At 42.8% G+C, this 144,179-nt stretch overlaps 1 protein-coding gene across 2 annotated transcripts; it reads left to right on the forward strand.

Moving 5' to 3' along the window:
* Positions 1-2,404: 2,404 nt before the first annotated feature.
* On the forward strand, positions 2,405-85,765 carry ccdc102a (coiled-coil domain containing 102A). 2 transcript variants are annotated; one of them, XM_061670607.1, is made up of 10 exons: positions 2,405-2,520; positions 17,083-17,538; positions 21,651-22,046; positions 37,282-37,535; positions 41,255-41,363; positions 60,172-60,288; positions 62,137-62,346; positions 72,496-72,666; positions 73,501-73,604; positions 81,996-85,765. In XM_061670607.1, exons 2-10 carry the CDS (start codon positions 17,182-17,184, stop codon positions 82,129-82,131), a joined length of 1,854 nt encoding a protein of 617 aa, XP_061526591.1. In that variant the 5' UTR covers positions 2,405-2,520; positions 17,083-17,181; the 3' UTR covers positions 82,132-85,765. The 2 variants fall into 2 exon arrangements, with proteins under 2 accessions (XP_061526591.1, XP_061526592.1); XM_061670608.1 differs by having other exon boundaries at positions 37,285-37,535.
* Positions 85,766-144,179: the final 58,414 nt, after the last annotated feature.

Consider the following 144,179-nt stretch of genomic DNA (forward strand, 5'->3'; position numbering starts at 1 on the left):
AAAGCCATCTATCTAAAGAAATTGACTAACCTTTCATAAATTTTATTTTCAAATTGAGCTTATTCAAAATGTTGCTTCATTGTTTGGCAGTGTAAATTAAGTGAATTGTCAATTTCACAACCAAACTAAACCATAAAAAATGGTTAACCTAAAATAATATATACTGGATAAAATAAGTTAGAGATATTGGAATTTTTGGGGGAATATTTTATCAGTATGTTAATGAATAAATAGATCATTATATATATCATTTCAAAATTTACATACAGTATATCCCCAACTAATTTTGTCCAGTATATTAAAAGGACAATGCTGAAATGTAGCAACACATAACATGTTAGTGTCTTACAATTTATTTAGTTAACAAAAGAATTGATTACAACCCCAATTTCAATGAAGTTGGGACGTTGTGTTAAACATAAATAAAAACAGAATGCAATGATTTGCAAATCATGTTCAACCTATATTTAATTGAATACACTACAAAGACAAGATCTTTAATGTTCAAACTGATAAACCTTATTGTTTTTAGCAAATAATCATGAACTTAGAATTTTATGGCTGCAACACTTTCCAAAAAAGCTGGTACAGGTGGCAAAAATGACTGAGAAAGTTGAGGAATGCTCATCAAACACCTGTTTGGAACTTCCCACTGGTGAACAGGCTAATTGGGAACAAGTGGGTGCCATGATTGGGTATAAAAGGAGCTTCCCTAAATTGCTCAGTCATTCACAAGCAAAGATGGGGCGAGGTTCACCTCTTTGTGAACAAGTGCGTGAGAAAATAGTCGAACAGTTGAAGGACAATGTTCCTCAACGTACAGTTGCAAGGAATTTAGGGATTTCATCATCTACGGTCCATAATATCATCAAAATGTTAAGGGAATCTGGAGAAATCACTGCATGTAAGCGGCAAGGCCGAAAACCAACATTGAATGCCCGTGACCTTCGATCCCTCAGGGATCAGGGAGGTCATCCCTCACACTGCATCTAAAACCGACATCAATGTGTAAAGGATATCACCATATGGGCTCAGGAACACTTCAGAAAACCAATGTCATTAAGTACAGTTCGGCACTACATCCGTAAGTGCAACTTGAAACTCTACTATGCAAAGCAAAAGCCATTTATCAACAGCACCCAGAAACGCTGCCGGCTTCTCTGGGCCCGAGCTCATCTAAGATGGACTGATGCAAAGTGGAAAACTGTTCTGTGGTCCGACGAGTACACATTTCTAATTGTTTTTGGAAATTGTGGATGTCGTGTCCTCCGGGCCAAAGAGTAAAAGGACCATCCGGAATGTTATGGATGCAAACTTCAAAAGGCAGCATCTGTGATGGTAGGGGGCTGTGTTAGTGCCAATGGCATGGGTAACTCACACATCTGTGAAAGGTACATACAGGTTTTGGAGAAACATATGCTGCCATCCAAGAAACGTCTTTTTCATGGATGCCCCTGCTTATTTCAGAAAGACAATGCCAAACCACATTCTGCACGTGTTACAACAGCGTGGCTTCGTAGTAAAAGAGTAGTAAATATATATAATATATATATATATATATAAAACAAAACAGCCAAATAAAACAAAACATTTCCTCACATTCCCGAAGTATTGTCTCATCTTATTTAATTAAAACTGAATACAATGAAAAGCTGCTTCTCCTCACGAGGGTCGCGGGCGTGCTGGAGCCTATCCCAGCTGTCATCGGGCAGGAGGCAGGGTACACCCTGAACTGGTTGCCAGCCAATCGCAGGGCACATATAAACAAACAACCATTCACATTCACACCTACGGGCAATTTAGAGTCTCCAATTAATGCATGTTTTTCGGGATGTGGGAGGAAACCGGAGTGCCCGGAGAAAACTTTTACATTTATACATATATATATAGCTTACCACAACCAGGGTGTGACTGTGGAGTTAATGAATAATGCATGAAATTGTAAAGTGTCTTTGATGACTGGAAAAGCGCTATGTAAGTGTAATGCATTGTTCTTATTATTAATTATTATTATTATTATTATACCAATAGTAAAGTACTTCCTCATGACATCCCCTTCCAACATGCAGGATTTTGAACCGCGAAATAGGAACTACAGCTCATGCTATAATTTAGAATTAGTTGTGTTCGGCTGTCTCTGTGCTTTCTTGTGAAACTGCAGGGTAACCGCATTTAAGTACATAGTTATTCTCCCGGTGTAAAAGCGTTTCAACTTCGACGTCGCTGCTGAACCAACCAATCGGTTTCTTGCAATATTTTTAGAGACGATTCCAATTGGCTTAGTGCAAACAGTTTTGCCATCTGATTGGTTGAAAGGTTGACCAAACCATTATAGACCCGCCCCTTTCTCTTCGACTGGTGACGACTTTTTTTTTTTTTTTTTTTAACCAAATGTGAGTCTGAGACGAAAAAAATAGTTGTAGGAAAACGAACACCGGACGAAATCTTTGGCAACTGTAAGAGGAAATCCCTGCTATTTGACCGGAATCGAAGACACATCCCAAGAAGAAAGACTGTTTGGTACGTTCCACAGTGTATTATTTGTTATTATCGTTCTTCATAGTTTGCATGAATCCGCTGCTTCCAGACGCACTGGTGTCAAATGACAAAAAGTATCATACGACCCTACCCTTTTTCTGTGGTTGTACACTTGCCCTTTCGGTTGTAAAAATAATAGGTCGAGCATTTTGCATAACCAAGCGAAAAGGATTGTCTTTCTTTTAATGTTGATCATTTGTTGATATGGAGGGCGCACTTTGCTATTGTGACGAGGCTAGTCTCCCGGTGTTAGGCATTTTGATATACGACTGTATTTCAAGCACACGCGTGTGGGAAAGAAATGTGTTGATCAACATAAAAAGTAAAAAAAAAAAAATTATAAAACAAACAAAAAAAAAAAAAGATCAATGAGCTCCCATAAGCAGACGTGACCTCAAATGGGGCAAACCCCCACGTTACCCAGAGGACACCTAGTCTATTACAATTTATTCGATTGAATAAACTTTCAACGTCGATATGAAACAAATATTTCAAATAATCTTATTATTGCTATTTATAAATGTTGCATTACACATGCATCGTATATGTAGCCCTAGTTGAAAAAGTAAGGTGTTGCAGATGTGTGGATGAGCAATATGTATTTATTGTCAGTATGTTGCTTGTCAGTATATTAAAAAATAAGTTCATACAATGTCAACAGGGGGACATTTTAGTCATACTATAACTGGTTGAAGGATCTTATTTTGTACAAAATAAAGTAAGGTCTAAATTTATAAATGTACACTGAATAACAATAAAGTCACATGGGATAGTCTGGTGAACAGAACCAGGTTTTAAAAATAGCCAAGCTCTAAAATATGTGAAATGATTTCAAATGTTGTCTGACATTATTAATGTATTGTCTTCCTTCCATTTTATATGTCTTGTCCTTCTGAGGCTTGCGGTTCTACTGTATTGTACTTCAGACACAAATTGTGTTCAAAATGCAATGCCACGTGCTACTTGACAAGTGAGAATAGCACAGGATTTAATGGTCCGCTCTAGATATTTTTGGAAGGTGATGCCAATGTGTCACATCTCATTCGTTGGGCAAAGTGGCCGGTTTAAAAAGGATTTGACTTTAGTTTGGCCCCTTTCTTCTACGATTTTTTTTTAACTGCTAATCACTAGTTTTACTTTCTTGTCACTTTTCATTCACGTCACCACTGTTAGGCTTATTGCATCTTCAACTCAGTTGGCTTTATTAGTCTTGAATATTGACCTCAACAACACCCCCACCCCCCCCCCCCCCCGACACACACTTGTATGTGGATTGTACACATGCAGAAGCTCTGTAAACTGAAGTGTAAATTGTTCTGTGGTTGCCATGGTAACAATGACTTTCTGACAGTGGAGGAAGATGACCAACGTGTCCCTTGTGTTCAGTCCTTATTAGTTTTTGGTTGAAAAACAGTATTGCGTAAATAGCCGCTTAACCCCAGTGTGTTGCATACATTGTCTGTTTTTTTTCTGTTTTTAACATTTATTATTATTTTGTTAGCATTTTCAAAGCTGTTTAGGATATCTGCTGTGGTATGTTGAACAAGACTGAAAGATCAGTAACGGAACTGCTTGTGGTCTTACTTTGAGGTACCACTAGATAATTTACTGATTAGTTTGCAGAGGGGCCTCCAACATCAGCGTGGCCAAGGTGGAGAGCCAAAAAACACCATACACAGTCACAAAGAGCCACAAAACAAATTGATGCCCAAACTACCGCAGTAAAAGCTGCACTTATAATAGCAACGTGACAAGTGGCCGCCATCTTAGTGGAATTTTCTAAAAAAAAGAAAACATGGACTGAGCACTTCAAGTGCCTCTAAAAGCCTGCATAACAAATATATTCACGAAAAAAGAATTAAAGATTAAAGTATGACTGATTCGACGACTCACACTTCTCTTTTCACAGATAGTGTTCAATTTGCGCTATTTAAGTAAAGTTTTTTGGGGTAAGTGACACAGTTAAAAATGTCGCAGTAATTTTTAGGGGTCAGGTTAGAGAACACTTTGGAATTTTGGCCCTTATGAGGTTAATTGTGGATATTTTTTAGGGAACTCCCGCAACAACTTTTTCACTGACAATATGATACCTTGAGTATTGGCCGATGAGAACCCGAGGGGTGTTCTGTTATTGGACTTCTGTACTCATCACGGATTGTCCATAACGAACACCATGTTCAAGCATAACGGTGTCCACACGTGCACTTGGAACCAGGACACCCAAGGTCGCAGTTCGATGATCAACTTTGTGGTTGTGTCATCGGACTTGCGGCCGCATGTCTTGGACACTTGGGTGAAGAGAGGGGCGGAGCTGTCAAGTGACCACCACCTGGTGGTGAGTTGGCTCCGATGGTGGGGGAAGATGCCGGTCCGACGTGGCAGGCCCAAATGTATTGTGACGGTCTGCTGGGAACGTCTGGCAGAATCCCCTGTCAGAAGGAGTTTCAACTCCCACCTCCGACAGAACTTTGCACACGTTCCGGTGGAGGCGGGGGACATAGAGTCCGAGTGGCTCCGCGCCTCCATTGCTGAGGTGGCCGACCGGAGTTGTGGCCGTAAGTTGGTCGGTGCCTGTCGTGGCGGCAATCCCCGAACCAGTTGGTGGACACCAACGGTGAGGGATGCCGTCAAGATGAAGAAGGATTCCTTCGGGCCTTTTTGGCCTGTGGGACTCCTGAGGCAGCTGAAGGGTACCGGCTGGCCAAGCGGAATGCAGCTTTGGTGGTCGCTGAAGCAAAAGAACAAGATGCCGGATACAAGCGGCCTAAATGAGAAGCTCGGTCATCCTGGAGGATCTCAGAGTAGAGCCGCTGCTCCTCCACATCAAGAGGAGCCAGATGAGGTGGCTGGGGCATCTGATTCGGATGCCTCCCGGACGCCTCCCTGGTGAGGTGTTATGCGCACGTCCCACCGGGAAGAGACCCCGGGGACGACCCACGACACGCTGGAGAGACTACGTCTTTCAGCGGGAACGCCTCGGGATCCCCCCGGAAGAGCTGGATGAAGCGGCTGGGGAGTCTGGGCGTCCCTACTAAAGCTACTGCCCCTGCGACCCGACCTCGGATAAGCGGTAGAAAATGGATGGCTCGATGGATGGATTACTTATTTTCAGACTTCAGAAATTAAGACTCGCCAGGCGCCATATGCAAGTAAATGTATGGCGTGTACATCTCAGAGGGCTAGCCGCCACATGGCGAGTAAATGTTTGTACCATATTATTCATGTTATTTCGTCTTTTTTTGGGTGGATTTTTCTTTTGTTCCTCTGCTGTCTGCACATATATGAACAATGCGCACGTACATAAACATACACACATAACATAAACAGACGCATACGTGCCAGACAGGCTAAATATGTTGCAGGAACTTTTTAGCAGGAGCTGAGCGGCCACGATGACGCCCACCGGACGCATTCCACTGTAAAGGACTGCGGTGGCGGAAAATGACGCAAATGTGCGTTGAGCACTCCCGCGATCAAACTCTTGCGGGAACTCTGAACTACGCATCGAAGGACATGACATCTAGCAGGCGCCGTGATATGGACCAATCAGAGCCATCCATCCATCCATCCATCCATTTTCTGAGCCGCTTCTCCTCACTAGGGTCGCGGGCGTGCTGGAGCCTATCCCAGCTATCATCGGGCAGGAGGCTGAGTACACCCTGAACTGGTTGCCAGCCAATCGCAGGGCACATACAAACAAACAACCATTCACACTCTCATTCACACCTACGGACAATTTAGAGTTGTCAATTAACCTACCATGCATGTTTTTGGGATGTGGGAGGAAACCGGAGTGCCCGGAGAAAACCCACGCAGGCACGGGGAGAACATGCAAACTCCACACAGTCAGGTCCGGGGATTGAACCCCGGTCCTCAGAACTGTGAGGCTGACGCTCTAACCAGTCATCCACCGTGCCGCCCAATCAGAGCCAATGTTTCCATATTTACATTAAGAAAGATGAGAGATCCAATCAGGGAGGAGTATGATCTCACTGAGGCTGTAATACAAGAGCCAGACTTCATGGACCGTGTGAAAACCAGTGGCGTCGTTAGGCCTATTTTAGGGGGGGCTTCCTTTAAATAAAATAAGCGCTAAATAACTACTATGTTTAACTTAAAAATAAGCATATTCTACATTTGAATACAATAAATTAAAAAAATGACCTTAATAAAGCCTATATATACAAATTATACTGTAGACTTATACAGACTTTATTGTCAATCAGGTATGCACAAATGTATACAGAACGAGATTTTGTTGCATTTGTCTCAACGCAACGTTTGAAATACAGATTTAAAAATGTAATCAATAAAATAAATGCATGTATGTAGTCTATAAAGGTATGCATCAGTAATTTGAAAATACAAAACAAGATAATGTGTTGATGTAGTTTGCTTTGCTTAAAGACGTTAGTAAAACGTCAATGATTGTGTTGTCTTGACCAAAGAATGAGTCGGCTCTACTGAGCCAACATTGATAGCTATACATGAGACGGTTGGTCCATTAAAGTTTTGATGTGGAGGAATATGCTTTAATGATAAGACTCAACTCAGTCGGCGTGCCTTGAGTGAATTGTAAATAATAGTCATTTGGCGTAGAGATAACGGACTGGAAGAAGCGGATCAGTCCTTCAAACCGGAAGTGCGTGGCATAACCCCAGTTGTATAGGGCTCATCTTCAGCGGACGAACCAGAGTTTTGCAGCTGGAGGGCAGTCCTTATATTTCATGATTTCAGAGGAATAAAAAAACAACAACGATATTATTGTTTATCGTGATAGTTTTTGGGAAAATATATCGTCTTAAAAAAATTATCGTGACAGGTAAAAAACTAACTGAATTGAACTTTTAGAATTATTTTGCAGTATTTATTGAAATTATTTCTATTTGATTTGTAGACTACGCTTATGTTTAAGTTGAGCAGTGGTTATGTTGCTATTTAAATATATATATTTATGTTATTGATTTTAAGTTATTTTTCAGGATTTTCTGATATAATTTCATTTATTTTATTCAACTGTAGTACATTACTTTTTTTTAAAGTGACTTTATGTAACCTTTTCATCCATCCATTTTCTACACCACTTATCCTCCTCGTATGCTGGAGCCTATCACAGCTAACAGCGGGCGAGAGGCGGCATAAACCCTGAACTGGTCGCCAGCCTACCTGCTGGTGCTGGTTATTTTTCTCTGAGTAATATCACTTGTTCAAGCTTTTTATAACATTCCATACTACAAAATAAATAAAGTATGTATGATTATTGTTGATATCAGATCAGACCGGTATCGGACAAAACTCAAGGCTGCAATATCAGTATTAGACCAGAAGTGAAAAAGTTGTATCGGGACATCCCTAGTGTACAGTAGTGGTGTATATCCCCACTCGTAATTTGTGCGTAATTGATTAACGAATCAGATTTGATTATTGACTCCTTGTACTATTAAAAAATACAGAGATGTATAAGGTTATAGTCCAGTGAATGAAAAATCCAATGCTCTTATTTGAAAACTATCCATAAACTAAACTAACGTATTTTCACGACCATAAGGTGCACTTAAAAGTCTTAAATTTTCTCCAAAATGGATGGGCGCCTTATAATGGTGAGTATTTTCCATTTTCCACTATACCTATGTATAATGTGCACTATTGATTATTGAAAATTTTTTGGGGGGGAGAATGCGCATTATACATGAGAAATTACGGTAAATGCTCTTCCATTGGATGGCAAAAAGTACAATAAAGCTGTGCATCCACCAATTGCCATTCATACATTTGAGTAGTTCATGGCTTTCTGCAAATATATCAGCTTTGTGTTCAATTCAATCCTTCATACTTATGATATTTTTGTTTGGTGGTTTACCGTGAGGTTTTTCTAATGTAAAATAGGTGCCTTGGCTCAATAGAAGTTTGGAAAACACTGGTCTAAATCTGTTAAATAAAGCTCCTAAATAAATGTTATTAAGTAAGTCTTATATGACGTAGATGGACCTGTTTCATAATTCATATCAAATAGGGTTGGAGGAGTGATTATATTATCTATCTAATGAAAATTATATTGTTGCCCTCTAGAGGGTGCCATTCCTCATTGCAATTATCCAGAGGCTTGACCATCACGCATAAACTGCACAAGACACGCCTCCACCCATCCCCGTTAAAAAAACGCCATTGACATCTGCAGACGACATTGGCAGGGAATAGAGGGTTTCTGAATGATGTCTTTGGACGGCATTGGCACGGAATGAGTTAAGTGTCCTGAGAATTAAATGACCTGGATGAATGAAAATATTGCAGTCATGCCATCTTGGCTCGCATTAGCGCTGTTAAGTGCTACTGTTCACTACTTCACCACATTAGTAAATGAGGGGGAAAAAAAAAAAAAAAAGTGTTTTTACCGAACAGGACACACGCAGACCGAACTGGATACACGCGAACCGAAATGAAACAGTCAAACTGAACCGTTTTCATGGCTTTCAAAAACCGTTCCATCAGTGACACAACACCTCAACTGAATTGTAGTCATCTGGAAACACTACTAGATATAACTGTGTGTCATCTGCAAAGCAATGATAGTCAAAATTAAAGTTCTGAAGAATTTGACCCAAGGGTAGCATATACCGGCTGAACAGGAGCGGTCCAAGAACTGCCCCTTGAGGGACCCCATAGGTCATTGCCATTCGATGAGATTTGCTGCCAATCAGCTAGCACAGACTTCGCAATAGCTTTGAAAAAGTCAGATGGTATTGAGTCAAGACAGCTCGTTGAGGGTTTCAGCTGCTGAACCGTTTTCTCTACAGTCTTTTGGTCAACTGTGTCAAATTCTGAGATGGGAATAGAGTTTTTCCTGGGTGGCTTCAGATGTAGTATCATTTTATCATTTTGCTCATTGGTGCTGATATTTAACCTGATGGATTGTATTTTTTAACTAAAATAACAATATAACAATAACAATAATAGCAAATTTATTGTACAACCCCAATTCCAATGAAGTTGGGACGTTGAGTTAAACAAATAAAAACAGAATACAAGGAATTGCAAATCATGTTCAACCTATATTTAATTGAATACACTACAAAGACAAGAGATTTAATGTTCAAAGTGATAAACTTGATAGTTTTTCGCAAATAATCATCAACTTAGAATTTTATGGCTGAAACACGTTCCAATAAAGCTGGGACAGGGTCATGTTTACCACTGTTACATCACCTTTTCCTTTAACAACATTTAATAAACGTTTGGGAACTGAGGACACTAATTGTTGAAGCTTTGTAGGTGGAATTCTTTCCCATTCTTGCTTGATGTACAGTTTCAGCTTTTCAACAGTCCGGGGTCTCCGTTGTCGTATTTTACGCTTCATAATGTGCCACACATTTTCAATGGGAGGCAGGTCTGGACTGCAGGCAGGCCAGTCAAGTACCCGTACTCTTTTACTACGAAGCCACGCTGTTGTAACACGTGCAAAATGTGGTTTGACATTGTCTTAATAAGCAGGGGCGTCCATGAAAAAGACGTTGTTTGGATGGCAGCATATGTTTCTCCAAAACCTGTATGTACCTTTCAGCATTAATGGTGCCTTCACAGATTTGTAAGTTACCCATGCCATTGGCACTAAAATAGCCCCATAGCATCACAGATGCTGGCTTTTGAACTTTGCGTCCATAACAGTCCAGATGGTTCTTTTCCTCTTTGGCCCGGAGGACACGACGTCCACAATCTCCAAAAACAATTTGAAATGTGGACTCGTCCGAGCACAGAACACTTTTCCACTTTGCATCAGTCCATCTCAGATGAGCTCGGGCCCAGAGAAGTCGGCGGCGTTTCTGGATGTTGTTGATAAATGGCTTTTGCTTTGCATAGTAGAGTTTCAAGTTGCACTTACGGATGTAGTGCAGAACTGTATTTGCTGACATTGGTTTTTTGAAGTGTTCCTGAGCCCATGTGGTGATATCCTTTATACATTGATGTCGGTTTTTGATGCAGTGCCGCCTGAGGGATCGAAGGTCACGGGCATTCAATGTTGGTTTTCAGCCTTGCCGCTTACGTGCAGTGATTTCTCCAGATTCTCTGAACCTTTTGATGATATTATGGACCGTAGATGATGAAATCCCTAAATTCCTTGCAATTGTACGTTGAGGAACATTGTCCCTAAACTGTTTGGCTATTTTCTCACGCGCTTTTTCACAAAGAGGTGAACCTCGCCCCATCTTTGCTTGTGAATGCCTGAGAAATTCAGGGAAGCACCTTTTATACCCAATCATGGCACAGTTGGGTGCCATGATTGGCTATCCCTCCTAACATTAGGCCACCAAAAGCGCTGTTCGACCACTGATTGAGTCTTGGCAATGCCTGGGTGACATCCAGTTCGGTTCGTGTGGGCCCAGTGGATGACTCTTCCCCTTAAGGTCGGAACCACATAAAGCCTGTTTTCAGGGCAATCTTCAGGGCTAAGTGTGTTCTTAAGAGCCCCTTTAACCGCAGTTTCAATGATACCAAACAAAAGCGGAAATAAAACATGACTTGGGCAAAATAGTCTTAGGGTCGGACAAAGAATTCTCTTCGCAGAAAATACGTGACAAAGCATCTGGCTTACCATTTTTAGAACCAGGTCGGTAGGATAACATGAAATTAAATCTAGTGAAGAACAGAACCCATCTAGCCTGCCTCGCATTTAATCTTTTAGCAGATTTAATATACTCAAGGTTCTTGTGATCTGTCCATAATAAAATCGGAGTCTGTGCCCCCTCTAACCAGTGCCTCCACTCCATCAAAGCCACCTTGACTGCCAGCAGTTCACGGTCACCAATGTCATAATTTTTTTCAGCTGGGGTCAGTTTTTTGGAGAGAAAAGCACAAGGATGTAATTTATCATCCTTGAGAGATTTCTGGGAGAGCACTGCTCCTATTCCGGCATCAGACGCATCGACTTCTACCACAAACTGCTGTTTGAGATCTGGCAAAGTAAGGATGGGAGCGGAGGTAAAACTCGATTTAAGTTTTTGAAAAGCTGCCTGACAAAGTGGGTTCCATACAAAAGGTTTGTGTGGCGAGGTAAGATCATGCAAAGGCGAGGCTATAGAGCTGAAATTTCTGATGAATTTTCTGTAGAAGTTTGCGAACCCTAATAACCTTTGTACATCTTTGCGTGACGTGGGAGTATGCCAATTAATAACGGCATCGACTTTGCAAGGGTCCATTTTGACTTCACCTTGAGCCAGGACGAAACCCAGAAAAGAAACGGACGCCTTGTGGAACTCACATTTCTCAGCCTTGACATATAGTTGATTCTGCAGTAACCGCTGCAATACAGAGCGGACATGAATAATGTGAGTCTCCTCATCCGGGGAGACAAAAACATAAACATTCAACATGTCACGCAGGACATCATTGACAAGGTTTTGTAAAACAGCTGGAGCGTTAGTAAGTCCAAAAGCCATTACCAAATACTCATAATGTCCCGTTGGTGTGTTGAATGCTGTTTTCCATTTATCCCCCTCCCTTATCCTGACTAGATGATACGCATTTCTTAAGTCCAGTTTGGTGAAAATCTTGGCTCCCTCCAGGAACTCAAAGGCGGTGGAGATGAGAGGAAGAGGGTACCTGTTTTTTACAGTTATCTCGTTGAGACCCCGGTAATCGATACAGGGTCGCAGGGTCTTGTCCTTATTGTCCACAAAGAAAAATCCTGCTCCCGCAGGGGATGAAGATGGGCGAATGATCCCGGCTGCCAGTGATTCTTCCACGTACTCCTTCATGGCCTTGTGGTCCTTGAAAAAAGGCATCGAGTAGCGCCCGATTATTCCAATGACTCTCAGCTGCTAGAATGCGAAACTCAATCGCGTAATCTGACACCCTGCGCTTGCCTTGTTGTAAGGTGACAAGGGCGCGAGCTGCCTCACGACCTGGTGTGGAAAACTGAAAAATGTGCTCCATAGTCTTTACGAAAAAAGCACATGAATGACACGCGGCGGAATTACAGCTCCATTCAGCAGTAGCCCACGCCTCCGCACGACCAGTCAGGTGGGAAATGACGAAAGAGATTTTTGCCCGCTCGGTGGGGAAGGCAGCTGCCTGCAGCTCAAAGTGGAGTTCGCACTGCGTGATGAACGGCTTAATGTTCCCAGAATCTCCAGAGAACCTCTCCGGTCGAGAGAGCTGTGGGCAGACAGCAGCGGGAGAGAGCTGTGGGCAGACAGCAGCGGAGGTGGCAGATGGCTGCATGGTGACTGCTTCACATGGAAATGTTGGTACCGTGGCGGTATCGGGTGTGGTGCCAACTGGTTCCTTCTCTTGAATCATTTTCATAAGAAGTTCAAACTGCGAGGCCACCTGTCTCATCATATTGTCCTGATGCCTTGACAGTCCCTCTAGATGAAGGTGGAGGGCAGCAAGCTGCTCATCCTGCTTCGAGAGGCGTTGACTCTGCGCTTGAAGGGCTTTGCGCACCGGGTCTGAGTCTGCTGGGTCCATGTTATGGCCAGTTCGTTATGTCATGAACGGAACAGAGGAAAGGACCCAAAAATGCACGATTCCAAAACAAATGGACAGTTTCCAAAAAGAGAGGTTTAATATACGGGCATAGGTCGGTACACAGGCAGGCAATCCAAGAAAGGCAACAGTATCCAAAAACATGAGGCAAAGAGGCGAGGTCGATAATCGGAACAGTGTCAAGTCTTACTGTGAGTCTGTGACGTGGAAACAAGCAATGCTGGAACGCGACGAGAGGGAATGAGACACGAGGTTAAAATTCAAGGGGTAATTAGGGTGAACGAGGCACAGGTGGGCGGCACGGTGGACGACTGGTTAGAGCGTCAGCCTCACAGTTCTGAGGACCCGGGTTCAATCCCCGGCCCCGCCTGTGTGGAGTTTGCATGTTCTCCCCGTGCCTGCGTGGGTTTTCTCCGGGCACTCCGGTTTCCTCCCACATCCCAAAAACATGCATTCATTGGAGACTCTAAATTGCCCGTAGGCATGATTGTGAGTGCGAATGGTTGTTTGTTTCTATGTGCCCTGCGATTGGCTGGCAACCAGTTCAGGGTGTACCCCGCCTCCTGCCCGATGACAGCTGGGATAGGCTCCAGCACGCCCGCGACCCTTGTGAGGAGAAGCGGCTCAGAAAATTGATGGATGCATGGAGGCACAGGTGGTGAAGATGCTCACAGGAGCAGGTGTGTGTGAAACAGGGGGAAGACAAAAACCGGAACACACACCCATGACATCAGATAGCATTCAAACTAATCTTCAATTGGTGTCCACACACCTTCCACCATTTCAATTTTTAATTGGAAAAACAACAACACATGCATCGGGCCTTACAGAAACATGATTTGGTTCATCCACTAAAATGACTGAATGAAGAAGCTATCTGCTGACCCCTTATTGACAATGTGTGTGTGAGTGTGTGTGTTTGTGTGTGTGTGAGAGAGAAAGAGATAGAGAGAAAGATGCTGAGAGAGAGAGAGAGAGAGAGCGAAAACAAGGTGTTTTGCAGTGACTTGTGACCCTAAAATAGTGATAATGTTGCCATATCAGATTCAAAACAACAGCAAAAACATCTAAAACTTAGTGCAAGGTTAGAAGTGGGCTGAAATTTTGGCCAGTGACAAAACTACTCTGAATATTAAAGCCACTGTTTTTCGTCGTCTGTAATGTAAATACGAGTCGCGTGCAGATGTCGCATGCGGCTGTCACGACTAGGGTTGGGCATAATTTTAATTTTAGTGATTCCGGTCCCATTTCCGGTTCCTTATTTCGATTCCAAATGATTATTGATTCAGATTCTTTTAGGGGGCTGTGTCAAAAAACGTTTTCATGGTTTAAATAAAGGGTGTCCAAATTCTGAACATCCATTTTCTTAGCAGCCCGCAGCATAGACTAAAATGAACATTTGACTCGGGGTTCTTTATAACCAGTATCAATATCAAACCTATGAACTAAAAGTAAATGTGTGTGGAACTAACCCAATTGACTTAATACAGTATTTATTAATGAATGTTTCAGCGAAAAGTATATATAGCATTGTTAAAATCGTTATTTGGGACTGTTTTATCATGGTTTATAATGGGCAAGTTTTAACTTGACCTCCTGTTTTAAGCTTGTAGTCTTTTATTTTGAAGGGTACGCACCGGAACTCAGCATTTTGGCATGAAAAGTATCTTCACACGGCACCGGTGATTTTATTTATTTATTTTTTGTTTTGTTTTTGCATTTGATGTTACCAAATGCTATAAAACGTTGATTCCTGTCCTTACCCACTGATGAGGCACAAGATTAGTGTTTGTGATACTGTGAGACAACATGTATGTGAATTTTGTCCCAATTCATTGTGATGTAATGTTGCTAAGGTGAAGTTTGTTATGTTAAACTTAAGCAGCTTCGCCAAGCTAAGGAGGGCGCACATCAGAGCGGGGACAGGGCCCTGTATAATCGCGCTAGAAACCAGCTGACTAAAGAAATTAACATTGCAAAGAGGAACTATGCAGCAAAGTTGGAAAAAAAGTTTAGCGCTAACGATTCGAAATCAGTCTGGCATGCATTCCAATCGCTGACTAATTACAAGCGACGATCCCCCCCCAAGCTGAGAACAATAGCACACTAGCCAACGACTTGAATACCTTCTACTGCAGATTTGAAAAGGACATTTTCAAATGTTCTCTGTTTGAGTAATATCACTTCATCAAGCCTTTTCTTACATTCCATACTACAAAATAAGTATGTATGATTATTGCTGATAACGGATCTCACGGATATCGGTATTAGCGAAAATTCAAGGCTGCAATATTGGCTTTGGATCGGAAGTGAAAAGATTGGCTCGGGACATTCCAAGTGATTTATGCTGCGTTGGAAACGAAGGGTTCCTCATTAGCTGTAGCTCATAAGTAGCTGGGACGGCACAAATACATAGCATGGAACAAGCATTCCACCTTAGTAGCTGAACAGTGGAAAGCAGCAAGGTTGGGCGACAATAGGGACGTTGCAGTTTGGGCTAGCCGCTAGCATCACGACAGTAAAGCCATGCGGCTCCCACAATTCTTTCCCCCCCCCCTTTAACCTGTCCTATTCAGCTGCATGGCCATTCGGAATGGTGGATCTGTGTGCCTTTTGTGCTGGAACAGTTCTGCTGTGCAACAAGGGAAATACTCGCTCTGCTTATTTTTTAATTTCTTAATTATTCTGATGTTTATTGAAAATGCAGACAGACAGAAAATAGTTTTAGGGGACAGACAGAGGGACAGAACGGACAAGGAGAATAGGGGTGCGAATCACATCAGAACAGTTAAACAGTCTCGATATTTGACCACAAGTAACGTTACAAAAGTCAAATCGTGTTCTTATTTGTGGATGGGGACACCCGGTGAGGACATGGAACAAGTAACCAATAGAACAAGATGAGAGAGGACAGAAATGAAAGGACAGGATGTGGGAAATTAGCAAGGCAGTGCTACTGATGAGTGGTGCGGTGGGATTCTATTTAGTGTCTAAACACTTGTAAGAACCTGTGAGTCTTAATATAACCTGTGTTGTTATTTGTGGTCCCAGCACAAGCAATTGAAGCCTATAGTGTGTCTATGGAACTTATTAGTGAATGAACACCATACGTATCACATGTATGTTACTCAACTTGTGTACGGAGTTGCTGAGCCGGCTCACTGAGAAAGGGTGGGCCCAGCCCCCTCCACCCACAGGGGGGTTGACAAGTCAATGAATTCGTCCCGCAGGGGCCCCAGCCAGGGGGACGCCACTCACTCCCCAGGGCAGTCCCCCAGCGCTGCCGAAGCGCCCTGACCAGTCCCAAAGGGAGGGGCATGGGTACTGGACCACGACCCCCACGGCCAATCCCGCCCCAACGCTGCCAGCACCCCTACCAGCCCCGGAGAGCATAGGGGTCCCAACCACCAACAGGGCCCAATGCAGGAGCCAACTGGCACCTGAAAAAGGTCACCGCCCGCAAAAAACGAGCCCATGTTAAGCGCCTGCCGCGAGTACTGATGGGCGAGGGCGCCAGGAGAGGGGAGAGGAAGGCGGGGACCCAAGGGGTGGGGTAACCCATCTCCCCACGGCCTGACAACCGAAGGGGGTTGGATATGTACAGTGTGGGTAATACAAATGTGCCGAGTGTGTTAAGTGAGAGGCTAGACTCCTACAGCCCCGCTCGGCTGGAAGACCACAGATTTCGGTGCATCACTAGAATTTTATAATGCCACTAGTAGTACTATTAGCACGCAATTTTCAACTAGTACACAGTTTTGCCTCACTAGTAACATGTAGTTGTCCAAAGTTATCTTACTACTGAGGGCCGAACGTACATGGACCATCAGCTAGATACAGTAATAAGTGTATCTGAAAAATGCTTTAACAGCGTTAAGTGTGGTGAATCAGGAAGCGGTCAAATAGTTTTTCAATTCACTGTATATCATGTGTGTATATTTTGCATATCTATACTTATATAATATGTTGTACGAGAAACCAGGGAGCTAAAATTGGGAAAGCTGAACGTTTTTGCTCATATTTCATTCTGTTCCTCCTAAGTTGCTGTATTTTTGTTTTTAGGTTCATAAGTAACGGAAGAAGATGATGATCTTTTGATCTTGGACTTCATCATCAAATTCAACCCCTCGATACCCCTTCCTTTCCTCTTCAACACTGAGCATGAACCACTCTCCACATCTGTCTGAAGGAAGCAAGTCGACAGGAGGTGGTCTACTGTGCAGCCTGGGTATGGAGTCGGACAGGGGGATACGTTCTGCCCAAAGTGTTGCCCATACCCCAAGCCCTAATGGAGAAACCCCCAGCTCCAGCCCTCCACTGCTGCTTTCACCTGGGCTAGGAGGCCTGGGCCTGGGAGCCTTGGGCATCATGGGTGAGACTGCTGGGGCAGATTGGGAAAGCAGAGAAGAGCTGAGGCTCAGAGAGCTAGAGGAAGCCCGGGCCAGAGCAGCTCAGATGGAGAAAACCATGAGGTGGTGGTCAGATTGCACTGCAAACTGGAGAGAGAAATGGAGCAAGGTACATTGTTGACTCAATGCAATTTTATTAACATGCAGAACATAGCCTTGATTTCAAATATACCTCAAAATCTCTAACTTTGAGAGAGATATTGCTGTCTTGGTGGTAAAAATTTGTATATTTATCTTGACTATTATGATAAATTTTATCTGAAGGCGATGAGTAAAGGTTCTATGGTTCAATTTCAGTGTCAGGTTATTAGGAAGATGCTATGAGGACTGTTTCTGCAGAGAACCATATTGAACCCATTTAAAAAATGTTCACTTTAATGGAGATGAAATCAAGTTTGCTATAACCAGAACTACAGCAATTTTGGGCAACTTGTCAAATGAAACGTCTTCAATTTCAACAAAAGCAAACAAAACAAAACTGCGGTTGTAAAATCTTGACGTAAGACAGTAGTGCCAAGAAGACATACAAGATATTGCGACATATTAATAGATATCCTAATATCCTAACCATTACTTGAATAAGAGTAGTTATCACTTTAAATGCATTAAAGGCTAAAGAAACTACGGGAGAAGCCAACTACAAAATCTAGAAACAGACAGTCGTCATGAACTGTGCCTTCAGAGAGAAATTAAGTTGAGATGAGTTAAAGTTGCATATAAGTTAAACAGGGCAAACAATCATGGGACAAAGAAACTTGTCCTTAGGAACTAATGTTTGGTGAGAAAGTGACAGAAAAATTTTGCACTTAATAGTTTCCTGGAGGATGCATATGGGATTAGCCTTTGAAGTTGGTAATCGTGAAAAATTAAGTGAAACAGACGATGATTTTAGTCAATTCTTTTCCAGAATGAGAGTGCTTAAAGAGGAGGATGCTATTCATGTGGCACAGCTTAAAGCAGGCATCAGGTGCAGGTGGAGATAGGCCTGGCTCAAATTGGAGGCCCAAACGAAAAAGCAAACGTGTACTTGAGCCCTGTAAATAAATATTTTTCTGCGTGAAGAATTTGTTTTTTATTTTGCCTTATTGTAGTCTTCAGAGTCTTCCAGATTGCTTAATGTATGTTAAAATCAAAAAGATTATCTGCGGTGGCTCGGGGATCCCCCTAGACCCCCCCTAAGTTGTTTTTTTGGTCACTTTTTTCATGCCTTTGGTGTTTGCATGTCTGGGTTTATAGCGATTGTTTTTGTTTTTTGTTTTTTTTACAGTGTACTTACTGTAATGACCTCACATGTGGGAAGGGGGAGCTACAGTCACTGATGTACTTTTCAGTCGTTTATATAATGCTGGGTAAATAATAAAACACATAAAAACATAGGGCCTATTTCATTAATTTGTGCGTATGCACAAATGTGTGCTTCAATTACGCATATGCACATTTGACGCACAAATCTGTGATTCATCAATATGTTTACAAGACATAGTTGAGGAGCAATTTTGCTAACCAATGACTTCATTTGAGTAGCAATTTTTTGCAGGTTAATCCCACAGGGATCTGCAGCAAGGATTTTTTTAAACAATAAAAATATGACAATATACAGTGGAACCTTGATTTAATGGAATAATGGGTGGGAGGTCATCTGTTCAAGCTGATTGTCCGTTATGTTGAAGCACTTTAAAAAAACATTTGTGGCCATATGCACCCATATTATTGGAAATTACAAAGTTGTTTTGTACTTTTTTTGTGGCCAAAAACACCCAGTAAAGTAGAAAGTCATAGTAATTTAATATAAAAAAGCTTGAAAATGTTTGAAAAGTTTTTAAGTTTACCGAAATTTACCTCGCTGGTGCTTGGGGGGATGATAATGGCGTGCTTGTAGTAAATTGTTGTCTTGGGTCGCTTTCATGAACCGTGAGGTTCAGAGCTTTGTTCCGCCTCTTTCACACTTGGTGACAGGTTGTGCAGGTTGTGTCACATTAACGGCGTGCGTCCATCCAGCCCAGCAAAGCTTTTGGAAACCATCTCCACAGTTCAATTATCGGAAAAACATAAAAACCTATGATTCGCAGTTTTACTTTTCAATGTTTTATGAGGTGCAAAATGCTAATTTTGACTCACAAATTGCGATGCAAATCTGCTGATTTCTAGCCTTGGTTTGTACTTGAATTTATTTGTACTATCCAAGCAAATTTAAGACCTCCTCAGACCATGTTTACACGCAAATAAAAGATCTGCTTTCAAACTCTGAAATGTGAGGTGGATAAGCGAATCAGTCGCCCACCATGCTACCATTTTAGAATTAAAGTAATTTCTAATGTATAATGCGCATGTTTCCCCCCAAAAAATTGTCAAAAGTGCGCATTATACATAGGTATAGGAGAAAATGAAAAAGACCTTCACATTTTATAAATGTATGCTATGAAAAAGCTGTACACTTTCATTCCAATATGCCACCACACCCTAGAGGTTATGAAAACCTCTAGTATGCCACCTAGCGGTTATGAAAAAGGTGTAGGCTACACTTTCATTCCAGTATTTGTGAAATATATATATATATATATATATATATATATATATATATATATATTAAATATGACTGATGACTGAACAACAACCATCATTAATTTCTTTATGGTTGTGTTTTGTTAAATGATAATGCTTTACTGTCCCACTTATACTCACGAGGGTCGCGGGCGTGCCTGTCCCAGCTAACTGCGGGCAGGAGGCGGGCTACACCCTAAACTGGTTGCAAGCCACTTGCAGGGCACATATAAACAAACAACATTCGCACTCACATTCACACCTACACGCAATTTAGAATTTTCAATCAACCTACCACGCATGTTTTTGGGATGTGAGAGGAAACCACAGTACCCGGAGAAAACCCACGCAGGCACGGGGAGAACATGCAAACTCCACACAGGCGAGGCCGGGATTTGAACCCCGGTCCTCAGAACTGTGAGTCAGATGTGCTAACCAGTCGTCCACCGTGCCGCTGGAGTAACCGTTCACATATTAAAAAAACCCCCAAAAAACAATTAGGCCTTTTTTTTTTTTTTTTTTTTTTAACATGTATTGATAGCATACGCTTTGCCGTTGACAGAAACATAAACCTCATGAAAATCGGTAGAGAAATGAGCAAGTTTCATGCATAGCCTTCCATGGGAATGTCGACTTTTCCAACATGGCCACCAGTTGGGCACGTCGGTTAGCTGGGCTTCTACAGCGCACTAGCGTATCTAGTCTTCATATCTATGCCCTCACTTATGGTAACAAGCTTTGGGTTGTGACCGAAAGAACAAGATGGCAGATGCAAGCGGCCGAAAAGAGTTTCTCCGCAGGGTGTCAGAATAGAGCTGCTACTCCTCCACATCAAGAGGAGCCAGGTGAGGTTAGCTCGGGCATCTGGTTAGGATGTCTCCTGGAAGCCTCCCTGGTGAGGTATTGCGGACATGTACCACCGGGAGGTGGTACATGTCTGGAGACGACCCAGGACATCCTGGAGAGACTATGTCTCCTGGTTAGCCTGTGAACTGCTTGGGATCCCCAGGAAGAATTGGAGGAAGTCTGGGTTTCCCTGCTAAAGCTGCTGCCCCTGCGACCCGATCCCAGATAAGCGGAAGAAGATTGACTGATGTCCTGGAACATCATGGCCGCAAGATGAACGTACTGTATTATTTAAAAAAACACCATGTACAGTATTTTCTCAGTGTGCCAATGGATAGTCTCCGAGTAGGTCAGGACTTTCAGGATAAAATTTTCCTTATCCACCTAACAGTTCACTTCTACTTCACTTTTCAACAATGTAGCAGGCAAATGGCCTTTTCGCCTTGTTAGATTCTATCTATGCAGTCACTCTGACAGTCACTTTCAATTGCATGTTTTCAAGTGAAAGAATACCGTAACTGTGATGTAGCATACATCACTTCACACCAGAGGACTCAACACTAGCCATTTTTACTGGACTTAGGTGTCAAGGCTCAACTGTGGTTCGAATGGCATAGTCCTGGTATGCCCCTAGTTTTCCATTGAATTTGTAACCTCTCAATCTCTAGCTTTCATGGCAACTTTCTTCAACTGGTCTTTTGTTGCATCCACACTTCCCACATACATTCAATATTACCTTTTACCTTGGGTCTGCTCTTGTAGATGGAGTCAATTGATTATGTCATGTCCTTGATGAAGAGATTTTAAGTTGATTTGAGAACTGTTTTCTCCCAGGTTCGTTCAGAGCGTAACCGTGCACGTGATGAGGTCCGCCAGTTGAGGCAGAGGCTGGATGCTCTGACCAAGGAGCTGACCAGTGTTCGACGGGAGCGTCAAGAACTTGCATCAGAGAATGAGATGCTACGACAGGATGATGTACATCTTCGTAGTGATTTACCAGCTCCTCTTCCAGTCATAAGTTCTGCTTTGTCCCCTGCACACCACCTCTGTGCTTTTTCTGCCTCTTCCTCTCCATCCATTGCACCCTCTTCCCCCACCTCCTCGTCCTCCTCAACGCAAGTCCATACTGATTGCAACCTAGACAAATTAGGTGAGGCGATAACTGCGTCGCCAGAGCCAGAACCGGTGCGGGACATGGACATGAACGCACAAAAAACAGGTCAACAAAAGGTGAGATTGCACTTTATATTTTAAGATTATTTTTTCCCCATATTTTAGACCACTGGTTTTATTACATGTATTATCACTTTTGTCAAATAAGACGTCCGTATATCTCATCAGACTTGATCTTAATGGGCATCAACTCCTATATTCCGCATACTCAAAATCTTGTGTTTTCTTTGGCATTTTTACGATGCCACATAGCTGAGGTGGGACCGAGTTATTGCTTTGCAAGTTTTGCAACATTAAACAGACCTGTCACAAATAAGAATTTGCCTCCAGTAGTGCGGCAATTAGTAATCGAGTATTCTACTGGAATAATCAAGTATAAGAATAAAATTAATTTTTGCTTCGTTAAAGAGCAATTATGAATATCCACCCATCCATCCATTTTCTGAGCCGCTTCTCCTCACTAGGGTCGCGGGCATGCTGGAACCTATCCCAGCTATCATCGGGCAGGAGGCGGGGTACACCCTGAACTGGTTGCCAGCCAATCGCAGGGCACACATAAACAACCATTCGCACTCAAATTCACACCTACGGGCAATTTGGAGTTGTCAATTAACCTACCATGCATGTTTTTGGGATGTGGGAGGAAACCGGAGTGCCCGGAGAAAACCCACGCAGGCAAGGGGAGAACATGCAAACTCCACACAGGCGGGTCGGGGATTGAACCCTGGGCCTCAGAACCGTGAGGCAGACGCTCTAACCAGTCTTCCACCGTGCCGCCAGTTGGGACGTTGTGTTCAACATAAATAAAAACATAAATAAAAATAGAATACAATGATTTGCAAATCATGTTCAACCTATATTTAATTGAATACACTACAAAGACAAGATATTTAATGTTCAAACTGATAAACTTGATTGTTTTTAGCAAATAATCATTAACTTAGAATTGCGCCACACATTTTCAATGGGAGACAGGTCTGGACTGCAGGCAGGCCAGTCTAGTACCCGTACTCTTTCACTACAAAGCCACGCTGTTGTAACACGTGCAGAATGTGGTTTGGCATTGTCTTGCTGAAATAAGCAGGGGCGTCCATGAAAAAGACGTTTCTTGGATGGCAGCATATGTTTCTCCAAAACCTGTATGTACCTTTCAGCATTAATGGTGCCTTCAGAGATGTATAAGTTATCCATGCCATTAGCACTAACTCAGCCCATACAATCACAGATGCTGGCTTTTGAACTTTGCGTCCATAACAGTCCGGATGGTTCTTTTTCTCTTTAGCCCGGAGGACACGACGTCCACAATTTCCAAAAACAATTTCAAATGTGGACTTGTCGGACCACAGAACACTTTTCCACTTTGCATCCATCTTAGAGGAGCTCAGGCCCAGAGAAGCCGGCAGCGTTTCTGGGTGTTGTTGATAAATGGCTTTTGCTTTGCATAGTCGAGTTTCAAGTTGCACTTACAGATGTAGCGCCGAATTGTACTTACTGACATTGGTTTTTGTAAGTGTTTCTGATCCCATGTGGTGACATCCTTTACACATTGATGTCAGTTTTTGATGCAGTGCCACCTGAGGGATCGAAGGTCCATCCATCCATTTTCATCACCGCTTTTCCTGGTTAGGGTCATGGGGCGCTGGAGCCTATCCCAGCTGACTTCGGGCGAAAGGCGGACGACACCCTGAAAAAATTCTAAGTTAATGATTATTTGTTAAAAACAATCAAGTTTATCAGTTTGAACATTAAATATCATGTCTTTGTAGTGTATTCAATTAAATATAGGTTGAACATGATTTGGAAATCATTGTGTTTTGTTTATGTTTAACACAACATCCAAACTTAATTGGAATTAGGGTTGTCACAGAGACATGAGTTTGGACTTGCGTATAAAATCTAGTTATATCGTAAACCGAGGACCACGTTATCTTTAACTATACAGGAAGTCCTCGAGTTACGACGTACTCGACCTACGACGTTTCGACTTTACGACGCCCGTGCCTCGGCCGCCATTTTGTCCCCAGCACCATAGTGTTTCTGCTTAGCTAGTGCTTGTCTGTGTACCGGGAGTATCTTTGCCTTTTTCGCCCTCCTTTTTTCACACTCTCAGCAGTAATGGTAAGTACAGCATCCTATTTTTTTTATTTTAATGTATTTTAGTTTATTTTTACGAAGTGTTAACCTTTCCTGCTACGGTCACCTGTAGTGTCACCTGCTCGGGAGACGCAGGGGTTAACTCCCTTCTCTCGTTGCACAGCTGAGCTGGGTGGCGGCAACAATAAAGGCACGAAGTACCGATTTGCTGCTTTAATGGCTTCATTAGCTCCTCTGCACATTCAACGTCAATGGGTCCTCCACTAATCGTTCCCCTCCCCGGTCGCTGTCACTACACTTGCTATTGTACACACGCACTGGCGCACACTCCTTCCTCCTTCGCAGTCCCGCCGGACGACGCCTGCACAGTCCCGTCTCACTCACACATTGACGCACACGCCCACACATACTGAGCTTGCTGTCACAATCACGTGGGACAATACCCGTAACAGAAGTATTTCGCTGTAAATTTCAACTTTAATGGTGAAATCAGACTTTCGCGGAAATTCGTGTTACGTCCCCAGCGTAGGAACGGAACTCGTTCGTAAATCGAGGACTTCCTGTATGTTGTTTTTACTGTTTGTAAGCAATAAATTAATCTCAAAACAAACGTTCACCAAAACAATCAGTATTATACAAATATGCTTGAATTTCTTCCTGATCTTGTGTGTTGTTGTAGTCATAGAACATAAGTTGTGTGCAAATCAAGGTTTCAGGGGTAAAATAACCTTGACTATAGATGGCATTACAATTATCTACAGTTTTGTCAATCAGCTAGTTTGTATTCTAACTGCAGAAGTGCATATAAACCTGTTTGTGTCTGTCAGTGGCAGCAGAGGAAGTACTGTTCTCATAAGCCCAATTTCATCCAGACAAATTTCCTGTAACTTTCCATTGTTATGGTTTTCATACTTCCTCCTCAGTGAGTACTGTGCTCCCACATGTGCACAGGCAATGTGTTACCTTTTAGCCCTCTCTTTTAGGGCACAGATGCAATCTTATGCGCTTTAAACAAGCTGGTTTTCTTTTAAGTTTGATAAGCGTGGACCTGGACCTGCTTCATAATGAAAATGATTTAGGATAACTTTTGTCGTCAATTGCTATTATATAAATACAACTGACTCGAATTGAGGTGAGTATCATAGTAGCTGTCAGACTGCATCAAATACTGTATACAGTGAGTATAACATTTCAACACACACCTGTTCAAATGTCAAGTTTTAGCAATATCAAGAAAATAAAACCAAGATAATAATTTTAGAACTTTTTCCACCTTCGTGACATAACCTACCCATGACCTGAAAATCAAACATTTATAATCCATCCATCCATTTTCTTTACCGCTTATCCCTACTAGGGTCGCGAGTGTGCTGGAGCTTCTTTTTTTTTTTACAATACCCTGGTTGCATAAACATGCACCCCCTTAAACTAATACTGTGTTCCAGCACTATTTGTCTTTTATTAAAGCCCAAGTCTTTTTGGGCAAAAGTCTATCAGTGTTGCATGTTCTTGTGGCAATATTTTCCCTCTCTTCCTTCATTGCAAAAATGCTTCGAATTGTAAGTGCATCTCCTCCGCACAGCCATCTTCAGATCACCGCATAGATGTTCGATCGGATTCAGGTCTGGACTCTACTAGGCCATCCGAAAACCCTAATCTTCTGGTGAAGCCATCCTTTTGTTGATTTGAATGTGTAGACTGGGTCATTATTATGTAAAAGATTGAGTTCCTCTTCATCTTCAGTTTTCTAGCAGAAGCCTGAAGGTTTTGTGCTAAAACTGAATAGTATTTGGAACTGTTCATAATTTCCTCCATCATGACTAAGGCCGGCGGACAACTGGTTAGCACATGTGCCTCACAGTTCTGAGGACCTGGGTTGAAATCCGACCTCGCCTGTGTGAAGTTTATAAGTTCTCCCCGTGCCTGCATGGGTTTTCTCCGGGTATAAGTGGGACAGAAAAGACATTTAAGAAAACACAACCATAAAAAAATTAATGATGGTTGTTGTTCAGTCATATTTAAAAAAATATATATATATAGTTCACAAATACTAGAATGAAAGTGTACAACTTTTTCATAACCTTTAGGGGGCGGTGGCATATTGGAATGAAAGTGTACAGCTTTTTCATAACCTCTAGATGGTGGCATAGATTTATAAAATGTGAAGGGTTAGGCTCCAGCATGCCCGTGACCCTGGCGAGGATAAGCGGTACAGAAGATGAATGACTACGGCTCCAATTCCAGCAGAAGAAAAACTGACTCAATACATGATAGTGGCGCCACCATGCGTCACTGTAGGTGCGGTGTTCGTTTGGTGATGAGTGTGCGCCAAACATACCTTTTTGTAATTATGACCATGAACTTCAACCTTGGTTTTAACAGACCAAAACACATTTTCCCACATGCATTTGTGAGATTTAAAGAGTGTTTTTACAAAATGTAACGGGGTCTGGATGGTTTTCTTTGTAAAGGTCCAATATTCAGGATTTTTGCTACCTATTTTTCCACTAATAATTTCTTTTATCTTAGCAATCACAAGTTGATTAACAACTACCCCCCAATGGGCCTCTTTGGTCTTCAGGGTTCAAAAACATATTTTGGGGGAAAAGCCTCTAGGGAAATGATGTAATTGTAAATATTAAGGTACTGAAACTCTGTAAATGTTACATAAACCTCATAATTTGTCACAATGCTAGTTTGGACCCAAAGGCACGACTCTTCCCCACAAGAGAACTTTAAAGTTTTTAATTGACAAGTAAGTGGGAGAATACTTTAATGGCAACCGGGCTCAAGTGGTGGATGGAGTTCCTAAAAGGTCAGCACATGTGAGTACAATGTAAATGCTGGAATGAAGTGTGTTCAAATTATGTTTACTCACAGGTGTTAGTTGGAGGAAGCTTCCTTGAAACCGATCAGGTGTGGCAGAGAGTGATGGCACACTTTAGCATATTGCCTGGGGCAGACAGGTGAATACAGTGTACCATGGTGCTTTGTGATTGGCCATGTGGTACTAGTAGTCTGCAATCCAAATTTCTAGGCTGTGTCCAAAAGCCAGTAATTGGGTCTCCCTCGTCAAATTCGATCACGGAAAATCCAAACCTTTATGGGCTCAATAAATAAGTCAGAGAGGGACTTATAAAACCAGTCACGAGGCAGGAAGAGGCAGAGGTCGGATAAACATGCAGGGTCAGAGTACAGGTTGGTCCAAATTCAGGTTCAGGTTCAAATGACTGGAGAATACTGCAAAGGCAATCTGGCACTACAGTGAAGGGCAGAGTTGGATAAGTAGAGCAAGGAACAAGTGAAAACAATGAGGTACTAATGAGGTGTGTAAAGCTGAGGCACAGGAAATAGGTCAAAGGAATTGGATCTTCAAAATAAAAGGGTGAATAGGAAATGAAGAGAACATGATTATTTTTGCATGGTGTATCCTGGTACATAGGTGAAACTAGCAGAAAAGGATTCTGGGATTTGCTGACTTTTTACTTGCAAATATCACTCTCAACATACCCCAAAAGACAAAAATTTCTGTTCTCACAAATTGTCCTCCAAAGTGATCATTTACAAGCATTCTATTATAGATCTCACTGCCTCAAATGCACATGATGGAGCAGTCTCAATTTTGATCAGCTGGTATCAGATGTACTGTATATGGTGCAGGGTCTATTCATACTGCCGCAGGGATACGGTCTTGGTTGCGAAGTGGATGCAGAAGCAACTTCCTCAGCACAGCATAGACAAATGTCCCGTGCAGATAGTGACTCCCATTCCCCAGAACAGCCCACTAAAGAGTCTAATCCTAACATTCAGCCTACAAAAATAATAGTGATCACATAGAAGTCTTTTTTTACCATATATAGCAAATCAAAATCATCAGCAACTGATGTAATTAGGGTCTTTCCACATAAAATCAACTCTTAAGGGTCATCTTATACCTGGTTTGTCAGGCTGTGTGTCTGAATACTTTCTGTATCCACTGTATACACATAACACACACCTTAAAACCCAAATTATCACAATCACCATGTACAAGAATTCATATTTTATAGCCTATGCATTCTGAGTGATGAGTTTTGATTTTGACTTTTGAGGTTGAACAGTACATGTTCTCAAAATTACATTATATCTTATTTTACTTATCCCCACACACTCCCTCCTATTTAGCCTTGCTAAAGGATCGTACAACCTGATATTTCTTGTAATGTGTCATTCTGTGAAACTCATTCCATTATTTATTACATATTTAGCAATTAATAGTCCCAAGACATTGAATTGAATAAATCAAAACTGTAATTAATATCACTATTGTCAATAATGTTAATATTTTGTCACTCAAAACCAGTCAAAGAAAAAATATCATAAACATTTGAAGAAACGTTTTTTTCTGGTGGCGTGTTTGTTTTTGCTGAGACAAAAATGTTCCTGACAAAATATCCAGAATGTTCCCCAAAAGTGATGATAGGGGTTGTCATCTTTGTTGGAGTCTCGGCTCCATGGGCATGTATGCTGTTGTTTTTTTTTTTTTTTTTTAAATCAGGCATAGATAATAAACTTACTACTTAATACAGACAGGTCTTCTTCTTTTCCTTTTTGCTTGTCCCGTTAGGGGTCGCCACGGCGTGTCATCCTTTTCCATGTAAGCTTATCTCCAGCATCCTCCTCTCTCACACCAACTGCCTTCCTGTCTTCCCTCACGACATCCATCCATCTTCTCTTTGGTTTTCCTCTAGCTCTCTTGCTTGGCAGCTCCACCCTCATCATCCTTCTACCAATATACTCACTCTCTCTCCTTGGGATGTGTCCAAACCATCAAAGTCTGCGCTCTCTAACTTTGTCTCCAAAACATCTAAGCTTGGCCGCCCCTCTGATGAGCTCATTTCTAATCTTATCCAACCTGGTCGGTCACTCCTCGAGGGAACCTCAACATCTTCATTTCTGCCACCTTCAGCTCTGCTTCCTGTTGTCTCTTCAGTGCCACTGTCTCTAATCCGTCCATCATGGCTGGCCTCACCACTGTCTTATAAACTTTGACCTTCATCCTAGCAGACTCTTCTGTTACATAACACACCTGACACCTTCCGCCACCCGTTCCAACCTGCTTGGACTCGTTTCTTCACTTCCTAACCACACTCACCATTGCTCTGGACTGTTGACCCCAAGTATTTAAAGTCCTCCACCCTTGCTATCTCTTCTCCCTGTAGCCTCACTCTTCCCCTTAGACCCCTCTCATTCACGCACATATATTCTGTTTTACTTCTGCTAATCTTCATTCCTTTCATTTCCAGTGCATGCCTTCACCTTTCTAACTGTTCCTACAACTCCTCCCTGCTTTAACTGCAGACCACAATGTCATCTGCGAACATCATGGTCCACGGGGATTCCAGTCCAACCTCATCTGTCAGCCAATCCATCACCACTGCAAACAGAAAGGGGCTTAGGGCTGATCCTTGATGCAGTCCCACCTCCACCTTAAAGCCCTCTGTCACACCTACAGCACACCTCACCACTGTTCTTTTGCCCTCATACATGTTCTGTACTATTCTAACATACTTCATTGCCACTCCAGACTTCCGCATGGCAGTACCACAGTTCTTCTCTGGGTACTCTGTCATAGGCTTTCTCTTGATCTACAAAGACACAATGTAACTCCTTCTGACCTTCTCTATACTTCTCCTTCAACACCCTCAAGGCAAATAATGCATCTGTGGTACTCTTTCTAGGCATGAAACCCTACTGTTGCTTGTAAATACTCACTTATGTCCTGAGTCTAACCTCCAGTACTCTTCATAACTTTATTGTGTGGCTCATCAACTTTATTCCTCTATAGTTTCCACAGCGCTGCACATTTTTAAGAACACCCTTGTTCTTAAAAATGGGCACCTGCACACTTTTCCTCCATTCCTCAGGCAACTTCTCACGTGCTAGAATTCTATTGAACAAGCTGGTCAAAAACTCCACTGCCACCTCTCCTAGATGCTTCCATACCTCCACAGGAATGTCATCTGGATCAACTACCTTTCCATTTTTTAACCTTTTTAAGTGCCTTTCTAACTTCCCCTTTACTAATCATTGCTACTTCCTGTTCCACCACCTTTGCCTCTTCTACTCTTCTTTCTCTCTGATTTACCTCATTCATCAACTCCTCAAAATATTATTTCCATCTATCCAGCACACTGCTGGCACCAGTCAACACATTTCCATCTCTATCCTTAATCACCCTAATTTGCAGCACATCCTTACCATCTCTATCCCTCTGTCTGGCCAACCTGTATAGCTCTTTTTATCCTTATTTAGTGTCCAACCTGACATACATGTCATCATATGCATCTTGTTTGGCCTTTGCTTCCTCTCTACCTTCGCCCTACGTCGCATCTCCACGTATTCCTTTCTCCTCTCCTCAGTCCTCTCAGTGTCCCACTTCTTCTTAGCTATACTCTTTCCTTGTATAATTCCCTGTACTTTGAGGTTCCACCACCAAGTCTCCTTCTTTCCTTTCCTGCCAGAAGATACACCAAGTACTCTCCTGCCTGTCTCTCTGATCACCTTGGCTGTAGTGGTCGAGTCTTCTGGAAGCTACTCCTGTCCACCAAGAGCTTGTCTCACCTATTCCCGAAAAGCCACACAACACTCTTCCTTTCTCAGCTTCCACCACATGGTTCTCTGCTCTCCCTTTGTCTTCTTAATCTTCCTGCCCACAACCAGAGTCATCTTACACACCACCATCCTATGCTGTCTAGCCACACTTTCCCCACCACTACCTAGCAGTTATTAACCTCTTTCAGATTACATCGTCTGCACAAGATGTAATCCACCTGCATGTTTCTACCTCCGCTCTTGCAGGACACCCTATGTTCCTGCCTCTTCTGGAAAAACTGTTCACTCCAGCCATTTCCATCCTTTTTGCAAAGTCTACCACCATCTGTCCCTCGAGGTTCCTTACCTGGATGCCGAATTTACCCATCACTTCTTCATCACACCTGTTTCCTTAATCAACATGTCCATTAAAATCTCCACCAATCACGACTCTCTCTCTGTTTGGGATCCTCAGAACTACTTTGTCCAGCTCCTTCCAGAATTTCTATTTCACCTCTAAGTCACATCCTACCTATGGGGCACAGCCACTAATTACATTATACAAAACACCCTCAATTTAAAGTTTCAGCCTCATCACTCAATCTGATACTCTTTTCACCTCCAAGACATTCTTAGCTAACTCTTCCTTTAAAATCACCCCTATTCCATTTATCTTCCCATCTACACCATAGTAACATAATGTAAACCCTGCCCCGAAACTTCTAGCCTTACTGCCTTTCCACCTGGTCTCCTGGACACACAATATATCATCCTTTCTCCTAATCATACCAACCAACTCCTGAGATTTTCGTGTCATAGTCCTAACATTCAAAGTCCCCACATTCAGTTCTAGGCTCTGTGCTTTCCTCTTCTCTTTCTGCTTTCCACCTCTCCTTCATCTTTGACCCACAGTAGCTGAATCTCTACCAGCACCCTGTAGGTTAATGGTGGCGATGGCGGACGTTGTTAACACGATTAACCTCTACATTTATCTGGGCTTGGGACCGGCCTACAGTTTGCACCGGTTTGTGCCCCCCATAGCTGCATTTTAATACAGACAGGTACAAACGCAAAATAGTTACATAAACTCAAAAGATGAATACAAGTTCAAATAGTTACATAAAAATAAAAAAACATCACAAACCCTAAATTATTTCATTTTTCTTTCAATTAAGTTACCGTATTTTCACGACCATAAGGCGCACCGTATTAAAAGGCGCACTCTCAGTTACAGGGTGTATTTCTGTATTTAACACATACATAAGGTGCACCGTATTATTGGGCGCAGGCATGGTAAAACATACGCTAGCTTAAAACATACGGTAGCATGCATGCACGCTAAAACATACGCTAGCATGCATGCTAGCGTATGTTTTTAAAAAGGCAGCGGGAGCAAAACTGAGTTCGGTTGTACTTTATTGAAGTATTTAACAATGTACTCACGTTTTTTTATCAATCCTCATCCACAAATCCATCAAAGTTCTCATCTTCTGCATCCGAAATGAACAGCTGGGCAAGTTCTCCATCAAACATGCTGGGTTCCCTCTCGTCATTGTCGGAGTCAGTCTCGTTGCCGGGTGGCTGTTCAGCAATTATGCCAGCTTTCAAGAAAGCTCGGACAACAGTCAGATCAGATACCTTAGCCCAGGCATCCACAATCCATTCACATTTGGTGGCATAACTCGCCTTCTTGACTTGGTGAAGCTCGTTTTCCTGCTTCCTCCATTTGCGAACCATGGATTCCTTGATCTTGAATTCTCACATGGCTGTTCGATTCCTATGTTCCTCCGCGTAACTGATAGCTTGCAATTTAAACTGTGCTTTGTAAGCCTGTCTCTTCGTAGGTGCCAATTTCGGGGCTTCTTAGCCAAACCGATGTTGTTTTGCACAATGCACATACCGGCGCTATATACGTACGGGAGCATGGCTTTCCCCTTTCACGCGAGTCCGTATTATAAGGCGCGCCGACCGTTTTGGAGAAAATTTAAGACTTTTAAGTGCGCCTTATGGTTGTGAAAATACGGTATACAGGTTATAGATCACAATAAGGGTGGACAAAATTTAGAATTTCTTTTTTTCTTGGTCTCATTTTTAAGTCGCATAAACCTGGCATTTGAACAGTCACTGAATGATCTTTTCTTAGTTTAGGCCCCTATTGCTGTAAGTAACAGTCTCACTGAGTGTATGGCTATTTCTAATTAAGTTTTGATCAATTACATATTTCTTAGCTGTTTTCACTACATTACATTACATACAGTACCTTGTCAATGTTGGACTCCATTTCAGAATCAGAATCAGAATCAGAATCATCTTTATTTGCCAAGTATGTCCAAAACACACAAGGAATTTGTCTCCGGTAGTTGGAGCCGCTCTAGTACAACAAACAGTCAATTTACAGAACACTTTGGGGACATAAAGACATTGACAAAAAACAATTGTGCAAAAAGATGCAGAGTCCTCTAGCACTTAGAGCAGTTCGAACGACTAATATTGCAATAGTCCGGTGCAATGACCATTGTGCAAAGGGCGCTGAGACTTCAAGGAGTGTATGCGGTTTAAAGTGACAAGTAGTGCGATCATCTGGGACAATGTCGGTTGTGCAAATGTTACAGATACTCCTCAATCAGTGTGCAAATGGAGCAGATGCTACTCTGGCATGAGTGGCCAGTATATGCAAATAGTGCAGCATGGCGAGACAACTACAGTGAGTGCACAAGTAATAAATAATTGGCCCCACAGAAATGTGACAACGAACTCAAGTCAAAAAATTGCCAGCTTGTTGTAATGGAATTATAGGTTAGGTGTTTAAGAAGTTGATCGCAAGAGGGAAGAAGCTGTTGGAATGTCTACTAGTTCTAGTTAGCGTTGATCGGTAGCGCCTACCTGAGGGAAGGAGCTGGAAGAGCTGGTGACCGGGGTGCAGACGGTCCGAGAGGATTTTGCACGCCCTTGTCTTAGTTCTGGCAGCGTGCAAGTCCTCAATGGTGGGTAGGGGGTTACCGACAATCCTTTCAGCAGTTTTGATTGTCCGTTGCAGTCGGAGCTTGTCCTTTTTTGTAGCAGCACCAAACCAGACTGTGATGGAAGAACACAGGACCGATTCGATGACCGCTGTGTAGAACTGTCTCAGCAGCTCCGGTGGCAGGCCGTGCTTTCTCAGAAGCCGCAGGAAGTACATCCTCTGCTGGGCCTTTTTGAGGACGGAGTTGATGTTGTTCGCCCACTTCAGGTCCTGAGAGATTGTAATTCCCAGGAACTTGAAGGTCTCGACGGTTGACACAAGGCAGCTGGACAACGTGAGGGGCAGCTGTGGCGAAGGATGCCTCCTGAAGTCCACGATCATCTCTACCGTCTTGAGCGTGTTCAGCTCCAGGTTGTGTCGCCCGCACCACAGCTCCAGCCGCTCCGCTTCCTGTCGATATGCAGACTCGTCACCGTCCTTGATGAGGCCGATGACAGTGGTGTCATCTGCAAACTTCAGGAGCTTGACAGTCGGGTTCGCTGAGGTGCAGTCGTTCGTGTAGAGAGAGAAGAGCAGCGGAGAGAGGACACAACCTTGGGGCGCCCCAGTGCTGATGCTGCGTGTGGATGAGGTGGCCTCCCCCAGCCTGACCTGCTGTGTCCTGCCCGTCAGAAAGCTGTAGATCCACTGGCAGATGGCAGGTGAGACGCTGAGCTGGAGAAGCTTGGTTGAAAGGAGTTCAGGGATGATGGTATTGAACGCTGAGCTGAAGTCCACGAACAGGATCCTCACGTAGGTCCCTGCACTGTCGAGGTGTTCTAGGATGAAGTGCAGTCCCATGTTGACTGCATCATCCGCAGACCTGTTCGCTTGGTAGGCAAACTGCAGGGGGTCCAGCAGGGGACCTGTGACACTCTTGAGGTGGTCCAGCACGAGACGTTCAAAGGACTTCATGACCACAGATGTCAAAGCGACAGGCCTGTAGTCATTCAGACTAGAGATTGCAGGTTTCTTGGGGACTGGAATGATGGTGGAGCGTTTGAAGCAGGATGGAACTTCGCACATTTCCAAAGATCTGTTAAAGATCTGAGTGAAGACTGGAGCGAGCTGGTCCGCGCAGACTTTGAGGCAGGATGGGGACACATGGTCCGGTCCTGTTGCTTTGTTAATCTTCTGTTGTTTGAAGATGCGTCTCACATCCTGTTCATGGATGGTTAACGCAGAAGTCAGAGGTGTGGTTGTGGTCGCGGGTGCGGCCGGGTTGGTGTGTGGAGTGAAACTGTCCTTTTCAAATCTGCAATAGAAGGTATTCAAGTCGTTGGCTAGTGTGCTATTGTTCTCAGCTTGGGGGGATCGTCGCTTGTAATTAGTCAGCGATTGGAATGCACGCCAGACTGATTTCGAGTCGTTCGCGCTAAACTGTTTTTCCAACTTTGCTGCATAGATCCTCTTTGCAATGTTAATTTCTTTAGTAAGCTGGTTTCTAGCTCGATTATACAGGGCCCTGTCCCCGCTCTGATATGCATCTTCCTGAGCTTGGCGAAGCTGCTTAAGTTTAGCAGTGAACCACGGCTTGTTGTTGTTGAATGTCCGAAATGATTTTGTTGGTACACAAACCTCTTCACAGAAACTGATATAGGATGTGACAGTGTCCGTATATTCATCCAGGCTGCCAGCTGAATTTTCAAAGACACTCCAGTCTGTGCAGTCTAAACAGCTTTGAAGTTCCATCTTTGCTTCATTGGTCCACTTTTTGACTGTTTTCACTGTAGGCTTCGCACATTTAAGTACTTGCTTGTACGTCGGTATTAAGTGAATTAAGCAGTGATCAGACGAGCCCAGGGCTGCACGAGGTATAGCACGGTATGCGTTTTTTACCGTAGTGTAGCAGTGGTCTAAAGTATTATTTTCCCTGGTAGGACAGTCGATGTGCTGCTTGTATTTAGGGAGTTCGTGGTTGAGTTTAGCTTTGTTAAAGTCCCCGAGAATAATGAGGGGTGAGTCAGGGTGTTTTTTTTCAATTTCGTTGACTTGTTCGGCGAGCGTTAGCAATGCGGCGCTCGTGTTAGCTTGCGGTGTGATATAGACTCCAGCCAGTATAAACGATGCAAACTCACGTGGCGCGTAAAAAGGTTTACAGTTCAGAAACAGCGACTCCAAATGCGGGCTGCAGTGTGTGCTGAGCACCGTGACGTCCGTACACCATTTTTCGTTTATATGGAGGCATATCCCGCCGCCCTTCGTTTTTCCCGATGATTCCATGTCGCGGTCCGCTCGATGAATGTTGAAGCCGGGAAGCGTGACGGCGCCATCGGGTACAGCGTCGCAAAGCCAGGTCTCCGTGAAGCACATGGCCGCGGAACGTCCGAAGTCTTTACTGGTCTTTAACAGAAGATGAAGCTCGTCCATTTTGTTGGGTAGGGAGCGTACATTCGCGAGGTGGATCGACGGGAAGGCCAATCTGTGTCCTCTCTTGCGGAGTTTCACCTGAATTCCGGCTCGTTTTCCTCTGTGGCGCCGCTTCCGCATCCATGCGCCGAAAACCGCGGACGCCGCTCCGGTGAGTAACTCGGGGAAAAAACTGAGCGGATTTTCGAAAGTTGGTGACAGAAAGTCCGGAGTAGCCTCCTTGATGGTTAGCAGGTCTCCCCTTGTGTAAGTGAGTCGTGTAAGGTCTCCAAAGACGGACGAAAAACACAAAAACGAAGACAATACTAGAGAGCGCGTTACCGAGGCGGCCACACTGGTAGGCGCCATCTTCTGTGCGTGTAAGCACCACGTCCTACTCACATTCCACTACGCTCGAAACAACCACCAACCAAGGGTCACTGTGCCCCCTCTCCGCCCATGAAGATATCTTCATGGCGAGACTGACTGATATGTGCCGGGTTGCGGCTGCAAATCTGATATAAATAACCCTTTTCCCCAGAATAAGTCTGCCTTTTTTTTTTTTATCCCTATGATTACAAACGACAGAATGTTGGTTAAAGAAATGACACACAAAGAAAGTAGACCTACAAACTTGCTGAGAATAACATGTCAACCTAAAAAAAACATTGTCTCCAGTTATCTCTGTAAGGTTAGCTCTATTCAATGTTTCAAATATATTGCCATAGGGGAATAGCTTGCCCAAAAAAACGGTTACCCTACCAATAGTAGCATTTTCGAGACTCCAAAAGAAGTCTTTTGTATTCCTCAGAGTTAACACCACTCTCACGCCGCTTTCTCTGCGCAGCACTCTATGCACGAGGAACAATAGCTATAACATGGGAGGCACATCTTTTGGAATTGGTTCTAGTCATATTGTATATCTGTGACCCGCAAATGCATCAGTCTCATTCTCTACCTGAATTGCGACACAGCGCCAGTAAACAACAGCAGCCAATTCTGGAACTAACTGTCTTTGTCAACGGCATTTTAAGTGACAAATGTAAAATATTTTTAGACACATTGTTATGTCCCGATGGTCCGTTTTATCAGATATCCGTTATATCAAGGTTCCACTGTATTTGTTTTTTAAATGTCTTTTGCTTGTAGTGTTTAAATGCAAATCATGTAAAGCACATTGTTACCACAAGTTACCTTTGTGTATGAAATGCACTACGTAAATATTTTTTTCTTGCAGTACCTTACATTGCTGTTTGCTTCTGTTGTTTGTACCAGCAGGACATGGCCCTTCTTCAGTCTGTGCTGCATTTACGAACTCCAGTAGGTGAAACTCAAGGGGCCTGGGACAGTCAGAGTGGCAATGGTGGCCTTAATCCACCAGGCACACGCTCATCTTCTGGTCTGAGCCGGCAAGAACGCAACAGGCAACTCTGGGGAGACATGAGCACCACAGAGGACGACTTAAGCAAACTCCATGCCTTACAGCTTCGTCTGGACGAGTCCCAGAAAGTCCTGTCGAAGGAGAGAGAGTATGTCACACTATTTCACAACTGTCAGACAGTAAATGATCAATGGGTTGAATTTATTTTGCCCACTTGTGCCTTCAGGGTACTCGACAGTAAATTGATAAACTTGCTTCATACATCTGATCTTGAGTTAACTGAAGTAGTTAAAAATATACGTAAAATTTAATAGTAAATCTACACTACAAAGACAAGATATTTAATATTCAGGCTGATGAATGTTATTGTTTATTTATGCAAATATTGTCACATTTGGAATTTGATGCTTGTAACATGTTCCAAAAAACCTGGGACACGGGCAACAAAAGACTGGGAAAGTTGAGGAATGCTAAAAAAAAATACCAGTTTGGAACATTCTACAGGTGAACAGGTAAATTGGAAACAGATGAGTGTCATAATTGGGTATAAAAGGATGATAGCTAAATGCTGCTTCACCATGTTTGCTTTTGACTCTGTGCTCCACTATTTGGCCTGAGTCTGTCGATCTCAGAGCCCTACTAGGTTTATATGCCATTAGCATTTCTTTCATGTGTTCAGGACCTAAACCATTTAGTGATTTACATACCAGTAGCAGAACTTCAAAATCTATTCTAAAGCTGACTGGGAGCCACTGTAGAGACTTTAGAATTGGAGTAATATGCTCTGACCTCTTTATTCTGGTCAGAACCGAGCTGCAGCATTCTGAATGAGCTGCAGCTGTTTAATGCTCTTTTTGGGGAGTCAATCAGGGCAGTGATGGGGGTGTTAAGAGCCGAAACTATAATGTTGCTGTGCAACAGGGGAGTCTGCTTATTTTAAAAACATTTTATTATTCTGATGTTTATTGAAAATGCAGCCGGACAGAAAAGGTTTTTAGGGGACAGACAGAGGGATAGAGTGGACAAGGGGACTAGGGGTGAGAACCACAGCAGAACAATAGTGAGACAGTCTAGATATTTGAACACAAGTAACATTACAACAGTCATTTGTAGATTGGGGGGGACACCCGGTGAGGACATGCAATAACTAACCAAGAGAACAAGATAAGGTAGGACAGAAAAGGGCAGGATAAGGGAAAATGAGCAAGGCAGTGCTATTGACGAGTGGTGCGGTGATATTCTTTTTTAGTGTCTAAACCTGTGTAAGAACCTGTGAGTTGATATGTTAGTATAACCTGTGTTGTTGTTATTGATCCCAGCATAAGTAATTAAAGCCTATAGTGTCTATTGAACTTATTAATGAATGAACACCATATCACATGCATGCCAGTCAACTGGTGTACGGAGTTGCTGAGCCGGCACATCAAGGAAGGGTGAGCCCCCCCACCCCTCCCCCCAAATTTTAGCCACCTTATTGGACAGATTTGCTGTCGTGGACAATTTTCCACTTCGGGTTCGACATATTTTGTTGGCAAGGACAACACTTATTGTAGTATGACATAATCCAAGAGCGACGATGAAAAATGAAAAGTGTAGCATGTTAGATTTTTTTGGGGTATCTTCTGTGTAGAGTAACATGAACAACAATGCTCTGTCAGCGCACCTTGACATCCACCAATAGGATTGCGTCTTGCAACGGCCCGTAGGCTTCCTTGCTTCCCATTGTCAACATACTTGGTCGGCATAGTCAACATTTATTCACGCACACAAACCAATGATTACTCAATCTTCAGGGACTGATTCAACAAACGTTAGTTAGTGCTAACACTAGCTGGCTACGTAACATTATGTTACCTGCATGCGAGCCGTATTAATGTGGACATACCTCAAGCTCTCCTTGAATAGACAGCCCAAAGCGTACTCTCCTGAGTACCTGGTGATGAAATCACATTTTATTCATCTTTTTGTTCTTTTTTTACAAAACAATACATTGCCGCAATCCATTGTTGTTGTTGTTGTCACTATGGTAACAGTTATATCCGGTCGTGGTGACCAGTGACACGTTTTCTGTTCTGGCCTTTCTGACAGTGTTTGATTTGGCAAGATAAAGCGAGTTATGGTGCTATTTTAATAAATGTCGAGTAGTGTTGCCAAGATTTTATGGCAGGACTCTGACATATTGCCATCGCAAAAGACCAAATTTGTCTTGTAGTCTGATCCAGGGATAACCGGACAATGCCTATGGATCCATCCAGACAGGGAGTTAGATGGGCATGACCCTGTGGAGTCCAGAATAAATGGGATGATTTTTTTTTTTTTTTTTTTTTTTTTTTGCATAAGCCAGATATTTACTTGATGTGTTCCTGTGACAGCATTTTTCATTTTTGAGCTGCTGGATGAGAAATTGTGTTTTTTATGGATCACAATTTTTGGTTCACTTTTAATTTGTTCAATAATTTATGTATTTCCTCATTGGGATTTTTACTGTGTTGGCTCGTTAGGAGTTTGATTTATGTTTTTAACGTGGTTTCCTGCTCTTTTTGTTTTTCCTGTAGGAATAATAGGATATTATTCTTCCACACAATACTGCTTTTCCTGTATCCCAAAGAAGAGATTTCAGCAGATTTTTTGCTCTAAAAAAGAAAAAGAAAACAACCATTCTTTTGTGATAAGTGATGTGAAATATGGATGTTCTATTGAATAGCCCATTTTTGAATTGCACATTTTCAGTGACAAGGAAAGTAGCGTGATTCCTGATGACAATTGGGTGGATACTGTTTTCATGAATGTGTTGGGTGGGTGAGTTGCTTATAAAACAGAAGTCAATTCTGGATAATGATTCATATGGGGGGGGATTATGTATATTCTCTAGATGAGGGATTTCTCGTTCACCAACTATTGCCAAGCCCCGGGTCATTAATTGCTCTATTAATTCAGTAAACTGTAAATTTCTTGAATTACCAGGTGTGTGGGAGCAGTCTGCTATGGGCTTAATAACAATGTTAAAATCTCCTGCTCTTATCGTGTTTGTCGAGTTGAGTAGTAGGTGAAAGAATATAGGGAAAAAGGTTGGGTCATCCTTATATGGTTCTTAAATGTTAGCAAAGATGAAAATTGTCTGGTTAATGGAGGCTTTAGACATTATAAATCTTGCGTTTGGGTCAGTAGTGGGTGTTTTACTAGTAATTGTTTTCTGTGAATCAATGATTCATCCACCTCTACTTTTCTCGTAAACAGTTTTTAACACCATTTGTATTGTCATTAGTAACCTATGTTGAAACTTTATTAAGTTAAGGCCATCCTTTTGTAAAGTTGACCAGAAACTTTTCTTTGTGTACTTCTTTCTTTTCTATTGTTCATTTCAGTTTTCAAAGTTTCATCCACATCGTCGAACAGAATATTAGCTTGTCCAGAAATAGAAACAGCCTCAGAGGCAAAGCTGTTTATACTTTTAAAGCAATAACAAGACACACAAACTAGGAAATGCTAATTAGGTGATTATTTTCATTCTGATGTACGCAACTGACCCAAACTTCCAGCTTCCTACTGGCTTAGCTGAAAATTTAAACCGAAGAATGAAAAGTACTGTGGCATCGTAGTTTATGCAAATTTGCTTAATTGGGAAATTATTTTCGATGAAAACAAACATTGTACAGTATACACATGTTCAGGTGTTGATGGATTTTTTATTTAACTTGTAGGAGTGGGGCTTTATTTTAAATTTGTTTTTCAAAACCCACGAGAGGCTTGAAAATCGGTTTTGAGGTGATTTTCAATGGTGTTCTAATATTTAGCAATCTGTAAACAAACTCAAGCAAACTGTGGTTGATTGAACACTGATTTGTGTCATGTTTTTGTAATTCACAGAGACAAGCTTGCATTGAGTAAGAGCATTGAGAAGCTGGAGACAGAGCTCAGTCAGTGGAAACTTAAATATGAGGAGCTCAGCAAGACTAAACAGGAAGTCCTTAAACAGGTATGACACACATGGTTTCATTGTTATACTACATTATATTGTTCCGATCGAAGCTGGTTTGACATAATGTCCCTAATTATAGTACGTTGTACTACATTAGTTGATCAAGACAACTCAAAACTTAATTACTTTTGATTCTTTGATTAGAGACGAAGTATCAAAACCAGCTGCACACCAGTTATTAAACACAAAACTATATACATGTATTGCTATCGCAGGAAAATAAGTGACAGCTTGAATCTGCTAAAAACAAAATCTTATTTTGACAAAACAAATACTGAACCTGAACAGGTTAACAATGGGCAGAAAAAAAGGCCATTATGGTGGGTCAGGAAGTAGCAATGGTTAGTAAGGGAGAAGTTAGAAAGTGTGCCAGACTGGTTTGACATGGTTACGAGTAGGCCTGTCACAATAATTACTGTATCGATAAAAACAAAAAAACAAAAATGGACACAATAGTTTTTCCGGACTCGATAAATTCACGTTTACATGCGTGCTGGTTTACAATACATCATCAACATTCAGTCGCGCTACTTGTTCCCCTCTCCTGTCAGTAAACATGCTTGCCGCTGTGGGAGGCGGGGCACACACACACACACACACACGCACGCACGCACACATACACAAATAGGTGTGGACAGCGTCGGGGTACACCCTGAACTGGTCGCCAGCCAATTGCAGGGAACATAGAAAGAAACAAGCATTCGCCCTCACATTCACACCTACGGGCAATTTAGAGTCTTCAATTAACCTACCATGCATGTTTTTGAGATGTGGGAGGGAACCGGAGTACCCGGAGAAAACCCACACAGGAATGGGGAGACCATGCAAGTTCATAATTAAAATTTTTACCTAAGTTCACGGGTCTAAAAACTAACGAGTTCAAAGTTTTTGTTTTGTTTGTTTTTTTCAAAATGTTGCGGATGAACTATTACCTTTAAAATATTGGCATTTCATTTCCCCATTATTGCCACCCATTCAGTCCACACTAGTCGCCTGCTGCAGCTGTCACCAATCTCAGAAACATGAGGAAAAACATGAGGAAAACGTGTTGCTTGAATGGTATTTTTTTAAATGAGGAATTGAACCGAAAAGAGGACTTTTGTCCTTAATGTGCAAACAAAAACAACAACACAGTATGACAGGAACAATGGTGAAAATAATGATAACTTTACATTCCTAGTGGCTTTGGCTGACTGTATTAACAAAAAAAAAAAATATATTCCTATATTACAAAACAAAATAAATTCCATATTATCACAGTGTGATCGTTTAGTGTTTTAACTGAAGCATTCTGATACAAATTTTGCAATCATGTACTGTTTTACAAAAGAACACATTCACTCCCATTTTTGCAGTGTCCCTGAACATAGCTCGCACACTCACTTAGCTGCCACGTGCCTGCCTCGTTTTATTCTGAAAAACGAAATAGGAAATGCAGCAGGTTATTACATGATTAAAAGCATTTAAAAACAAAGCAAAAAACAGCTTATAAACATTTAAAACAACCATCCATTTTCTGAGCCGCTTCTCCTCACTAGGGTCGCGGGCGTGCTGGAGCCTATCCCAGCTGTCATCGGGCAGGAGGCGGGGTACACCCTGAACTGGTTGCCAGCCAATCGTAGGGCACATAGAAACAAACAACCCTTCGCACTCACAGTCATGCCTACGGGCAATTTAGAGTCTCCAATTAATGCGATGTGGGAGGAAACCGGAGCGTCCGGAGTAAACCTACGCAGGCACGGGGAGAACATGCAAACTCCACACAGCCGGGGCCGGGGATTGAACCCGGGTCCTCAGAACTGTGAGGCTGACGCTCTAACCAGTCGTCCACCGTGCCGCACTTTTAAAACAAAGAGAATTAAAACAGCGTACAGTGCAAGTAATATCATTTGAAAGTGGAAATGCTCTCGAAAGCATGGGAAGAAAGAAGAGTTTTTAACCTGGACTTAAAAACATGCACACTTGGGCCTGACGTCACTTGTGTTGGCAACTTATTCCATTTGTGTGCAGCATAATAGCTAAATGCTGCTTCAGCATGTTTGCTTTGGATTCTTTGCTCCACTATTTGACCTGAGTCTCTCGATCTCAGAGCCCTACTGGGTTTATATTCCATGAGCATTTCATTCATGTATTCAGGACCTAAACCGTTTAGTGATTTATGGACCAGTAGCAGAAGTTTAAAATATATTCTAAAGCTGACTGGAAGCCCGTGTAAAGACGTTGGAGTAATATGCTCTGACCCCTTTGTTCTGGTCAGAACCCGAGCTGCAGCATTCTGAATGAGCTGCAGCTGTTTAGGTCCAGTCAGAAGACCATTACAATAGTCAAGTCCACTTGAGATAAAAACATGGATGAGCTTCTCCTGGTCTGCTTGACACATGCAAGCCTTCACTCTGGATATGTTCTTCAGATGGTAGAAGTCAGTTTTGGTAATTCATTTGACTGTTGAAAGTCAGGTCGGAATCTATGAAAACACCAAGGTTTCGGACTTGGCCTTTGGTTTTTAAAGAGCGTGATTCCAGATATTTACGAACAGCAATCCTCTTTTCTTTATTGTCAAAACAATTATCTCAGTTTTGTTGTGGTTTAATTGAAGAACATTTTGGCTCATCCAGGTATTTATCTGTTTTAGACAGTGACACAACACTTCAATTGAACTGTAGTCATCTGGTGACACTGCTAGATATAACTATGTGTCATCTGCATAGCTATGATAGTAAAATTTAAAGTTCTGAAGAATTTGACCCAAGAGGAACATATACAGGCTGAACAGGAGGGGTCCAAGAACTGACCCTTGAGGGACCCCATAGGTCATTGCCAATCGATGATATTGAACACTTCCAATGGTTACAAAATAACTCCTTTCCTCCAGGTAGGACATGAACCATTTATGGACTGTTCCATTTAGTCCTACCCACGTTTCCAACCTGTTTAGCATTATATTATGATCTACCGTATCAAAAGCAGCACTGAGCCAGCAAGACCAGAATTGACACCTTTACCGAGTCAGTATTCAACCTTTTATCATTTAGAGATGATAAGAGCAGATTCTGGACTGTGATGAGTTAGGAACCTTGCTTGAAATTTGTCAAAAAGTCAATTTAAGTTCAAGAAATTGCTGAGTTGGTTAAAAATTACTTTCTCAACAATCTTGGCTAAGAAAGGGAGATTTGATGTGTCTCTAGCTTGCTAACATGGAAGCGTCCAGCGTTCTATTTTTTAGCAGAGGCTTGATGGCAGCTAATTTAAGAGCTTTAGGAAACTCGCCTGACTGTGAGCAATTATTTGCTGCAAATCATCGAGCAGACACTTCGCAATATCTTTGAAAAAGTCAGATGGTATTTAGTTAAGACAGCTCGTTGATGGTTTCAGCTGCTGAAGTGTTTTCTTTACAGTTTTTTGGTCAATTGTATCAAATTCTGACATGGTAATAGAGTTTTTCCTGGGTAGCTTCAGATGTAGTATCATTTTATCATTTTTCTGATTTGTGCTAATATTTAACCTGATGGATTGTATATTTTCATTAAAATAACAAGCAAATTCATTGCATTTATATGCTGTCAGGAGTTCTGGAGCTATCTGATTCGGGGGGTTTGTGAGTTTGTCAACCACAGCAAACAGAGTGCGAGTATTGTTGAAGTTCTTACTGGTGATTTCAGAAAAGTGTTGCTGTCTAGCCCTGACGCTTGGTTAAAATTACAAAGATGTTGTCTGTAGAGGTCATAGTCAATTTGGAGTTTAGTTTTTCTCCACTGCTTTCCTACACTTTGATTTAGAGGTCTTTACCATCATTGTGCTCCTCCACGGTGTTCTAGGTCGCCTCAAGATTGTCTTAGTTTTAATAGGAGCGACAGCATTCATGACATATGAGATTTTACAGGTGAAATTATCCAAATGTTCATCAACTATCTCAGCATTCACAGTTTATGGCACAGCAATGGTCTCCATAAACTTAGTGGCAGTACTCTCATTTATGTACCTTTTCTTAATAGACATAGAGGTTTTCTGAACTTTTGGAAGAATCTCTAATTCAAAGAATACACAAAAATGGTCAGAAATAGCCATGTCCTTAATGTTAATTGATAGAATTTCAACATCATTAGAGATGACCAGATCTAAGATGTGACCTTGAGTGTGGGTTGGAATCTTAATATGTCGAGAGAGGTCAAATGTGTTGAGTACAGCAGAGAGTTCTGTCAACATGAATGTGAAAGTCTCCCGTTATGACAAAATAGTAGTAGTCAGTACAAATAACTGACAGCAGTTCTGAAAAGTCCTCCATAAAATTTCTACTGTATCTTGGAGACCTATAAATTATTAAAACAATAACCTTTGGCTCCCCTTTAACAAAAAAGGGGTTTAAGACAGAGCTCTGGCTCGGCCATTCAAGAACAGTCACGGATTTGTTCTGAAGCCACTCCTTCGGTTTTTTAGCTGTTTGCTTAGGGTCATTGTCTTTTTTGAAGGTGAACCTTCGGCCCAGTCTGAGGTTCTGAGGACTCTGGAGAAGGTTTTCATCCAGGATATCCCTGTACTTGGCTGCATTCATCTTTTCTTCGATTGCAACCAGTCTCCCTGTCCCTCCAGCTGAAAAACACAGCCACGGCATGATGCTGCCACCACCATGCTTCACTGAGGGGACTGTATTGGACAGGTGAGGAGTAGTGTCTGGTTTTCTCCACACATACCACTTAGAATTAAGGCCAACAATTTCTATCTTTGTCTCATCAGACCAGAGAATCTTATTTCTCACCATCTTGGAGTCCTTCAGGTGTTTTTTAGCAAACTCCATGCGGGCTTTCATGTGTCTTGCACTGAGGAGAGGCTTCCGTCGGGCTCGTCTGCCATAAAGCCCTGACTGGTGGAGGGCTACAGTGATGGTTGACTTTCTAGAACTTTCCCTCATCTCCCAACTGCATCTCTGAAGCTCAGCCACAGTGATCTTTGGGTTCTTCTTTACCTCTCCCACCAATTGCTCAGTTTGGCCAGACGGCCAGCTCTAGGAAGGGTTCGGATCATCCCAAACGTCTTCCATTTCAGGATTATGGAGGCCACTGTGCTCTTAGGAACCTTAGGTGCAGCAGAATTTTTTTCTAACCTTGGCCAGATCTGTGCCTTGCCACAATTCTGTCTCTGAGCTCTTCAGGCAGTTCCTTTGACCTCATGATTCTCATTTGCTCTGACATGCACTGTGAGCTGCAAGGTCTTAAAAAGACAGGGGTGTGGCTTTCCTAATCAAGTCCAATCAGTATAATCAAACACAGCTGGACTCCAATGAAGGTGTGGAAGCATTTTAAGGATGATCAGAAGAAATGGACAGCACCCGATTTAACTACAGAAGTGTCAGGAGGGTCTGAATACTTATGGCTGTGTGATATTTCAGTTTTTCTTTTTTAATAAATCAGCAAACAATTCAACAATTATGTTTTTTTCTGTCAATATGGGGGGCTGTGTGTACATTCTTGAGGACAAAATGAACTTAAATGATTTTAACAAATGGCTGCAATATAACAAAGAGTGAAAAATTTAAGGGGGTCTGAAAACTTTCAGTACCCACTGTCTAAACAGTTGTGCTCATACGTTTACATACCCTGGCGGAATTTGTGAAATATTGTTTTTAGTTTTTTTTTTTTTAAATATGACTGATGACTGAACAACATCCATCCATCCATTTTCTGAACCGCTTCTCCTCACAAGGGTCGTGGGCGTGCTGGAGCCTTATCCCAGCTATCATCGGTCAGGAGGCGGGGTACACCCTGAACTGGTTGCCAGCCAATCGCAGGGCACATACAAACAAACAACCATTCGCACTCACACTCACACCTACGGGCAATTTAGAGTCGTCAATAAACCTTCCATGCATGTTTTTGGGATGTGGGAGGAAACCGTAGTGCCCGGAGAAAACCCACGCAGGCACGGGGAGAACTTGCAAACTCCACACAGGCGGGGCCGGGGATTGAACCCCGGTCCTCAGAACTGTGAAGCTCTAACCATGCCGCTTCTTAATGGTTATGTTTTGTTGAATTATAATGCTTTTCTGAAGTTCTTGACTGTTTAATTTTAATTCCATTAACATAAAATCAAATGTGTTTCGCCTGGTCCTTCACGTTTTCTTTAAAGAATTGTACACATCTTACAAATTCTGCCTGCGTAATCAAAAATATGAGCACAACTGTGTGTTTTTGAATTTACTGACTAAAAGTAGGGTTGTGAATTTCAAATCAGAGCAAGTAAATAAAAAATAAAGTATTACGTATTCAAATAAAGTGCTTAACTTCAGAACAATTATTTGAAAAAAAGCTAACAAAATACAGATAATACTTCATATTTTGATCCTATGGGTAGAAGCAAAATCATGCATTGTAAAAATGCATTATACATAGGTAGAAGGGTTTTCCAGAATTTTGAGGTCAACTTTGGGGGTGTGTATTATACATGGGTGCGCATTAGAGAAATTATGATCCTCATTATATACACTATAGCGCAGGGGTGTCAAACTCATTTTAGTCTGAGGGCTGTATACGACCTAATTTGATCTCAAGGGGGCCGGACCAGAAAACCTATAGCATAATTAACAAAGTACAACGTAATAATAAGTCAAAATTTTAGTGCGAATAAACAAGTATATAACAAAATTTTTTTTATTTAATGTACTGTAGAAAACAAACAACAGTCCCAATCATAGTATTAAGTGCAGTAAATATTCATTTATAAATGCAGCCCTATCGGGGGCACAAGCCAGTGCAAACTGTAGGCCAGTCCCAAGGCCGAGTATATGAAGAGGGTTGCGTCAGAAAGGGCATCCGGCTTAAAACTTTGCCAAACAAATTTGAGCGTTCATCCAAAGAATTCCATACCGGATCAGTCGTGGCCCAGGTTAACAATGTCCACCACCGGCACCGTCACCTGCAGTGCGCCGGGTGGAAATTCAGCTACTGTGGGTCGAAGTCGAAGAAGATGAGGTGGAAAGCGGGTTCTTCGACAGAAAGAGAAGAGGAAAGCACAGAGCCTAGATCTGAATGTGGGGACTTTGAATGTTGGGACTATGACAGGAAAATCTCGGGAGTTGGTTGACATGATGATTAGGAGAAAGGTTGATTTATTGTGTGTCCAGGAGACCAGGTGGAAAGGCAGTAAAGCTAGAAGTTTAGGGGCAGGGTTTAAATTATTTTACCATGGTGTAGATGGGAAGAGAAATGGAGTCGGGGTTATTTTAAAAGAAGAGTTGGCTAAGAATGTCTTGGAGGTGAAATGAGTATCAGATCTAGTGATGAGGCTCAAACTTGAAATTGAGGGTGTTATGTATAATGTGATTAGTGGCTATGCCCCACAGGTAGGTTTGACCTTGAGGTGAAAGAGAAATTCTGGAAGGAGCTAGACGAAGTAGTTCTGAGCATCCCAGACAGAGAGAGAGTCGTGATTGGTACAGATTGTAATGGACATGTTGGTGACGGGAATAGGGGTGATGAAGAAATGATGGGTAAGTACGGCCTCCAGGAAATGAACTTGGAGGGACAGATGGTGGTAGACTTTGCAAAAAGGATGCAAAGGTCTGTAGTGAACACTTTTTTCCAGAAGAGGAAGGAACATTGGGTGATCTACAAGAGCGGAGGTAGAAGCACGCAGGTGGATTACATCAGGTGCAGACGATGTAATCTGAAGGAGGTTAACGAATGTAAGGTAGTGGTAGGGGAGAGTGTGGCTAGACAGCATAGGATGGTGGAGTGTAAGATGACTCTGGTGGTGGGGAGGAAAATTAGGAAGACAAAAGCAGAGCAGAGAACCATGTGGTGGAAGCTGAGACAGGACGAGTGTTGTGCAGCTTTTCGGGAAGAGGTGAGACAGGCTCTTGGTGGACAGGAGGAGCTTCCAGAAGACTGGACCACTGCAGCCAAAGTGATCAGAGGCAGGCAGGAGAGTAGCTGGTGTATCTTCTGGCAGGAAAGGAGAGAAGGAGACTTGGTGGTGGAACCTCACAGTACAGGAAATCATACAAGGAAAAAGGTTAGCTAAGAAGAAGTGGGACACTGAGAAGACCGAGGAGAGGTGAAAGGAATACATTGAGATGCAACATAGGGCAAAGATAGAGGTGGCAAAGGCCAAACAAGAGGCATAAGATGACATGTATACCAAGTTGGACACTAAAGAAGGAGAAAATGATCTATACAGGTTGGCCAGACAGAGGGATAGAGATGGGAAGGATGTGCAGCAGGTTAGGGTGATTAAGGATAGAGATGGAAATATGTTGACTGGTGCCAGTAGTGTGCTAGATAGATGGAAAGAATACTTCGAGGAGTTGAATGACGAAAATGAGAGAGAAGGGAGAGTAGAAGAGGCAAGTGTGATGGACCAGGAAGTGACAATGATTAGTCAGGGGGAAGTTAGAAAGGCTTTAAAGAGAATGAAAAATGGAAAGACAGTTGGTCCTGATGACATTCACGTGGAGATATGGAAGCATCTAGGAGAGGTGGCTGTGTAGTTTTTTACCAGCTTGTTAAATAGAATTCTAGCGCGTGAGAAGATGCCTAAGGAATAGAGGAAAAGTGTGCTGGTGCCCACGTTTAAGAACAAGGGTGATGTGCAGAGGTGTGGGAACTATGGAGGAATAAAGTTGATGAGCCACACAATTAAGTTATGGGAAAGAGTAGTGGAGGCTAGACTTAGGACAGAAGTGAGTATTTGCGAGCAACTGTATGGTATATGACAATTAATAAAGATACCAAATCAGGAGTACCACAGATGCATTATTTGCCTTGAGGATGTTGATGGAAAAGTACAGAGAAGGTCAGAAGGAGCTACATTGTGTCTTTGTAGATCTAGAGAAAGCCTATGACAGAGTACCCAGAGAGGAACTGTGGTACTGCATGCGGAAGTCTGGAGTGGCAGAGAAGTATGTTAGAATAATACAGGACATGTCCGAGGGTAGCAGAGCAGTGGTGAGGTGTGTTGTAGGTGTGACAGGCGAATTTAAGGTGGAGGTGGGACTACATCAGGGATCAGCCCTGAGACCCTTCCTGTTTGCAGATGTGATGGATAGGCTGACAGATGAGGTTAGACTGGAATCCCTGTGGACCATGATGTTTGCAGATGACATTGTGATCTGCAGTGAAAGCAGGGAGCAAGTGGAGGAACAGTTAGAAAGATAGAGGCATGCACTGGAAAGGAGAGGAATGAAGATTGGCCGAAGTAAGACAGAGTATATGTGCATTCATGAGAGGGGTGGAGAGGGAAAGAGTAAGGCTATAGGGAGAAGAGATAGCAAGGGTGGAGGACTTCAAAAACTTGGGGTCAACAGTCCAGAGCAATGGTGACTGTGGTCAGGAAGTGAAGAAAAGGGTCCAAGCAGGTTGGAACGGGTGAAGGAAGGTGTCAGGTGTGTTATGTGACAGAAGAGTCTCTGCTAGGATGAAGGGCAAAGTTTATAAAACAGTGGGAGGCCAGCCAGGATGTACGGATTAGAGACAGTGGCACTGAAGAGACACCCAATGTGACATCCGTGCACCCAGACTTGAGATTCCTTATATGGACAAATTGTTGTCGGGACATGAGGTATGATGAAAACCAGGATCTTGCAACACCAGTGATCCCAATTAGGGGTGTCCCGATCCGATCTTTGAGATCGAAAACCAGTCCGATGTCAGCAAAAAAAAGGAGCATCGGATTGGATCTAAAATCTCAGGTTTTACCACTCTTATACAAGCACTCGATTTCATGTTCTGCTGCGGCACTTCTATCCAGCAGCGCCCGGAGGTCATGCAGAGCCCATTGAATCACAACAACAGGTTGCTAAGGTGCTAACATAGTAGCATGCAGTAAGAGTACATGTTGCTTCCTTAAAGCCGTTTATTAACACCCCAGTTGAAGTTTAGAGTAAAACTAAACACACAAAATAATTACACCTATCGAATGTTCAAATACATCACAGAATTTGTTTCTTTGTTTTTGTTCATAAAATCGCACATAAGAATCACGCACAAAGAATGAAAAACAGCATTGACGAGCTAACAAACATTAGCATCTAACTCGCTGCACTTATATTTCTCAAAATAATTAATATTGGTACACAAACGTACAAACACATACAAACAGGCAATATAACAATACTCTCTTGCATATATTCTTCAAAATTGTGAAAAACGAGTTATAATAATATTCTATCGTGACTTCGACTTTCTTTGTTACTGCAAGTTGTATCTCATTGTGTTTAGCACAGTGTACTTCAGAGGCCGAGACGTGCACACCAGGAACAGCGATTGTCAGTAAAACAAAACCCAGTTGCATCAAGAAGTTCAGAAGTGTATTGCCGCACATTTGAAGAAAGCAAATAATGTTCCCACCATATACTGAAAGTAAAAAAAACTGAATTGACCTTTAATTGTTATTTTGCACTTAAAAAGTATCATTTGTATTTAATCTTTATTGAGATTATCTTTCATGGGCGGCACGGCAGTTGACTGGTAAGCACATCTGCCTCACAATTCTGAGGACCCGTGTTTAAATCCGGGTTTGCCTGTGTGGTGTTTGCATGTTCTCCCCGTGGCTGCGTGGGTTTTCTCTGGGTAGTCTGGTTTCCTCCCACATCACAAAAACATGGACGGTAGGTTGATTGAGGACTCCAAATTGCCCGTTGGTGTGAATGTGAGTGTGAATGGTTATTTGTTTCTAGCTGCCTTGCAATTGGCTGGCGACCAGTTCAGGGTGTACCCCGGCCTCTCGCCCGAAAAAATAGCTGGGATAGGGTCCAGCACACCTGCGACCCTAGTGAGGATCAGCGGTACGGAAAATGGATGGATGGAGATTTCTCATGGTTTTCAAATTTATTTTTTATTTAATCTATTCAAATGTAGAATATGCTTATGTTTAAGCAATAGTTATGGAGCAATTTAAATATATATTTTTGTTATTGGTTTTATATACTCCGCCTGTGTGGAGTTTGCATGTTCTCCCCGTGCCTGCGTGGGTTTTTTCCGGGGACGCCGGTTTCCTCCCACATCCCAAAAAACATACATGGTAGGTTAATTGAAGACTCTAAATTGGCCATAGGTGTGAGTGGTTGTTTGTTTATATTTGCCCTGCGTTTGGCTGGCAACCAGTTCAGGGTGTATCCCGCCTCCTGCCCGATGATAGCTGGGATAGGCTCCAGCACTCCCGTGACCCTTGTGAGGATAAGCGGATCAGAAAATGGATGGATGGATGGATATATATATATGTATATGTGTGTATACGTGTGTATATATGTATGTATGTATGTATATGTGTGTGTATATATGAATATATATATATATATATGTGTGTGTGTGTGTGTATATATATATATATATGTGTGTGTATGTGTATATATATGTATATATATATACATATATATATATATATATGTGTATATATGTATATATATATGTGTGTATATATGTATATGTTTATATATATATGTATATTTATATGTATATGTATGTAAATGTTTATATATATATACATACACACACACATATATATATATATATATATATATATATATACACACACACAGATATATGTATACACCCACACACATATATATATATATATATATATATATATATATATATATATATATATATATATATATATATATATATATATATACATATATATATATGCCAGTTTATATATATATATATATATATAAACTATAAATATACTATACTATATAAATATATAATATATATGCCAAGTTTGATGCAAATTTACGTTAGCTTGTCAATTGTGTTTTTCATTCAGATTAGCCGAAGTAAAACAGAATATATGTGCATGAATGAGAGGGGTGGGGGAAGAGTGAGGCTACAGGGAGAAGAGATAGCAAGGGTGGAGGACTTTAGATACTTGGGGTCAACCGTCCAGAGCAATGGTGACTGTGGTCAGGAAGTGAATAAACGGGTCCAAGCAGGTTGGAACAGGTAGAGGAAGGTGTCAGGTGTGTTATGTGACAGAAGAGTCTCTGCTAGGATGAAGGGCAAAGTTTATAAAACAGTGGTGAGGCCAGCCATGATGTACGGATTAGAGACAGTGGCACTGAAGAGACAACAGGAAGCAGAGCTGGAGGTGGCGGAAATGAAGATGTTGAGGTTCGCTCTCGGAGTAACCAGGTTGGATAAAATTAGAAATGAGCTCATCAGAGGGACAGCCAAGGTTCGATGTTTTCGAGACAAAGTTAGAGAGAGCAGACTTCGTTGGTTTGGACACGTCCAGGGGAGAAATAGTGAGTATATTGGTAGAAGGATGATGAGGATGGAGCCGCCAGGCAAGAGAGCGAGAGGAAGACCAAAGAGAAGGTTGATGGATGTCTTGAGGGAAGACATGAGGGCAGTTGGTGTTCGAGAGGACAATGCAGGAGATAGGCTTACATGAAAAAGGATGACGCGCTGTGGCGACCCCTAAAGTGACAAGCCGAAAGAAAAATAACTGTTAGCTTTGAGCTCGCGATTTTTGTAAACAAAAACGAAGAAAGAAACTGTGTCTGTGATGTATTTGAACATTCAATGCGTTTAATTATTTTGTTATGTATGTTTAGTTTCACAGTGAACTTTAAAGTGTCAATAAATGAATTTAAGCAAGCGATATTCACTCTTACACCTTGCTACTATGATAGCACCTTAGCAACATGTGATCACGTGGGCTCTGCATGCCATCGGTGCGCTGCTGGATAGAAGTGCTGGAGCGGAGCAGGGAATTCACTGCTTGTATAAGAGTGGTAAATTTTGATATTTTAGATCCGCTCTAATCCGATCCTTGTTTTTTTTGCTGACATCGGATGGATTTCTGATCGCAATGATCGAATCGGGACACCCCTAGTAAATACCATACAAAGGTAACCCTTGTAAACCCAGTTTTTAAATGGTGATTGTCTTTATTAAGAAAAAAAAACTATTCAAAGCCTCTTGGCCCTGTGTGACAAAGTAATATCCCCCCTACACCGAATAACTGGTTGGGCCACACTCACCAGCAACAATTGAAACCAAACATTTTATATAACTGGCAATGAGTCTTTCACATATCTGTGGAAATATTTTGGCCCACTCTTCCTTGCAGAATTGTTTTAATTCACCAACACTTGAGGGTTTTCGAGCATAAATGGCCTCTTTAAGGTCATGTCACAGCATTTCAAACGGACTTTGACTAGGCCACCCCAAAACCTTAATTTAGGTTTTTTTCAAGCAAATCAGTAGTTGACTTGCTGGTCTGTTCTGGATTGTTGTCCTGCTGCAGAACCCAACCCGCTGCAGCTTGAAGTCACGAACTGATGGCCGAAAATTCTCCTTCAGGATTTTCTGAAAAAGAGCAGAAGTCATGGTTCCATCAGTCACACCAAGTCATCCAGGTCCTGAAGAAACAAAGCAACCCAGACCATCACGCTACCACCACCATATTTGACTGTTGGTATGACGTTCTTTTTCTGAAATGCTGTGTTACATTTACACCAGATACCTTCCATAAAGTTCAACTTTCGTCTCGTCAGTGCATAGAATAATCTCCCAGTCTTGGGAATCATTCAGATGTTTTTGGGGCAAAAGTAAGATGAGCCCGGTGGAACGGTGGCCGACTGGTTAGCACATCTGCCTCAGAGTTCTGAGGACCCGAGTTCAAATCGGGCCTCCCCTGTGTGGAGTTTGCATGTTCTCCCAGTACCTGTGTGGGTTTTCTCTGGGTACTTTGGTTTCCTCCCACATTCCAAAAACATGCATGCTAGGATAATTGAAGACTAAACAGTTTGTATGTGTGAATGTGAGACCGAATGGTTGTTTGTCTATATGTGCCGTGCGGTTGGCTGACGACCAGTTCTGGGTGTACCCCGACCCTTGCCTGAAGTCAGCTGGGATAGGCGCCAGCACACCCACGACCCTAGTAGGATAAGTGGTTCAGAAAATGGATGGATGGATGGAAAATGAGCGGCTTGAAATTCTGCCATTGATGCCATTTTTGTTTAATTCTTATTGTTGAGTCTTGGCTTAACTGAGGCAAGGGAGGCCTGCAGTTCTTTAGATGTTGTCTTTGGTTCCTCTGTGACCTCCTGGATGAGCCATCACTTTGCTCTTGGGGCAATTTTTGTCAGCCAGCCACTACTGGGAAGTTTCGCGCCTTTCCATGTTTTCTCCATTTTTGGTACAATGGCTCTCACCGTGTTTCACTGGTCCAAGTACCAATGTACCAAGCTTGAGAAATTGCTTTGTAACGCTTGTCAGACTGATAGATGTTAATTACTTTATTTCTATTCAGTTTTTGAATTTCTTTGGATCATGGCATTTTATTGCAGCATCCTTTTGCTGGCTTTATTTTGTCAAACAGGTTCTATTTCAGTCATTACTTGATTAAGCAGGTCTGGAGGTAATCAGGCTTGGGCATGGTCAGTGAAAATGTACTCAACTTTCCCCCAAAAATGTGATAAGCCACAGTTGATTCATGATTTAACAGGGGGGGAGCATATACTTGGTGCCAGGGTGAACGACTGGTTACCACATCTGCCTCAGAGTTCTCAGGACCCGGGTTCAAATCTGTCCTCGCCTGTATGGAATTTGCATGTTCTCCCCGTGCTTGTATGGGTTTTCTCCGGGTGCTGTGGTTTCCTCCCACATCCCAAAAACATGCATGTTAGGTTAATTGGAAACTCTAAATTGCCTGTGGTGTAGGGTTGGGCATTGACAATCGAGAACCGATTGGAACCGGGACTAAGGTTCTGGTTCTCCCAGAATCGATTGATTCCCAGTTTCGATGCGTAGTCCGCCGACCCCAAAGAAGAAGTGGCAAAAACCAACGAAGAAGCAGCTAAAATGAACGAAAGAAGAACGCACACGAAGTAGTGCAGGTTAGTTCCACACACATTGCCTTTTAGTTTATAGGTTTGAAATTGATACTGGTTATAAAGAACCCAGAGTCAAATGTTCATTTTAGTCTATGCTGCGGGCTGCTAAGAAAATGGATGTTCATGATTTGGACACACTTTATTTAAACCATGCAAACCTTTTTGACCCAGCCCCCTAAAAGAATCAGAATTGAGAATCATTTGGAACCGGAATCGGACCAAAATCGTTGAAATTCAAACGATGCCCAACCCTACGTAGGTGTGAATGTGAGTGCGTATGGTTGTTTGTTTATATGGCCCTGCGATTGGCTGGCGATCAGTTCAGGGTGTACCCGCCTCTCGCCAGAGTCAGCTGGGATAGGCTCCAGCACGCCCACGACAAGCGGTATGGAAAATGGAAAAATGGATGGGGCATATACTTTTCCACACAGTGCCAGGTAGCTTCGAATATTTTTTTTCCCTTGATAAAAAAAAAAAAAAAAAAAAAAAGAAAATCACCATTTAGTAACTGCATTTTATGTTTACTTGGGTTGTCTTTCTCTGATATTTACATTTATTTGATGATCTTCAGCATATATGTCGGGAAACTGCAAAAAGAAAAGAAAAAAAAGAAAAATAATTTGAGAAAGGGGCAAATACTTTTTCACAGGACTGTAGGTAATGTGTAATATCAGTGCCTGTTCCGCTGACCACCAACGAAGAAGAATAATGATCGAAAGTGTGGCTTAACTTTGTTAAAATAAATGACCAGTTGGCTCCGTGCATCACCTCCAATGAGATTATATTGTGCAAAGGAGTTTGCACGAGTAACATGGTTTAACACTTTCGGACACCTCATGTGAAAGTCAGTCTCTGACGGCTTTCCATGCTCCCTGCAGCTCTGACCCTCAGCTCAGCACCGTACTTTAATCAGAATCAGGTGAGTAAAACAATAAAATGCATCTTATTATTCAAATTAAGACAAAGCCCAACACTACTGCCCGCTCAGCGTGGATTCTGAAATATTGTTATTGCGAACATAACGCCACGAAAATATGTAAATTTTTCAGCTTCGGAAATTAGATGAAAGGTTTGGGAAAGTCATGGAAAACATTACTAAAACGTGTATGAACCCTGGGTTAAATACACGGGTAATCGGGCGTGACAAGACACAAGGGAAAGCACCATCAGTGACAGGTGAGCACCAGACAAGGGGAAAGGTAGCGCGCGCACACACACACACAAGATGACGATTTTTGTATTGTACATGTGATTTCCTAGTTTAATTAAAAAAAAAAAATTGTTAAAGCATTTTCACCATTGTCATTATGTAGTGTTGTGTGTAGAATTTGAAAGAAAAAAATAATGTAATCAGTATAACAAGAAAATGTGGAAAAAGTGAAGTGCTTTGAATATCTTCAGTATGCAGATTATTAAACAATCTAATTAAATAGAGGCTTTGGTACTGATTAATGATCTTTTATCTATCCATCCATCCATCCATTGTCTGAGGTCGGGTCGCAGCCAGCTGGTGACCAGTTCAAGGTTTATCTCGCCTGAAGTCAGCTGGGATAGGCGCCAGCACACCTACTACCCTAGTAGGATAAGCGGTTCAGAAAATGGATGGAAGATGAGCGCCTTGGAATTCTGCCATGATTTAACAAGGGGGGGGGGGGGGGCATATACTTGGCGCCACGGTTCATTGTCAAATAAATCAAATAAACATTGACATCATGAACCAAGTTTTTCTTTCAAAGGTCCATCAGAATCCAATTCTTTTCTACTGTTTACACATAACAGGTCCAAATGAGTCTGTCACATGGTTTAAGTTTGACATCTATGTGCTTTGTTTAGTGCAGAAGACAATTATTGGCATAAAGGCCTATTCACACCCCACTTGACAATGCACATGCCGCCCTCGACTTTCCCATTCATTGTGTGTATTTTGAGAAGGCGGCAGCGCCGTTTGTCATGTTGCGGCGTGGCAATGCAGAGGGCAGTTGATGCGCCGTGGTCCGACCTTGAATAAAAAAAAATTATATTCGAGAGCGACGTCACGGTGATGATAGAGAGCTCCTCCAATAGGAGAGGGGTTGGCGGAGTCATTTCCGTGTGCTTTTTTTGGTGGACTTGCATTGCAGAAAATGGAGGAAGCTGTGACAAATGCAGTGTCTTAGTGTCCCGAACTTTGGGATACAAAAGAAAATACATACAGTGACGTATATAAAAAGGCACAGCAATGGACGTAGCTTTCTTTTACAAAAAAGAAAGATACATATTGGCGAAGTTGCCGAGGCGGTGTCTGCTTCTCCAGCGGGAAAGCTGTTGTTTACTTCCTGGTAGGCTGCTATGTCAGCACTTCAAAATTTGGGCACGCTGGACCGGAGCGCCGTGGTCGTTGGCGCTGTGTCGCGAGCTAGGATCATCTCGGCAGGTTAAATTGTAATCAAAAGGCGTAGATGACGAGCTCAAAATGTCCCCCTCTTTATATATATATATATATATATATATATATATATATATATATATATATATATATATATATTTCATATGTAATATGAACTGTGAACTCGGGCAAAGACTCACCCTCTAAATCCCGATTTTTTATTCTTGTTGACAGTAATGAATGACTTCAGAATCGAATTGTTACTCCTTTTACTATTCTGAAATTCTGAAAGAGATGGCATAGTCCAATTAATAAAAAAATCCAATTCAATTATTTTATAACCATATCGGACCGGAAAAACAGTATGCTGGCGTGCTTTGGCTGACGCTTCTCCCTCTGGAATTTTTTTTTTTGTCTTTTAAAATCATGGCATACTTAATTAAACCAGGATCCCTCACCGAACCGTGGGCAAAAGTAGAACCTGGGTTGGTTTTGCGCCCGTCTTGGTGCTGAGAAATTTATAAATCGACGCTGGATGGGACCAGCTCGCTAGCTAGCCCACTAGCTCTCATCATCTGCTACGTTTTATTGGATCCTGCAGAACTTTCTCCCATTCATTCTGCTGCAGTTGCCGTCTGCCATGCACATCAGCTCCTTGAGCACGGCTATCGGACGCCTCCTTCCACGGAGATAATTGTCTCAGTAGAAGGCTATGGCTATTTGCATCAGTGATCCATCATTAACTGCAATAACAAACTACTGCACAAGTCCGCACGTGCAGAAAATATGCGCAGTAAGTCTAAATGGCGGTTGCCAGAAACGCAGGCTAGAAATTTTGAAGTATTTTGTAGTTTTTTAAAGTAAATATGGCATGGGAGCAGTTGTAGTACATGTACATGCTGTACATCAAGTAATAAATTTTTTCTTTATTTCTTGAGCCTTATCCAGCAAAGGTAAGGTATTTGTAATGTCGCCCTGGCTGCAGAAAGCTGAATAAAACAAAGCAAAATAGAAGCAAATACATATTCAAACTGTACAATGTAATATAGTTACAAGTCACATAATACATTACATCATAGACTGGCCTGTGAAGACGTCGTATGCGGTCATGTGACTGCCTCGTGCCGTCTGATTCGCGAATTTGAGTCAAATGACATCAGTAGTTATGCTGGGTTGCTGCAAAGGCGCCCTACGTGGAAGTCAAAGATGAAGTCTAAAAATAGATCGCATCCGCAATAAATAAATAGCGAGCGGCATGTCGATCATTGTAACGAAGAAAATGTGTCGATTCTTTTTAACATAAATGTCGAACATTGTAGCGAAGTAAAAGTATTGATTCTTCTTAACATTAAATACTCAAGTAAAAGTAAAAGGTATGGTGCATTCAAACTACTCTGACAAGTATAATACATAATATAGTACTGAATTCTTGAGATATGGCTTGTTATCAGTAAACTGTTTTATTTATCAGTAAACTGTTTTATGACTTTTTTTTTTTTTATGACTTTTTTTTTTTGACTTTTTGACGTTTTATTTATCAGTAAACTGTTTTATGACTATTGGCATAATTTTGTTCTTTCATAATTCTCCTCTTCCATTGCCACCAGCTGAATCTGTTGAGGGAAATGCATCAAGATGAACTTGGGCGCATATCCGAAGACCTGGAGGATGAACTGGGAGCTCGTTCCAGTATGGACAAGAAACTAGCTGAATTGCGAACTGAGGTAACAGGCCATTTATAAAAACATAAATGAACACTCATTGATCAACACTGCTGGATGAACATTGTTTAAAAACTCAACAACTAAATTGGAAAATATGGTATTCTTAGCTACTTCTTAGCCACCTTTGTTTGGTCCTGTGCTTCCTTCATTTAATTTTTCATTTGCAGCAATTAATCTTGCAGATTATTTTTCTTCTCAGAGCAATGAATCGATCGCAGTTGGACTGTTCTGCTTGTCTTAGAAGATGTTTCACCTCTCATTTGAGCAGGCTTCATCAGTTCATGCAAGGCTAGGTAGGACAGCGCGAGCCTATTTTTTGGATCTGGAAACCCAAGTGTTTATGTTCCAAATTAGAACCAGGCCCCAAACCCCAAATTGTATCATTCATCTGGAATGCAAAACAACATCCGTTAAGATGCCTGCCTGTTCAGACATAGCTTGAATATATTTTTAGAAATATCTGTTTTCGAGATATCGCTAAACAGAGGAGTTGACTTCCAACATCCATCCATCCATCCATTTTCTGAGCCGCTTTTCCTCACTAGGGTCGCGGACGTGCTGGAGCCAATCCTAGCTATCATCGGGCAGGAGGCAGGGTACACCCTGAACTGGTTGCCAGTCAATCGCAGGGCACACATAAACAAACAACCATTCACACTCACATTCACACCTACGGGCAATTTAGTTTTCAATTAACCTACCATGCATGTTGAAACCGGAGTGCCCGGAGAAAACCCACGCAAGCATGGGGAGAACATGCAAACTCCACACAGGCGAAACCGGGGATTGAACCCCGCTCCTCAGAACTCGTCCACTGTGCCGCATACAGTTGAACTTAGTAGATGATTAGTGTGTGATGGCATGCAAAATGTGATTTCTTCACAGTATTCTAATTTTTTAAATTCCTGATTACGTGGGTTTTATGAGCTGGAAACCCAAATTATAGCAAAGCAAAACAAATTTATTTATAGAGCACATTTCATTCACAAGGTAACTCAATGTGCTTTACATGATTAAAAGCATTTAAAAACAAAGAAAAAACTGAAACATTTAAAACAAAGAGAAACAAATAAAAGTACAATTAAAACAGCGCACTGTGCAAGAAATATCATTTAAAAGTGGAAATGCCCTATATATAAAGCATGAGAAAAAAGAAGAGTTTCAAACCTGGACTTAAAAACATTCACACTCGGAGCTGACCTCACGTCTGTTGGCAACTTATTCCATTTGTGTGCAGCATAATAGCTAAACACTGCTTCAGCATGTCTGCTTTGAACTCATTGCTCCACTGTTTAAATTTTATAAAAACGAACAAATAAATACTTGAAATTGTTTAAATTGTAGGCCCTGAATCTATAATCTATGAAACTTTTACTTTTTGAATGAAATTATGGAAATAAATAAGACTTTCCATGATATAAATTCTTTTGGGAAAGGGTCTGTATATATATATTTGAGAGAATATGGGTGCACGGTCCTTTTAATGCATTGTCGAGGTATCGGACCGCGACTCTGCATCGCCAGAGCCTTAAAATCAAAGACTTGGACTCGGGTGCAAAAAAAATTTGATTGCGACATTTCTAATTTTGTAATACTTTTATTCAAATAAAAGAAATTAGGAGACAATTTTGAATTTTTTGATACACTTTTTCTTCGTAATGCATTGCCAAGGTATGGGGTTCGGACTGGGTATCGGCAGATACTGAAAATGAAGTGACTCAGACTCTGATGACTCAGGTTAAAAAAAATGTGATCGGGACATCCCTAATATATTTTCAGTCACACCACTCCTGTACAACCAGTGGTTATGTTTTATAAATGAATGAGTAACATATGTGTGGCTGTCAGATGGAGAGGTTGCAGGTGGAGAATGCAGCCGAATGGGGTCGCAGAGAGCGTTTGGAGACAGAGAAACTGGCGCTGGAGAGGGACAACAAGAAGCTGAGGGCTCAGACTGAAGACTTGGAAGAACAGATGGCGAAGAAGCGCCGCCAGGCTGCGTCAGCAATCGACACAGACCTCAAGGCCATCCAGATTGAGTTGTTTGAGAAAAACAAGGTAAAAAGGCACAGTATACAAAAAGAAACAAACAAAAAAAAGTCGTCTCTTCTGTTACCCAGAAAAAAGTTTGTTTTCCGTTCTTTCGTAATCAGTAGTAGAACGGGTTTGGTTTCACCAAAAACACCGTGTCTGACCAAAAGTGGAGAAAATGATTTTTTTGTGAAAAACGATGTCAAGCAGAACAGTGACTTTGACGCTAATATCTTTTGCTTTTATCTCACCTAAAACTATAAAACAAAAAAAACAAGACAGAAATGAGGGCAAAATAATAGTTTACAGTTTATACAGAAACAACTAAGAAATGCAGCGTGAGTGACACTGACTCATTGCATGGCTCAGGTTGAACTTCAGTGGCTTTTTCACATAGCGTTTCTCTGCGTCATCTTTTTACCCGATCACACACTTTCTACTACCTACTGTGACACATACTCTGTTTAAACCATACATGGCACTCTGTTCAAGTGTGAAGTGCCTTAACTTCTCCAACTACCAACATGTTGGCATTTCTCTCCCTCATAATCGACTTGATAAGCCGAGATTTACCGCCTGGTCTATCTTCTACCATACATGCAAATCAGTCGCCTTTCGGCAAAATCTGCCGCTTTGAACTCAAACTAGGCCATTTACATGAATCGTATAGATCCAATGAGTTTTTCCTGGGGGGGGATCTCCGTCGCTGTCGTCATAGGCTGTTTCGTACTCCTTGAACGGTGGCAGTTAGAACCATTCCACAAATCCACCATCCACACACAGATGTAATGTCTGAATATTACTCCGCGAGGGACTAATATGCATCGGCCTGAGGTTCCGCCTGTGCGCTCGGGACCTGCTTTGGATAAGTCACAGGAGTTGACGAGATCAGAAAAAACACATCCGCCTCTTCTGCTGTTAAGAGCTAACGGTATTTTTCTCCGATAAAATTATCTAAATGTCGCACGCTACTTTTATTTATCAATTATTGCTTATTTATCAACGATTTCATGCGCGAGACAGAATTTACATATACACATTTTATTTTTATTTTACTGATGTTCATGCTGTGGTTAAAAAACCTGACGTTACTCACTACTTTTTACTCTGAAGTAATTTTTTGTAGGACTACTTTTTACTTTTACTTGAGTCGCATTATTGTCAAGTAACAGTACCTTTGAATACAATATTTGGCTACTATACCCACCTCTGGAGCGGACATCCTCTGTTGCTACTCTTTACATTTAAGCAAAATTTTTTTCATCACATCACACAGTGTCGTATTTGTTGCACTGGTCTTTTGTATTTTCTCATTGAGGTGCTGCGGGTCGTGGACCTGGTTGTGGTCCCAGCGGAACTAAGCACACGTAACATCGCCGACAAAAGCTGATCCGCTAGTACATCTTGTATTAATTAGGAAACGCACCTACAGTTATCTAATTAGTTTACGGATGTTAATGTTAAATATATTAACCGACGGAGCGATGTTAGGGATTAGGTCACAACACAAAATGAACTAACTTCAAATGCAGAAATCCAACCATCCATTTTCCGAGCCTCTTATCCTCACAAGGGTCGCGGGATTGCTGGAGCCTACGGTGGTCACTGAAGCAAAAACTCGGGCATGGGAGGAGTTCGGTGAGGCCATGGAGAAAGACTTCCGGACGGCTTCGAGGAAATTCTGGTCCACCATCCAGCGTCTCAGGAGGGGGAAGCAGTGCACCACCAACACTGTGTATAGTGGGGATGGGGCGCTGCTGACCTCGACTCGGGACGTTGTGAGCAGGTGGGGAGAATACTTTGAAGACCTCCTCAATTCCACCGACGCGCCTTCCCATGAGGGAGCAGAGTCTGGGTTCTCTGTGGCGGGCTCTCCTATCTCTGGGGTTGAGGTCACCGAGGTGGTTAAAAAGCTCCTCGGTGGCAAGACCCCGGGGGTGGATGAAATTTGCCCGGAGTTCCTCAAGGCTCTGGATGTTGTAGGGCTGTCCTGAATGACACGCCTCTGCAACATCACGTGGACATCCGGGACAGTGCCTCTGGATTGGCAGACTGGGGTGGTGGTCCCCCTTTTTAAGAAGGGGGACCGGAGGGTGTGTTCAACTACAGGGGGATCACACTCCTCAGCCTCCCTGGTAAGGTCTATTCAGGGGTGCTGGAGAGGAGGGTCCATCGGAAAGTTGAATCTCAGATGCAGGAGGAGCAGTGTGGTTTTTGTCCTGGCCGTGGAACAGTGGACCAGCTCTACACCTTTGGCAGGGTCCTCAAGGGTGCATGGGAGTTCGCTCAACCAGTCTACATGTGTTTTGTGGACTTGGAGAAGGCGTTCGACCGTGTCCCTCGGGGTCATGTGGGGGGTGCTTCGGGAGTATGGGGTAGCGAACCCCCTTGATGCGGGCTGTTCGTTCCCTGTACGACCGGAGTCAGAGTTTGGTCAGAAAAGGGTGTTAGTGGATAGACCAAGGGCTAGAATGGACAAAGGGAATAGGGGTGCGAACCACAGCAGAGCAATCGTTAGACAGTCAGGGGTGTCAAACTCATTTTTGTGATGGGCCACATCGTAGGTATGGTTTACCTCGGAGGGCCGTTATGACTGAACTAGGGATGGGCGAGTACCAATACCAGGTGTCGGCATCGGGCCGATACCGGCCTCATTTCAAGTTGAGGGTACTTGCGAAGGCTGCCGATACCAGCCACAGATACTGAATGCAAAAAAGAAAAAATCTGACATAAAGTCCTACTCTGCAGTAGTTGGCACTACACTGCGACCTTTGACACATTGGTAAATCATTATGTGGGTCAGAAAGAAAGATCTTTGTTCACAATGACCTGTCATTGTGTGAATTGAAATTTTATATTTCAAAAGTACTCGTAGTATTGGTATCAGTGAGTACTTAGGAGTGAATACTTTTACTGGTATCATTCCGAAAACAAGTGGTATTGAACATTACTACTACTAATAACCCATACAAATGTATGATCCCCAAATATTATAGCATAGGGCCATGAGTTTGACACCTGTGGTCTAGATATTTGACTACAAGTAACGTCTAATCGTTTATTTATTTTATTTAATTGTTTTAAACTTGTTTTGTTCAGTCGCATGGCATTGCAGAATGGTGGATTTGTATGCTTTTTGTACTGGAACAGTTTTGCTGTGCAACAGTGGGCCCAGCACAAGCAATTAAAGCTTATAGCTTAGCTTTGTCTGATAGAACTTTGTGAATAAACACCATATCACATGCATATTGGTCAACTGGTGGACGGAGTTGCTGAGCTGGCACATTGAGAAAGGTTGAGCCTGGCACCCTCCACCTGCAAGGGGGGGCCAAGCCAGCGAGCCCGTCCAGCGGGGGACTCAACCAGGGGGACGCCATCCACTCTCCAGGACCCAGGATTGTCCACAGCCCAACCGAAGCGCCCCGACCAGTCTCAAAGGGAGAGGCACAGGCACCAGACCACCGCCCCCCATGCCCAATGTCCCCATCCAGCACGCCCCACCGCTTCCACCACCCCCGGAGAGCATGGGGGCCCCAGCCACCAACAGTGCCCCACGCAGGAGCCAGTTGGCAACGGTCCTAATCTGCCAAAAGCGAGCCCCTGTTAAGCGCCCGTCGTGAGCAAGGACGTGCGAAGGCGCCAAGAGAGGGGAGAGGAAAGCAGCGCCCCAGGAGGGGGGGGATCGCAATCTCGCCGTGGCCCGAAAACCGAAGGAGGGTGGAGGGGGGTTTCAGAAACCAGGAGTCAAGCCAAGAGAAATGTGAATACCCACTACCCACGCTATTATGATGACAACTGGCAACCATTATCCCTGTGCCGTGATCTTGTGTGGTGGGGTGTAGGGCTGTAGTGCATTAAAATTGGGGAGACTTGTGGGGGTGAAATGAGACGGTCACAGGGCAATGATGACCCTTAACCATCACCCCCACCCAGACAAACCAGCTCCCCAAAGAATGTGCGAATGTACGTGGTGCATTAAAATCCACGGGAGAAAGGCATGGCAGGCCGGAGTGCCGGAACACCTGGCTGAGTGTCCTCCCCAGCCCAACACTGTTCTCCCCCCACATATGGGTGTATGATGCATTAAAGTATTTGGCTAGCTAAGTAATAGTATTTGAAGTTGGGTCCGTCAAGTCCCACTTCTATTTTAGCTTTCTGAAGGGTAGCTAGGCTAATTCTATTTTCTTATTTTTAGAGTAAAATTTTAAAATTGCAGAGTCTATCTAGCATTTGGAACCATTTTAATGTGGGTTTGAATGGGATCATTGAAAATAAATAGTTAATTTGTGGTAATGTTTACATTTTTACTATAGCTACACACCCTAAAAGTGAGACAGGTTGGCTGTTCCAACGTTTTAAATCACAATTTTTTTCAAGTAGAGGTACGTGATTTAAATTACTTAACTCTGTAAGTTTTGCTGAGATATTAATGCCTACATATTTAATGTTCCCTGTTGGAATAGGAAAGGTTGGAATTCGGTCCCCAGGATTCCATGAGTTAGTCGTTATGGGAGTATTATTGATTTTGACCAATTGATAGCATATTCTGATAATTGCGAAAATGTCTGAATGAGGTTAAAATCTGTTTGCAGTGATGCCTTGGGTTCTTGTAAATAAAGAAGGATATCATCTGCGTAAAGATTGATTTTGTGCTCTGACACAGGAGTACAGATACCTTTTAATATGAGTGTTCTGCTGTATCGCTACTGCCAGTGGTTCGATACATAGTGTGAATAGCATGGGCGAGAGTGGGCATTCTTGTCTAGTTCCTCTTTATAAAGTGACACTTTGCAATGTGACCCCATTTGTGGTGACAGTTGCTTTGTGTAAGTTGTATAACATTGCGATCCACTGAATATATGAATCACTAATGCCAAATTTGTTAAGTACAGCAAAAAGAAAATACCAGTTAACTTTGTCAAAAGCTTTTTCAAGTGACAAGACAATTGTTTTCAGATTATTACGCTGACACATACTTAGTAGGTTTATCAATCGCCTGACATTGTTGATGGAGCTCCGTCCTTTCATAAAACCTGTTTGGTCACAATGTACTATCGACGGGAGAATTTTTTCTCGTCTGTTGGCTAAAGCCATAGAAATTATTACAAGCCAACGACTTGAATACCTTCTGCAGATTTGAAAAGGACACTTTCACACCCCACACCCACCCAGCCGCACCACCGATCACGATCACACCACCGACTTCTGCGTTAACCATCCGCAAACAGGATGTGAGACGCATCTTCAAACAACAAAAGATTAACAAAGCGGCAGGCCCAGACCATGTGTCCCCATCCTGCCTCAAAGTCTGCGCGGACCAGCTCGCTCCAGTCTTCACTCAGATCTTCAATAGATCTCTGGAACTGTGCGAAGTACCATCCTGTTTCAAACGCTCCACCATCATTGCAGTCCCCAAGAAACCTGCAATCTCGGGTCTAAATGACTACAGGCCTGTCGCCTTGACATCTGTGGTCATGAAGTCCTTTGAACGTCTCATGCTGGACCACCTCAAGAGCGTCACAGGTCCCCTGCTGGACCCCCTGCAGTTTGCCTACCGAGCAAACAGGTCTGCGGATGATGCAGTCAACACTTTATCCTAGAACACCTCAACAGTGCAGGGACCTACGCGAGGATCCTGTTCGTGGCTCAGTTTCCTCCAAGCTTCTCCAGCTCAGCGTCTCACCTGCCATCTGCCAGTGGATTTAAAGCTTCCTGACGGGCAGGACACAGCAGGTGAGGCTGGGGGAGGCCACCTCATCCACACGCAACATCAGCACTGGGGCTCCCCAAGGTTGTGTCCTTTCTCCGCTGCTCTTCTCTCGCTCCACGAACGACTGCACCTCAGCGCACCCGACTGTCAAACTCCTGAAGTTTGAAGATGACACCACTGTCATCGACCTCATGAAGGACGGTGACGAGTCTGCATATCGACAGGAAGTGGAGCGGCTGGAGCTGTGGTGCGTCCGACATAACCTGGAACTGAACACGTTCAAGACTGTAGGTAGAGATGATCGTGGACTTCAGGAGGCATCCTTCGCCACAGCTGCCCCTCACGCTGTCCAGTTGCCTTGTGTCAACCGTCGAGACAGTCAAGTTCCTGGGAATTACAGTCTCTCAGGACCTGAAGTGGGCGATCAACATCAACCCCATCCTCAAAAAGGCCCAGCAGAGGATGTACTTCCTGCGGCTTCTGAGAAAGCACGGCCTGCCACAGGAGCTGCTGAGGCAGTTCTACACAGCGGTGATTGAATCAGTCCTGTGTTCTTCCATCACAGTCTGGTTTGGTGCTGCTACAAAATAGGACAAACTCTGACTGCAACGGACAATCAAAACTGCTGAAAGGATTATCGGTACCCCCCTACCCACCATTGAGGACTTGCACGCTGCCAGAACTAAGACAAGAGCGTGCAAAATCCTCTCGGACCCTCCACATCCCGGTCACCGGCTCTTCCAGCTCCTTCCCTCAGGTAGGCGCTACCGATCAATGCAAACTAGAACTAGCAGATATTCCAACAGCTCCTTTCCTCTTGCGATCAACTTCTTAAACACCTAACCTACAATTCCATTGCAACATGCTGGAAATGTTTTTGTCTTGAGTTTGTTGTCACATTTCTGTCAGGCCAATTATATATTACTCGTGCACTCACTGTAGTAGTCTCACTACGCTGCACTATTTGCATATCTGTTGTTGACCAATACTGGCCACTCATGCCAGAGTAGCATCTGCTCCATTTGCACACTGTCTGAGGAGTATCTGCAACATTTGCACAATCAACATTGTCCCAGATTATTTTACTACTCGCTCGGCGCCCTTTGCACAATGGTCATTGTACCGGACTATTGCAATATTAGTCATTTGAACTGCTCTAAGTGCTAGAGGACTCTGCGTTTTTTTGCACAATTGTCCCAAAAAAATTTTGGGACAATTGTGCAGGGAACCCCTAGACTGCCATGCATTTTCGAGCAATTTCACTCATTCCCTCAAGCCCCACAGAATATTGTGTACTATGACTATGTAAATACCGAAACCACCAAAAGAAAGCTCAAACTCTCTTCTTTCATCAGAAAAAACGTTTCTCTCTAGCCGTTCTTTAGTAATCAGCAGTCAAATATAGGCTAGTTTCAGCCAAATCCGTTTCTGAAGATAAAATAAATAAAATACGAGAAAACAGCCTTTTTGTGAACACAGACACATCAAGCAGAACAATAACTTTGACACCAATTTTTTTTTTTTTTTTGCTTTAGTAAAAAGCTCCAACATCTGAACAAGTATAACTATGTACAATTTATGCAAAAAAAATAAAATAAAATAAAAGCATGAACTTGAACTTGAAATACATGAACTACACGTTGTGTGGTACACAAAATAACAATCCCCTGCATGCAAGGGGACTGACAAGATTTGTACCACATCTTGATCTCGCTTCGCTGGCCTCTCCGTTCACACACCCTACACCTCCTTGCTGGTCTTTTTTTTCTCCTTGTGGGCGATATGCGCTCCAGTCTGTGATTTCCCAGTTGGCCCTCGGTCCCACAACTCCCACACCTGCACCTTCTGCCTCCTCATCGTCCTCCTCTACTTTCTGCTCAATGGTCCGTGTTTTTATGACCTTGCAAGTCCAGCAAGGTTTTACACACCGATGGATTTTTTTCTTTGAAAATAATATCAGCCTTTAACAAACAAATCTGAAACAAATAAGCGGCAAATTCTTTTTACCGGTTGAACGACCTTCCGACTAATGGGTAATAAGCAATATTTTGGTCCAATTTATCCACCCCATTCATGTACTTGTTGTACACAACAACACACTCCGGTTTGAGTTGGGCACATTTTTGCTTGCATCCCTTCTGCCACACTTCAACCGTCTCCATGTTGTCCTGATGGAACGTTGTCACCATCTTCACCAACCACTTGTCTTGCCAAGCTACCACCATCATGTTTTCATTGTGGAACACAAGATATTCCCCCACACTCAAGTAGTATTTTTTTTTAGTTCTGTAATGGACTGAGGTTCCCGTCTGTATTTCTTAAGCTTTCCACACATATTTGTTTGAGCCCCTAATAAAAGTTCACACAAAGAAATGGAGTTGTAGAAATTGTCCATGTCCACTGTGTATCCATGACCAGAGAGACGATCAAGGAGTGTGAAAACAATCTCTGGCAGAGTACTAGCTGTACTGATGTATGGTTTTATGTTGAAACAGTACCCTGTTTCAGAGTCACACAAAATGTAAGATATTATCCCATATTTCACGAGTTTTAGGGGGTCGTACACGCTAAAAGACAGTCCGCGCCACTTCATCATCCCCTCATCAACACAAAAATTTGCCCAGGTTGGTACAGTTCTTTTCATTTGACCACAATGTAGTCCAACACTGGGCGAACTTTTTACAGTTTGTTACGAGCAATTATTAACGGCAAAATACATTATAAGGCATCAAATATTAACACTCAACAGTATCATCAGTAATCAGGTATCAACATGTAAATATAAAATAATATTGTATCAAGAATTTTCCACCTCCAATTATTTTACAATAAACCATGTCAAACGCATTTTTTTGGTTTTTGACCAGCGGCAAAATTTTAGCAGTCATCAACGGAAATAGGCACAGTGTGAAAAATATCAGCAAAATCATGCAACCACTTTTGCTAATATCTGCTAAAAGGGTGAGCCTACCACTCAACAGAGGTTAATGACATTCCACGGCGAGATTTCTTAGAGGCACTTAATAGAAATAGGCATCGTGCTCGTAATTTTGTCAGTCAAAATGCGTTACGAGCAAGCGGCCACTCAATTTCATAACTGTAATCAAAAAACGACCATTTTACGACGGCTATTTGGAATTGATGTAATAATCATAGAAGGATCAATCAATTGCTTCAGAAGGAGTAGGAGACAATATTGACTTACATTTTTAAGTGTCTGTCATATTTTCGTTCTAGCGACTTAGACAAAATAACAAAAACGGTCGACTATTTTGCGACATCGACCACCCAGAACCATTTTCGACTTACATACGACCAGCATACGGCAGCATTTGAGCTTGATGGGAACATGGAGGGGCCGCTAGAACCTGATAAGTGTTTTCAAGAAAATGATGTCAAAATGTTACAAGCTTCGATCTCAAACGGTCAAGTTACTAGCAATGATGAAAAGCGAGTTTGTATAGAATTAGATGGTTTCTTGTTTGATTCGTTGGAGGAGAAATGATTGGTGAATTTTGACCGTTTTCTATCGCTAGTGCACAGTTTTCTGTGTCTCCTGACTGCACTGCTGACTCGCTGGTAATTGTGACGAGTCACAGCACTGTTGAGGACGTGTTGTGTTGTATGTGTATTTTTAGTCGATGTCACACACATCTGTATTTGCCCATAGTAAATTTTGTACTTGATACTATGCGGTGCATTAACAAGTTGGACATAAATTGTTTTTTGAGCCTTCTCTAACACTACTATTTGTGTGAAAAATTCCCAAGGTTTTCATACAATAAACAGCTTTACATATTCATATCTAGAGTCAGTGTTACAAGCGACCACTGGTCAAATAATGGTCATATTAAGTAAACTATGTATGTTTTTACATAACCATGAACCCCTAAATGTAACTGGTATTCTTAAAAAAAAAATTACTAACATATTTTCAATAATATGATTCGAGTTCTTAAATTTTTCTTACACTTCAGTGGAATGACCCATATATCATAGCTACAATATAAAACGTCAATCGTATATAATTGTCAACGTCAATCAATATAATCCTGTCATTTATATTGTTAGATTTACCTTGCTGGAATCCTGTAATTTGTTTTCCTCTGCCTTGTAACACTTTTACGAGATAAATGGCAGACTTCCTTGAATGTTCTTTGAAGCACTGTGTCGTATTTTAATTCTTTGCAGTTAATTCCATTACTTGAAAAGTGGTTATATGACCATATATTTTGAGTGGTATTTATTTGGCCGCTGAATATTTTGTTTTATTTGATTCATATTAATCTTCTATTCATTTAATTGTGTGGTCTATATAAAATATATATTTTATAAATAAATGGAGAAAACATCACAGAAAGATGCCGTTCATTTCATGTAATTTTAAGAAAGAAATATACCATGATTTATATCGTTATCAGGATATAAGATTACCGATATTGGGATATAAAATTTTGTGTATTCAGGAGTTGGCTGATCTTCGTCACATTCATACAAAGCTGAAGAAACAGTTCCAGGAAAAGACAGCAGAGCTAGGCCATGCCAACAGGAGGGTGGAGGGCCATGAGGCTGAAGTCAAAAAGCTGCGACTGCGGGTGGAAGAGCTGAAGAAAGAATTAGGACAGGCTGAAGATGAGGTAAGAACTGAAGCTTTCTGATCATTTGTTTGATCATTTTTATGCAGAACAGACTGTCATAATTGGATTATCCCCTATTCCAGATCTTTGACCTCCAACTACTTCACCAATGCACATGACCTCATAGTACTTTGTTTTCAGCCCATAACCTTGGGTCTTGAGATAAAAATATATATATATAAAATATTTATAATATAACATGACATATTTCACTCTGAGTGTGTGTAGTGCATCTCTATAATGAGTTTCAGTTTTTGAATTGGAGTGCGCAATTAAGAATAAACTGGCTACATGCACATAGGGCCCCGGAGTAGGGCTCGGGCGGCGGGACATGAGGTTCTTTGTACGGGAGGCGGGGTGGCTCGGAAGCTGCGGGCTCGGAAAGAGTACTTACATTAGGAAGTTTGGATTGCATCTTCAAGGAAAGGAGGGAAACTTGTTGTGTGAGGGAGTGTATGGATTCCATGAGTTCTTGGAGAGTCCGTTCTTGTTTACCGATGTGGGTGCTTTGGAGGCTGAGTGCGTTCATGATTGCCTCCGGGGTTTCTGGGTCCATGATTGGCCAAAGTATTCTGTCAAGAATGGAAAGGAGCTAGACCCAAGAGCAAGCGGAGGCAGATAGAATGTGATGAACGGTTTATTGAGACAAGGTAATTGAGGTGGTCCTGGATGTGTTGGCAGGCGGTGGCGTGGACAGGTGGCAGGCAGTGGAGAGGACAGGCAGCTGGTTTAGTGGCAGGAATGACATGGCTCAGGAACACAGGGGAACACTGATCCATATTTTGTTTCGTTGTTGTTTTCTTATGCGCACACGATTATGCATGTGTTTATTAGCTGGATGACTCCCATAACCAGACAAGGAAACTCCAGAGGTCTTTGGATGAACAGGTGGAGCAGACAGAGAACCTGCAGGTCCAATTGGAACACTTACAGTCCAGGTAAGACACACACACACGCACACATACACAGACATACGTACTCGCACGCACGCATACAGACACATACATTTACTCAGGTGTACATGCACATAATATTCATAATAATAATTGTATGTACTATATATAGCACCATTTAAAACCTGTTGACAAAGTGGTTTGTAAGACAAAGTAGAACACAGTGCTAACCAAACATAATGATCAAATATCATATAAAGCCAAAAAAAGACAAAAAACAGTGAAGCCCCAGGCAATGCAGTAATCCACCTTGCCAAACTGAGACCAAAAAGGTTGATGTAGAATGATGAAATTAGATAAATACATCAAACAGGTAAAAACAAGATAATATAAAATCCATTAATAAATGAATGAAAATAAGTACACACAATAAAAATGAATAAAGAAATATGCATAATATAATATAAATATAATATCTCAGTTGTATCAGGGGGAAAGGAGAAAGAAAGAAGATACACAAAAAGTAAAAACAAAAAGAGGGATGACAAAAAGAAATTTGTTCTTCACGTGGGTGCACTCATAACCTTTCCTGCCCTTTGGACTTGTTGATGGCCACGCTCTTGTGCTAGACTGCGACCTTAACTTTTGGTAATGCCAGGAGTGTCGGTCATGGGCGACCGTGAACAAGTCCCGGCTGGGGGAAAAAACAGAAGCAGCATTGCAGGCTTCTCCTCGGACAGCCTTTGTCGCGGTCTGGGGTCACACACAACGTGGGGACAAACAAAGGGAGAAAACAAAAATAAATCAATCTAAATATTTATGTTGTTGCTACAGCGCCATGAGGTAAATAAAATTCTACATTACACATATCACGTCTGAAAATTATGTTTTTGTGCACTAGTGTCTATAAATAAAAGAACGACAATATATATATATTTTTTTATCAAATTCATCTAGCTATCAATGCTCCACATTTTTGTCTACAGGATGCATGATCTCGCAACGTGTAGTATCGTAGGACAAACTGTCTTGCTTATTTGTGCACGTTGCATGATACAAATGGTAAACGGAGTAATCGCTAAGGCTATGGACGTTAGCTTTGAAGTTAGCAAGTTCCTACCTCTTCCGTGAGTTTCTGGGGGCTTAGGGGAGGACGCCCTGCTGCTCCCGGATAAGGACGAATCTGGATCAGGCTTATTGTAATCTGAGTCTGAATATCCATCGACAGTCGACGTTAAGGGGGAAGTAGCTTGTGATATGGTGGCAATCTCACCGCGGGCCTTCGAATGATCGACACAACCAGCATTACACGCCGTTCGTTGTCGTAATGTAATCCCGTTCCGCTTTTTTGGGAAAAAGATGATAAACATATTAATACGTCTCTGGCACTAAATGAGTTAAAAGACAAAATGTAATAGCTGTGTAGAAACCATCTTGTGAAAATGGTGGATAAAAATTTGATTTTTGAAATTGGTCTTGCATTATTAAAATTAGAAGGGTCAAGAATAAATAATAATACTTTTTATGTAAAGGCACCTTTCAGGACACTCAACGTCACCGTACAATATGCTCAAAATCAAAACACAGTAATATACAACTAAAAATATACAGTAAGGACTTCCGCCGGCACCATGTTCATGTAAAAACTTCAAGCTCTACTGCTCACCAAACGACATTTGAATAATACTTGGCTGAAAAATACCCAACAACACCACGAAGACAGACACTGGTGATAGACTCTCCAGGTATCAATTTAGAAACAAAGATGATGAGGAGAACTCTCCATTAAAAAAACAATGCTAACAAACCTGCTAAACCTGCAACAGCTAGCTCTAGCAAAGGGCCTTTAGCTATGGCTAAAAACATGTAGGAGATGTTCCTGGCTATTGTACCGTCCAACCAAGAAATACTGGAGGACATTCAAAAGATAAGGATGGAATTAAAAGAGTTTAAAGGCCAAACCACGGAATCTTTTACTTGATACATCAATTGGAGGTTTGACCACACAGCTAACACAGCTGGAAACCGTGGTAAGAGACCGTCGAGGCACATGAAAAAGCAATAGGCTTCCTAATGCAGCATGAAGCGGAACTTATGGAACGATTGAGGGCCTTCAGAACTGGGTGAGAAGGCAAAAAGGCTGTATCAGGTTCCCAAGGGAAGTGAAGGTAAAGACATGGTGGCCTTCATTAAAAAGTTACTACTGAGGGTGTTGAATGGCACGCTGCTGACCGAAGCTGATATCAAGATTGATCGGGTGCACAGTGCCCTCATGCCGAAACCTAAGGAAAACGAACACCCTCGCTCCATTGTGATTAAGTTCACGGACTATACTATGAAGGAACAGATCCTGCAGCAGACCTGGAAACGGCACGCAATGAAGATGGATGAAAATCAAATATACTTTGATAATGACTATTCATCGCAGCTGAATACGGGGACTAGTCGCTGTTGGAGAGACTGGGACAGTTGAGGACTTGGAAGCCAGTTTGATTTCTGATATTCCCTACTGTTTTTTTTCTTCTTTTTTTTCTGTTCTGTGTTACTTCCTTGACAACTAATAGGACTTTTCAAACTGATGATTGTGAACAGGGTATTTATAAGATGAGTGCGAAGTATTATGGCAGCAAGGATTGACATGGATGATTTGACAGTGGTTACTTACAATATAAAGGGTCAGGTAAGTCCAGTTAAAAGAAATAAATTACTCAACCAACTTAAAGTGCTGCACTCTTCAATTGCAATGCGACAAGAAACATACGTATCTGAGGCAGAACACGTTAAAATAAAGAGGGACTGGGTGGAACAAATATTCTGTGCATCTCATGAAGGAGGGAGTAAAAGAGGAGTTGCTATTTTAATCAGGAGGAATGTTTTTTTTCAATAGTGAAATAGTACAAAAAAAAACAAGGAACACAGATATGTCATGGTGACAGGTACATAACTGGGGGAAATAGGTTTACATTCCTGAATTTGACTGCACCCAATGAGGACTGTCCTTTTTTTTTTTTTAAGCATCCAAATTGGCGGATGATGGGGAGGGAACCTTAGTTGTTGGAGGAGATTATAATTGTGTATTAAATACGAGTATGCACCGACTACCAGTTGGGAAGGAGCCTCGGAGTAGAAAATCAAGTAAGCTTCTGGGAATTATAGATGGATTGGGCTTGATTGATGTGTGGTGACATCATCATCCCAGAGACAAAGACTTCACATATAGGTCCCAGGTTCATGGGAGTTACTCTAGATTAGATACAGTATGTTTCTGTTTCGAAGACTGACGTAAACAGAGTGATAGAGTGAGTGCAAGATAGAATAGATAACCTTGTCGGATCATGGTCCCATTAAGATGAAAATACAGTTAGGTCACGAAAAAAATTTTTGATACTTGGGATTTAATGTGTCAATATTGAATGACCCCCTTATCCAACAGGAACTACGTGAAAGATTAAAAGCATATATGGATATAAAGATTAATGGAGAAGTTACTCCGTCTATTATGTGGGATGGTGCCAAAGCTGTTGTGAGGGGACACCTCATCCAAATAATGTCAAGAATTAAGAAACAAAGAGAAGTCCGGAGACTTTCGCTGGAGACTGAATTATCATCAATCAGAATCAGAATCATCTTTATTTGCCAAATATGTCCAAAAAAAACACGAGGAATTTGTCTCTGGTAGTTGGAGCCGCTCTAGTACGACAACAGACAGTCAATTGACAGAACAAATTACTTTTTATTTTTGACAATTGCGCAAAAAGATGCAGAGTCCTCGAGCACTTAGAGCAGTTCGAATGACTAATATTGCAATAGTCCGGTGCAATGACCATTGTGCAAAGGGTGCCGAGACTTCAAGGAGTGTATGCGGTTTAAAGTGACGAGTAGTGCGATCATCTGGGTCAATGTTGATTGTGCAAATGTTGCAGATATTCCTCAATCAGTGTGCAAATGGAGCAGATGCTACTCAGAATCAGAATCATCTTTATTTGCCAAGTATGTCCAAAAAACACAAGGAATTTGTCTCCGGTAGTTGGAGCCGCTCTAGTACGACAACAGACAGTCAATTGACAGAGAACACTTTTGAGACATAAAGACATTGACAAAAAACAGTCACTGAGCAATAAAGGGTTAATAGTTTAGGCCGATGACAGCGGTGTCATCTGCAAACTTCAGGAGTTTGACAGCCGGGTGTGTTGAGGTACAGTCGTTCGTGTAGAGAGAGAAGAGCAGTCGAGAGAGGACACAACCTTGGGGCGCCCCAGTGCTGATGCTGCATGTGGATGAGGTGGTCTCTCCCAGCCTCACCTGCTGTGTCCTGCCCGTCAGGAAGCTGTAAATCCACTGGCAGATGGCAGGTGAGAGGCTGAGCTGGAGAAGCTTGGATGAAAGGAGTTCAGGGATGATGGTGTTGAAGGCTGAGCTGAAGTCCACGAACAGGATCCTCGCGTCGGTCCCTGCACTGTCGAGGTGGTCTAGGATGAAGTGCAGGTTAGAAAAAGACCCCAAAGTATCAAGAAGAAGAGATACATTAGAATTGTTAAAGCAGAAGAGACAAAAAAAAGATTAATTTACAAAGAAAGCAGAGGGGATGCTCAGATTTGTGAAAAGGAAATATTATGAGATGGGTAATAGAGCGAGTAGGTTATTGGCTTTTCAGCTAAGAAAAGCCCAATCGAGCTGGGCGGTACCCAAAATTAAACACCCTGACATGAATAGAACCACTTCTCAACCTAAACAAATAGCAGAAGCGTTTGCTGCATACGATAACAATTGTATGAAGGTCAAGAATTATTAGGGAAGAAGGATAAAATATCACAAATTCTGGACTCAGTCCAATTGAATAGATTATCACAAAATGAGGCTGGGATGATGTGTTCCCCCATAACAGAGCAGGAAATAAAAGATTGCATGAGCAAGTTAAACAAATCAATGGATATTGTGGAGCGCATTATAAAGTTTTTGTTAAGGAGCTAGCTCCAATTTTATGTTGGGTATATAATTATGCATTGGATGGAAGGGATTCCCCAAAAACCCGGTCAGAGGCAATCATCTCGGTTACACACAAAGATGGAATGGACCCCACTCAATGTATGAGATATCGGCCTATAAATTTGCTATATCGGAATTTGAAAATTTGGACCTCGATCTTGGCAAATAGAATATAAAGACACATTCAGAAATTTGCTAAATCAGACCAAACAGGGTTGATCAACAGGTGACAGGCAACCAACAATGTTAGATGGGCTCTAAATCGATAATCCATTGCCTCGAAAAGAAATACTCCCTCACTGTTCCTTAGCCTGGATGCGAACAAACCATTTGAAAGACTGGATTGGACATTTTTGGAACAAACTTTGGCTCATATAGGCTTTAATGATACTTGTTTGACATGGATTGGAGTGTTTTATATGAACCAACGGACAACAGTCAGTGTTAATGCCAATTGTCCAATTTCTTGTACGTGGGACGGGGGACAAGGCAGGGGGACGCACTTTCGCCAGCTCTGTTTACCTTTAGCATTGAGCCCCTCGCGAAGATGATCAGAAGCAACCCCCATATTGAGGAAATAAGAGATGAGGGAGGATACCAATTTAAAATAACTTTATATGCTCACGGCATATTACTATTTATTGAAAATACCATCCACTCAATACCGGCTTCTTGACAAAATCTTAATGGATTTGGTTTAGTATCTGGTTATAAAGTTAATCCCTGATGAATCAGAAATTATGCTGTTGTCTGAGGAATGGCGCAGTCATCTTGATGACATTGTATCCTTTCGTAGACTTACACAGGGATTCAAATATCTAGAGATCACCGTCACCCCCCAAGTCACAGAACTTGATAAGGCTAATTATACAAAAATATTTGAGATATTTAGAAACTAATTGGCAAGATGGGATGTGCTACCATTATCTCTTTTGGGAAGAATAGAGGCTGTTAGAATTAACCTACTTCCAACACTCTTTTTCTTGTTCCTCCCAATAAGGATCCCGACATCAGCCTTTAGCCTCAGCCTCATGCTGGAAAAGCTCATATCTAGATTTACGGTATATGGCATAATAGGATTTAAAACGCTCTCTCCTCAGAAGAACAAGAGTGGACTCAGTCTTCCCAACATAAAACATTATTTCTGGGTGGCGCAACTAACTGCTGTGGTAGCTTGGATTAACAATGACTTGGAATTGGGATGGGTAAACATAGAACAGAATTCTCTGCCAGCTATACCTCTATCTGCCCTAGTGTTTCTGAGCTAGCAGTCACAAAAGATACTGGAAATAAAAAATATATGGGTGAAACACACTCTTAATATATGGTCGACAATTCAAAACAGAATTACAGAGACAGCTACCCCTTTCCCGGGCTATGCAGATTGCTGGAAATCCAGATTTTCCTGCCTCAATAATGGATATCACATTTAAAAGATAGACAGACAGCAACCTGAAAGTTATGGATCTGCTGTTCCGTGACGATGTTCGACAGCAATTCTCATATCACCAAGACAAATTTGATAAAATAGTGATAATAAAATGGATGAATCCACAGCCGCCTACAGTGGCAGAGTGGAAACAGAAGCTGAGGAGAAGCGGCTCAGAAAATGGATGGATGGATGGATGGATGGATGGAGATAAAACATTATACAACCTACCATACCAGTGACGATGAACATTTTAAGCACGTTAAAATAATTGTAAAATTTTTTTACACTTTATGTCGGGAAATGACTTGTTTAAACATTGTTCTGTAATACATAATCATTGACAAGAGCCAAAAAGACGCAAAAATGCAACGCAGCACATACTGTATGTGGTAAAGATACAGCTGCCTATGGTTATGCACATGGCCAGCAGGCGGTTTCGTGTGCAGTGAAGCATCAAGAAATGAACAATTACTCGAACCAATGGCTGAAGTGTTAATGATGCATCAGAAAGCGTCATCTCGCCATCACATCACATCGGCTTGACTGCGGGGCGGGAGTCGGTGGACCATCATGGATCCCTCGGTGTGGGAGGTGTCCCGTCCACTGGGCTGCACTTGAGTGGACTCCTGGGCCCAACCCCGCCTCTCGATTCGTTGGGATGGGGTTCTCAGCCCCCGCGGTCCAGGCACAGCAATTCTCTTCCGAGGGTTATTATGCATGTGAAACGGTGTCAATTCACTTGTCTTCAGACACAGACCCTTGGGACTTATTCACTGGGTTTGAGGCCACTTATTAATTATTTTCTACAGATAACTTATAACTATGCGAATTTCTTGGGTGTCCCCTCACTCTGGTCCTACAGATGTTTAAAATTTACATAGCCACTCCCACCACACTTCAGTTGTAGACCCGGGTCCATGACCCCTGTCCTGCATGCTTCCCCTCCTGTCCCTGTTCTGTCCTATATTGTCTTGTCCTTCCCTCAGTGGGTGTAGCACTGCTGACCCATGCAACACTCAAATCCAGTGTGATTTGAAGGAATATATAATGCTTTACTTTCCTCATCTTGTTTACAGCTAGTGCTTTGTCTTTTGTTGTCTTCTTTTCCTATATTATTTAGATACCTTTTCACTATTTCTCCTTTGTTTTTTGTGGCACTCCCCTTCTGTTCGACTGAACGATTGCAATTCTCAATAAATATCCATAATGCAATACAAAGAAACCACAGTGGCAGGTTATAAAGTCCACTGTAACACAGTATAGATAGATAGATGTGTGTGTTGATTTTTTATTTATTTTTGTAGAATACTTCACTTTCGCAGACAGGCGCTATATAAGTGACTTTTTGATACAAATCAGCTTTCAAAAACTGCTGTTAATCAGTAACTGTAACTCATGACAAGGTGGGGCAAGTGCTTTTTCACATAAGGCCAGATAGGTTTGGATATTTTTCCACTTAATAAATGAAATCATCGTTTGGAAACTGCATTTTTTATTTTTTTATTTACTTGTGTTGTATTTCTAAGATATTAAACTTGGCTTGATGAGCCATAAGATTTTATGTGTGATAAATATGATTTAAAAAAAATCAGGACGGAGGCAAATACCTTTTCATGGCACAGTTTTGTTCTCGGGCGGCAATGGTTAGCACGTCTGCCTCATAGTTCTGAGGACCTGGGTTCAAATCCGGCCCCGCCTGTGTGGAGTTTGCATGTTCTCCCCGTGCCTGCGTGGGTTTTCTCCCGGTACTCCGGTTTCCTCCCACATTCCAAAAACATGGATGGTAGGTTAATTGAAGACTCGAAATTTCCCGTAGGTTTGAATGTGAGTGCGAATGGTTGTTTGTTTCTATGTGCCCTGCGATTGGCTGGCGACCGTTTCAGGGTGTACCCCGCCTCTCGCCCAGAGTCAGCTGGGATAGGCTCCAGCACACCCGCGACCCGAGTGAGGATAAGCATGACAATAGATGAATTAATTAATGACTGTTTTGTTCTCACTCAATTATATATATCTTGTAGACTTCGGCGGCAGCAGCTCAGTCCTGGTCTATTTGGGAAGATGCGATCAACTCGGTTCAGCCCTGATAATCCAGATGGTCCAACCAGTGACATGGATGAGGAAGAGGAGCAACTGCAGCTCCAGATCCATGGATGACATGAATACACACATGAACAATGTCAGTGCTAACAGGAATGTATAATATAGCTTCAAAAATGCCATTTAACTAAATGAGATTAATATTGCTATTGAGAGAAAAAAGGAGACATTTATCTAGAGTGACGAGAATTATTACCACTGCAGTACTAGCTCAGTAGGAAGGGGATCCAGCATCAGAACTGTACCCAAAAAATATGCAAGTGGTTTGCTGTGGTGACCCCTGATGGGAGGTGCTGAAAGTCACAACAACAGTACTAGCTCAGTACATCCGGTGCGTTGGATACTGATCAGTATCCAATGCTGGTTTTTAATTAATTGCAGTAGAAATGCATTTTGTCTCTTGTTTCTGCAGCAAGTCTAACATTCCACCTCTTTTATTTTTATTTTTTTTGTGGCATTTTTTTAATCACTGGACTGGAAACATCAGGACATTCATGGAATATCTAGCTCTGAATAAGATGACAAACAAAACATTTCTGAAAGCAGTGAAAAGGTGCCATTAATGTGAGAAGTTTACGTAATTGTTAAAGTATACATACTCTTGACACCCAGATATTTTCATTTATCTTATATTACAGGGTTCATACAATCATGAAAAAACTGGAAAGGTTATGGAAATAGAGAATTCATTTTACAGGTCATTGAAAAGTTGTTGAAAAATAACATTTTCTATAAAGTTTTATAAAGGTCATGGAAATATTGCGTGGCTAATATTTAGGATGCTTAAAACAAAAAATAATGTAACGGGCAGTAAAAATTTAAATTGACACTGAAATGCAACGTCATATAGGTAATTTTGTGTAGTTTTGATGCCTGCTCTGCAGGCCACCAACGAAGAAGAACAGTGTCTGTATGCCGCCATGCACGTCGAAAGTGTCGATTCACTTTGTTAAAATAAATGACCAGTCGGCTCGGTGCAACACCTCCAATAAGATAGGATTGTGTGAAGGAGGTTGCGTGACTAACTTGGTTAAACACCATGTTAATATACATCCGTCTTTGACGTGCTCCCTGCGGCTCTGACCTGCAGCTCAGCACTGCTCTTAAAAAGTGAGTAAAACAATAAAATACGTCTTATGCCAACATTGAGGCAACTAACAAGTTAAACTGGAACTAAAACGACTCAAATGCTAGTAACAGCTAACAGCATATGTATTTTATACTAAGCAAGCATGTGTGCAAAAGACTATCCAAAACGCTCAAGCACACTGTCTTAAAAGGCAGATCTTGTAATTTTTCTCAAAAAGGACTGTTTTTGAGTTTATACTGTACTTGCTGCTGATCTGTGTTGCCAAGTTCTGTTTTGTTTACAGCCCCAATTCCAATGAAGTTGGGACGTTGTGTTAAACATGAATAAAAACAGAATACAATGATTTTCCAATCATGTTCAACCTATATTTAATTGAATACACTACAAAGACAAGATATTTAATGTTCAAACTGATAAACTTTATTTTTTTAGCAAATAATCATTAACTTAGAATTTTATGGCTGCAACACGTTCCAAAAAAGTTGGGACAGGGTCATGTTTACCACTGAGTTACATCATCTTGTGTTTTAACAACATTCAATAATCGTTTGGGAACTGAGGACACAAATTTTTGAAGCTTTGTAGGTGGAATTCTTTCCCATTCTTGCTTGATGTACAGCTTCCGCTGTTCAACAGTCCGGGGTCTCCGTTGTCGTATTTTACGCTGCATCATGCGCCACACATTTTCAATGGGAGACAGGTCTGCACTGCAGGCAGGCCAGTCTAGTACTCTTTTACTACGAAGCCACGCTGTTGTAACACGTGCAGAATGTGGTTTGGCATTGTTTTGGCGAAACAATGCCAAACCATGAAAAAGACGTTGCTTGGATGACAGCATATGTTTCTCCAAAACCTGTATGTACCTTTCATCATTAGTGGTGCCTTCACAGATGTGTAAGTTACCCATGCCATTGGCACTAACATAGCCCCATACCATCACAGATGCTGGCTTTTGAACTTTGCGTCCATAACAGTCTGGATGGTTCTTTTCCTCGTTGGCCCGGAGGACACGACATCCACAATTTCCAAAAACAATTTGAAATGTGGACTCGTCGGACCACAGAACACTTTTCCACTTTTCATCAGTCCATCTTAGATGAGCTCAGGCCCAGAGAATCCGGCGGCGTTTCTGGGTGTTGTTGATAAATGGCTTTTGCTTTGCATAGTAGAGTTTCAAGTTGCACTTACAGATGTAGCACCGAACTGTATTTACTGAGATTGGTTTACTGAAGTGTTCCTGAGCCCATGCAGTGATATCCTTTACACATTGATGCAGTGGCGCCTGAGGGATCGAAGGCCACGGGCATTCAATGTTGGTTTTCGGCCTTGCCGCTTACATGCAGTGATTTCTCCTGATTCTCTGAACCTTTTGATGATATTATGGACCGTAGATAATGAAATCCCTAAATTCCTTGCAATTTTCCGTTGAGGAACATTGTCCTTAAACTGTTTGACTATTTTCTCACAGACTTGTTCACAAAGAGTGAACCTCGCCCCATCTTTGCTTGTGAATGACTGAGCAATTCAGAGAAGCTCCTTTTATATCCAATCATGGCACCCACCTGTTCCCAATGAGCCTGTTCACGTGTGGGATGTTCCAAACAGGTGTTTGATGAGCATTCCTCAACTTTCTCAGTCTTTTTTGCCACCTGTCCCAGCTATTTTGGAACGTGTTGCAGCCATATAATTTTAAGTTAATGATTATTTGAAAGTCACTGATGGTGTAGTGGTACACTCGCCTGACTTTGGTGCAGGCAGCGTGGGTTCAGTTCCCACTCAGTGACGGTGTGAATGTGAGTGCGAATGGTTGTCCATGTCTATATGTGCGCTGCGACTCACTGGCGACCAGTTCAGGGTGTAGTCCACCTTTCGCCCGAAGTCAGCTGGGATAGGCTCCAGCGTCCCGCGACTCTAACCAGGATAAGCAGTGTTGAAAATGGACGAATGCATGGATGGATGATTATTTGCTAAAAACAATAAAGTTGATCAGTTTGAACATTAAATATCTTGTCTTTGTAGTGTATTCAATTAAATATAGGTTTAACATGATTTGCAAATCATTGTATTCTGTTTTTATTTATGTTTAACACAATGTCCCAATTTCATTGGAATTCGGCTTGTCATATCTATACACCAGGTGAGCCCATTTGTTGGAGCTCAGTATTTTGTAAATACCTGCAGCATCAGAAACTCATATGTATTCATGTAATTTTCAAACATATTGCTCTCTTGTGAAAGTGTAACCTTCCTCATTTGAAAATAAAATTCACATTTAAACTGAATTTCAGAGCTTTTATGTTAAATACGATACTTTGAGAAATATAATTTACTGTACGTAAGTAAATTACATAAGTAAAAAATTAAAAGATGTATGTAAGTAAAAAAAGGTTAGTTTTTATATATACTATATTTTTTTAAAAACAGCTGGGTAATAACACAAAACGTCTGATTTTTCAGGATTGTGGGGTGTCCACTAGTCCTGTTTCCCACTGATGAACAGCAGACTCACATCTCCACTTATAGATGCATGCAAATCAGTCGCCTTTCAGCGAAATTCGTCGTTTTGAACTCAAAATAGGCCATTTATGTGAATCGTATAGATCCGATGTGTTTTTCCTGAAGGGCGGGGGGGGGGGGGGGTCGCTGTTCTCATAGGCTGTTTCGTACTCCTTGAACGCTGGCAGCTAGATCCATTCCACACATCCACCCCCCACACAGATGTAATTTCTGAAGATTACTCCGCAAGGGACTAATATGCGAAAGCGGATCAGCCTGAGGTTTCACCTGTGCGCTCGGGACCTGCTTCGGAGTCACGGGAGTTGACGACACCAGAAAAAACACTTCCGCCGTTAAGAAGTAACAGTACTTTTACTCCGTTTTAATGATCTAAATGTCGCTCGCTACTTTTATTTAGCAATTATAGCTTATTTGGCGGCACGGTGGCCGACTTGTTAGTTTTTTTTCGTCTCTCTCACCCTTTTTTGTGGGTCTCACACCCTTTTCATGCCTACTTATAGAACCTTAACAGGAGTGTTCTTTACTAAGCTGACCTTGCCGTCACATTTTACGGAATAATGTGAGGTTGGTTGAAAACAAAAAAGTGAGCGATAGAGAGGAAACTTCTTTACTTCGGCCTTTCCACCCTGTGCAGAAAGTAAGTACTAAAATACAATGCAGACAAACGACACGGGCCGTGTCAAATGTTCATTTTAGTCTATTAAAATGGGCTGCTGTAGTGTGGACACCCCTGATTGAAACCATGCAAACTTTTTTTTACCCAGACCCCTAAAAGAATCAGAATCGAGAATCATTTGTAACTGGAACCTTTATCGTTCAAATTCAAACAGAGCCCAACCCTACTCTCCACTGAACATAAATTCTGAAATATATTTGCGAACAAAATGCCTGGAAACTTGATTTTTTTGTTCTTGAAAATTGATTGACAAGTTTTAGAAAAGTAATGGGAAACTAAGTGCTAAAAACTAAAAATAAGTGCACAAACCCTGATACTGTCACTTAAAAGAGTTCCATTCAAGCAATGCGTAGGATTTTATCCATCCATCTATCCATTTTCTCAGACTTTTGAGCACAGGAACTTGTATATATATAAAAAAAACAACCATTCCATCTTACATTCAACCTCTGGAAGAGATAGTCTTATTTACTTTATTTTATTTTATTTGACTTTTGTTACCAGTTCACCTTTGGCGGAGCTCTGGTCCAATTAAAGACTATTACACATTACTGTATGTTGATTCATTAAAGCTTTTAATTCACAAGCGTTTTTCTTTTTTACTCATGCAAATACGTTGTGTTCAGATTCAATCAATTACATATGCAGTATTTTGTATTCAAACTCATTTAAGTATTGCATTTTTGTCCTTCTTTGCAGCAACGTCATTTGTGGTTTCATCATATACTGAACAAAAATACAAATGCAACACTTTTGTTTTTGCTCCCATTTTTCATCAGCTGGACTCCAAGATAGAGAACCTTTTCGACATACACAAAAGGCCATTTCCCTCAAATATTGTTCACAAATATGTCTAAATCTGTGTCGAGATAATCCATCCCACCTCACAGGTGTGGCATATCAAGATGCTGATTAGTGAAGGAACCTGAATTTTATAATCACCTATTACTCTCGAGGTTCCGTGCGTGCTTGTTTTCGTGAAAGAACTACAATTATAACAACGTGTTAAAAGTCAACCAAATTATTCCTGACAGAGGAGTCTATACATTTTACAGAGCTCTGTGTCAGCAACTACGCTTATCCGAGCCTCGGCAGAGACAGCGCAGACTGAACAAAGCTATCTGTTCTTGCCCCCGACTTATACAACTGTAGCCCTCACTGGCAGTACTCACAAAACCGTTGAACCCTCAGTTCACTGGGGAAAAGAAACCGAAATCGATTGGCGTAGGAACGCGCCCTCAAAACGCTTCAGTGGGCACAGCGACTGGATCCCGTAGCGTCGAAGCGGCAGCCCGGTGGCGTTGAGCAGGCAGGACCCGTCGCGTTGAAAGAGTAAATCCATTCGCGTGGAAAAACCAGGTCAAGACCCTCCAAAAAAACAACTCTTTCCTCCCGCCGCATCTCCCGCTCTTTTTCCACGACCCACCTCCTTCTTCGAATCCCATTGGACGCACCGCCCCTTCAATCAATCATTAAAAAAAAACAAAACCCTGAAATGTTCACAGACCCCTCGGAACGCAGGACACCCCAGTATCCATCCGCACAAAGAACCAAACAAACTTTTAACTAGTTTTCACAACAGCAATTCAAACAAATACAGTTCAACACATTTTAGTCAGTACACTACACAACGTTTAAAAGAGGAAGTATGGAATCGCTGTCATCTGATTGGTCCATGGTCCCATCTGACGTCATCATTGCTCTGCACAATGATGGCCATTTGCCGCTGGCTCCAGGCGCGGTCTTCTCATGTTTACAGCAACCCCCCGCAGCCATTGTCTTCTCCGACATCTGTTCTTTGTGGCCTCCACATGCACCCTTCTGGGAGATTTCCTGCAACACACTCCCACACCCTTATCTGATTTCCATTTTATACTATACTGCAATAAACGGCGGCATGGTGAACGACTGGTTAGAGCGTCTGCCTCACAGTTCTGCGGTCCACGGTTCAATCCCCGGCCCCGCCTGTGTGGAGTTTGCATGTTCTCCCCGTGCCTGTGTTGGTCTTCTCCGGGCACTCCGGTTTCCTCCCACATCCCCAAAAAACATGCATGGTAGTTTAATTGACAACTCTAAATTGCCCGTAGCTGTGATTGTGAGGGAAAATGGTTGTTTGTTTATTGGTGCCCTGCGATTGGCTGGCAACCAGTTCAGGGTGTGCCCCGCCTCCTGCCCGATGATAGCTGGGATAGGCTCCAGCACGCCCGCGACCCTAGTGAGGAGAAGCGGCTCAGAAAATGGATGGATGGATGGACTGTAATAAACACCCTTGTTTACCCCCAGACCAGTTACACAATAAATCATTTTATTAGACAGCATGATTATTGCACAGGTGTGCCATAGGCTGGCCACAATAAAAGGCCACTTTGAAATGTGCAGTTTTATCTCACAGCACAATGCCACAGATGTCGCAAGTTCTGAGGGAGCATACAATATGACATGCTGTCTGCAGGAATGTCCACGAGAGCTGTTGCCCGTTAATTGAATGTTCATTTCTCTACCATAAGCCATCTCCAAAGGCTTTTCAGACAATTTGGCAGTACATCCAACCGGCCTCACAACCACAGACCACGTGTAACCACACCAGCCCAGGACCTCCACATCCAGCATGTTCACCTCCAAGATCGTCGGAGACCAGCCACCCAGACAGCTGCTGCAACAATCGGTTTGCATAACCAAATAATTTCTGCACAAACTGTCAGAAACTGTCTCAGAGAAGCTCATCTGGATGCTTGTAGTCCTCATCGGGGTCTCGATCCGACTGCAGTTCGTCGTCGTAACCGACTTGAGTGGGCGAATGCTCACATTCGATGGCATCTGGCACATTGGAGAGGTGTTCTCTTCACGGATGAATCTCGGTTTTCACTGTTCAAGGCAGATGGCAGACAGAGTGTGTGGTGTCGTGTGGGTGTGCGGCTTGGTGAGGTCAACGTTGTGGATCGAGTGGCCCATGGTGGCGGTGGGGTTATGGTAAGGGCAGGCGTAACACAGGTGCATTTGTTTTTGTCCTGTTCGGCTGTTACGTCAAGCAGAATGGAGGGTCTGTATCCCTTTTATGCCGGAACAGTTTTACTGTGTCACAGTGGAGTTTTGAAGCTTCCGCTGTGGTTTCTTAGTATTATAATTTATGTTTATTGAGAATCAGTCGAACAGAACAAAGTTTCTAGAGGGGAAAGAGAAACGAAGACAAAAGACAAAGCACTAATTGTAACCAGGATGAGAAAAGTAAATCATTACATATCTACAACAATGAAACATTAGATGTGAGTGTTGTATGGGGCTGACCTCGACTCGGGACGTTGAGTCGGTGGGGAGAATACTTCGAAGACCTCCTCCATTCCGCCGACACGCCTTCTCATGAGGAAGCAGAGTGTGGGTTCTCTGAGGCGGGCTCTCCTATCTCTGAGTTTGAGGTCACCGAGGTGGTTAAAAAGTTCCTACAGGCTCTGGATGTTGTGGGGCTCTCCTGGTTGAAACGCCTCTGCAACATCGCGTGGACATCGGGGACAGTGCCTCTGGATTGGCAGACTGGGGTGGTGGTCCCCCTTTTTTTTTTGTTTAAGAAGGGGGACCGGAGGGTGTGTTCCAACTGCAGAGGGATCACACTCCTCAGCCTCCCTGGTGAGGTATGTTCAGTGGTGCTGGAGAGAAGGGTCCGTCAGGAAGTCGAATCTCAGATTCAGGAGGAGCAGTGTGGTTTTCGTCCTGGCCGTGGAACATTGGACAAGCTCTACACCCTCGGCAGGGTCCTCGAGGGTGCAAAGGAGTTGGCCCAACCAGTCAACATGTGTTTTGTGGACGTGGAGAAGGCGTTCGACCGTGTCCCTCGGGGAGTCCTGTGAAGGGTGCTTCGGGAGTATGGGGTACCGAACCCCTTGATACAGGCTGTTCGGTCCCTATACGACTGGAGTCAGAGTTTGGTCCGCATATCCGGCAGTAAGTCGGACTCGTTCCCGGTGAGGATTGGACTCCGCCAAGGCTGCCCTTTGTCACCAATTCTGTTCATAAATTTTATGGACAGAATTTCAAGGCGCAGCCGAAGCTTAGAGGGGGTCCGATTTGGTGGCCTCAGTATTGCATCTCTGCTTTTTGCAGTTGATATGCTTCTGTTGGCTTCATGAAGCTGTGATCGCCAACTCTCACTGGAGCAGTTAACAGCCGAGTGTGAAGCGGCTGGGATGAGAATCAGGACCTCCAAATCTGAGACCATGGTCCTCAGTCGGAAAAGGGTGGCATGCCCTCTCCAGCTCGGGGAGGAGATCCCACCCCAAGTGGAGGAGTTTAAGTATCTTGGGGTCTTGTTCACAAGTGAGGGAAGAATGGAAAAGGTGATCGACAGGCGGATCGGTGCCGCGTCTGCAGTGATGCGGACTTTGTATCGGTCCGTTGTGGTAAAGAAGGAGCTAAGCCGAAAGGCGAAGCTCTCGATTTACCGGTCGATCTTCGTTCCTACCCTCACCTATGGTCACGAGCTGTGGGTCGTGACCGAAAGAACAAGATCCCGGATACAAGCGGCCGAAATGAGTTTCCTCCGCAGGGTGTCCGGGCTCTCCCTTAGAGATAGGGAGAGAACCTCGGTCATCCGGGAGGATCTCAGAGTAGAGCCGCTGCTCCTCCGCATTGAGAGGAGCCAGATGAGGTGGCTGGGGCATCTGATTCGGATGCCTCCCGGACGCCTCCCTGGTGAGGTGTTCCGGGCACGTCCCACCGGGAGGAGACCCCGGGGACGACCCAGGACACGCTGGAAGAGCTGGATGAAGTGGCTGGGGAGAGGGAAGTCTGGGCGTCCATGCTAAAGCTACTGCCCCCGTGACGCAACCTCGGATAAGCGGTAGAAAATGGATGGATGGATGGATGGACATACAATTTATAGATATATTGTGATGTGTAAGTTGCAACTGTAAATGAAAACACTTCATAATATTGTTAAAATGGACTAATATTTAGGACATTTGAGATTGCTCATATGATCTGAAACAAGATTTGCATTTTCCCAAATGTAGTTGTAATAATGTGCACCAAAAAAAAAAAAGGTACAACATTGGCTTGTTGTTATTTATAGCTTATAAAGCCACGGATATACTGGTCGAACCCACTTGAGATTAAATTGGGATGAATGTGGCCCACGAGCCAAAATGGGTTTGACGTCCTTGCTCGAAATTGTCCATAGGTGTGAACGTGAGTGCGAATGGTTCTATATGTGGCCTGCGATTGGGAGGCAACCAGTTCAGGGTTTCCCCCGCCTTTTACCCAAAGTCAGCTGAGATAGGTGCCAGCACACCTGGGACCCTGAGAATGGATGGATAGTGTTTTGAAAATGAAATCAGGAAACAATCTTGTCTTTTGTGGGTTTTTATTACAAAAAAAGAGAAGAAATCTTTGCAAAGACAGAGAGAGTCAAGACCAGGTGTTCGCGTCTCTGCCCGTCTCTGAGACACATATGGGAAAGCAATGCCTAATTATACAGAAAAAATGGGAGGGGAATGAAGGAAAAAAAGAAAGACCTATTCACAGTTATATCATCTTGTCCTTGAGAGAAAGGGAGGTTGGTACAGTCACAGAGACAGTATGACAACCGAGACAGTATGGACAAAGAAACAATTTAGCTACTAGACAATTTAGCCACAAGGCCACACAAGAACATAGGACTACTGAAGCCATCAAATCATCACACACAAAAGTGTGGGATAATCAATCCATCCATTTTCTTTATCGCTTATCCTCACTAGGGTCGCGAGCTGCTGGAGCCTATCCCAGCTAGCTTCGGGCGGGAGGCAGGGTACACCCTGAACCGGTCGGCAGCCAATCGCTGGGCAGATAGAAACAGACAACCATTCGCACTCACATTCACATTCACACCTACGGGCAATTTAGAGTATTCAGTCAACTTACCACGCATGTTTTTGGGATGTGGGAGGAAACCGGAGTGCCCGGAGAAAACCCACCCAGGCACGGGGAGAACATGCAAACTCCACACAGGCGAGGCCGGGGATTGAACACGGGTCCTCAGAACTGTGAGGCAGACGCTCTAACCAGTCGTTCACCGTGCCGCCATATTTCATTTTGTTATTTTTATTTTATTTGACATTCATCTATCCATCCATCCATTTTCTACCGCTTATCCGGGTCGGGTCGCGGGGGCAGTAGCTTTAGGAGGGACGCCCAGACTTCCCTCTCCCCAGCCACTTTATCCAGCTCTTCCGGGGGGATCCCGAGGCGTTCCCAGGCCAGCCGAAGGACGTAGTCTCTCCAGCGTGTCCTGGGTCGTCCCCGGGGTCTCCTCCCGGTGGGACATGCCCGGAACATTGACATTCATGCTCAGATAAAAAAAAAAAAAAATCTGTGACTATGAACTGGAGGCGTCATATGATTAAATCTAACAATCGGACAGGCATGCTGGAATTCAACAGGAAAATAATCGATTACTCGACAACGCCAGCAGAGGGAGACAAAGCAACACAAATACAAGCCAATTCTTACAGGACATGACAATTCTGACAATTATGCAACCATGCTGTACAGATACAAGCGAAATTGTGAAATACTCAATATTCAAATGTTATAAGGTAAAAGTGTTCAAATTAATGTAGTACCTATTGGGCTGAGTTACCTTGCTTAAACTGGAAACATTTCGTTAAAAATGATGATAGTTTTGTTTTGTCTCAGACAGGGATAGGCAGCTTAAATGATGGCAGGGGCCACTACTTTTTGTCAGCGCTTGCAGGGGACCACAGACCGCCCCACTTCCTAAGCAGATGCATAACAAATTTTTCATTTGAAATATGGATAAGATATGTGCATACAATATGTTTTTTTTTTAATCAACCAATGTACATCACAGTATGAGCAAAGTTCTGTCGGAGGTGGAAGTTGAAACTCCTTCTGACAGGGGATTCTGCCAGACGTTCCCAGCAGACACTCACAATACGTTTGGGCCTGCCATGTCAGACCGGCATCTTCCCCCACCATCGGAGCCAACTCACCACCAGTGATGATCAGTTGACAGCTCCGCCCCTCTCTTCACCCGAGTGTCAAAGACGTGGCCGCAAGTCCGATGACACGACCACAAAGTCGATCGAACTACGACCTAGGGTGTCCTGGTGCCAAGCGCACGTGTGGACACCCTTATGCTTGAACATGGTGTTCGTTATGGTAAATCTGTGATGAGCACAGAAATCCAATAACAGAACACCGCTCGGGTTGTGATCGGGGGGGCCGTTCCTCCCAATCACGCCCTTCCAGGTCTCACTGTCATTGCCCACGTGAGCATTGAAGTCCCCCAACAGAACAATGGAGTCCCCAGCGGGAGCGCTCTCCAGCACCCCCTCCAAGGACTCCAAAAAGGGTGGGTACTCTGAACTGCTGTTTGGTGCATAGGCACAAACAACAGTCAGGACCTGGCCCCCCACCCGAAGGCAGAGGGAGGCTACCCTCTCGTCCACCGGGCTGCAGCCCAACGTACAGGCGCCGAGCCGGGGAGCAATAAGTATACCCACACCTGCTCGGCGCCTCTCACCGTGGGCAACTCCAGAGTGGAAGAGAGTCCAATCCCTCTCGAGAAGACTGGTACCAGAGCCTAAGTAGTACCAGTGCGTGGAGGCGGAAACAGCACCAATTCGGTGGAATGGCATATAATGAGGATTCCGGTGAGCGCATGGTAAACAATACATTTACATCATTATTTATTTGTTCAGCGTGTGTGTTAAGGCTATATGACCGTCCATACAGTCCTACAGAGTGACTCTGCTCATCTCGAGACGACACTTCAGTATTGATTTATGACCACACGGTTGCTTGTCACAAAATCATTCACGCTTGTTCAACTTTTATTTGACGTTAAGTCGTTTGAATGTGTCACAATTGGTCACCTGTCTGACGTTCTCTTGACTTGTTGGCAACGTCGTTCAGCGAGGAGGCTTTCTATCAGAATTTGCGGACTTTTTTAGAAGTGTAGTGTCTTTCAGTTTGCGATGAGGTTGGGCGGTCTTTGTGGTGACTCTTTGTTCTTAATAAGCGTGGTGCAACGGGCCAATAGAATCAAAGCAGAATCTGTGTGTGTGTGTGTGTGTGTGTGTGTGTCACCCACCCACACACACTTGCAGACACTTTTAAACGTACTTAAACCACCCCAGAAAAGAAGTTACATTGTGTTATATAAAAGGAAGCAATTACGGTTCCATTTGCCACAATCTTTTTTTGCAAGCCCAATACCAATGAAATTGGGATGTTGTGCTAAACATAAATGAAAACAGAAAACAATGATTTGCAAATCATGTTCAACCTATATTTAATTGAATACACTACAAATACAAAATATTTGATGTTCAAACTGATCAACTTTATTGTTTTTAGCAAATAATCATTAACTTAGAATTTCTTTGCTGCAACACGTTCCAAAAAAGCTGGGACAGGTGGCAAAAAAGACTGACAAAGTTGAGGAATGCTCATCAAACACCTGTTTGGAACATCCCACAGGTGAACAGGCTAATTGGGAACAGGTGGGTGCCATGATTGGGATTTAATTATCTACGGTCCATAATATCATCTGGAGAAATCACTGCATGTTAGCAGCAAGGCCGTAAACCAACGTTGAATGCCCGTGACCTTCGATCTCTCAGGCGGCACACTATCAAAAACCGACATAAATGTGTAAAGGATATCACCACATGAGCTCAGGAACACTTCAGAAAACCAATGTTGGTAAATACAGTTCGGCGCTACATCCGTAAGTGCAACTTGAAACTCAATTTTGCAAAGCAAAACCCATTTATCAACAACACCCAGAAACTCCGCCGGCTTCTCTGGGCCCGAGCTCATCAAAGATGGACTGATGCAAAGTGGAAAAGTGCTCTGTGGTCCGACGAGTTCACATTTCAAATTGTTTGTGGAAATTGTGGACGTCGTGTCCTCCGGGCCAAAGAGGAAAAGAACCATCCGGACTGTTATGGACGCAAAGTTCAAAAGCCAGCATCTGTGATGGTATGGGGCTGTGTTAGTGCCAATGGCATGGGTAACTTACACATCTGTGAAGGCACCATTAATGCTGAAAGGTACATACAGGTTTTGGAGAAACATATGCTGCCATCCAAGCAACATCTTTTTCATGGACGCCCCTGCTTATTTTAGCAAGACAATGCCAAACCACATTCTGCACGTGTTACAACAGTGTGGCTTCGTAGTAAAAGATTGCGGGTACTCGACTGGCCTACCTACAGTCCAGACCTGTCTCCCATTGAAAATGTGCGGCGCATTATGAAGCGTATAATAGGACAACCCCGGACTGTTGAACAGCTGAAACTGTACATCAAGCAAGAATGGGAAATAATTCCACCTACAAAGCTTCAACAATTAGTGTCCTCAGTTCCCAAACGTTTAGTGAATGTTGTTAAACGAAAAGGTGATGTAACACAGTGGTAAAGATGACCCTGTCCCAGCTTTTTTGGAACATGTTGCAGCCATAAAATTCTAAGTTAATGATTACTTACTAAAAACAATAAATTTGATCAGTTTGAACATTAAATATCTTGTCTTTGTAGTGTATTCAATTCAATATAGATTGAACATGATTTGCAAATCATTGTGTTCTGTTTTTATTTATGTTTAACACAACGTCCCAACTTCATTGGAATTGGGGTTGTACCTTGGGATTATTTTGTCACTTTGTGACATTTAAAATGACAGAAAATGAATAAAACCGATCTTTTTCACCCAATCTCGATCATCTGAAAATCACGTGACCGAAAATCGGGGTCGATCACCTGATCGGGTCGGAGCATCCCAGTAGTATCATGTTCAGAAATTAATCGAGAGGCCACTCCGAGTGTGCGGGCCACCAGTTAACCATCCCTGGTTTAGAATTATAGTTGAAAATAATGCAACTAATTAAAAAAAAAAATGTTGATTGCTGCTGCCTACATTAAACACACGTCTTTCTAAGTATGGTATCTTGCATGCGTGTGCATTCAAAACACACACCGTCATTGATGTCAGAATTTCGATCTTTTTTTCGTTTTTCAGCTGTCATCCAAGTCATCCGACGTCTCAGTGAGCGCTGAAACTTGGCTTCCTTCTCTCTTTCCCCGAACAGGAAATTCTTGAGGAGCTGCTTCACCCCGTAACACAGCGATGTTTCACCATACTTAAATTAAACTGACAAAATATTAATTTTAACAGAGATACAGACAGAGGTAACTCCGACAGGGCATTTCTGAATAGTAACTCCTGAACAGACCCCTGACACTAAAAATGGCTGTACGTCAATGATACAAAGCGGCATGACGAATCATTCCCCAAGCTTTGTTCCCACGAGAGGCTGACATTTCCCAGGATTCCCATCGGGATTGGGCAGGAGCGGGAGCGAAGGTCATCGGGAGCGGGAACTATGACAACAACGGGAATGGACGGGAGTGCAAACCATGACGGGGGTGAAACCGTAATGCAGTTTTATTTTATTTTAACTTGAATCAAATCGATATTTGAACATTTCCCCTCAGCATCAAGCTAAACATTTCTAAACTTTTGTTTTGTTTCTTGATCATTTCAGGACTTTAATGTATTTATTACAGTGATGAGGGAGACATCCATCCATCCATCCATCCATTTTCTGTACTGCCTATCCTCACTAGGGTCGCGGGCTAACAGACACGTACTGCATACTTTGCACCGAGGAAGAAAAAAAGAGCAGGATAGACTGGGAGTAAAGAGGGGGGGGGGGGGGGGTAGCAGTGGGATTCTGTCAAATTTTGGCTCGAGATTGGGCTTAATCTCTGTGGGAGTGGGGTTCTTTTGAAGCACTTGGGATAGGGCCGCACGATTATGGCCAAAATCATAATCACGATTATTTTGATCAATATTGTAATCACGATTCACGATTATTGCTCATGTTAGGGAAAAAGCTTTATTTTCATTGCACTACTTTTCTGCAAACAATATTTAACTGAATCTTTAAAGAAGAATAAATGATAGATAATAAGAAACAAATAAATGTACCCTAAAACATTTGAATTTACAACGGGCTAACCGAATAAATGTGCTATTACAAAGTAATCACAAATTGCTACTTAATAGAAGCAAATACAGTTAATGCATAGAAGGCAAGAAAAAACATTAGGCTTCAAGCACCGTCTTTTTATTCAATATAGTGAACTGTCAAGGACGGTACGTCTCCGTTGTTCTGCTTGACTATTGGTCAGTCGTGCACGGCCACAAACTGCAAAGAACTTGACAGCTGTGAGTTCTCTCTCTTTTACTTCTGACCTTTTTTACTGGGCTCAGGCCAAACCGAAAAGTTGAAGTCAAGGCAGCCGCTACAACGATTGTTCATACTACTGTATGTCTTAGCGTGAGACACGCCGCCTCTCCGTCAACGTGCTGAGAGGGCCAACCTCAAAGTAAAAGTTTCATATATTACTACATTGAACATCAATGCCATTTTAGGCTATTATTTTGAAGTTGGCCACGGAGCGGGGTGCCTGTGCTTAATGAAGCCTTAACCATATGTGCGTCCCCTAGTGGCAGACTGACTAGGTTGCAGGTACTGCTACAAATGAAGCACTTTTAACATGCAGCAGTGCTTGCATTTTAAAAGTAGAAAATTGAGGACGATCACGCTCATTTAATCGTGGCAGCCAAAATCAATCGGGATTTAGTTTTAACACTTGGGATTGGTGGGTTTTTCTTTTTTATAAACACTCGTGATTTGGCAGGATTTTTATTCAAACATTTGGGATTAGGAGGAAGCATGATTTTATTTGTAAACACTCACTCAGGATTGGGAGGGAGTGGGATCAAACTTTGTGGTAGTGGGAGGGCGTGGGAGTCAACATGCACTCACGTGTCAGCTTCTAGTTCTCACCTCTAAATTATGATTTCATCCTATGCAAGAGCTAATCAGAATTTGCTATGACTCCTGATTAGTTAACTTTGTGGCACATTTTAACGTTTGGTCATGTTGAGTGAGCGTAAAGGCAAAGAGTTGAGCACAGTGTGCAGGGCAAGCAAGCGACCAAAAACTTCCAATATTTTTACTCACTTGAAAAGTGGGTGGCTTCAAACAAAAGGTGCTCTGTCCTGACTTTTTTAACACTTCTCGATGTAAATACCATGAAATAAAAGCTAGATTTCTGAACTTTTGTCTCAAAATCATCTTTTGATCTGAAACCCAAATGTATTCAGTATACAACAAAAACCAAGGAATTGAATTTGCCGTTGCAATACTTTTGAAGGTGACTGTATATTCATTATGGGGCATATTCTACAGTGTGCTTAAGTCAGAAAAGGCGTGCAGCTCCGCATTGTCTCTGGTCGCGCAGATTCTCCTGTGCCCTTAAGGAGGTCATTTACGTACCCGTGTAAGAATATGTTGTATCGCGACTCTTGACTCTCTTCATGCGTGTAAGCCAACCAGTAAAGATGAGGAATTCTTCTCTTTTTATTATTGCCTTTCAATGCCTTATTTGATATTTATGGCTGAGAAGTGTTTTTCATACAAATTTACTACATTTAATTTACTGTACATGCTGTAAAATAATAATAATAATTTTCAAAAAACACAGCTGCAACATGTATGTACGTACCAAATCGGGTCACGATATGTTGTAGGAATGGAACTCTGGCGTATGTCGAGGATCGCCTGTACTTTGACTCCTGTTCATTCCTTCACACACACACACACACACACACACACGCACACACACACACAAAGCCAACATAAAAATGACTGCCACTGGCCACTGCCAACTCATATGATCTCAAATAGCAGCAGTCACAACATAGCCTAAAACCGAGCACTTCCCAGCCATATAACCCCCTCGAGCACACATGATTTATCATACATTTCGCACTTTCAGGCTGCTCACAGGGAAGCCTTCGAATGGCATTACTGTTCATTTGAGAACAGACCCTCTGACACCAAGCCGTATGCAACTTCTGCAAGTTGTGGTTATGCTCAACCTTAAGGGAAATACCCCGACACAAAAATGTAGGCAATTTGGTTTCACGGCTGACACTAGCACACTGTATATACGATCTAAATGCTTGTCAGACATTATTTTGCCACTGCTGCCCCTGAGCTATGAAAAATGGGGGTGAGGTTACGGTTCTAATACCCTCCTGTGCCTGTGGTCTGTGATGGCCAGCCAGGATGAATATGAGGAAATGAGGCAGACATCCAGTAAACAATAGTTGCCATGCTGCCCCTCGGCAAGTGGTGGGGTGTTAAGCTCAAAAGGGGCGGAGGGGTGGTCACTCCATATGATATGTCAGGGCCTGACATGAGACCAAGACCTAGAGCTGTCACCCCTCTGGAAACATCACCCTCGTCTCCATAATTTGTGCACTTAACACTTCAGTTGGCACATGACAGGTGCTTATTTCACTTCTCTGCCTTTCCCCTATTGCAGAGATGCATCTGAGCCCAGGGCAAATGCGGCATCTGGTCTGGGTGTCTGTCCAAAATGCTGCTTGACTATGAAGTGGGTTACAGTGATACTTTTCATTCCGCTTACACTACAGTACATTTTCAAGTGACTGACCGTTATTCGTGTGCGTTACTGTTCACCTGTGTCCCTTATTGTCCACACCAGTGGCCTCATCCATAATGATGACATTCACACAAAAGGATGCCTTGAAGTATGTTACTTTTTACCCCAATGATATGATTGAGCTGTTGTCACATTTTGGTGGCACTAAGGACTGGTGACCCAAATCCTGCGGTGAACCGATGAAATGAAGCAAAATTACTTACATGCACTGACTTATAACAAAACCAGACATTAATTGTGCTGCTACTGTATATAATCAATCAGACTTTATTTGGACATCACTTCTCATCAAATGTTCGGCTTTATTTAGTGAACTGTAACTATCCCATTCTCCTTTCAATATGCTGACTAATTTAAAAAATATATATTGTTTCTGTATTTTATAAATGCATGTATGTAAGCACTTGAGTCCTCTTTGCGGAAAGTGCTATATGTATAAATTAAATGTACTTACTTAGTTACTTACTTACTTATTCACTCCCCTCCAAATGTTTTTGAAACATTGATGACAATTCCTTTTATTTATGTCGATGGAAAGCATTTGGTTTTGACATCAAACGTTACTTATGAGACAAGAAATCAACTTCAATTTCCTCTTTTATTTCCAGGTACATCTGGCTGTGATACACAACACTTTTATTGTGAGAAAAATTTATTTTAACAGGAGACTAACAGGTATGTTTTGTTGCTGAGGGGTGTCCAATAAATACACATACCTGTGTGTACTTATACAAATACCTGTCTTCTAAAATAAATTAGCAGGTTTATTCCACATATGATGGTGTATGCATAGGGGGCACAATAAGAATGTCATCTCTTCACAAATCCATCCATCCATTTTCTGCACCACTTAACCTCACTAAAGTCGCGGGCGTGCTGGAGCCTATCCCAGCTATCTTGGGGCGAGACGCAGGGGTACACCCTGAACTGGTCAACAGCCAGTTGCAGGGAACATCGAAACAAACAACCATTCATACTCACATTCACACCTATGCACAATTTAGAGTATTCAATCAACGTACCATGCATGTTTTGGGGATCCATCCGCTTCTCCTCACTAGGGTCGCGGGCGTGCTGGAGCCTATCCCAGCTATCATCGGGCAGGAGGCGGGGTACACCCTGAACTGGTTGCCAGCCAATCGCAGGGCACATTCAAACAAACAACCATTCGCACTCACATTCATACCTACGGACAATTTAGAGTTGTCAATCAACCTAACACACATGTTTTTGGGATGTGGGACGAAACCGGAGTGCCCGGAGAAAACCCATGCAGGCACGGGAGAACATGCAAACTCCACACAGGCGGGGCCGGGATTTGAACCCCGGTCCTCAGAACTGTGAGGCAGACGCTCTAACCAGTCGGCGACCGTGCTGCCATGTTTTGGGGATGTGGGAGGAAACTGGAGTACCCGGAGAAAACACATGCAGGCATGGGGAGAACATCCAAACTCCACACAGGCAAGGCCGGATTTAAACCCCGGTCCTCAGAACTGTGAGGCAGATGTGCTAAGCAGTCGTTCACCGTGCCACCGACACATAATACAAACATACAGATATATACAAACAACAACAACAACAAAAAAGGCTCCCCTACCACAACCATACAGTCGGTAACCTCCTTCAGATTACATCATCTGCACAAGATGTAATCCACCTGCGTGCTTCGACCTCCACTCTTGTAGGCCACCCTATGTTCCTGCCTCTTCTGGAAAAAAGGTGTTCACTGCAGCCATTTGCATCCTTTTTGCAAAGTCTACCACCATCTGTCCCTCCAAGTTCCTTTCCTGGATGTCGTACGTACCCATCACTTCTTAATCACCCCTATTTCACCAACATGTCCATTACAATCTGCACCAATCACGACTCTCTCTCTGTTTGGGATGCTCAGAACTACTTCATCTAGCTCCTTCCATAATTTCTCTTTCACCTCTAGGTCACATCCTACCCGTGGGGCATAGCCACTAATCACATTATACGTAACACCCTCAATTTCAAGTTTCAGCCTCATCACTCGATCTGATACTCTTTTCACCTCCAAGACATTCTTAGCCAACTCTTCTTTTAAAATAACCCCGACTCCATTTCTCTTCCCATCTACACCATGGTAAAATAATTTAAACCCTGCCCCTAAACTTCTAGCCTTACTGCCTTTCCACCTGGTCTCCTGGACACACAATATATCGACCTTTCTCCTAATCATCATGTCAACCAACTCCCGAGATTTTCCTGTCATGGTCCCAACATTCAAAGTCCCCAGATTCAGTTCTAGGCTCTGTGCTTTCCTCTTCTCTTTCTGCCGAAGAACCCGCTTTCCACCTCTTCTTCTTCTTCAACTTCGACCCACAGCAGCTGAATTTCCACCGGCGCCCAGCAGGTTGACGGTACCGGTGGCGTACGTTGTTAACCCGGGCCACGACCGATCCGGTATGGAATTCTTTGGATGAACGCTTATATTTGTTTGGCAAAGTTTTAAGCCGGACGCCCTTCCTGACCCAACCCTCTGCATTTATCCGGTCTTGGGACCGGCCTACAATTTGCACTGGCTTGTGCCCCCATAGGGCTGCATTAAATTCAGTTGTGTGTAATAATGTGAAATGAAACAGGGAAAAAGTATTGAACATGTGAAGAAACAAGGTGCAAAAAGGTATGGAAAGCCAAGACAACACCTAAAATCTATCAATGATCAAGCAGCAATCCAGCCCCTTGTTAGTACAAATGAATATCAGCTGCTTCAGTCCGAATTGATGGCCTACAAAAAGGTCTCATTGCCAAGGTATGAGTCAAGACACATGTCATGATGGGTAAGAGCAGAGAGCTGTCTCAAGACCATCGCAAACTAATTGTTGCAAAACATAAAGATGGCATTGGGTACAGGCGCATATCTAAGCTTCTGAACATTCCAATGAGCACGGTTGGGGCCATAATACGTAAGTGGAAAGTGGAAAATCATACCACCAAATTTGCCTTGATCAGGTGCTCCTCGCAAGATTTCTGAGTGCAAAGAATATTCAGAAGAGTTGTCCAAGAGCCAAGGACCACCTGTGGAGAGCTTCAAAAAGACCTGAAATTATCAGGTACTGTTGTCACAAGGAAAACAGTGAGTAATGTACTCCGCCGCCATGGCCTGCATGCAAGCTCACCACGCAAGACTCCATTGCTGGGGGGGGAAGCATGTCAAAGTTCATTTAAAGTTTGCTGAACAACATTTGGACAAGCCAGTTAAATACTGGGAGAATATATTTTCATGTCAATAGCATCTTTGGAAATATATTTAATGAGAAAAATAGTGATGTGTTAAATATTTATTTCAGCCGCTGTACGTTAGTATAACCTGTGTATATCACATGCATGTTAGTCAACTGGTGTACGGAGTTGCTGAGCCGGAACATCGAGGAAGGGTGGGCCCGACCCCCTCCACCCACATGGGAGGCCGAGCCAGCGAGTCCATCCAGCAGGGGACCCAACCAGGGGGACACCACCGGAGGTCCCGAGCCCCACCGAAGCACCCCGACCAGTCCTAAAGGGATGGGAACATGCACCGGACCACTGCCTCCCAAGCCCAATCCCACCCTTCTCCCGACCCCCCACTCAGCAAGCCCCAGCGCCGCCACCGCTCCCACTATCCCCAGAGAGTATGGGAGCCCCACCCACCAACAGGGCCCAACGCAGGAGCCCGCAACGACCCAAAAACGGTCCTAGCCCGCCAAAGTGAGCCGATGTTACAGTAAGTGCCCGTCGTGAGCAAGGACGGGTGAGGGCGCTACCGATCAATGCAAACTAGAACTAGTAGACATTCCAACAGCTTCTTCCCTCTTGCAATCAACTTCTTAAACACCTAACCTACAATTCCATTGCAACATGCTGGAAATGTTTTGTCTTTTTGTCTCGAGTTTGTTGTCACATTTCTGTCGGGCCAATTATATTATATATTACTCGTGCACTCACTGTAGTACTCTCACCACCCTGCACTATTTGCATATCTGTTGTTGACCAATACTGTCCACTCATGCCAGAGTAGCATCTTCTCCATTTGCACACTGATTGAGGAGTATCTGCAACATTTGCACAATCAACATTGTCCCAGACTATCGTACTATTCGGTTGAAGTCTCGGCGCCCTTTGCACAACGGTCATTGCACCAGACTATTGTAATATTAGTAATTCAAACTGCTCTAAGTGCTAGTGGACTCTGCATCTTTTTGCACAATTGTCCAAAAAAAAAAAAAAATGTCCCGGAATTACCAGATAAGTTGCAAACCTTTACTGTTCAGTGACTGTTTTTTTGTTGTCAATTTCTCAATGTCTTTATGTCTCTAATGTGTTCTCTGTCAATTGACTGTCTGTTGTCGTACGAGAGCGGCTCCAATTACCGGAGACAAATTCCTTGTGTGATTTTTTTTTTGACATACTTGGCAAATAAAGATGATTCTGACTCTGATTCTGATGACTGACGAGTTTAATTTGTGTCTCCGGTACAGTATAGTATTATCTGTATTTTGTTAGTTTTTTTCAAATAATTATTCTGAAGTTAAGCACTTTATTTGAAAACGTAATACTTTGTTTTTATTGACTTGCTCTTATTTTGAAATTCACAGCCCTACTTTTATTTAGTAAATGAGAAAACACACAGTTGTGCTCATATGTTTGATTACCCAGGCAGAATTTGTAAGATGCGTATAATTCTTTAAAGAAAACATGACGGGCCAGGCGAAACGGATTTAATTGTATTTTAATGGGATTCAAATTAAACAGTCAAGCATTTCAGAAAAGCATTATCATTAAACAAAACATAACTATAAAGATTTTAACAATTTGTTTTCCTCAAGATGGCGGTGCGTGTATACGCAGCGGCTGCTCTCTGTCCCAAACAAAGAGCATTTTCGTGTTTTTCGTCTTATACGTCAGAGTGTTTTAGTCAGTCTTCGTCACGTCTACCTGTTCAAAGACGCAGATACAGTCGTAACCTTCTGCTCGACATCGGCAGAACTACATTTACGGAGTTAAACTCCCCTCTGGAACTCTGGTCTGCTCTGGGTGCCGACAGCTGCGACCCCACTCCTGCGTCGCAACCAGAGTGGAGGCGCCATGGACGGCGTAGGAGAAAGCAGAAACGGGGCAAGCGCGGCGGCGCTCAATGAGCTATACCATCATACCAGTGAACAGCTGACACCCCACCCAGATACTTTCCTCATCCTAGCTGGTGAATGCTGACCCCAAGGCTGTGTTTCCTAAACTCTACTCAAACAATGACTTTCCAACACAGGGAAATAACACCCTGGACAATGTTTTTACCCCTTGAGAGGGGCCTACAAGGACCTTCCCCTCCCCCACCTCTGCGCCTCAGACCATCTCACTGGTATGCTAATGCCACCTTACAAACCACTGGTTAAAGTCTTCCAACCAGTTCGGAAACAGGTACGAGTGTAGCCAGAAGGGTCCCCTGAGGCACTTCAAGACTGTTTCCCCACCACAGACTGGACCATATTCAAACAGGCTGCCACCTACAACTCCATCACAGACCTTAAGGAGTACAGAGAGACTGTTACTGGTTATATCAGCAAGTGCATGGATGATGTCATCATCTCTAAGTCCATCACTGTCCATGCTAATCAGAAGACATGGCTGCTGGGGGAGGTCTACAGACTACTGAAGGTCCGCAACACGGCTTTTAGATCTGGGGATGAGGAGGGCCTCAGGACAGCCAGGGCCAATTTGTCCCGTAGCATCAGGGAGGCCAAGAGGGAGTACTCCAGGAAGATCGCCCACCGCTTCAGTGACAGCAGTGACACCAGTAGTCTGTGGCGAGGTATTCAGACAATTAGGGACTATAAACCCTCACCACAGACCTGCGACAGCGTCACCTCCCTGCTAAATGATCTAAAGGACTTCTTTGCTCACTTTGAGGCTCACAACAGCAACATTAAACCCCCTCCTGGTGACCAAGTGCTGACACTCACACACTGTGAAAAGATCTCTCGACAGGATCAACACACGAAAAGCCCAGGGCCCAGATAACATACCTGGCCGTGTTCTGAGGGACTGTGCAGCTGAACTCACAGATGTCTACACAGACATCTTTAACAGCTCCTTGAGTCAGGGTGTTGTCACCACATGCTTCAAAGCCACCACCATCAACCCGGTCCCGAAGAAGTCGTCTATCTTCCTGCCTCAATACGCTCACTCCCGTCCTGATGAAGTGCTTCGAGCGGCTAGTCATGCATCACATCAAGTCCCCCCTCCCTTGGACCCCTTCCAGTTTGCATAACGGTCCAACCAGTCAACCGATGCCGCAGTCTCCACCACCTTCCACTCTGCCCTCACACACCTGGACTATTTTTTGGGGAAATAATGCACATTATACACGAGAAAATACAGTACTCTGTATTTATCGTTATGAGCCAAAATATTATTATTATGATTAAATTTCCCAGGTATTTAATTGATGAACATATTGATTCCAACAAAGAAAAAACAGGTCTGATAAGCATACCAAGATACTAATATTCTAACAAGATAGCTAAGAACTCATCTTTTACAGTTTCATGAAATTTTTTTTTATGATTCACCCTGTCAAATGCCTTAGAGGCATCAGTAAAGCGCACAAACGTTGGAGAGTTCTATTGTAATAATCTAATATCTGCTTCAAAGCAAAAATACATATTTCAGGGCTATATGTTGATATCTAAACCCAACTGGTTGTCTGAAGTGAGAATGCAGTTCTCCAATCTTTTTTTAACAGAATTATCTCTATATATTAGACAATATGCTGGCTAGAGCTATTGGTCTATTATTTTCTGAGCAGTTTATCTTGCCACCCTTATTGTTTATTACTGGCACAAGGAGGACAGCCATGATCAAATCAGGTAGGATTGCATGAACTAGGCACCCAGTAAAACATAGACGCAGTTTCCAACTTGCATATTTCATTTGTTTGGCATTTATATTCTCCATGCCACCTGCCTTGTCACCAAGTTTCAGAATTGCATCACTCACTTTAAGGGGCGTAACCAACACTCCCTCATCAAAATCAGCAACATTACTTTTGACACAGTTAATTCCTCGTATTTCTTCTACCACAGCGGGGAGATTTCATCAGGGCCACTCACACCATCTAATTAGAAGGCAGGGGTGTTTTGCATTTATTAATTACTCTGATTTCTTTCCAATTATACTGTTGCTTTGGAGCTTCCTCGCCAGTAAGAGCATACTTAAACTGAGAATTAGTATGTTTCATATGTTCAAATAATAGTCCGTGCCTACTTTTGCCTGCATCAACATATAGCTTAAAGGCCTTTCTGGCCTCTGTATGGAGACCTTCTACATGGTCATTCCAACCTGGCTTCATATCATCCATTTTTTACCTCTGCTTTGTTGACCGTAGTACCATATTACCCAGCAACACATCAGTATACCAGGCATACATATCAATATCCTTCTTAGCTAAATTACCCCAATCTACCCTCCCTATCCCAACACTATTATCATGAGACATTAACAGAGGTAGACTGCCAGTATTTAACATTATAGATAAGTTATAGTAGTGGCCAAACCATAATTAATCTTTATAGAATGAATAGAATCATGTGCGCCAACAGTACATATACAATGGTCTTGCTAAAAAGTGAAATGCCAAGCCCCACTTATGTAAGTGAAACTATTCACCGTCATGAGGGCCTTGCTCACCAGTCGACAACTTCAGCCCACTATCAGAACAGAATTGCTGTATGTGATTACCAAATAGTGAGTTGGGATCAAACACGTCAGTGTTCATATCACCCACTATACACTTACAGGTAGATGCATTATCCTGGATAAATGACATAATACACCCCGTTCTGTTTAAATAATCTGCCTCATTCTCATATCACTCAAACGGTGTATGGACATTCAAAATGATTAACTTTCTATCATTGAAGCTGACCTCTAGCCCAATAGCCCAGTCTACATTCAATCTAATAAAAATAATCACTGGTCATATTTTCCATTCCATAAAGTAGCAAGCCCACCTGATATCCTCCCACATATAATTCTGTTGCTTAGCTCAGTGGTAGGTTCCCCAGCCTCACGGAAGTCTTTATGTATAGAGTTCAGTCTTTCAAGGTTTTGTTTAGCTAGAACCGTCCCTTGTACACACAATATGTCACAGCTCTTGAGAAGTTTGTCCACCACAATAAAGCATGACTTGACTGCTTCACTATGGCCAACATGCAGCCCACGCGCATTATATGACACAATACAAAGTTCCATAAGAGAAATAAAAGTTCATGGCCTACTGGCTATGCAGACTCGCTCTTGGACAGGGCCATAGTAGCATTGCCATCAAGGCTTGTTAGTGTGCGTCTCCCCGCTCCGTGAGGACCAAGGCTACCTGTAGTTTTGTGGCCAGGAGCCTCATAATACCGCCGTATATATGTTCCAGCCGGCCACTGTTGCAGGTTGTACATATCCTGAATGTTGGCACACTCAAATGTGATGTGAAATGAGCCGAAACTAACCTATACTAAACAAAACTCAACATAGACCGACTCAATCTTATGACAGGTCACTGTTTCATTGCCCAATTTCTCAGCCAAATAATCATGCAGCGTGTGAGCTTCCAAACTGGAGGGAAATCACATGGCAAACACACTCACCAACTTGTAACCTGCTGTAACCACTTGAATCTCTCCGTCTGTGCCGGTACCGATCATTCACTTTATCCTCAATTCTTTCTTTTTGTGAGTTTGCTTGAAGCGAGGCTTGGACTGTACAGTGTTCTGGGGTGCTGTCTTTTTCGGCCCTTTCCTCACAACGGTGCTCCACTGCGAGGTACGTTGTTGAATCTGCGGCAAGGTACCTGTGACTGTTGATGGGTCTTCCTTCAGCAGTTCCATCTCCCCCTGGCTAGCTGAAACCGACCCACTCTACACCTTGGCTGGGGAACCGCTGACAGTCAGGTGGTGTTAGCCCATGATATGGTTCTCAGTAACAGAGATCCGATGGTCCATGGCCGCGGTAATTGCCTCAAGGCCCTCACTCACGCCAGGCTGGATCTCCAGGGTGCTTCTCAGGAGAGCTAAGTCCTTGTTCAGCTGCTCTAATCGGCTAATCAGTGCCAAAGCATCCATTTGACCATATCCTATGGATGGCAACTCGCCCAGATAATGTGACATGTTATTAAAGTCCTTCTGGGAGCCTTTGTGTGTAACACACCGTTGCAACGTTTTTGGGCAAAGTCAAACAGAAGCCGTATGAACTTCTTGATCCACTTGGACAAAAAGTTGTTTGTCGTCGACAAAATGATTTCATCTTGGCTTAGATTCCTCATTTTGATTGTAATAAAATTCAAAAGTTCATCTTCCACAATAGTTCTCCCATCAATAGTTTTATAAATCTTTGGCACAAGGGCGCACAGAGCCACCTGCATGTGTTGCTGCCATGACCTTTCCTAAATAGTTCTTAGCCCTGTGTCTGCACAATCTTTTATTAGCAGCCTTTTTTTCTGAAAAATCATTATATTATATACTCAAGACAAACAACAATCATGATTATATAGTGGATTTAAAGTCAGATGGTGGGTTTGGGACTGATGTGTTAGTAGACTGAGGTGCATGTGACTCAACTATAGGCTGGTTTTGAGGTACTACTACATCCTCTCACTATACAGGACTATGCACAAAATTATTACCAAAAGCTTTACCATGAACACATAGGGAAAGCGGAACAGATGTGCTGTGCAACAGTTTATCCCTTGCAACACCTGAAGGTGTCATATCAGAGGTCCCAAATTTACTGAGACTCATACTTGATGGCAAAATCCACACTCAAATGAAATGACAGTTCTTGGTGACCATAGCAGCAGCTAAATAATTAGGCCTGACAGTCGGTTACATGACATGCAGCTTCAAAGTGATGCAGTGAAGATATCCGCCCAGTCCGACATGGTCATGGACGAGTCACGGCACCAGTGTATAACCATACAATAAATAGCACTTAATGTCCTTGTTTCAAATTTTGTGTTTTGCCTGTTGTTTTGGGAATTAAATCAGGAAACAATCTTGTCTTTTTTGGGTTTTTATTGCAAAAAAAAGAAGAAATCTTTGCAAAGCGAGAGAGAGTCAAAACCGGTTCTAGGTGCCCACATCTCTGCCCGTCTCTAAGATACATATGGGAAAGCAATGCCTAATTAAACTGAAAAAATGGGAGAGGAATGAGGAAAGAAGAAAGAAAGACCTATTCAAAAAGTTATCTCATTTTGTCCTTGAGAGAAAAGGGAGGTTGGTACAGTCACCAAGACAGTATGATGGAAAGGACTAAGAAACAATTTAGCTACTAGACAATTTAGCCATTAGGCCACACAAGAACAAAGGACTATTAAAGTTATAAAATCATCACACACAAAACTATGGGATATAATATATGAGATAATATAATAAAAGAGTATATAGACCATAACACTGAAGACTGCATACAGTATATAGTGTCTAGAGTCTCAACGTGAGAAAAAAAGACACTTCTTGTCATTTATTCATAAATAAATAAAGGACTTAGTTGGAGGCGGCACGGTGGACAACTGATTAGCACATCTGCCTCACAGTTCTGAGGACCCAAGTGTGGAGTTTGCATGTTCTACCTGGTTTTCTCTGCGTACTCCTGTTTCCTCCCACATGCCCAAAACATGCTGCTAGGTTATTTAAGACTCTAAATTACCTGTAGGTGTAAGTGCAAATGTTTTTTTTTTTTGTTTATATGTGCACTACGATTGGCTGGCGACCAGTTCAGAGTGTACCCCGCCTCTCGCCTGAAGATAGCTGGGATAGGCTCCAGCACGTCTGCGACTCTGGTGAGCTGAGCAGCTGAACAGGAAAGGTTTAAAAAAAACTTTTTAAAAAAATGGTTGAAACTTCCAGGCTCTTTTCAAGCATACCCCTCCGCCAAGCAAACCCCTCCCTCTGAGCTGAACATTCTGGAGGACCACCACATTCCGATATCCTTGTTAGACAATCAGTCAAGCACTTAATGCGTGTCATGTCTGTGAATCACTAATCCGGCAGATAATGCCTGCATTTTCAAAGAAAGGTGGCTAATTGTAGGCCATTGAGTTGAATTTTAAACCACTCAACCTTTTCGGCTGTCCTCTGGGCATGGTAGCAGGAGTAAAAAAAAAAAAAAAAACAGGTTTTTCTAGTGTTATGTCATGTTTGATAATTTGGTTATATCAAATGTTCAGGTTAGTGTCAGTTGCTGAATGCATGCCATACATATGCCCAAGATGGCCCAATTTTGGTGGCCCTAAACGACATTTCACACGCGAGCCCAAATATAAATGTCCCTACCACAGCAGATTTGGAGGGCATAATGACATCGCAAATGTTCTGTGGGGTTCAAGGGCTGCATTGGATTTCTTAAATGGACTGATAGGAAACTTCATTTGTAGATGGTCTCATAAGCTAAAATTAGATATAGTTGTGTATTCTATTGATACATGTTGTTCCATAACGATGATAATATATCATTGATCAAAAAAGCAGAAAATATTTACCATGATACAGGAATATGAATTGATGTTGAATGTACAAACATATGCTGATTAAGTAATAATGCAAGAGGTTTGCTCAAAAGTATGGGTGACTCTTAAAAGAGCTGCTTTGGGTATGCTCGAGCATCACTCCGTGTCTTGGCGTGGGACAGTTCGAGAAATGGGTGAAATCCTCCCGAACCCTGACAGCCTCTCTCGTTGTGTTGTTGGTAACAACTCTTCCCTGACCTGGCAGTAGTTCCACCTCTCCAACCTGGATGCTTCCCACAGATGCCTGTGAGTTTTTTTTTAAATGAAGGCCTTAACTTGTGAATTTATGAGCCCCATAAATCCTGCATGGCAGTATGAAGTAAAGTGGGATGCTGTAATGTTTTATATGAATTGTGGAGTGGACATGGGAATTAACGCTTCAGGAATTATTGTGATCGTACTGTTCATAAAATGAGTTGTTAATAAGTTACTATTTGTTCACAGACACCTCACATACTTTCCGACTTGTAAGTGAAGCCATCATTCATGGACTGATTTTTTTCTGGTTTTCTTGACCGTGCAACATTTAAGTTGCATTTACAGTATCTTTATGTCACAAAGACGCAACATGCACAACTTTAAAATGCTTGAATGACGCTTTCTAAAACTTGCCTGAAAGAAATGTACTCTCTTCTCCGCTATCATGCAGCGAGTGCATGATCGGGGGAGGGGGTGTGGGTGTGTGCTTGTGTGTGGGCTCGAGGAGGATGAGCCAGGCGGCAGGCGCACAGGCAGTGGATGAGCAACAGACAGCAGCATAGCAGGAGAATCATGCAAGTGAATACAATTCAACCCGCCAAAGTGGCTAGTGGGAGTGGCTGTCCTACCCACCACGGTGGAAACGGACACACAAATGGAGGTTTGGCGGGTGTCAGTGGAAACCCCTAGACATGGTAAACTAAGAATTTTCAAATATAGCATGAAAATTAGTTTATTTTTGCATAAGGCAATTGATTCTTTAATTATTGGTATTATTTAAATGAATTGTATTTTAAATTAAACCTAATCTTTACACAAAAATGTAAAAAAAACCTGTTCTCTCCTTAAATAAGCAAACCAACCTATCCTCAGAACAGCAATTAGGCCAGTGTTGTAACAATTATGTTCAGTGCATTCCACATTCCTCCCCTGCTCATTTTGTGCATTTTCCCGAAAGACAAAAAAAACCTGTACAGACACTGACATTCACTGCAAACAATTTATTGAGAAAATGGGGGAAGAAAAATGCAACTTTTGACAAATTAAATTACAATAAAAGGTTGTGAACATTTGTCACTAACTTTCTCTGTGTTTTGTGTCTTTTTTGTTTAAAACCTGATATGCATTTTCTCGTGTCTTCTCTTGTTGTCTCTTCTTCCCAGTCAGCAAACATACGTCGCACCGTCGGCCTTAGGAAGGCACGTAGGCTGGCAGTTGTTATGAGACTGAGAAGCATCGGCCGAAAAGCGTGTTTCCCAGCGTCATTAAACGTCTCATCAAATTATTGGGTCAAGACTGCATGCATGCAATGGGGAATCACCTCCAAACTTCTCTGCTCATGCCGCATGCAGCTTTGAATGTTGTATTAGCTAGTGTTACCTTTATTGCCTCGTGAAAATAAACATAGAGTTAACATGCTCCAGTGGCAGAAACATGACTTTTACAATAACTCGCAAATAAATCTTCGATGGTGGGGGTGGCGTGGATCGTGGTTTTCGCGCCTTAAATACTGATTGTCCACGGGTATGTGTGTGGAGGGTGTTGATGGAAATTCGACCAATCATTTTTTATCTGTTTTTTTGCTACACACGCGGTGGGTGACTGTCGGGGTAGCCAGTGATTATGGTTTGTGTTTTTTTTCTGGACACCCCTGGCCACCCCCTGGCTCCGCCTATGACATGCTTACCCAGAGAAATATAATAGTTTTAGGCCAATGTAGGCGAATGGGAGTCTCACAAATTAACCTTGTCTTTTTGTGTCCCTTCATTGTCAGCTGTAATGTTATTTTAATAAATAAAAACAAATATTCATGTTCTGCTTCGAATGTTCAATCTCCACACTGTTAATGTAAAGCGGTCATAAAACTTCCGCATGTGCAGAGAGGTGGCTACTCTGACCACACTGCACGCATACCCGTCGTGCTCGGCTGGCCAATCCTGTGTTGTGTGGGTGGGAATTTACCAGTCTTAGCACGGCTGCACAAATTGTTCACAGTTGTTCGCCACCAGCATTTTTCAGGTAAGTTATCATTTCATTTAACTTGGCAGAATAGTTGAGTGCTACTGTCGGAGCCGCTGCTCCTCCACATCGAGAGGAGTAAAATGAGGTGGCTCGGGCATCTGGTTGGGATGAGCTCTGGATGCCTCCCCTGTGAGGTGTTCTGGGCACTGTATTTTTGTCTTGTTTTTGCTGGAGAGCTGTATAAGTAAAGTGTCTTAACCTGAATTCTGTGTCTTCATTACAAACACAAACCTAGGTTGTTAATTTTAAAAGTCAGGATTGTTTTTCACATTGGATAGTAAATACACTGACAAAACCTGTGTTGTTTTTTGGGGTTATGCAGTGGTAAGATTTCCAACGCACCTTGGGCAAGTGAATGCAGTACTGAGCCGATCAGCGGAGTGAATGGAGCAGAACGACACTGGCTGGTGGTCCAGCTTGAATCATTCAGATGTTGTGTGGTGATAATTTTCGACTAAATGCCAACGTCTCGAGGGACTTCCGGTGGCAAGCAATGGAGTAGGCAGCAAGTTGTGGGCTCCCGCTAACTTTTCGGGCTTAAAGTGTTGATATCCCGCTTTCTAGCAAGTGCCTCTTTATTTACTTCTGTTTATCACACTCTCAAACTTTAGAAGGCACAACAGCTTGGTTAATGATGTCAAAATTTACAGCTTTACAGCTGTGGATTTACAGCTTTCTGACGGGCAGGACACAGCAGGTCAGGCTGGGGGAGGCCACCTCATCCACACGCAGCATCAGCACTGGGCGCCCCAAGGTTGTGTCCTCTCGCCGCTGCTCTTCTCTCTCTACACGAACGACTGCACCTCAGCGCACCCGACTGTCAAACTCCTGAAGTTTGCAGATGACACCACTGTCATCGGCCTCATCAAGGAGGGTGACGAGTCTGCATATCGACAGGAAGCGGAGCGGCTGGAGCTGTGGTGCGGCCGACACAAGCTGGAGCTGAACACGCTCAAGACTGTAGAGATGATCGTGGACTTCAGGAGGCATCCTTCACTACAGCTGCCCCTCACGTTGTCCAGCTGCCTTGTGTCAACCGTCGAGACCTTCAAGTTCCTGGGAAGTACAGTCTCTCAGGACCTGAAGTGGGCGACCAACATCAACTCCGTCCTCAAAAAGGCCCAGCAGAGGATATACTTCCGGCGCCCTTTGCACAATGGTCATTGCACCGGACTATTGCAATATTAGTCATTTGAACTGCTCTAAGTGCTAGAGGACTCTGCATCTTTTTGCACAATTGTCAAAAAAAATTTAAATAAATGTACCGGCATTACCAGATAACTAGCAACCCTTTACTGCTCAGTGACTGTTTTTTTGTTGTCAATTTCTTTATGTCTCAAAAGTGTTCTCTGTCAATTGACTGTCTGTTGTCCTAATGTCCACTGCCTGATTGCAATCAAATGTTATCCAAAATAACTCTTTTCAACATATGTACAGAGATCACCTGGGTAGAAGCCATTGGGCTTGTATTGTATTGTATTGTAAACGTATTTTCAAACCAAAGCCCAAATGGTGTATTTTTTTGTCGTGCGGATTTCTGCACTTAAAGATGCACCACTTCAAATTGAATCTCCAATTTAAAGATGAAAATTAGTCGTGGTAAGACAGTTACTTGTCCATTCCAAAACTGTGACAATAGGTTCAGGGCGGTGTCTACTTTTTTATCCCATGTCTCAAACACTCACATAAAAATGCATTATGAGAGACATTTCAAACTCTTTGACACCAGATAGTGAAGCAAATGCGCAGGTAGAGTGCTTAGGTGCGCAAGCAGACAATACATACAAGCCAATGCAAGATGATACTCTGGACAATGCTGAAGGTGAGGAAGACAGCTCAGTTTCTGTGGAGCCAGCTGATGAATCCCTCTTCCTTAACAGTTTAGCTTTATTTTACTTAAAGCTGCAAGGAAAATTGTTGCTCCCATCATCAGTAATCCAGACCATAATTGAAGATCTCCAGGATGTCCATTATGTCAGCCAATCCCATTTAATGCAGATACTTAAAAGTAAGTGTTTTCTCCCACTGAAGCCAAACACTCACTGGAGCCTGTATGGGATGGATTGTTTCAGTCAGACCCAAATTCCTTGGGCATAATCATATATCAGGATTCACTTGAAATTGTTAATCCCCTGGGATCAGCCAAGAGAAAGCATAAGGTTCTTGCTGTATACTTCTCACTGGCAGATGTAGCACCACACTACAGGTCAAGTGTTGATCAAATGGAACTGGTATAATTTATGGGGAGAGCATGATTACAAATACTTTGGCCAGGACAAAGTACTGTATGTGACTCTCTCATAAGAGATCTGAAAGAGCTTGAGGAAAATGGCACCCTCATTTCTAATGGACAAATTTACAACAGAGCTGTATGTGCCATAGCAGGTGACAACTTGGGCTCACACAATATTGGTGATTTCAGTGAAAACTTTAGAAAGAGCATTAACAGGTTCTGTGATATTGATCATGAAACATTCACTTCTTCTCCCTCAGCAAAAGGGTAAGTCAGAACGCATGTATCCTTCAATGGCCATGTGCAGCAGTTGGCTGAAACAACTTTACAGTCATCTGCCGGGATCAAATTTGATTCCTAGTTAAATGATCTCTCCTTCTTTCATGTAAGCCAACCCAGACCTACCTCTTTGTTTAGGCGATGATCTGTTTGAGGGTGTCGTGTCTTACGATCTGTCACTGTATATCAGCCATCTTGTCAAGCAAAAGGAGTTCACTAATGCAGAGATGAACAGCCGCATAAACCACCTTGGTTACCTTGGCAGTGATGCTAACAAGCTGAGTGCTGTAAACCCTGCAAGTGACAAACTAAGTGGGCATGCCATACAGAACTGGTGTCTACTGAGAGTCCTGCCAATTCTGATCGGGGACAAGATTCAAAACTCAATGGACAATGATGTTTGGCAACTGATACTGCAACCTAGGCCAATAGAGCTGATTTGTGCTCCTAAGATAACCATTCATCAAATCTCACATTCGAAAGTTTTGATTGAGGAATACTTGTTAAACTGAAAGGAAACTTTTTCACTTCAACCTTTAAAACCAAAACATCCCTATTTGTCTCATTACTCGGAGCTGACTATTCATTTTGGACATCTTAATCGTTTATGGACTTTGCTTTTCTCAAATAAGCATACATATTTCAAATAGTGTGCCTGCAAACTCCACGACTGCCCACGACTCCACGGAGACAAATTCCTTGTGTGTTCTTGGACATACTTGGCAAATAAAGATGATTCTGATTCTGATTCAAGAGCCTCTGCTCCACTCTTGTGAAAGGCATCAACTGCTGCAAGCTTACGTCAGTGCCGGCAATATTCTTCCACCACATTTAATATTCAGTTGCACCTTTCAGCCAAGTAGCACGTGAAGTTAATGTCAAAGGCACACTTTCCCCACCAAAAATACAACAAAAAAGAACACATCCCGGAATAACAAATTATGGACTTGTTTTTGTAAGAATTAAGTTAATCTTAATTGACAATGTTACTGCAGTCTGCTTTGTCAGAGAAAGGTGGCAGTCTGACCATCTCGTTGATCAAGGGTTCAATGTATCACAGAAAGTCCATGCTATGTTTGCACTGATCATAGCAAGCTGCTTGAGCACTATCCCCTGCCAGAATACAATATGCTTTGTTTGTCAGTGATCTCACTTAACCACTCTTTTCCATTCCTGTAGAATGCAGCTGAGAGATAGGATCAGGGACGCTATCTCTCCTCTAAGCTTCCCAGTGTCCCTGCAGTTTTGCATGGTGGAGAAGCTGATCAAACAAGGAATGGAGACAGAGGACGACTTGCAGTATGTAAGAGAGCAGATGAAAGCAGTAGTCCCATCCAGTTCAGAAAACTTATGGATGGATGGAAACACAAAGGTAATTAAGTGATCATATGTTTTTTCTGTTTTCTTATTTTAAAAATAGGTTTACATGCCAATGTCAGAGGACTATACAATTGCATAACAGAAAAATACAAATGATCAGAATAATACACTAGCAATGGTAAATATGACAATTGACAACATTTAATAGCACAATGACAAAAAAACTAAAAAAAAAAGAAGAAAAAAAACTATACTATTACACATATCTTGATGGGGGCATGGAAAGACTAAAAAACAGGACTAAGCAGTGGCGATGACATGCAAATTCAAGAGACATTGATTTAATTTGATGCCTTAAAGGGGAAGTAAACCCACAGATTTTTTTTTTTTTTTTTTTTGCTAGAATACGTGGACACCACTAATCAAATCATGCTTTTCTGGTTAACATTGCATTCATTTAATAAGAATTTACCAGAATAATTCATCAGTCTCCAGCAAACTCAGGGCACCATCATTTCAGACAATATCACCCAATGCTGGCGGCCGAACGTAACGACACAACTAAACTAGCCCCGCAAACTTTACGTACAGCACGTGACCAAACCTGGAAAACGGGTTTGCAGACCCTCTGTTTATGCTATTGCGGAAAGGATAGTTTGAACCTGAACTTTCGAAAATGTTCAAGCTATCATGTCAGCAACCTGCAGCAAACAGGGAGTCTGGTAACAACAGGTTTGCAGACTTCCTGCATCTGCTCCTGGGTTTGGTCACTTGACGTACACAACCATCGTGGGGAAATTAAGGTCACACCTACCCCCTCACATTGCAAGGCAACAGGCAAAATAAATGTAACGATAAAAAACATTTTATATCATATATATATATATATATATATATATATATATATATATATTGTTGTATTGCACACCTCTACTATTCATGTCTTCCTATTTTCAGTCTTTGTCTGCTACCCCTCTATGACAGATGTCCACCAACATTCCACAGGACAGAAGCCCTTCATTTTCAACCAGTCTCGTGTCTTCTGGGATCTTACTTGCCTGCCAGAGAAAACTGGCCAGTCAGTTTTGAAGTGAACTGGGACAAAAAGCTCACAACCATTCAGAATGTAAAAAGGGTTTTGCCAACAGAGAGACGACTCGTGAACCGCTTTACTTGTTGATAATATAACAAAGATTGCCGCAAATCCAAGCAGAGCCCTGTGTCTCATCATTGCAAGGAACATAGACAATAGACAGTGTCCAGTCATTTTTTGACACTTTGGATGACGAAAAAATATTGTTGTCCGCTCCTGTAGGAGCAGGACAACAATATCTATCGTTTCAAATAAAAACACGTGTTGAGCATTTGAACAGGAACAACACCCTCGCTTGTTGCAGAGAGGTGATGCCGGAGGCTAGATGAATGCGAGGACCTGCAGACACCTATGGCTGGACACAGTGGCAGCCTGAGCTTCCATCTGAGGAGAATCTCTCTCAATAAGTGGAGCTCATGTCAATATTTTCCATTTTAAAATATATGAGTCACAAATTTGTTAGAGCTAATTGCTCATTTATGGTCAATAAATCCCATGTCGGAATGCATAAATAATGTTTTTATATCATTATTTGAATATTCCCATTTTTGTATGTGAGACTAAGATTTACCCTAATCTCACCAACAATTTCTCCAATCTCACAAATTATTTCTGAGATGACCTGGAGGAGATTAGTCTCGGCTCTGCCTCTCGTGGATATATATACTGAATCTACAGTAAAGATAACATACTGTCTGAATAACTTTGTGACATTGCAGTGACACCAGAAAATATTTTCTCACTCAGGGCTTCCCCAACATGAAATTGTGATTGCACTGAGCTGGAGACAAAGTGGGTAAGTACATTCATATTATGTCTGTGAGAGAAAGTAGGGAACAAACTCTGCTTCTCCAAGGGCTTGCCCATGGCAGGCAGCGATGGTGATATTGGACTGACCCTGCTTATTAGGGGTCATGGAGGAGAATTATAGTGTTGGTTGTCAAACTGAGACAGTAATTCTACCCAGAGCTATGAAAGACCAAAGAACCAAACAGGGATCTCTGACACCACCTTTTTTGAGCAGTCCTATCTAGCTGCACAGCAGTGCTTGCAAAGGCTTTATGGGGATGCTGTTGCACTCCAGGGGTGGGAGGAGGGAAACAAAATACTGATTACAACAGAACAGAGCTATTGACTAGCTACTGAGAGTTGCAGACACTGGGGGTGTCAAAATCCAAGTTGTATATATTTTAAAACAGTAACAAATAAATGTGAAACAAACCTCTGAGTCTGTTCTTAGAAGCTCAGTTTATCGAAATAAAGATCGAGTCGAATGGGTGGCATTTGACAATGTATTGTATTAAAGGGGAAATATTAGGAAAAACATAATAATTTTGTTGTTTGTATGCAAATATATTGTCAAATATATTGAATCTCCAGAGTGCCTGCCACATGTTAGCATCATCAATTGTGAATTAAAATGACCAAGAAAATGCTATCTGTTGTGTACTGTAGATCTATATTTCTGAAAATGAGCACTTTCACCACACTGGCCCCTGAGTCTTTAACAAGACCGGCCCACCTCAGGCGTGCTGTGGAGCTCCAGCCATCCGGCAACATATGTTTAATTTAACCTAATGAAATAAAACTGCATTTGACGCTGTTTCGGAACATACTGTAATTCATGGATTAATCAATTAACCCTAAAACCCTAAAGCTAAAAATATAAACAAGGACAAAAGGAAAAGAGTAACGACTACCATCTACACATCCAGGAGAATGAAGTCATAAGGCAAGAGTACACACCGAAACGATACCGAACCAGCATGCTCAGTTGCTTCTTATTCTCTTTTTCTGTTTACTGGTCCTCTTGCAGTGACTGACAGACAAGGTTCATTCACTCACGCACTCATGCTCTCATTGAGACTTCCCCGTTCCACCTTTTACTGGTCTTAAAAGTGATGCAAGGTACAACCAGTGGCGTGCAGTGCATTTTGGACCTGGGTCTTCAGTGGGGGCTTAGGTTTCCAAATACACATCTTAATACCGCCAATATCATGTTGCAAAACACAGGGGTGTCTAGCCCATTTTTTGGGGGTACTGAAGCACTCCTAAAGTGAATAAAAGCACCCCCCAATTTTTTTTTTTTTTTTTACTGTGTGCTTTTTTAGCAAGCTAGAAAAAAACAAAACAACAACATCCATACAGCACTTGGTTGAAAGGTAATACAAATGGCATAGCATTTATGGTTTGTAAAGGGATTCTACAGGTATCGATAAATGTGTAATTCTTTAAACCCTGACCTTTAATATGTTGCCGTGCATATGGTCCTAGACTAGTCTAGTGAGTGCCTGGCTGAAGTTCAACCGTAGCAACCATCTCTCAAAAGAAAGTCTGTTGTCGTGCCCGGTGGCTGAGGGTGGACAGGGGGCAGAATGTCATGGCCTGGGACTAGCGATTGAGTGACTTTTTAGATGACTGGCTCCCAAACTGCTCCTCGGATTTTTTCGTTGCTTAAATTATGACATAGATTATCACAACCTGAAATAACAAACCAGATAGGGAAACTTTATTTGATTTTATTATTATTTTTTTTAATTTTATTTATTATATAGTACTTTGAGTGTTTAGTGTTACTTTTATGAAGAAGTATTGCCTCAGCACTGCTCTACAATGGATTATTGCTGAGTGTAACTGGCAGCTGCCGCTTCTCCCGCCATAAATTTTTCTTTTTAGTTTAAATGGTTATTTTTAACCAGGATCCATCGTGTACAGTGGCCAAAAGTATAAACCGGGTTGGTTTGCACGTCTCTGGGCTGTAAACCCTCGCTCGCTGGGACCTCTGCCTCCTCGCTCACACAGTACCGGTCCAGCATCTGGCATCGGTCGTCGTCCACCTTCAGTGCTGGACAACTGAAGCAAAAAGAAGCCATTCGTGTGGAAGTCACGAGGCGGCAGCAGGGAGCGCAACATTTAGATTTAAGATTTAGGTTTAACATTTAATCAGAATCAGAATCAGAATCATCTTTATTTGCCAAGTATGTCCAAAACTATTTAAGTTGACAAATATTGTTATAAATGTGCAGAAATGTGACTTTCTAAAATTCACATGTTTTTTAAACACTGTTTGAAGCTAAATATGTGACAAAATGTTGCCATTATTTTCAGCGTGAGCCGCTTTACAAACGGCACCCCATACAGAATGTGTCAATAAAACGTATATTTTATATATGAAGCAATATATGTACAGAATGTGTCAGTATAACATGGTTGTGAATATGTTTTGTATAAGAACACTATGTGAATTGTAAATACCGTAATTTCTCGTGTAAAATGCGCATTTTTCCCCCCAAAAAATTGTCAAACGTCAATAGTGCGCATTATGCATTGGTATAGGGGAAAATGAAAAGAACTTTCACATTTTATAAATGTATGCCACCATCTAGAGTTATGAAAAAGCTGTACACTTTCATTCCAATGTTACCGCCACCTAGAGGTTATGAGCAAGGTGTACACTTTCATTCTAATATACCGCCACCTAGAGGTTATGAAAAAGGTGTAGCCTACACTTTCATTCCAATATGACAGGGGTACGTATGACTGCATGTTCTGTATGCACAGTTGTGGTCATAAGTTTACATACCCTGGCAGAATTTGTGAAATTAAAAAAAAAATATATGACTGAACAACAACCATAGTTCATTTCTTTATGGCTATGTTTTGTTTATGATAATGCTTTTCTGAAATGCTTGACTGTTTAATTTGAATCCCATTAAAATAAAACTCAATGTGTTTTGCCTCGCCCTTAATGTTTTCTTTAAAGAATTGTATCCATCTTACAAAGTCTGCCTGGGTAATCAAACATATGAGCACAACTGTGAGTTTTCTCATTTACTAAATAAAATTAAGGTAAAATTTTAAATTTAGGTAATTTTAAAGTAAGAGCAAGTAAATTAAAAAAAGTATTACATGTTCAAATAAAGTGCTTAACTTCAAAATAAGAATTTATAGGTCAACTTTGGGGGTGCGCATTATACATGGGTGCGCATTATACATGAGAAATTACGGTATGTGTTTAGTAGTTAATCTTCTGAGACTAGTCTTCCTTGTATTACGATTTTAAAGATATGTAAGAATAAGTCATCTTAACAATGTTGAGTTACATTACTGATTTACTTGATGTGAAATCACAGTATGGCCAATTTGACTCTGTGTGAGTATGTAAGAAGCCAGTAGAAATACTGAGGTATATGTAACTCCTATAAATGGAGAACTTGAAGATGAGTAACAATTTTTGTTCATTACAAATTGGCATGATGTGGGAAGTGATTTGATAATTTGTTGTAATAAAGAGAGGACGTTTGGGATGATGACATGACTGGTACGTGTCTTCACTCCTTCACCACATTGCTTGTGTTTTCCAGGCATTTAGACATCACAACCAAGACATTTCATTATCTGGAATTCCAAGCCTTTGGGATCCATAAACTTTCTCATTTAGGACATCCTTGGTTTAGGTTCGGCATGGTTTTTGACATTTTCAGAAGCAATGTTCAGGGTCTTTATTGTGACGCATTTCGGTTTGCTTGGAATTTTTGTGTTAAAAATAATCGAACCAGGGGTAAACAAATTTAAATTTACCAAAGAAATTTAAATAAAGAGACGAGTGAGAGTGATCAGGTTTAGTAGTCCACAGATTTCAGCATCGGTTTCATTTAATACGCATATTCACAACCGCTTTTCACCTCACCTAACAGCAATATGGTCAAGAAGAACCTGTCTCCTACTCTCCCATCAGGTGCTGACGCCACTGAAGCACTTCAAAGAGGTCTCCTTTTGATGCTTACCATCAATATGCATTTCTTCCTCCACCGCTTGCTCCCTAGCATTTTCCCTGTCTTCTCCCAGCAGTAATTGCCTTCGCAGCCAATTAGTGCATTTTTTCTTTCTTTCTTTTTTTTTTTTTTTTTTTTTTTTTTTTGCCAATGTACTGGTGGTAAAAACCCAACTCTTGTTATTAGAGGTGTCCTGAAGATCAGATTTATTATCTCAGTTGCTCTTGGTTTCTGTCGGCTTGTTTTTGTACAAATAAAGTAAACGTATAGTATGCACCAGTATAACCCACATCAACCTTCTGACTTAACTCTTCAGATGTGATGTAGCAGGGCGATCTATAAATGTATTATTAACAGAGCAGCAGTTAACATTTTTTTCATGGCTCCAGGGGCATACTGCAAAAATAGGACGTGGAGTATGTTTAGTTAATTTGTTGGTCTGATTATTGGCTTTGCTAATGCTGCCAGGGCCATTTCACTGCTGTGCTGGCCTGTCTACCCCTTCGGAAAAAAACATGTTTTACTATGAGACAGATCAAAGCATAGAAACTGGGATCAAAGAGCAACATTGCGCAGCTTTGGTCACATCTGTGTTGTTTACATGAATGCTAAAGGCAATTACAGCAAATATTACAAACTTTGAAAGATATATGTCTTGAATCAAAGTATTTTGATGTCACTTTTGAAGTACTTCAGTGCATTTATGGATAGCTCAATTTCACAACAATTTGAAAAGCCCTCAACAAGATGCTGCTATCAACAACCCTGCCCCCTGTAGGTATCTCTTCAAACAGCTTAACTGTGTTCACAGTGTCGATGCAGTAGACTTAACTAAACAGGATCAAACAGATTCCATCATTCCTTTTTAACATGTGGAGAAATATTAGTCAAAAAAGGATATATGCTACAGCTCTCTCTCTCAGGCTGTTGTTTATCTTGACCTCAGATATTCTTTCCTCTGTAATCTTCCCAACAGGGCATAAGGAGTGGGAGGTGAATAAGAGGGGGTTCAACGACCTGAAAACTGGCCTGCTGTTAGGCTCGAGGCGAAACACTCACCCAACCACTGACTTCCCTTTTCCCTTTTACCTCTAACTGGATTATAGACCCTGCTATGATCCCTGCAAACCAATCTCTCCAACACACACTGACAATAATATTCTATACATATAAAAATATTCTAATTTATGATTAGTGGTTTCATCTCTGAGACCACACCACTCTTGCTAGTTGAGGACGCCCTCCCTCCTAAAGCCTCCACCATCCCCTCAAGGAAGAGTGACGGCCTCAGGGATATAGAGAGACGCAATACAACAACTCTACCTTCCATCTTTAGACCCCCACCTCACTGTTTCTTTCTCTTTCTGTCTCGGTGAGCTGTTGACCTCTGACAGAGTGGAATGTGTTGGAGATAGGTATTTCAGGATTGAAGAGGAATTTATGCTTCAGTGGTTTGCATGTGATTAACACGGAACAAGAAAATATTACAGTCATTCTTGACATTTTCAGCATGAAAGCTTCCTTGTAGATCGGGGTATGTTTCACATAAAGTACGCCTTCATCTTCAACCTGTTCATTATTTATTTATTTATTGATTTACATTTGTTATGTTGCAGCAGTTGAATTAGTTGAATTATTAATCCATCAATCTTCAATAGTACAGTAGTACCAGCTGAGGGTGCCAGGCAGATCATCAGTCAATTACAATGTGATTCCATGCAGAAACTCCTTCCCACTCACAATCACACCTGTTACTAAACATACTGTATATTTTTGGACTCTGGGAAGAAGTAGGAGTGCTCAGAGAGTAGCCATACAAGCAGAGGGAGAACATGAAAACTCACTACCATGACTGCTCCATTATCCTGGACTTCTAACATTGAAAAAAGGAATTAAGGTAAGTGTCCTCTTTGGAATGTTAGGTCGCCTTCCCCTAATGCTGTCTTTATCAGGCAGCTTGTCCATGGGATTGCATTTTCACACATATCCATCCACCCATCCATTTTCCTCCACTTATCTGGGGTCGGGTGGAGCAGCTAAAACTGTGGTGCGGCCGACACAACCTGGAGCTGAACATGCACTGACTGCAGAGATGATCGTGGACTTCAAGAGGCATCCTTCGTTACAGCTGCCCCTCACACTGTCCAAATGCCCTGTGTCAACCGTTGAGACCTTCAAGTTCCTGCGAAATACAGTCTCTCAGGACCTGAAGTGGGGGATCAACATCAACTCTATCCTCAAAAAGGCCCAGCTGAGGATGTACTTCCTGTTGCTTCTGAGGAAGCACGGCCTGCCACAGGAGCTGTTGAGGCAGTTCTACACAGCAGTCATCGAATCAGTCCTGTGTTTATCCATCACAGTCTGGTTTGGTGCTGCTACAAAAAAGGACAAACCCCTACTACAACGGAGAATCAAAACTGCCGAAAAGATTGCCAGTATCCCCCTACCGACCCTTGAGGACCAGCATGCTGCCAGAACTAAGACAAGAGCATGCAAAATCCTCCTGGACCCTCCACATCCTGGTCACCACCTCTTCCAGCTCCTTCCCTCAGGTAGGCGCTTTCGATCAATGCAAACTAAGACAAGCAGACATTCCAACAGCTTCTTCCCTGCCATTAATTTCTTCAACAGTTAACTTAAAATTCCATTGTAACATGCTGCCAATTTTGTCTTGAGATTGTTGTCACATCTCTGTCTGGCCAATTATACATTACTAGTATACTCACTGTAGTAGTCTCGTCACTCTGCACTATTTGCATATCTGTTGTTGACCAATAATGGCCACTCATGTGCTTGAGAAGTATCTGCAGCATTTGCACAATTGACATTGTCCCAGATTATCGCACTACTAGTCACTTTAAACTGCATACATTTCTTGAAGTCACAAATTCACAATGGTCACTGCACCAGACTATTTTTATATTAGTCATTTGAAACTGCTCTAATTACTAAAGGACTGAGCATCATTTTGCACAATTGTCCAAAACAAAAGGAAAAGAAAAATTGTACCGGCATTACAACATTATTGTTAACCTTTTATTGCTCAGTGACTGTGTTTTTATGTCTCAAAAGTATTCCCTGTCAATTGAGTGTCTGTTGCCGTACTAGAGCAGCTCCAACTACCGGAGACAAATTTTGTTTTTGACATACTTGGCAAATAAATATGATTCTGATTCTTATCTCTATGCAGAGGAGCAGTGGCTCAACTCTGAGCCCCATCTCTAAAGGACAGCCCAGGTACCCTGAGAAGCAAACTTATTTCGGCTGCTTGCATCCTGGATTTTGTTCTTTTGGTCACAACCCACAGCTCGTGACCATAGGTGAGGGTAGATCGAGAGCTTCACCTTTCGGCTTAGCTCCTTCTTTACCACAACGGATCGATACAAAGTCCGCATCACTGCAGACGCTGCACCGATCCGCCTGTCGATCTCCCGTTCCATTCTTCCCTCACTCGTGAACAAGACCCCAAGACCCCAAGATACTCCTCCACTTGGGGCAGGATCTCATCCCCGACCTGGAGAGGGAACGCCACCGTTTTCCAACTGAGGACCATGGTCTCAGATTTGGAGGGGCTGATTCTCATCCCAGCCGCTTCACACTCGACTGCGAACTGCTCAAGTGAGAGTTGGAGGTCATGGCTTGATGAAGCCAACAGAACCACATCATCTGCAAAAAGCAGAGATGTAATACTGAGGATCACTGGGCTGGGCACTGGGAGAAGCGGAACCAGAAAACATTTCACCAGTCAACGCGACTGGATACACCTGTTACCATGGTGACGATAACAACAGTAGATTGTGCCAATGTATTGTATTGTATTGTGCTGGGGGGGGGGGGAGAACAAAAAGAGGAAAAGCGTGTTGTCGTCACCGGTGCTCGGGAGTGGGCTGTCCATTCAAGAAGAGCTATGAGAGAAGAATACTGCTCTAAAGCTTCAGAAAAGATTGGTTCGTGCGCCAATAAATGTTGACAACAGCGACCGTATTTTCACGACCATAGGGTGCACCGTATTAAAAGGGGCAGTCTCAGTTACAGGGTCTATTTCTGTATTTAACACATACATATGTGTTAAATACGTATATGTGTATTATTGGGCGCGGGCATGGTAAAACATACGCTAGCTTAAAACATACGGTAGCATCCATGCACGCTAAAACAATGTTTTTCAAAGGAGCAGCAAGAGCAAAACTGAGTTCGGTTGTACTTCATTGAAGTATTTAACAATGTACTCACGTTATTTTTTGATCAATGCTCATCCAAAAATTCATCAAAGTCCTCATGTTCTGTATCTGAAATGAACAGCTGGGCAAGTTCTCCAACAAACACGCCGGGTTCCCTCTCGTCATTATCAGAGTTAGTCTCGTTGCCAGGGGGCTGTTCAGCAATGATGCCTGCTTTCGCAAAAGCTCGGACAACAGTCAAAGCAGATACCTTAGCCCAAGCATCCACAATGCATTCACATATGGTGGCGTAACTCGCCCGGCGTTGCCTCCCTGTCTTAGTAAAGCTGTGTTCGCCATCTTTCATCCACTTCACGATCAAGATGGCACCTACCAGTGTGGTTGCCTCGGTTACGCGCTCTCTAGTATTGTTTTTGTTTTTGTGTTTTTCGTTCGTCTTTGGAGACATTACACAACTCCCTTACACAAGGGGAGACTTGATAACCATCAAGGAGGGTGCTCCGGACTTTATTTCACCAACTTTTGCAAATCCGCTCAGTTCTTTCCATGAGTTACTCACCGGAGCGGCGTCCGCGGTTTTCGGCGCATGGAGGCGGAGGCGGCGCCACAGAGGGAAGCGAGCCGGCATCCAGGTGAAACTCCGCAAGAGAGGATACAGATTAGCGTTCCCGTCGATCCACGTCGCGAATGTACGCTCCCTACCCAACAAAATGGACGAGCTTCATCTACTGATAAAGACCAGTAAAGACTTCGGACGTTCCGCCGCCATGTGCTTTACGGAGACCTGGCTTTGTGACGCTGTACCCGATGGCGCCGTTCAACACCATCATCCCTGAACTCCTTTCCTCCACGCTTCTCCAGCTCAGCGTCTCACCTGCCATCTGCCAGTGGATTTACAGCTTCCGGACGGGCAGGACACAGCAGGTGAGGCTGGGGGAGGCCACCTCATCCACACGCAGCATCAGCACAGGGGCGCCCCAAGGTTGTGTCCTCTCTCCGCTCCTCTTCTCTCTCTACACAAACGACTGCACCTCAATGCACCGGCTGTCAAACTCCTGACGTTTGCAGATGACACCACTGTCATCGGCCTCATCAAGGACGGTGACGAGTCTGCATATCGACAGGAAGTGGAGCGGCTGCAGCTGTGGTGCGGCCAACACAACCTGGAGCTGAACACGACTGTGGAGAAGATCGTGGACTTCAGGAGGCATCCTTCGCCACAGCTGCCACTCAGGCTGCCCAGCTGCCTTGTGTCAACCGTCGAGACCTTCAAGTTCCTGGGAATTACAGTCTCTCAGGACCTGAAGTGGGCGACCAACATCAACTCCGTCCTCAAAAAGGCCCAGCAAAGGATGAACTTCCTGCGGCTTCAGGGAAAGCACGGCCTGCCACAGAATCTGCTGAGGCAGTTCTAGACAGCGGACATCAAATCAGTCCTGTGTTCTTCCATCACAGTCTGGTTTGGTGCTGCTACAAAAAAGGACAAACTCCGACTGCAACGGACAATCAAAACTGCTGAAAGGATTGTCGGTACCCCCCTACCCACCCTTGAGGACTTGCACGCTCTTGTCTTAGTTCTGGCAGCGTGCAAAATCCCCTCAGACCCTCCGCATCCCGGTCACCAGTTCTTCCAGCTCCTTCCCTCAGGTAGGCGCTACCGATCAATGCAAACTAGAACTAGCAGACATTCCAACAGCTTCTTCCCTCTTGCAATAAACTTCTTAAACACCTAATCTATAATTCCATTACAACAAGCTGGAAATTTTTTGACTTCAGTTCGTTGTCACATTTCTGTGGGGCCAATTATGTATTACTCGTGCACTCACTGTAGTTGTCTCGCCATGCTCCACTATTTGCATATACTGGCCACTCATGCCAGAGTAGCATCTGCTCCATTTGCACACTGATTGAGGAGTATCTGTAACATTTGCACAACCAACATTGTTCCAGATTGTCGCACTACTCGTCACTTTAAACCGCATACGCTCCTTGAAGTCTCGGCGCCCTTTGCACAATGGTCATTGCACCGGACTATTGCAATATTAGTCATTCGAACTGCTCTAAGTGCTAGAGGACTCTGCATCTTTTTGCACAATTGTTTTTTGTCAATGTCTTTATGTCCCCAAAGTGTTCTGTAAATTGACTGTCTGTTGTACTAGAGCGGCTCCAACTACCGGAGACAAATTCCTTGTGTGTTTTGGACATACTTGGCAAATAAAGATGATTCTGATTCTGATCTGCTGAAAAGACGGAAGGCTAACTCGTCCTCTAGTACTGAATATTTATTACTCAGCTCTCCTTGCGCTAATATACAAATCCTCTCCGCCATTGACAAGAAGCTACCACTCAATCATTACACCAGGAGATTAAGGAGCTCAAAACCATCTTGGAGTTCACACACCAACAAGTCAGACAGCTAAAAGAAGACAATGCCAAACTTGAATCAGCCATGAAAGCGATGACAACAGAGGTAGACGTTCTTAAGAAAGAACAAAAAAAAAAATCAAATAAGCAATGCTGGATTTAGAGTCAAGAAGCATGCGGAAAAACCTCATCTTTTCTGTCATTTCCGAGAGTACACTTGATAATCCAGAAGCTCAAGTAAAAAACTGTTGACAGCGCTGAAAATCGCGAAGGAAACATTCGCTAACATCACCTTGCACCGAGTACACAGACAAGGAGGACTGCGAGCATGGAGTCATCCTCGTCCAATCATCGCCAAATTCGAACATTTCCAGCAGAAAGTAAAATCAAAAGGACGGAAGCTGAAGGGTACTGACCATATTAATGACCAGTTTCCACGCGAAACCCCCTCCCTGACAACACCATATGCATATGTATTTCCATGCTACGTGTGCTTGTATGTATAACTCATGTGATATGGTATATTCCCTTGTTTTCTGTTTCCATGTTTTTGCTATGCTGAACTCATATACGTTCAATACCTTGATACATAATACCTCCTAACACAATTTCAAATATGAAGTTGTACAGCTACACAATAAGAAAGTTCCCATAAGATATATAATATTTCTGAGAGCTGTCTATCTTTTCCCTCACACGTATAGATGATACACTCACACACATTGTCCCACATTCACTTATAACAATTGTACACTTATCATTAATATGATAAGTACAACTTTTGTTTCATGGAATGTAAATGGGATTCATTCAGAGGAAAAAATAAATAGGATTCTGGATAATATCACGAATTTAAAAACAGATCTCTTTTTCATACAAGAAACCCAGTTGTCAAAAGCTGAAGAAAATTACCATTCCGATTTAAATTTCAGTCAGACACTTTCAGCTAGTTATAACAGCAGACAATGAGGAGTCTCAATGCTAATTCATAATCGACTACTTTTTACACTAAATAGCACAATCATTGACCCAGAAGGCCGATACATAATTGTTCATTCAACTATATTTAGCAAATTATACACATCAGTTAATTCTGGGCGGCACGGTGGACGACTGGTTAGAGTGTCAGCCTCACAGTTCTGAGGACTTGGGTTCAATCCCCGGTCCCGCCTGTGTGGAGTTTGCATGTTCTCCCCGTGCCTGCGTGGGTTTTCTCCGGGCACTCCGGTTTCCTCCCACATCCCAAAAACATGCATTAATTGAAGACTCGAAATTGCCCGTAGGTGTGACTGTGCGTGCGAATGGTTGTTAGTTTGGATGTGCCCTGCGATTGGCTGGCAACCAGTTCAGGGTGTACCCCGCCTCCTGCCCGATGACAGCTGGGATAGGATCCAGCACGCCCGCGACCCTCGTGAGGAGAAGCGGCTTAGAAAATGGATGGATGGATGGATAGTTAATTCTGATTCTGATTTTGAAAATTATACACATTAATTAATATATCTGCCCCTACTTTTATTCACACACTTTTTTCACATCTGACCAATTTGTCAGCTAATACAACAATTATTACAGGTGTCGTCTTTAATATAGCACTTAATCCAACCATAGACCCCTCAAATTGAAAAAAATTCCAAACAATCAGAGTCTTCACGGATATATGCACGATTTCGGACTCACCGACATCCATCCATCCATTTTCTTAGCCGCTTCTCCTCACTAGGGTCGCGGGCGTGCTGGAGCCTATCCCAGCTATCATCGGGCAGGAGGCGGGGCACACCCTGAACTGGTTGCCAGCCAATCGCAGGGCACATACAAACAAACAACCATTTGCACTCACAGCCACACATATGGGCAATTTAGAGTCTCCAATTAATGCATGTTTTTGGGATGTGGGAGGAAAGCGGAGTGCCTGGAGAAAACCCATGCAGGCATGGGGAGAACATGCAAACTCCACACAGGCGGGGCTGGGGATTGAACCCTGTTCCTCAGAACTGTGAGGCTGATGCTCTAACCAGTCGTTCATATATATATATATATATATATATATATATATATATATATATATATATATGTGTGTATATATATATATATATATATATATATATATATATATATATATATATATATGTGTGTGTATATATATATATATATATATATATATATACATATAGTGCATGTTCAATTACAGAATGAGGAGAAATTATACACCAAGAATGTACAGTGAGAGTATCACTGAAGGTGAAAATTCACAATATGGAGAAACGATGTTAAAAAATGTATTTCATTCCAAGCCTTGAAATACCCATCCCACACGCTTTGAACACATTTAAACTTTGTAAAAGACACTTTTTAAAGACATTTAAACACACAGACACAAATTGCAAGCGTCTTTGGCCTTGGCGAGTGCAAGTGTTTAAGCTGGCTGACCTCCGTCACCACCCCCGCTTACCTACGTTGTGTTTGGTCGGAACATGTGTTGAAGTACGTGCAAAACATCTAGCCTGGCACACGCAGGTCACAGTGGGCTTGATTTCCCCATCAAGCCAGGGAGTGCCCGTAAAAAAAATTTCACGTTCAAACGCTAAATAGAAAATAACTGTAGATACATGTGAGTACATGCAATATAGCAATGTGCGATATAGCAGGACTGTAATAGGTGAACCATGACATAGCAGGGATTACTGTACTGTATTTTAAATCAGTGCAGAGGAAGAGAACACCACAGTTTAGTTCACCAAGCGGCTTCAAGGTCCTCTGATGTCAGACTGACAGTTTGCTCTCATAGGGTTGAGTGGCCAGAGCATTTCATGTGTAAACCAGAACTAGTCTGGCTAGTTTCATATGTCATAAAGAGGAGTTAGCAAGGATCGAGCAGCCACAACAGATGTGGTACGACACTTGCAGGCCCTGGAGCAAATGCACCAATACAAGTGTTTGTTCAGGGAACTGGAAGAGGTGACAAAACGCATCAGGTAATGTTGTCTTTCCAGATGATTCCCACCCTTTCCTGTCATAGATGTAGGATTCCTACACATATTTACAAAAGTAATGGTCACTGAAAGTGACAGGACTCTTTCCAAGGTAGTGCAAATTACTAGGTCTTAATTAGTACAGCAGGTGCAGCCACAAGACAGAGAAACTGAAAAAACAGATGTTGATATTGTCCCGATAACATCCTTAGAGGTTATTGAAGCAATGGGTGTTCATGTGCACAACTGACAGATGTCATAGAAAAGCAGAGCATAATTGTCACTGTAAATTAAAAATAAAAATAATGAATTCGATACGGCGGCACGGTGGCTGACTGGTTAGAGCGTCAGCCTCACAGTTCTGAGGTGCGGGGTTCAATCCCCGTCCCCGCCTGTGTGGAGTTTGCATGTTCTCCCCGTGCCTGCGTGGGTTTTCTCCGGGCGCTCCGGTTTCCTCCCACATCCCAAAAACATGCATTAATTGGAGACTCTAAATTGCCCGTAGGCATGACTGTGAGTGCGAATGGTTGTTTGTTCCTATGTGCCCTGCGATTGGCTGGCAACCAGTTCAGGGTGTACCCCGCCTCCTGCCCGATGACAGCTGGGATAGGCTCCAGCACTCCTGCGACCCTAGTGAGGAGAAGCGGCTCAGAAAATGGATGGATGGATGGATGAATTCGATACATAGCAGAGGAGAACATTAACAGGCCTGCCAAATTTGAATTAATAATTAAAAAAACACACCGAGTACTCTAGATGAAATCAGGCTTCAAAGGTGAAGAATTGAGATGTCCTCTCGGCTTTCAAACCTTGCGGGCGTGTCCACTGAATGTACTGAAAACACACCCTGCGCCACTGTCACCTGTCACTCAAATATATTTGTACATTATCTCAACCATATGCCTACCAAAAATATATGCCACTGAGTTGTCGTGGGGCTTTCCAATTTTGCAACGACTCAGTGCTAGGCACTAGATAGCTTGCAGGCTAGTTCGTGAGCTGACAGGCTTCCAGATGATATGGACAGGCATCCGCCTCACTTGGTTTTGGGTGGTGTGTGGGTCCGCATTGGACCATAAGACTGATTCAAGACTGTTGAGGCTGATCAGAACTCTGTGACCAAATATTGCTTGCGCTCACGCCAAGATGTCTGAGAGAAGCCTCCAGACATTGCCCCAGAAGTCTCTGATATAGGCCTATAAACCATATATATGCTTTAAAGAATTATATAACATACATTGTTTGTGTGTGTGTGCGTGTGTGTGCTCCGCACTCAGCTGTCCAAAATCCCAAATATTAAGTTCTGATGTTTTCAGAGGTTGAAGTGGGCATAAGTGGACATGTCCACATATATTTTGGTGACGATAGCTTGCAGTTTTGTGATATTAAGCGACGTTTAGAGAAGTTAAATTGTCAACAATAAAATCACATTGTGCAGGTCGCGTGTCAGCAGGGGTGCTCTGAAAAATCTCAATAAAATTTGCAGTAATTTCAGAAGTCATGTTGCGTTTCCTAAACGTTCTCACTGGGACCTCCTGAGGGTTAACACCTCGGATTAAATATCAAGAGAATTTTATATCTTTCAACCTGCATGGACTTTGTACAGCACGTCACACAGCCAACTCACAACAGAGGACATACCCTGGATCTTGTCATAATGTAAGGATTGTCAATTGGCTGTGTCTCACCACTATTGTGTGTGTTTTAACATTACCAGTTTTAAAAGAAACCTAATTTGAGTTCATTGTTTCTTTAAAAAGTGATGCAGTATCGCCTCCCTTCATAGCACCCCTTATAGATAATAAAAAATACAAATTTGGTGGGCAGGCCTCGGTAGGAACAATTGGCATCAGTGCCAAGCCATGTCTGTGTTAGTAAAATAATGTCCAGTTTATTTTCAACAACTAGGTCATTTATGATGAAAGTTTTGTTTTGAAGAGAGCGCACATTCAGCATAGCCAGATGAATGTTCATGCCAAATGTGCACTCATCAGAACCCGATGTTACGGGAACATGTAGGAGGCGGGTCCACCTCTTACTACAAATTCCTTTTGTCTTTTTGACATACTTGGGAAATAAAGATTATTCTGATTCTGATACTAAGGCTTGAAATATCTATTTTTTTCAGGCCTATTGGAGGTTATGACTGGGATGGATGCACAATAGGGGGAAGGGGGGGGGACGTTAGTGGTCGAATGAGCATGACAATTGGGCTGTTGTCATGGTGTAGATGTACAGTGGTTGAAATAAGTATTTAACACGACATCATTTTTCTCACTAAATATATTTCCAAAGGTGCTATTGACATGAAAATATCACCAGATGTTGGGAACAACCCAAGTAATCCATACATCCAAAGAAAGTAGAACAAATAAGATCAGAAATTAAGTTATGTGTAATAATGTGAAATGACACAGGGGAAAGTATTGCACACACCAACTGGTATTTATACAATGCTTTGTACAAAAGCCTTTGTTTGCAATGACAGGTTTAAGATGCCTCCTGTATGGAGAAACTAGTCGCATGCATTGCTCTGGTGTGATTTTGGCCCATTCCTCTACACAATCAGTCTTCAAATCTTGAAGGTTCCGTGGGCTTCTTTTATGGACCTTGAGTTTCAGTTCTTTCCATAAATTTTCGATTGGATTGATGTCAGGTGATTGGCTAGGTCATTCTAGCGGCTTAATTCTTTTTCTTTGAAACCAATTGAGAGTTTCCTTGGCAGTATGTTTTGGATCATTATCCTGATGAAATGTCCACCCTCGTTTCATTTTCATCATCCTCGTAGATGGCAGCAGATTTTTGTCAAGAATGTCTTGGGACATTTGCCCATTCATTCTTCCTTCAATAATGTGAAGTTTACAGAGAAGCCGGTGAAGCTGGAGCGAGCTGAGGTTGCTCGACTGGAGGAAATTAATACTATTAATTTCCTCCAGTCGAGCAATCTGTTACTCAGATGGATTTGTGGTGTGGGAGAAGAGCGGCCATCTTTTCTGCCACAAATGACGACCAGCGACCAAGACTCGTGTGCAGCCGGGGTGGAGAAGTCCAAGAGCTCTCCCCTGGCGGAGCCGGTAGTGCTTGTCAGAGTCAGTATCCAGAAGAACAGCACTGGGGGCCAGAGCCATAGATTAAATTTTCTGGGGATCGCATGCGACCATGTCCATCAGAAACTCACCCTCCCAGATATGGTACAAATTGGAAATAAGTCCTTCCAGCTCAGCTACTTTCTCAGTGGGGCATGAACAGTTGCTGCTAGATGGAGGGGTGAGTGGAGCCATGTCAGGAGCCTGCTAGATGTCAACCTAGCTAGTGGCTAACCACTGGTTAGCAAGTTAGTAACTAGCTTTTCAATCCGTGATTCAAAATCCGCCTCAAAAACCAGGCAAGGGTCAATGGGGAAGGCATCAAACAGATTGTATAAAAATCCCAAAAATACAAAATGTCCTCTGTCAGAGAAATGTGCACATAGGACATACAGCTGAGCTTTAACACACAGACAACCCAACATAAACAAAAACACACAGCTGCGCAAAGTCATGAATGCAGGTTGCAGCATATAACAATCCTTTTAAAGATGAAGTATCTGTTTGATGTTGAAATTGTTAAAATTGTACTATATTTAAATTTGAATACACACAATAATTATCCCAATCTAATAACATAATCCATCCATCCATCCATCCATTTTCTGAGCCGCTTATCCTCACTGGGGTCGCGGGCGTGCTGGAGCCTATCCCAGCTGTCATCGGGCAGGAGGCGGGGTACACCCTGAACTGGTTGCCAGCCAATCGCAGGGCACATACAAACAGACAACCATTCGCACTCACAGTCATGCCCATGGGCAATTTAGAGTCTCCAATTAATGCATGTTTTTGGGATGTGGGAGGAAACCGGAGTGCCCGGAGAAAACCCACGCAGGCACGGGGAGAACATGCAAACTCCACACAGTCGGGGCCAGGGATTGAACCCGGGTCCTCAGAACTGTGAGGCTGACGCTCTAACCAGTCGGCCACCGTGCCTAATAACGTAATCAATATTATTATTTTGTGTGAACGTGGAGTTGTACGATAGGATTTTGAGCAGCCTCCTTTTCTCTTTTTTCCCCCCAATGGAATCTGTCTTATCAGTAGGCTACTTTCTTTCAGGTCTCTAGGCCTCATTCTCACTACTTCATAAAACAAAACAAGACTCTTGATCTACAATATCACAGCATCACGCTAGTTAATCGCCAATCCTCAAAAACATTTTATGTTATTTTCCCCCACAGCAACAGCTCGCAACGCATTCCTTAAGTAGTAACAGATACACACAGTAGCCACGGTGAACAACAGCTCTTCTTGTAATCAATCAAACAACGTACTTTCATGATACACTTGGCCAAGATTCCAGCATTCGTCTCTCGAACACCACACACATACCTGTACATACAGTACATGCACCAACACATCAGTCATCAGCAGGCCACAAAGTCACTCACATCAAGTCGTTTTCGTCCATAAGTTGAACAGATGTCTTCTTAGTCAGATAGTTAGATATGCCTTCAGTTTCAAATACCTTTAAAGCTTTTGTCATCATTTTTATGTCTGTAAAGCACTTGGTGTTACATTTTTAATATATAAGAAGGTGCTATTAAAATAAATTTGCTTTGATCATTTGACAGCATTTGAAAGAAACATTGTTTCAAATAAAACTGTTAACTCTGTGAGTGCAAACAAATCATAGTTTTGAACTCAAGTGTTGCGAATCACGCATTTTCACAAAACTGATATTCTCACCCCTCACATTCTGCTTTTCACATTTGTTTTCATCATTTATTTATATCAGAGGAATTAACCATGAGTTTAACCAGAATTTTTATTTATCTAGTACCAAAAAGGCGGCATGGTGGGTGACTGGTTTGAGCGTCTGCCTCACAGTTCTGAGGACCGGTGGTTCAATCCCCGGCCCCACCTGTGTGGCGTTTGCATGTTCTCCCCATCCCCAGCCCACAGTAGATTTGTTCAAGCAGTTACAAACTGCTACACCTTAGGTCCCAGACCAAACATCCACGCGGGGAACTGATCCTCAGACGATTGCAAGTAATAATTCTACATTTCATGTAGTTCAATATTCCCACCTGCATTAGTCACGGCTGTTGTTAAAAGAACATATAAACAACAGCGCTGGGAGAATTACCATTACAAATACTGGTAATTCTGTCAACTTGGACTGGTCTTGGAGAGGGGAATGGGAGGACATCTTTCTAATTCAAAGAGATCTATCAACTATACTTTATAGTTGCATACATTAACTCCATAATTATTTTAATTAATGACTGGTGGTGACTGTAAATTAAATATCTAGCCTAAGCAAAGCAGTGTTATCAGCGCGAAGCGCGTCATCGTTCCAGAAAAATAACAAAAAGAAACAGCCATGTTGAATACATATGTCTGTATATTGCCAGTTCAGCGCCGCCTTCTCTTTGGGGCCGCCGGGAGTCAGCCAGAGGTCAGACGAATTGGGTCCCCCACCATTGATCATCACCATGAGTGCAAAAGTCTTGGCCTTTTATTTATCTTCTTCGGACAGTCTCTGATCCAGTGTCCATCCAATGTCCCTTCTCTCCACAATGGAAGGATCTTCTGCACCCTCCGCATCCCCTCGCTTGTCCAGTATCCGGCCTCAACCTCCTCAATTCTGGTTCAGTGATGCTTGCTGTCCATGAGGCCGTCATTGAATGCATCCCGCAAGGCCTCGCGGTGTAGGAGGGAGGCGACTGCTCTTGTTGTGACACTGCAGCAGGCTTTTCATCCATTTTCTGAACCGCTTCTCCTCACTAGGGTCGCGGGGGTGATGGAGCCTATTCCAGCTGTCATTGGGCAGGAGGCGGGGTACACCCTGAACTGGTTGCCAGCCAATCGCAGGGCACATAGGAACAAACAACCCAAGTGACATATACACCAGTAATTCTTTTTTGCTCTTCCAAATTCCCATTTCCAGTACTCATTAGAAGCGCTTCTCTTTTTTACAATATTTGAACGTTTTCAAAATTGTTGGGAAGCCTCACCCCTGATTGTCGGACTCAAATCGGGGGACCTAAACCCCTAACTGTCTGACTGAACTTGGGAACCCAACCCCCAACACACGTCGGACTCAAACCTAACACTGACCTGAACCCCTAACCCACGAACTCCAACCGGGGAACTGTAACTTAGAGTTTAACCTGACTCGAACTTAAGGACTTCAATCCAGGACCTTAACCTAGACTTTAACCCGAACGTAATGACTCAGACATTACCAATGGAATATGGGGAGAGCAATTACTAATACCACTTATTACAAAGGCAAGATTGTTTCAAATACAGTACACCATATGAAATGGTCCAATTTTCAAGGAATTAAAATGTTCTTTACTGTATTTCTTTGTTTGGAGGACAACAAGTCCGTTTGGATCCTGAGATGATACCCGACCTAATTCTTTGGGTGGAGGCAGAACTCGTGCGTTGGTCCTGGATGATCAATCACTCCCGGGGTCCCCTGGAATCCCACTGTTTGGCAAATATTTTTATGACAGAATAAGTAAGGAAGCAATCTTGTCTTTGTGGGTTTTTATTACAAAAAAGCAAAAATATTTGCAGAGAGAGGAAAAGGTACAAGTCGTCACGAGTTGTTACCCCTTACTGAATAGCAAGCAACGAAACACCTTCGTTATATAGAAGTGAGAGAGTCAGAGAAAAAAAGGAAAGAAAACAATTATCTTTGTCCAACTGCATTCAAACTTATCTTTATCGGAATGGGTATATGCAGAGACTGAGAAAAACAGCAAGTATTTACTAGACGCACCCTTTTGGGCTAATACAGCCATGAGTCTTTTTGGGAATGATGCAACAAGTTTTTTACACCTGGATTTGGGGATCCTCCTTGCAGATCCTCTCCAATTCTGTCAGGTTGGATGGTGAATGTTGGTGGAGAGCCATTTTCAAGTCTCTCCAGATATGATCAATTAGGTTTAAGTCAGGGCTCTGGCTGGGCCATTCAAGAACAGTAATGGAGTTGTTCTGAAGCCACTCCTTCGTTATTTTAGCTGTATGCTTAGGGTCATTATCTTGTTGGAAGGTGAACATTTGGCCCAGTCTGAGGTTCTGAGCACTCTGGATAAGGTTTTCGTTCAGGGTATCCCTATACTTGGCCGTATTCATCTTTCCTTAGATTGCAACCCGTCATCCTGTCACTTCTGCTGATAAACACCCCCGCAGCATGATGCTGCCATCACCATGCTTCACTGTTGGGACTGTATTGAACAGGTGATGAGCAGTGCCTGGTTTTCTCCATACATACCGCTTAGAATTAAGGCCGAAAAGTTGTATCTTGGTCCCATCAGACCAGAGAATCTTATTTCTCACCATCTTGGAGTCCTTCAGGTGTTTCTTTGAGCAGACTCCATGCAGGCTTTCATGTGTCTTGCACTGAGGAGAGGTTTCCGTTGGGCCATTGTGCCATAAAGCCCCGACTGGTGGAGGGCTGCAGTGATGGGTGACTTTCTAAAACTTTCTCCAATCTCCCGACTGCATCTCTGGAGCTCAGCCACAGTGATCGTTAGGTTCTTCTTTACCTCTCTCACCAAGGCACTTCTCCCCGGATTGCTGAGTTTGGCCGGACGGCCAATTCTAGGAAGGGTTCTCGTCGTCCCAAACGTCTTCCATCTAAGTATTACGGAGGCCACTGTGCTCTTAGGAACCTTAAGTGCAGCAGAATTATTTTTTAAACCTTGGCCAGATCTGTGCCTTGCCATAATTCTGTCTCTGAGTTCTTCAGGCAGTTCCTTTGACCTCATGATCCTTATTTGCTCTGACATGCACTGTGAACTGTAAGGTTTTATATAGACAGGTGTGTGGCTTTTCTAATCAAGTACAATCAGTATAATCAAACACAGCTGGACTTTAATGAAGGTGCAGAACCATCTCAAGGATGATCACTAGAAATGGACACCACCCGAGTTAAATATATGAGTGTCACAGCAAAGGGTCTGAATAATTATGGCTGTGTGATATTTCAGTTTTTCTTTTTTAATAAATCTGCAAAAATTTCAACAATTCCGTTATTTTCCTGTCAATATGGGTTAATGTGTGTACATTAATGAGGGTAAAAAAAGAACTTTAATGATTTCAGCAAATGGCTGCAATATAACAAAGAGTGAACATTTTAAGGGGGTCTGAATACTTTCTGTACCCACTGTAAGTACTGTGCTAACTAAGAGCTATGGAACAATGATACATGTGAAGATTGAATAAAACTAATAGAACTAATATGTGGTATATACGAAACATAAATATTCCAACTCAGGGAACGGGTCCTGACTGTGATCTGTGCCTGTGCACGAAACAGCAGCTCATAGTACCAGCTTTCACAGCCTTCCATAGTCTTGGAGTCCTTGGAGGGGGTGCTGGAGAGCGCCCTTGCTGGGGGACTTCAATGCTCATATGGGCAATGACAGCGAGACCTGGAAGGGCGTGATTTTGAAGAACACCCAAAAAATGCCCAAACACCCAAATTTATTGTGAGAGTCTGCTGGGAATGTCTGGCAGAGTCCCCTGTCAGAAGGAATTTCAACTTCCACCTCCAGCAGGACATTGAGTCCTAGTGGACCATGTTGCAAGCCTCCATTGTCGAGGCGGCCGACCAAAACTGTGGCCGTAAGGTGGTCTGTGCCTGTCGTGGTGGCAATCCCCGAACCCGTTGCTGGACACCAGCGGTAAGGGATGCCGTCAAACTGAAGAAAGAGTGCTATCGGGCATTTTTGGCCTGTAGGACACCCGAGGCAGCTGATGGGTAGCGACTAGCGAAGCGGAATTCCTAAGGGCTTTGGATGTTGTGGGGCTGGCTGACATGCTTCTGAAACATTGCGTGGACATCGGGGACAGTGGCCAGGAAGGTCCATTCACAGGTTCTGGTGAGGAGGGTCCATCTGGTAGTCGATTCTCAGATTCAGGAGGAACAGTGTGGTTTAAGTCCTGGCGTGGAACAGTGGACAAGCTCTACACCCTCAGAAGTTTCCCTCAGCAGGGTCCTCGAGGGTGCATGGGAGCTCGCTCAGCAAGTCTACATGTGTTTTGTGTACTTGGAGAAGGCATTCGACGGTGTCCCTCGGGAAGTACTGCGGAGGATGCTCCAGGAATATGGGTACCGGACCCCCTACTAAGGGCTCTTCAGTCCCTGTAGGACCGGTGTCAGAGTTTGGTCCGCATTGTTGGCAGTAAGGCGAATACATTTGCAGTGAGAGTTGGACTCTGCCAAGGCTGCCCTTTGTCACCAATTCTGCTCATTACCTTTATGGACAGAATCTCTAGGTGCAGTTAAGGTGTTGAGGGGGTCTGATTTGGTGGCCTCAGCATTGTATCTCTTCTTTTTGCAGATTATATGGATCTGATGGCTTCATCAAGCTGTGACCTTAAACTCTTGCTGGAGTGGTTAGCAGCTGAGTGTGAAGGCGGCTGGGATGAAAATCACCACCTCCAAATCTGAGGCCATGGTCCTCAGTCGGAAAATGGTGAAGTTCCCTCCCGGGTAGGGAAAGTGATCCTGCCTGAAGTGGAGGGGTTTAAGTCTCTCGGGGTCTTGTTCACAAGTGAGGGAAGAATGGTGCGGGAGATCGACAGGTGGATCAGTGCAGCGTCTGTAGTGATGCAGTCTCCGTATCGGTCTGTCATGGTGAAGAAAGCACTAAGCCAAAACGCAAAGCTCTCTATTTACCGGTGGATCTACGTTCCTACACTCATCTATGGTCACAAGCTGTGGGTCGTGATTGAAAGAACAAGATCACGGATACAATCGGCCGAAATTAGTTTCAGCATACTTTTCCTGCATTCCTCAGGCATCTTCTCACCCAATAGAATTCTGTTGAACAAGCTGGTCAAAAACTACACAGCCACCTCTCCCAGATGCTTCCATAAATCCACAGGAATGTCATCAGGAGCAACTGCCTTTCCGTTTTTCATCCTCTTTAATACCTTTCTAACTTCTCCCTTACTAATCATTGCCACTTGCCTCTTCTACTCTTCCTTGTCTCTCATTTTCCTCATTCATCAACTTCTCAAAGTATTCTTTCCATCTGTCCAGCACACGAGTGGCACCAGTCAGCACATTTCCATCTCTATCCTCAATCACTCTAACCTGCTGCACATCCCACAGAAATGTGACAATGAACCCAAGTCAAAAAATTTCCTGCATGTTGTAATGGAATTGTAGGTTAGGTGTTTAGGAAGTTCATCGCAAGAGGGAAGAAGCTGTTGGAATGTCTGCTAGTTCTAGTTTGCATTGATCGGTAGCGCCTACCTGAGGGAAGGAGCTGGAAGAACTGGTGACCGGGATGCGGAGGGTCCGAGGGGATTTTGCACGCTCGTCTTAGTTCTGGCAGCGTGCAAGTCCTCAAGGGTGGGTAGGGGGGTACCGACAATCCTTTCAGCAGTTTTGATTGTTCATTGCAGTCGCAGTTTGTCCTTTTTTGTCGCAGCACCAAACCAGACTGTGATGGAAGAACACAGGACTGATTTGATGACCGCTGTGTAGAACTGCCTCAGCAGCTCCTTTGGTAGGCAGTGCTTCCTCAGAAGCCGCAGGAAGTACATCTTCTGCTGCGCCTTGTTAAGGACGGAGTTGATGTTGGTTGCCCACTTCAGGTCCTGAGAGACTGTAATTCCCAGGAACTTGAAGGTCTCGACGGTTGTGGTGAAGAATGCCTCCTGAAGTCCACGATCATCTCTACAGTCTTGAGTGTGTTCAGCTCCAGGTTGTGTCGGCCACACCACAGCTCCAGCCGCTCCACTTCCTGTCAATATGCAGACTCGTCACGCCTTTGATGAGGCCAATGACAGTGGTGTCATCTGCAAACTTCAGGAGTGTGACAGCCGGGCGCGTCAAGGTGCAGTCGTTCGTGTCGAGAGAAAAGAGCAGCGGAGAGGGGACACAACCTTGGGGCGCTCCGGTGCTGATGCTGCGTGTGGAAGAGGTGGCCTCCCCCAGCCTCACCTGATGTGTCCTGCCCGTCATAAAGATGTAAATCCACTGGCAGATGGCAGGCGAGACGCTGCGCTGGAGAAGCTTGGAGGAAAGGAGTTCAGGGATGATGGGGTTGAACGCAGAGCTGAAGTCCACGAACAGGATCCTCGCGTAGGTCCCTGCGCTGTCAAGGTGTTCTAGGATGAAGTGCAGTCTCATGTTGACTGCATCGTCCGCGGACCTGTTTGCTCGTAGGCAAACAGCAGGGGACCTGTGACACTGTTGAGCTGGTCCAGCATGAGGTGTTCAAAGGACTTCA

Source organism: Phycodurus eques, chromosome 2 (assembly GCF_024500275.1).
Source record: "Phycodurus eques isolate BA_2022a chromosome 2, UOR_Pequ_1.1, whole genome shotgun sequence".
Lineage (NCBI taxonomy): Eukaryota > Metazoa > Chordata > Actinopteri > Syngnathiformes > Syngnathidae > Phycodurus > Phycodurus eques.

What these genes read in the sequence shown, in the direction of transcription:
- ccdc102a (XM_061670607.1), top strand. Translation starts at nt 17,182, where the DNA reads ATGAACCACTCTCCACATCTGTCTGAAGGAAGCAAGTCGACAGGAGGT. An exon ending in AAAAAACAGGTCAACAAAAG is followed by an intron (nt 22,047 to 37,281) that starts GTGAGATTGCAC and finishes TGTTTGTACCAG; the next exon opens with CAGGACATGGCCCTTCTTCA. An exon ending in AGTTGTTTGAGAAAAACAAG is followed by an intron (nt 62,347 to 72,495) that starts GTAAAAAGGCAC and finishes TTGTGTATTCAG; the next exon opens with GAGTTGGCTGATCTTCGTCA.